At 37.9% G+C, this 144,179-nt stretch overlaps 7 protein-coding genes across 12 annotated transcripts; 5 read left to right on the top strand and 2 right to left on the bottom strand.

The window, feature by feature from the left end:
• The first annotated feature begins 315 nt into the window (after positions 1-315).
• LOC131552940 (meprin A subunit beta-like) lies at positions 316-22,483 on the top strand. Its single transcript, XM_058797184.1, has 15 exons — positions 316-464; positions 568-635; positions 1,481-1,511; positions 1,667-1,698; positions 1,787-1,859; positions 1,966-2,083; positions 8,686-8,864; positions 8,987-9,205; positions 14,857-15,012; positions 15,160-15,384; positions 15,466-15,909; positions 16,032-16,193; positions 17,591-17,699; positions 17,956-17,988; positions 21,963-22,483. Exons 2-15 carry the CDS (start codon positions 573-575, stop codon positions 22,051-22,053), a joined length of 1,935 nt encoding a protein of 644 aa, XP_058653167.1. The 5' UTR covers positions 316-464; positions 568-572; the 3' UTR covers positions 22,054-22,483.
• A 13,618-nt stretch (positions 22,484-36,101) lies between these two features.
• LOC131552933 (uncharacterized) lies at positions 36,102-40,401 on the top strand. Its single transcript, XM_058797159.1, has 5 exons — positions 36,102-36,156; positions 36,298-36,401; positions 39,168-39,487; positions 39,748-39,899; positions 39,982-40,401. Exons 3-5 carry the CDS (start codon positions 39,193-39,195, stop codon positions 40,189-40,191), a joined length of 657 nt encoding a protein of 218 aa, XP_058653142.1. The 5' UTR covers positions 36,102-36,156; positions 36,298-36,401; positions 39,168-39,192; the 3' UTR covers positions 40,192-40,401.
• A 10,190-nt stretch (positions 40,402-50,591) lies between these two features.
• Positions 50,592-70,758, top strand: gjb1b (gap junction protein beta 1b). Its single transcript, XM_058797564.1, has 10 exons — positions 50,592-50,776; positions 51,051-51,113; positions 51,272-51,358; positions 51,558-52,347; positions 52,950-53,083; positions 53,344-53,495; positions 53,578-53,729; positions 54,257-54,342; positions 54,426-54,506; positions 69,705-70,758. The coding sequence occupies exons 4-10, from the start codon at positions 51,818-51,820 to the stop codon at positions 70,619-70,621; spliced, it is 2,052 nt and encodes a 683-aa protein (XP_058653547.1). The 5' UTR covers positions 50,592-50,776; positions 51,051-51,113; positions 51,272-51,358; positions 51,558-51,817; the 3' UTR covers positions 70,622-70,758.
• Positions 70,759-74,574: 3,816 nt separating this feature from the next.
• On the bottom strand, positions 74,575-82,979 carry rraga (Ras-related GTP binding A). Of its 2 annotated transcripts, none has more exons than XM_058797538.1 (11): positions 82,847-82,979; positions 81,987-82,072; positions 81,368-81,467; positions 80,839-80,905; positions 80,530-80,752; positions 79,811-79,906; positions 79,606-79,728; positions 78,873-78,964; positions 78,675-78,790; positions 76,072-76,191; positions 74,575-74,987 (listed from the first exon to the last, which is right to left on the bottom strand). In XM_058797538.1, the coding sequence occupies exons 2-10, from the start codon at positions 82,011-82,013 to the stop codon at positions 76,088-76,090; spliced, it is 948 nt and encodes a 315-aa protein (XP_058653521.1). In that variant the 5' UTR covers positions 82,014-82,072; positions 82,847-82,979; the 3' UTR covers positions 74,575-74,987; positions 76,072-76,087. The 2 variants fall into 2 exon arrangements, with proteins under 2 accessions (XP_058653521.1, XP_058653522.1); XM_058797539.1 differs by lacking the exon at positions 82,847-82,979 and adding an exon at positions 82,552-82,840.
• Positions 82,980-84,776: 1,797 nt separating this feature from the next.
• On the top strand, positions 84,777-101,904 carry hdx (highly divergent homeobox). 5 transcript variants are annotated; one of them, XR_009274120.1, is made up of 12 exons: positions 84,777-84,937; positions 86,579-86,801; positions 88,245-88,391; positions 90,242-91,123; positions 93,184-93,237; positions 93,336-93,482; positions 95,470-95,662; positions 95,984-96,060; positions 96,141-96,245; positions 98,502-98,619; positions 101,398-101,520; positions 101,603-101,617. XR_009274120.1 is itself a non-coding variant. In XM_058797536.1 (11 exons), the coding sequence occupies exons 2-11, from the start codon at positions 86,766-86,768 to the stop codon at positions 101,744-101,746; spliced, it is 1,905 nt and encodes a 634-aa protein (XP_058653519.1). In that variant the 5' UTR covers positions 84,796-84,937; positions 86,579-86,765; the 3' UTR covers positions 101,747-101,904. The 5 variants fall into 5 exon arrangements, 3 of the variants coding, with proteins under 3 accessions (XP_058653519.1, XP_058653518.1, XP_058653517.1); XR_009274119.1 differs by having other exon boundaries at positions 84,779-84,937; positions 96,138-96,245; XM_058797536.1 differs by lacking the exon at positions 98,502-98,619 and having other exon boundaries at positions 84,796-84,937; positions 93,342-93,482; positions 96,138-96,245; positions 101,603-101,904.
• A 2,182-nt stretch (positions 101,905-104,086) lies between these two features.
• Positions 104,087-111,721, top strand: hdac3 (histone deacetylase 3). The gene is made up of 15 exons (XM_058798781.1): positions 104,087-104,307; positions 105,353-105,435; positions 105,506-105,648; positions 105,906-105,987; positions 106,219-106,275; positions 106,370-106,425; positions 106,795-106,928; positions 107,034-107,114; positions 108,068-108,141; positions 108,215-108,279; positions 108,348-108,437; positions 109,429-109,487; positions 109,585-109,664; positions 109,895-110,052; positions 111,296-111,721. The coding sequence occupies exons 1-15, from the start codon at positions 104,253-104,255 to the stop codon at positions 111,363-111,365; spliced, it is 1,287 nt and encodes a 428-aa protein (XP_058654764.1). The 5' UTR covers positions 104,087-104,252; the 3' UTR covers positions 111,366-111,721.
• A 489-nt stretch (positions 111,722-112,210) lies between these two features.
• Positions 112,211-134,764, bottom strand: myot (myotilin). Its single transcript, XM_058798158.1, has 16 exons — positions 134,514-134,764; positions 132,792-132,844; positions 132,492-132,639; positions 131,189-131,245; positions 130,965-131,106; positions 130,565-130,588; positions 130,364-130,483; positions 129,837-129,993; positions 123,430-124,161; positions 122,167-122,413; positions 121,689-121,726; positions 121,258-121,393; positions 117,716-117,923; positions 115,547-115,712; positions 114,163-114,296; positions 112,211-112,811 (listed from the first exon to the last, which is right to left on the bottom strand). Exons 2-16 carry the CDS (start codon positions 132,797-132,799, stop codon positions 112,681-112,683), a joined length of 2,448 nt encoding a protein of 815 aa, XP_058654141.1. The 5' UTR covers positions 132,800-132,844; positions 134,514-134,764; the 3' UTR covers positions 112,211-112,680.
• Between the last annotated feature and the right edge of the window lie 9,415 nt (positions 134,765-144,179).

Here is a 144,179-nt window from a genome sequence, read left to right as displayed (position 1 = left end):
GATGTTGGTTAATGGTCACATGCAGGTAACAAATTAAATATTTATTTATTTTATTAATCATTTTATTTGATTGTTTCTATTTTAAAATTGTTCATTTTAATTTTACATTTTTTGATTAATTAATTATTTGCTTTTCGTTAATATACTATTGTCTTTTAGTCTTTTATACTGTAGTCCTGCAGCACTACACTAAACCACGCCTTTAAGTCAAGCGGAAAGATTGGCTAAACTGCAAAATGAACATTACAGACAATCTTTACTAAAATAGAAACCAAAAGAAGTAGACACATCGTCTCTGATGTACATTTTGCAGTCTAGCCAGTCTTTCTACTCGGCTTAAAGGCGGGTTTTGTGTAGCACTGCACGGCTATTGTATAAAAGCTTGATGGACTCTTACCAGATACTCACTTAAAATTGGTTTTGCATTTTGAAATCTTTAGCCTTAATATAGTGACTGGAAACTGGTATGTATCCATCTTTTAATTTTGAGAGTTAGTCACATTTTAATGGTCTTGTAAAACTTGTAAACATTAATTAACCATCAAATGTGATCTTTATCATTTCAAGTGGCAATGGATTTATGCACTTTTCTTCTACTAAGTTTGGCTTTGGATCTTTGTCTTGCATCACCTATAGTAAGTATTAGAGTTGACAGATTATGTTATAATACATTGGCATTGTTAAAGTGATATATAGTTGTGGATTTTTAGAATAAATGTTTTGTTTTGTCTTTTTAAAGTCTAAATATAATTTTTATTTCTCATGTTTTCACCCCGATCATATATTTTTGGTGAGTACAGCACAGTCACTAACATTATTCTGTTGTAAATTTGTGGCAGCGATTCTATTTACACTAAGTGAAATTAGCATATTTTTTGGCAATTGATTCTATTTACACTATGGAAAATTAACAGTAATTCCTTTGCAATGAGTGTCAATAGTAGTAAATAGTAGAACTGTTTATATCTGGCAACCATAAACATAAAAACTTGTGTTTTAGAGGCATGTACAGCAGTCTGTAATATTTTGCCTTTTTTTTTTAGACAAAAATAAAATGACATTTTGGTAAAGTTTTTATTTTTTAGATAAAATTAAGTCTCTTCTTTTATTGTCAAGGGTATTGCATGTTAATCTAGCCACAGTTATTGCTTATTGACCTTGTTGTCTCATTATCGTCTTGTTTTAGTCAGGGGAAAAAAGCTTGTCAACAAACATTATTCATCATAGTTTGTGTTAACAAATGTAAAAAAAATAAAAGTGTAAATAGACCGTATAGTTATTGGATAATGTTTACAGTGTGCAGAATGAAAGATCCTGTTTTAACTGCTCATTGCTAGCTGATGATGTGATTGCTCTCGTTATTTTACTTTCAGACTGTTACACAAAAAATATTTTTTGTCTAGCACTCAGTAAACAGAATTCTGATTCCCCCACTCTCTTTTGTTTTCTTCATTATATTTTCCTCAAAGGAATTAATGAGGAATGGAAGGATATTCCAGACATAAACAAAGGTAAAACTATTACAGTATATTATCTCAAGATCTTAAACACACATATACTGTATGTGTGTATATATATATATATATATATATATATACTGTAAATAATATTATATTTGTTTTATTCAAGCTTGTTTACTGTGAACTGAACTCTCTTGTGGTATTAGGTTTAAATCTCACGGAAGGAGACATCATGATGGTGAGTTCTGTTTGTTGTGCAATGTACTGTATAAATACAATACTGCATAATTCAGTTGTTTTATAGATTTACATATTCTGCTTTAAAGCCTAATGAAAGGAGCGTCATTCTTGGCAATCTGTGGAATATTCCCGTCCCCTATGTGCTGACTGCGGATCTCAGTAAGAAAATAAGGATTTCTACCTTACAGCTCAATCAGCTTTGAAACACTTAATTTATATTTTATATTGTTTTGCAGCCTTCATGTATTTCTGATTTTGGTCATAGGTTTGAACTATAAAGGAGTTATTTTGAGAGCCTTTGAACAGTTCAGACTGAAATCATGTATTGACTTCAAGCCCAGAGCAGCAGAAGACTTTTACATCTCTGTGGAGAGTCTTACAGGGTACAGTATGGTTCTAGTTAGTATTCCACAATATTAGTAATATATTGCATTATAGACTGTTTTATATAACCAATAAATACACTCCCAGTCAAAAGTTTGGACACTTCACTACTCCTTGTAAAGCTTTCTCCAAGCACATTACTAAGATACTGTAACAGACTGGGCGAGAAAATGGAGTTGTAGATCCAAATGAGAGCTTTATTAAAAAAAAAAAAAAAAAAAAGAAGCCTAACGAGGGACTGGGGCTGCAAATTATCCTTTGGCTAGAAGCCTATATGTGCAGCATTGGCTGTTTGAAATTGTAGCAATGTTATATTGCATTGTCCCTGTTAAATAAACTAATAAATAAAACAGATCTTTGTCAAGACAGGAAAGGTCAAACACCAGCAAACTAACATTATCCATGGCGAGGCAAAGAAAGGCTAATCCAAAAACATGCAATGGTAGTGATGTGACATTTGAACCGAGGCATCAGAGCTTGTGTAGAGAATAAGGGGCATGCCAGATGAAGTCTTGATTCGAGGCTTGTGTTGTTAACGTAGAAATCACGTGACAAATGACAAACGAAGCTTCACTTTCTGTGCAGTCACATGCACGATTCACTTTGCGTGACGGAATGTTCAAACTCCCAGTTCTTACTTTATGAGTAAGTTTTCATTCAGACTTATTCAATTACATTTTTAAATACCCAGTCATACAAGTAATACATACAAATTATTTCAAGAAAATTAAATATCTGCTATATACAATTCATAATTGTGTACATTATTCTTCTATTACATATTAAAAATTGATATTTGTGCTGGCATTAAATGCCACAGTTCAATGGGTAAATTCATTTATCGGAGACAGAAATTCAATAAACACAAACACATACTTTTAGGCTTTTATTTGTGCACATAACATAAATCAATCTATGGAATGTGTGGTGGATGCCTCGTCCGATATTATTTATTACTAACCACCAGATAGCACTGTGTTCAAGACTCTCGAAGCTTTGAATCTTTTCCTGAAACAGTCAGAGGAAAGCTTCACGAGGCTTCATTTGCCCATCACTAGGCAATGGTCAGGGCAGGCAGCAAACAATTACAATAAACAATGACACAGGCAAGGCTAGGCAAAAACAAGGCAAGATAAACATGGCAATTATCAGTGGTGTGCGCTTACAGCTGAAAAAGACTTAGCAATGAGTGTGTTTGTGTGCAGATTAAATAGTCTTCCAGGATACAGTGGGTAGGTCTGAGATGGAGTGCCCTCTAGAGTAGTTCATGAGCACTCCAGCTGGAGATTGTAACAGATACATATAAACTGCACATGGAGATTATATGAAAATAAATTAAATGCACACCCTTTATGATTTATATATATATATATATTAGTGCTGGGCAACGATTAATCTAGATTAATCTCATCCAAAATAAAAGTTTTTGTGTACAAAATAAAAGTGTATTGTGTATATTTATTATGTATATATGAATACACACCCATGTATGTATATATTTAAGAAAAATGTGTTATGTTTATATATTAAATATATTTATATATCATATAAATTATATTAATATAAATATATACATGTAAATACATGTATATACGGGGGGACGGAGTCCGGGGAGTGAATTTCGAGGGGGGAGGTGTTTCATTTCCAACTGGTTAGGTTTATTTGGAAATTAAAGTGATTTCTATATTTTATCCATTCAAAAGACTACGTAAGCGATCCCAGTTCTGCATATAAACGTAGCGCTGTGTTTATGGTTCGCTGCGCGATGCCGTCTTTTGCCATTTAATACCTGCAGACTGCAGCCAATAGAAATGCTGCTCTATCGCTGCGTGCTGCTCCTCACAGCACAGAGCGTGAAGCAGACTGCAGTTGTTGTCATTCACTGTAACAAACAAAGTGTAGAGACGATGTAAATAATATATTCAGTTTGCAGTGTAGAGAGCTTCATTCATTAAAATGGAAGTTTGTGAGAGAGTGACTAAAGGAGGGTTACAGCTTTTTAATGATTACAGAGAGTTTGCAAATGCAAAATTGAATTAATACAACAGTTTTTGATTTTATACAAAAGTTAATATTAAGTGACTTACATTTTAGGAACACTGTTGTCTGTTTTGCTCTATTTTGTCATCAAAAATATAGTTAAAAAACAAAGTCACAGCTGAGCCTCTGGCAAGTCTTTGACACAGCGCTGTTTCTTTTATGAATGAATCTTTGCTTTTGAACAAATCTAGTGAGTCAATGATTCAATGACCCATTCATAAAGAGAGTCACTTGCTTCATTCCTAAATGAATCAGCCGTTTGAACGAATCGATTGAATGAATGATTCCGTGACAAAGAATCTGTACTGGCAGTTTCTGTTTCATTTTTAAAGTATAAATTGAGTCATTTAATTCATTGAAATGTATATATTTAAAACATTAATCTCATAACATTGTTATTATGAGATGCATTAATGCCACCTCTGAGTCTTGTCAAAAATTTCTTAAATTCTGTAAATATTCCTTAATGCCACATTTGTGCTCTTCTGTGCCATGCAAAGATGAATTGTTGATGCTGATTTCATTTGACTTGAAACTTATTCTTCCTGATTGTTATTGTTATATCTTATTATTTTAACTGAATTTATTGTTTAGTTAAAATTTTTTGATAAAAGTTTATAAATCTAAATTTTTTGGCACAAAAGATGACATACATTTAATAAAGTTAGAAAAATGGCATTACAAAGGTATAATAAAAAAATTTAAAAAACTTCACGGAGTCAAATATCAATAGGAAGGTTAATTTCTGGGTCATTCCTGGGATTCGGTAATATTTCAGTCCCCCAGAGTTTCTAAAGTGGTGGTTCACCAAAATGAATTGTTAGAAGCTTTTCACAAAACTTTGGGATGTCCATTATAATTAATAAAAGTAATCATTGCATTTTTATATTTTTAGCATAAAATAATGTGTTATATCTATCTTGAAACAAGCATTTTGTAATGTCCCTGAGTTTGTACTCAGAAAATTAATAACAAAATGTGCATAGTGTCTGTGATTTTTGGCAACAATGTAAGCATTTACTTGTGTTCCTTTCTTATAAAAAATATTTTTCTAAAAAAAAAAGGCAAAATATTTGATAATTATGTCTCTCAGTCTGAACTCAACCCCGTCACACTAATCATTCTTCGCCCATAATAATTTAGTCTCCACTCATATGTGACTTCATTCAGGTCTCTTTAATAGTGGTGCAGAAAATGGTTAGTTGTATCATACTTTTTATTCATATTTTTGAGGCATGTTATGGTCAGGAAGGGTACTGTCAAGCTTAACAACTCAACCCCGTCATATAAAATTAAGATGGAAAATTATTACTTTTACAACATTTGGTAACACTTTATAATAACTGCACACTATGAATCATTAGTTAATCATTAGTAAATAGTCAATTCATCATTTATAAAGCATCGTTCCAACATTAATAGGCATTAGTAAGCAGTTTATAAATACAGCTATAAATGTTTTGTTCTTGAGCATATCTATAATGTTTAATAATTGTATTTTCATACTTTATTAATGATCAGTTTATAATTTCTAAATTATTACGTTATTTACAAACCAGTTATTTAGGAGTTGTCAGTGGTTCATAAGATCATTTAGAAAGTGTAAGTAAATGATTAATAAACTATTTAAATGTACATTTATGAATCTTATTATTTAGACACATGATAATAGTTGCTCAGTGTGTTAATAAATGCTTTATTAATCATGAATTACAGCAGGAATATGTGTTAAGTCAGGTAGTTATAAAACATTTAGTAGTTGCCAGCCATCTATTTTGTGAGCTCATCTAAAGTGAGGACTATTCATACCTCGTAAAGCATTTACAAAGCAGATTTAAAGGCTTGATCATATCCCAAACAGACAAGTTAAACAAACACAACACCGAGGGATACAGAACACAGAAATATTTTTTCATGATGCAAAAAGGAAACTGTACAACTGTACAACTAAAAAGAAAAATTAAAGTGTACAGTTGGACAGTTTCTTTTTTTTTTTTTCATCTTGAAATAAATATTTCTGAGTTCTGTTTTCCTCTGTGTTGTGTTTGTTTATTTTTTTCTGTTAGGAAGATAACTGAGCCTTTTAATCTCCTCTGTAATAGATATGCTTATAAATCAAGAACAAGGCATTTATAGCTGTATTTATAAACTGCTTACTAATGACTATTAATGTTGGAACAATGCTTTATAAAGGATAAACTGACTATTTACTAATGCTTACCTAATGATTCATAGCGTGCAGTTATTATAAAGTGTTACCCAACATTTTATTTTCATTCATAAGTATATACAATGTGTTTATTTTATTGCTGCCATATATGGTCTACTCTCCCATGCTACATGAGCAGCAGTGGCCACAACCCCGTCACACTCAACCCCATCACAAATATACGTATTTCTCATTGTTACAGGGTTGTAAACTTGTGACAGGGTTGAGTTATTTGCTTCATTTGAAATGTTACCGAATCCCAGGAATGACCCTCCTGACATTGATCAGAAGGTCTGTTCCTATTTTTTATTTATTTATTTATTTTTAAGCACTAGTGCTCCTGAAAAGAAATATAAGCATAGAGTCCTCAAGAATGTAATATTAAAAATTAACTGCAAACATTTTTGCAAAGCAATATGTGCAAATTCACACACAACGTATCTTTAATTTGGCCAGACTTGCAGGTGCTTGTCTAAATATACAAGAAAGTTTAGAGAAAATATTAAATACGTTGTTAATTAAATGCAAATAATAAATATAATTAAATACATCCGAAAGGTCATCTAAAATTACCATTATTAACCCCGCCCCGTCCCCTTTACAAGGTAGAGTCCCCCCAGTGAATTCTGACCATTTCCACCACTGTATATACATATATAGTGGGGTGGGGGATTGATCCCCTGCTTTTGTACGTTTTGTAAAGAAATTATCAGTCTATAATTTTAATGGTAGGTTTATTTGAAAAGTGAGAGACAGAATAACAACAAAAAAAAATCCTGAAAAACGCATTTCAAAAAAGTTATAAATTGATTTACATTTTAATGAGTGAAATAAGTATTTGATCCCCTATCAATCAGCAATATTTCTGGCTCCCAGGCGTCTGTTATACAGGTAATTATAAAATTACACAGGTAATCCCATAGAAAATGTGTGGAGGGAGCTGAAGGTTAGAGTTGCCAAACTTCAGCCTCGAAGCTTTAATGACTTGGAGAGGATTTGCAAAGAGGAGTGGGACAAAATCCCTCCTGAGACGTGTGCAAACCTGGTGACCAGCTACAAGAAACGTCTGACCTCTGTGATTGCTCTGTGATTTTGCCACCAAGTAAAAAGTCATGTTTTGCGAAGGGGTCAAATACTTATTTGACTCATTAAAATGCAAATCAATTTATAACTAATTATTGTTCTAACATGTTCACCATAACATTAGACTAGAAGAGTTGTTTCACACAGTATGCTCACGCTTTCAATGAAGCAATTCGTTGGGTCTCTTATAGACAGGATGTGCACACACAGGCTCTCTCGGAGCTTGCTATTTCCTGCCTCTCCATCTATTAACAAATTGCCAGCAAAACATTTACAAAGCTATAAAAATCACTCTTCTACACATAATATGTGATTAAAATCCAATGGATGCCAATGGACTTTTTCTGATGACACTGAACCATTTCTGTAAAGTAAATATTCAACAGAAGCGTGTCGATTGCATGCAAGAAAGTGTCAGGAATAGTTGTATGTATTATTTGTGTAATTTTAGGGACTAAATTTACCTGAAAGCAGTAAAAACAACAGAGCGAGACGGAGTTTTGTTGCTTCTTGTCAGCTGAGTTGCTGCCCCGTTTCCATGGAAACTCCCTCCACTCCAGTTAAATGCGTCTCGAATGTTCAACGCGCCCATCAAACACATGAAAGTTACGCAGCGTTTGCATAAATAGTACCGGTACATAAAATTAGAAACTTGTCCTGAAACTTGATGACATGTTGTTTAAGTGGATAGTAGGCCTAAATTGAATGAGAATATAGGATCTGATATAATATAATATAATAATAGCTTTAAAAATGGTAAACGCAGTGTAGAAACAAAATGCATTGCTGCATTGCAAAAACACATTGATTAAAAATCATGATGCATGAATATAATTTCAGAAATAGCCTATGTAAACACACACACACACACACAATATGTATTTTTAAAATATATTTTTAAAATATATTTCAATATATTTAACAGTGCTTCACATATATGTGAATATATTACCTTTCCTTATGGGGAATGCTAACGTGCAGTGCCAGCAGCTTAGATTAAAAGATTAAAAGTGAAAGATATCAAATTAGTTTGATAGATAATGGTATATGGTGAGAATTAAGATATATTTTAGCGGTTTAAATATCAGAGAGTGATAATAAGATAGAGATTCAACAGAAAAACAAAGCACTGTGGCAAACAACCACCTAGCACCACTTGAGCAACATCCCAGAGCACCCAACTGTCAGTTTGCCAATAACCTGCAAACTATTTTAAATTTTAAGAAAACACCTTGTCAAGCCAAACATAAGGTTTTTGTTATTTTTCAGGTGTTGGTCATATGTTGGTCGCATAACTGCTGGAGGTCAGAATCTTTCCATTGGAAATGGCTGTGGAAGAAAAGCCATTGTTGAGCATGAGTTTCTTCATGCACTGGGATTTTGGCATGAGCAGTCAAGATATGACAGAGATGATTACCTGACCATCAACTTTGAAAACATCATTAAAGGTTGCTTCATCTTTTTTTATTATATTAAATATTGTAAAATAGTCATTTGATTCATTTGCTTTACTGATCCTGATGCCATTCAAATAAAGAACACTTACAGTGAATAAGCCATGTATTTTCAGGGCAGGAGAACAATTTCCAAAAATACAATGAGAGCCAGTCTACCACCCAAGGCACCCCCTATGACTACTACTCTGTGATGCATTATGCTAAAAATGACTTCAGCAATGGTAATGGATTCACAATCACTACCAAACGTCCTGAGTTCCAAGATGTGATTGGTCAACGCCTGGAAATGAGTGAATATGATGTGACAGAGCTCAACAAACTCTATAAATGTAGTGAGTATTTCCCACAATGTTCTTTAGTTTTAATGTGTTCTGTAACATTACTGTTAACTTGTGGTTGTTAAATATCTCATTTTTATTTATTTTAATTTATTATCCATGATTTTTGAAACTATGGCTCCTTTTCTCTAAATTCTACATAAAACAAAAAACATGCACATAACATGCAAGGCATGATGCATCTCTTGCAAAAGCAATCACTTTCTTTACAAGATTCAAACTTCTTCCTTAACCAGTCAGGCCAAGCGAGGCTTCGAACGTCATCAATGACGTCATTGCTCTAAAGAGATACAAGCCTCGATACGTGCTTCACTGAAAGCTGCCGAGATTCCTCGACACACGCTCCGAAGCCTCGGCACAGAACATAACATCACTAGTTCATTAAACAAAGAGCATTATGAACTGCATCTCCTGTCTCCTTCTGCCTTCCTACGACACACCGTGACAGAAGAATGGACCTACAATCAAGATGAATTGGGCTGAGGACCAGCTGTGCTGCCGGTGACAGGGTGGTTGCCCTCTGGAAAGGTATGTGGACGAATTTGTTGAGCTTTCCCAACTGGTGAGCTATCTTGACGCTTCACTATGTGCCTGTTTCCAGTTGGGACTGGATGAGAACACTATTCGTTGTCGTTCTCCCATTTTTTACTTCTCTTTGGTTGAGTTACTCAAACTCATCCTGTATTTGAACAGCTCTAACTTTGAAGTAGAAGAAGATAAGAGCCATTCTCATCCAGCCCCTTCTGAGAACCGCTGGGCCTCGCCAGCTCACCCCATGCCGAGATCCTCCACATGCCTGAACATTGGCCCGGCCACCCATATCCTCCTGTGTTTCCCCGAGCCCATAAGTGGGTGTCTAACAGCGCTGACCTGGGGGCTAAGGTTGCAGACCCAGCTATAACATCTGTCTGGTCAGTGCTGAAATCTGCCTCCCTTCCTCCTAAGTTTCCAGCTCCCAGAACCATTCCGGTCCTCAAGCCAGAACTAACGGCTGCTCCTCTCTCAAGCCCAAGGAGTCTCCTGAGTCTCCATCGTCTCCTTCGTCTCTGCTGGTCCCAGCCAGCTCCGCTCCTCCAGAGCGCCCTCCAGAATCCTTTCAAGCATGGAAGCACCTAGCTGTCCCCAAGAAAAAAATGTAAAAAAAATTAATTAAAAGTTAATTAAAAGACAATTAAAAAAAAGTTAATAACTGTATATCTAACTGGAAGAATACACTTGAGACGGAGCGTCTGTATTGCGCAAAGGCTTTACTTTTTCTGCTCTGCAAAGACTCGCGCCAGAACAATCCCAACATGCCTCAGTACTCTGAGCTACGGAGTCTTCATAGGTTCAAATACAAAAATTGCAAACATAAATATATCGCATTACCCCCCTTTTTAAAACAAAGTACATTCACTGCCCCCCTTAGGAAATCTGCACATGGCAACAGAACCTTACTGTCAAAACTAACAGCATGTTAACAACAGAACTAAATAAACCTAGTATAATATAAAACCATAGCAGTTTTATACTTTTATAGCAGTTTCCAAGTATTACGGGTCATAGCGTTTTGGTGGTTTTCTAACTCTGGATGAGTGACGTGGACCTTGTGCCACCCCTGTATCTCCTCCACAGTCCTCTTGGATGTCTCAGAAACTGCCTGTTTCTCCTCTTCTGATGCACAGGGTTTAATAGGGGTGTCAGTCCCAGGGCAGTCCGTCTGTTTAACAGGATCATCCTCTACAACCCGTGGTCTCAACTGATCGCCATGTGTCCTGAAAGTGACATCTGCATCTTTTCCATGAACTTTGTAAGACACTGGTCCTGTTTGGTTTACTATCACTCTAGGAACCCATTTGTTCCCTTTTACTGTGGTATTACGGAGGTACACTGCATCCTTCTTGGAAAATGACCTCGCCACAGCCCTTTGGTCATGATTGAACTTTTGCAGGTATTGCTTCCTGCGAACAGCAACAGTGACGTCTGGATGAACAAAGTCTAGCCAGGTGAGCACATGTCTGTTAAGAAAAAAAATCCGCTGGCGTTTGGCCTGTGCTGCAGTTTGGAGTAGTGTGATACTGCATTAGGAAAAGAGAGATCTTACAGTATCTTCCAAGTCCAGTGTCAAGTGTGTGAGTTTCTTTATTCCCCCTTTAAATGTCTGCAAATACCTTTCTGCAAGGCCGTTGGAAGATGACCTGGGGCGCTCGTTGAATGAAGAATGCCATTTTGCCGCATGAAGTTTTTGAGCTCCTCAGACGTGAATTGCGTTTCATTTCAAAGTCTGTATGCTGCAAACAGCCTCTTCAGTCTTGCAATGTTAGATTCTGAGGTAAGGTTAGGCATTCTCAATACCTCCAACCACTTCAAATATGCATCCACAATTATCATAAATATGTGTCCCAGGAAGGGACCAGCAAAATCTACGTGCAGTCTTTTCCAGCTCTGACCAGGGAATTCCCAAGGGTGTAAAGGAACCTGACATGGTGCTTTTTGTTCCCTCTGGCATGATTCACAGGCTCTACTAACCTGCTCCAGCTCTGCATTCATTTTAGGCCACCACACATATTTGCAAGCAAGCGCCTTCATCTTTACCATCCCTTGATGGCCGACATGCAATTCTTTCAGCACAATTTTTCTCAGTTTATCAGGAATTATCACCCTGGTGCCCCAAAGTACACATCCTCTCTCTGCAGACAATTCCAATCTACGCAAGTGGTAGGCTTTCAGACTTTCATCCACATCTGTTGGCCAACCTTCCATGACATACTTAAGCACCTTGGACAACACCTTGTCTCTGTGTGTTACACGAGACACCTGGTCCGCATTCAAGGGGGCTTGTTCGAAGTTCTCCGCTATTAGTGCACGTATATGCTCTGATAGGGCATCCGTGCCCACATCAGTTCTTTCAGGCAGGGGAACACGTGAAAGGCCATCTGCATTACTGTGTTTCTCTGAGGAACAGTGCTCAATGTGGTAGTCATAAGCAGAAAGGATGATTGCCCATCTTTGAATTCTGGCTGCTGCCATGGTGGGCATCTTATGCTCTCTGAACAAAGTCAGCAAAGGTTTCTGGTCAGTTACCATCTTGAATTTTCTTCCCCACAGGTACTGGTGGAATTTGTTTACTCCAAAGATGAGCGCCAACTCCTCTTTTTCAATTTGTGAATTTTTTTTATTTTTTATAAAAATTTAAATAGTAATTGTCCAACCACAAAAAAGCTCTCAGCTCCTTAACACAGGTGGGTGCTGGTGCATCCTTGATTGCAGCGACTTTGCTTGGAGATGGATGGAGGCCCTGGCTATTTGGCACAAATCCCAGATACTCAATTTGTTTTTTTTCCAAATTCACATTTTGACCTTTTTACTCTCAAGCCATTCTCCTGCAGTCTTTGCAGCACCGCCTGTAGTCTCTGCAGATGCTCCTGCTCTGTTCTTCCAGTGACCAGAAAGTCATCCAGGTAAACAACAACATCCAGATCTCTCATGAGATTCTCCATCATTTTTTGTGTGAAAATGGAGGGCGCCGAACTGACACCGAAAGGAAGTCTATTGTAGACAAATAATCCTCGGTGCGTGTTGATGGTTAGCAATTCTTTGGACTCATCTTCGAGAATGACCTGCTGATATGCGGAAGCCAAGTCAATCTTGGAAAACACGGTAGCCTACCTCCACTCAGTGTAGCCATCAACTCCTCAATCCGTGGTAGTGGATCAATCTCTGTAGTGGCTTCTTGATTCACAGTTAATTTATAGTCTCCACACAGTCCTTCTCCAACCAGTCCAATTCTGCATCAACTTGAGCTTTCATTGAAAAAGCAGTGGATGAGATTTACAAAAACACGGCGGAATTTCAGGATTAATCCGTATCCTTGTCTTAAGCCCACGGAGTGTGCCCAATAGGTTGTTTGCAATCACGTGATTCTGATGACGCGTGAAATGCAGCTGGAGGGCAGGAAGTGATTTTTCTCCATAGGAATCATTAGCAGAAACTCAAAATTCCTGTGTTTTGTGTTGTTTATGGATGCTCAAATCGGCCAAACCGAGAAACCACAAGGAGCTTTTATCGTGTAAGAAAATGTGTTGTTCGTAAGGGGGGAAAAGTTAAGAAATTGACTGAAAAACACGAAAAAGTGGCTTGTAAAGCTGCGTCTGCAGTCGGGAGGAGCGAGTCGGATAATGCTTGTGTGTGTGCAAATGGTTAACATAATAATTTATTAAAATATTAATAAAGATATGAATAGATGGGGCTGCCACCTCTCGCGCATTCAGTGTGAGACAGTCAGAATTCACTCTAAACGCCACACGTAGACATGATGTAAATAAGATATCATTTGCAGTTGTAAGAGCTTCATATCATGGAACATTGTGGGATTGCGATAAATTGAAGTGAATGACAGCTTTTTAGTGATTAACGTTATATATGAAAGCGCTATTTGCTCGCTTTCTAGGCTATAATCGATTCAGAATTTAAATAAGTTGTTTTACGTGCTGCTAATAGTACCAACAGCCACATCCCAGATAGCAAAATACACCCGGGCCAGTTCTGGTTAGATTCTCACCTGCCGGAGACTTACCCCTGGGCCCGACTCCGTCTGCCGCACTCGGGCCGGATGCCTGTGGACTCACTGCCTGATTCCGGGCCGAGTCAATAGGGCCAGATGCGGCGGCCATTAGCGAGCCGACACTGCCGCATCCGAGCCGGAATCGACCCGACACTGAAGTGCACAGTGCGCTGGACGTGGCCGTTTAGCATTGAGTGAATTCTGACTGTCTCATGCTGAATGTGTGAGCGGTGGCGGTCCAATCTGTTTATATCTTTATTAATATTTTAATATATTATTATATCTTATATTATATTAACCATTTGCACACACAAGCATTATCCGACTCGCTCCTCCCGACCGCAGACGCAGCTTTACAAGCCACTTTTTCGTGTTTTTCAGTCAGTTTCTTGACTTTCCCCCTCTTATGAACAACAAATTGTTGTACACAATAAAAGCTCCTTGTGGTTTCTCGGTTTGGCCAATTTGAGCATCCATAAACAATGCAAAACACAGGAATTTTGAGTTTCTGCTACTGATTCCTATGGAGAAAAATCACTTCCTGCCCTCCAGCTGCATTTCGCGTCATGTGCAAACAACCTATTCACGTTTTGAGAGTTGTCACTCTCCCACTCTTTACCATCTAACTTATATTTAGGTATTGTGATCACTTGAATATACAGTTATACATTCAAATATCATAATACAGTTTTACATTCAAAATCTGATCCGTTATCTCACTAAAAACCCGCCACTCATGAATCATCTCTTCTGTCTGCTGAGTCATAGTGATTGGCTATGTTGCGGCAGACAACATCAACATCAGCATCAGCCGCCTCTGCAGTGTGCATCTGTTTAGTAACGTTGTGAAGACTGATTGGATGCAAAACATGCACACTTGTGTTTATTTGTTAACAAATTAGACCGCAAAATTGACCCCAAACCAGCACAAATTTTGTCTACCCGCCCAAGCCAATTTTTAAGCCAATAATCAATCCTCAATAAATCAGTCACCCTAATCCTCTGACTTTACATGATCTCTTACATATATGAAAAAGTTAGGATAAATGTAGTGCACAGAGACATGATAAATTGATTTTGATTATGTTTGTTTGCATTACAGATTCTTTCATCTCTTTCCTTGATCACTGTAGTTTTGATGATGAATCTAAGTGTCAGATGAGCGTCTGTTCTGCTGCTGATTATGGCTGGCAGAGAGTGAAGTCAGTGAGTGGCATCGGTGTGACTGACCACACATACTTGGGCAAAGAACAAAATGGTGAGAACTGTTACAGTTAGTGAATGTAAAATGTCTGCTTTGATAAAGTTTCTTGTTTGAAGATGTTTGCACTTTTGCATAGAATGAAGGATGAATTCGATTTTGATTTCCCAAAAATAAATGCTTCATCTAATCTCATTACTGCAGGGACGTCTTTCTTCATGCACTTCAGCACTGAGGGCAGAAATGAGGGGGACACAGCCAGACTGGAGAGCAAGATAATGACCCCTGCAAGAGACTGCAAAGTCCAGTGCCTGCAGTTCTACTACTATCACAGTGGTAATGAGTCTGCCCAGCTCAACATCTGGATCCGAGAGTATCAGAATGCAACAGATAGCAGAGGAACTCTCCGTCTTATGGATCAGATCAAAGGTTTGTCTCTTTATATTACAAAACAGTTTATTAAGATGTTCGAAACATTTTCAATGTTACTGATAGTTTGATTTCTTGCAGGATCCCCTGGTAATTACTGGAAGCTGCATCATGTGACACTGAACGCTAACAAAACCTTTCAAGTTGTATTTGAAGCCCGTAAAGGGGCTGGAAACTCCAGTGGAGGATTTTCACTGGATGATATCAATATTTCAGAGACTGATTGTCCCCACACATGGCAGATAAGAGACTCTGAGAAGGTTTTGAACAACAGTGGGTCATTCTCGATGTACAGTCCATTGTATTACTCCAGTGATGGTTATCGCTTTCAGGCTAGCTTAAGTGTGTATCAGGATTCCTTTTCTATATCTGTTCGTCCTGTATCTGGTGCATATGATGGCCAGTTGCAGTGGCCATGTCCATGGAGACAAATAACCTTGCAGATGCTTGACCAGAATCCGCACATACAGAAGCAAATGTCCCTTGAGCAAAGCTTCACGACTGAGCCTGCTTTGGGTTCTTACAGTGAGCTCTAATGCAATCTTATAATTTTTCTGATTATTTTACTTAGTTCAAAATTAAAGTTATTATCTGTAGCTTTTGAAAAAGCCTTAGGTCTTTTAAAAGCTATCTTTTTTTTCCAATAGGCTACTGGGACAATCCTAAAAATGGAGGAAATCAAGTCATTTTCGGCAATGAGTCTGTATTTGTGGGTGCTTGGGTTAATGCATATTACATAAGAAAAGATGATCTGACTAAAAGGGAGTTTATCAAGGGTGGTGACATCATGTTTCTATTCAGCATGCAAGGTAGGTTTCGTTAAGTAACCTCAGAAAACAAGATACACTTAAAGAAAGTTCTTTATAGACCAATTTCCTGTTAGTAAACATTGTGACGTTTTTCTGTGGGCGGAGCTTCGGTGGTGGCAGAAAGATCCCCCTGACCGCTTCACTAACGCTAGCTATGAAGTCTGTTAGCTTGTTTTTTTAACAATAACTTGAGAAATTCAGATTTACCTGCATATGTAAGGGCTGCATACCTGCATACTGTCCGGGACTGCGTTATTTGAAAAGGACGAAATTGGCCGAACTGTAAGCTACTCACGCAAAGGATGGTCGATCTGACAGGATTCCCTCCAGTAGAGTCACTCACAACTAACGTGTAGTAAAGACAAACTCACCGTGTATCTATGAAGATTTAAATTTCAGCAGGCAACTATTTTTACAGCTACATTATTATTCCAGCCACAATTACTCATAACAATGTATATACAATTACACATGATTAAGCATATAAATCGTCAGTTTGTTGTTTTACACACATGCACGCAGACATTATTTCATTCACGACATAGTACTGAGATCCATAAGAAATCTTTAGACGCGCCCATAACAACAAAAGACAATACTTTATTGAACCTTTTCTGATAAGAAGCGTGCGCCTGCAAACGTGAGCATTTCTGATGATTTTTCTGTCCAGTCCCCTCTTTATCTCTTTTAACCACAGCTGTCATCGTTTATTTATTTTCAATTTTTTTTGTCTGGCAGTGGCAGCAGCATTAAAATTTAAATTTCAATATTTCAAAATTCTGACTTTATTCTCGCAATTCCGAGATTATATCTCACAAGTCTGATAAGAAAAATCAACGTCATTCTCTCTTTTGAGTTATATCCCACACATCTGGCTTTTTTTCCCCTCAGAATGGACAAACTCGCTATTGTTGAGTTAAATCGAGTTATAAAGTCCGAAATACGAAATATAAAGTTGAAAAAAAGTGAATATTATGTTGACCAATTGTTTAAATCAAATTTATGCTTTAAAAGTAGAGTAATCATAGCAGGTTTCATTCATTAGTCTGTCCGTTTAAACGTCTGCGTTTAGCTTCAAATGGCGTTTTTGACGACAGTATTCTATAAAAAATTATTTGCATTCCGATTCTGACATCTATAGGCACAACAGTACATTTTATCCCTTATTCTGTGGATTTTCCCCGTTTCACTCCGCTTGTTACTGTGTGTTTCTGCCACCACAATGCGCGCGCAGCTGCGAGTGACGTAACTGTGACGTCTACATGAAATTGGTCTATAAAGAGCAAACTAGGCATAATTAGAATGATGACAAGGATTCAGTTGGACAGCTTTGATATGTTTCCATTGTGTCTCACTTTCTAAAAAACAATTTACTCAAATGTTGTTCCCCAAACCAGATATCTCAGGGCTACTTCAGAAGGACTCTCTACCCTGCCCTAAAGCAACAGTGAAGAGCTTCAACGTTACTCTGAATGCGACTGCCCAGCAGGGACCATGTGTTCCAAGGTGAATGCCCTTTTTACCTCTGCTGTACCATCATTCAAAACACACAAAACTAAAATATACATATTGGGGGTGGGGGGGTCTTTAATAATAAACACTGCATTTAAGAATGTATGAGAGAACAAGTTATGTTGTGTAAATATAGTTACAGCTAAAGGGCAATGTTTTACAATTATTTTGTCTAAACTTTTTAAAATTATACTTTAGCATCTGATCATATGATGATAAAACCTGTTTTTTTGTTTTTTTGTTTTACCAGAGTTCTTCCTACAACTACACCAGGACCCACTGAGTAAGACATAATCAATAGCTTCTTTATTGTATCACTGTAATATGTGACCAAAAATAAAAGGCTGTGCAGTAGCCTTTAGAGTGCAGAAATATCTGCACTCTTGGTAAATATGATCAAAGAAGGCTGTGAAAATTAATCTGCATTGTTAATCCTTTTAATCTTTTATTTAAAAAATTCACAAAAATCTAACCTTTCATTGGATAATAAGAATTTAAAATGGGGGGAAATATCATTATGAAATAAATGTTTTTCTCAAATACACGTTGGACACAAGTATCGGTACCCCTAGAAATTCTTATGAGTAAAATATCTCTGAAGTATATTCCCATTCATATTCACCATTTTGAGCACTGCAGGGTGATTATGAACATGAAATTATCCAGCCATGGATTCCTGTTTCACAGAAATATAAATAGGAGGAAAAACAAAGCCCAAATTCCCTTAATCATCCATCACAATGAGAAAACCAAAGAATATATTTCTGATGTGCAGCAAAAGATAATTGAGCTTCACAAATTAGTGAAGTGGCTTTAAGAAAAGAGCTAGAGCCGTGAAAATTCCCATTTATACCATCAGAGCAATAATTAAGAATTTTCAATCAATGTAAAATGTTATGAAACTGCCTGGAAGAGGACGTGTGTTTATATCGTCCTAATGCACGGTGAGGAGGAGAGTTTGAGCAGCTAAAGACTCTCCAAGGACCACAGCTGGAGAACTGCAGAAAATAGTTGAGTCTCGGGGTCAGAAAACCTTTAAAAAAATTGTCAAACAGCAGCTACATCAGCACATGTTGTTTGGGAGGGTTTCAAGAAAAATTCTCCTCGCTCATCCAAAAACAAACTCCAGCATATTCAGTTATCAGACACGACTGGAACTTCAAATGGGACTGGCTTCTGTGGTCAGATGAAACTAAAACATGAACTTTTTAGCAGCAAACACTCAAGATGGGTTTGGTGAACACAGGGATAAAAAGTACCCCATGTGTACAATGAAATATACTGCTGTATTTTTGATGTTGTGGGCCTATATTTCTGCTGGAGGTCCTGGACATCTTGTTTAGACGCATGGCATCATGGATTCTATCAAATACCAACAGATAAAAAGATCAATAAGTGACTGACTCTGTTAGAAATCTTATAATGGGCCATGTTTGGATCTTCCAACCGTACAATAATCCAAACACAAACCTCAAAAACAACACAAAAATGGGTCACTGAGCACAAAACCAAGCTTCTGCTGGTCATTCCAGTCCTCTGACCTGAACCCTGTAGAACATGAGTGACCTGAAGAGAAGAAGCTGTGAATCTAAAGGGTCTGGAGTGATTCTGGATGAAGGAATGGTCTCTGATCTCTTGTCAGGTGTCTCTAACCTCATCAGGCATTACAGGAGAACATTTAGAGCTGTTAAACTGGCAAATGAAGGTTTCAAAAAGTATTGAATGTGCATTTGGTCAATGTGTATTTGAGAAAAACATTTATTTCATAATGATATTTCCCCCCATTTTAAATTCTTATTATCCAATGAAAGGTTAGATTTTTGTGAATTTTTAAATAAAAGATTAAAAGGATTAACAATGCTTTCTTTGATCATATTTACCAAGGGTGCTGATATTTTTAGCCATGACTGTAGTCATGGGAAAAGTATACTGTTAGATATACACTAAACACACACTAGAATATTTACATTACAATACAACTTCAGGTAGCTTACTGTTTTTTGAATAGGTATCTTATATTACAGGGATAGTTCACCTAAAAATGAAAATTCTGTCATTAATTACTCACCCTCATGTCATTCCAAACCTGTAAGACCTTAGTTCATCTTCAGAACACAAATTAAGATATTTTTGATCAAATCCGAGAGCTTTTTGACCCTCCCATAGATAGCAAGGGTACTACCATGATCAAGGTCCAGAAATGTAGCAAGGACATCAGTGGTTCAACCATATTTTTACGAAGCTATGAGAATATTTTTTGTGCGCAAAGAAAACAAAAATAACGACTTTATTCAACAGTTCTTCTCCTCATTCAGTCTGCTGATGGTGAGCAATTAATGACAGAATTTTCATTTTTGGGTGAACTATCCCTTTAAAAACATAAAGGACACCTTTCACTAATACATTATTTTTAACGGAGTGTCTATTTACACTAAGTGTGAATAGCCTGCCTTGTTGGCAGAGGCTGTTTACACTAACTCCGCCCACAAACGTGTGATTGGGGTGCGTTCATTAAACATCAGTTTCTGTGGCTTAGATGGTAAAGCATGTTCTTTTTGACACGATCAACCCAAATTCGAACCCGCCTTTTGCCGAATTTTTTTTCCCTTCCCTTTTCAAATCTCATTTCACATCGGAAAGGCATTTATTTTTAATAAAAATTAAGGAAATAATGAAAAAGTTGAAAATAAAATATTGGGTAGGGTTAGAGTAGGTGTAAGGAGGGCTTTATTGTCCCAATAAGGTGGCATCCATTTAATAATTTACATTTACACTGCATTCCAAATTATTATGCAAGTGATATATCAGTAGGATTTCGGTACAATAAAGAGTCAGATTTTTGTTTGTGTTGTTTTTCACATCTTTTTAGTTAACTGGTATCAATCTCAGACAGGTTTGTTCAATAGTTTGCCAGTTCTTCTTTGGTAAATGGAAACCCTACTTGAAGAGGTTGTTCCACATTATTAAGCAAGTCACAGTTCTCATGAAATATGGTGAGGAAGAAAGATCTTTCTGAAGATGAAAAGTATGAAACAATGCAATGTCTTGCAAAAGGCATCAAAACAAACAATATTTCGCGAAAAGCAAATAGAAATGATTGAACTGTCAAAAGATTTGTGAGTGACTTAGAGCACAGAAGATCTTGGTTAGATAAAGATTTATTAAGGAAAGTTTTTGTCAAACAAATGAACTGTACTGTAAAAAAGCCTCTGCTGAGCAGCAAACAGGTGTTTGAAGCTACTGGAGTCTCAAGATCCTCTTCATGCAGACGGGCAGTTGTGTGTAAAGCTGCGTTTCAGTCACTGCTGACCAAACCTCACAAAGAGAAACCTGCACAATGATCTCATGGCTGCAACATATTATCACGTTCACAAGAGTAAATATGTCGTGACCACGACAAAATTAAGTGAACCGAACATGGCTCCTCCTGTAACTGAATTACATTTCATTTCAAAAAAAAAAAAAAAAGAATTAAACTGAATTAAAATGATCATTTACACTCAATACATTATTATTATATACTCAATACTGAGGTACAGATAATTGCTACTATTTGCAATAAGTAGTATAAATAGCAGAAAATACTGTTTTAAAAGTGTAAATATAATCTATAGCTATTTGCACTTATAGTGTAAATGGCACATTGTTAAAAAAACACTGCAATTTTCACTTCAATCCATTGCTCTTTGTACTTACAGTAAATAGCATCTATCGCTAAGGAAATCTGCTATTTTCACTTAGTGTAAATAGCATCTAATTGCTACACTTCGTGTAAATAGCATCTATTGCTATGTACAATTAGTGCAAATAGCTGCTGCCTAATTTTAAACAAATTCGTAAAGTGGCATCCCTCTGCTGGAACACATAGTTCAAACATAATAGAACATTGATATACAACAAAAATACCAATCTGCTATGGCAGTTCTATGATGAACAGGTGTTTCACGCCATATTAATAAGGTTGCGTCTCGACATACATTTCCCAATTAATTTTGATTTTCAAATTATCCATTAACAGGTCTGCCTCAAAAGAGTCATTTGTTTGTGAATCAGACTACAGTGGTTGCACATGTTTTTGATTCACTTAAAGAACTGTTTCTTGAGAGTAATTTGTTTGTGAAAATTATTTACTACATGCACATTTGTAAATTATTTACAAAATGCACTTTATCAAAATATATGCATGAATTTATTATTATTATTTTTTGTATTGCATCAATAATGTTTATCTTGCCATATGTGCTTCTTTTACTTCAGTGCATGTGTAGGCACATCTTGCAATTCCAGTGTGAAGACGGCTTCCTCTCTGATCACCTTGGTGGTTTGCATTCTTTTGCTAATGAGTTAATCATGACGGATCACCATTATTAAACCTATGTCTGACTACACAAGAGTTCAGTGCAAAAGAACTGCATGTATCTTTAGCTTTCTAGAATATGATCATTAAATATGCATTGTTGATTAATTATGTGTATTGTTAATACATTGTCTATATTCATCATATTCATTATCAACAATCAATATTATATCTTAGCGTTAATCATGATGTTTACCAATGTATTGTCAAACTCTTTCATAATGCATGATTTCACATTCTTTGTAGAGTAAATATTTGGTGTAAGGTATATATTTGCCATATCTTATTTTTTTCTAACTGATTAATCCTTGCACAGAAACTATTGGTTTTAAAATACAAATCTAATCTTTTTTCTTCACTGTATAAGTAACAAAACAATGCAGCACGTAATCAGTTAAATAAATATTACTAAAATGTTCAAGTGTGTTTTATTGTGAATGTAGCAACTTATTTTATGAAAAGGGCTGCCACTGGGGAAAAAAAACAAAAACATATACATTTGTTATAGATGTCTAAAATAAGTGAGGAGAATTTTATGATAAACTGCATAATAACAAGCACTGTTTAAGAAGCTCAAAAATGAACTCATTACACTAACTGTGGTTTAAGTTTTCTGTCAAGGTGTTATCAGTTTATTGCCACAAGTCACAACTGTGAGTTTGATAGTTTACTCTTTCAATCAGTCAGTCGATCAATTTTACATTTACATTTAATCATTTAGCAAACGCTTTTATCTAGAGGTCGACCAATAGTGGATTTTACTGATACCGATAGCTAGGTTGGACCACACTGGCCAATACTGATTAATCAACCTAGGGCTGTCTCGATATTAGATTTTTCATATCACGGTTATTGTGGCCATAAGAATTCACGATATCGATATATGGCGATATCTATAGAAACCTATCGGGGGATATCAGTCAAATTATTTTTTACTTTGTTTATTGAGCACAGGCCTTATTGATTGCAAATACAAAAATAAGACGAGTAAAGAAAACGTGGTACTTATTAAAATAATCACCCTTTACTTAAATATATGAACACAGAAAACCTCTGTTAACAGGTTAATGTAACATTTCCCATTCTATGACTAATAAAATAATTGACTAAATAAATGACTAAATAAAACTTACTCTGTAACATGGCTTTCCTCGGAGTAGCTGCGTGCACTGCATCTTCTTCTTGTTTGACAGGTGTCAGGGTACTGCCACCTGGAGGTCAAACAGGTACTGGCGCTGGAGTATTTATATGTGGTGTTATCATAAGAGTCCTGTTCGTTTTAAATATTGCGGTTATCGCCAATACCGGTATATCGTCACACACTAAATTAACACAATATCAATAATTGTTGCTTTGAATATCATGATTATCGCCAATATCGGTATATCGCGACACCCCTAAATCAACCGATAGTTTTTAAAATGCATACTGAACAAAAACTATAATAGTGCTTTACTATTAAAAAATAAATAAATAAATTCTGAAACATAATTTGTAAATTTATAAAATATATTAAAATTACTTATTCTATTTATCATTAAAATGAGTTTATAGTTTATTAACTAATGTGAACAGAAGAAAATTAAAAAATGTATTAGTAATAGTAAAAATTAACACACTTTAACAAGGAACGATACTTATACTCCACGTGAATAATTATTAGCAACGTTGATATTCTGATTATATATTTTTTTTCAAGCACATTTTACCAATTCTAAACCACATCAATCTTAATAACTACTATTAATTTTGCATTTAATCACTTATGAGTGATATATAATTGTCCCTGATGGCTGGAAGTGAAAAACTCCTTGTATTCAGGTGTGCAGAATTATTAGGCATGTTTACTTTTACTGATAAAATGAGCCAAAAAAGAGGTTTAACCCTTAATCGGGTTTATGTTTTTGGTCCTTGGGGTCAGATAGACCCCAAACTTTAACAGAGAGATTGCATAAGGAAATATAAATTTCTTTAAATATTTTTATATATAACTATATATCAACTATACATTTATGCTGTGTTTTTGTGGATATTTGGTAGTAGTTTTACCTATTTACTGCACAATTACTCAACTACGCCATAAATTGTCTTATGAAAATTTTTTTTTTTATGAAAAAATCATTTAAATGATGACCTAAATTAAATATAACAGGTTTCTGGATATTGGCCCATGTGTTAAGTCAAGTCAAGTCAAGTCAAGTCACCTTTATTTATTTGTGCTTTTAACAATACAGATTGTGTCAAAGCACTTTACAGTATCAAATAGGAAAATAGTGTCAATAATGTAAAATGACAAGATTAAACACTAAATTTTCATTTAAAGGCATTTCGTTGTTGAATTCAGTGATGACATCGTCCAGCTCAGTTCAGATTAAATAGTATCTGTGAAATCAAGTCGACGATATCACTGGAAATTAAGTGTCCCCAACTTAGCAAGCCAGAGGCGACAGCGGCAAGGAACCAAAACTCCATCGGTGACAGAATGGAGAAAAAAACCTTGGGAGAACCAGGCTCAGTCGGAGGGCCAGTTCTCCTCTGACCAGACGAACCAGCAGTTCAATTCCAACTGCAACAAAGTCAGATTGTGTAGAGGACTCAGATTCATCTGGTTCCCGTGGTCTTGTCCCGATGGCCGTCTAGGTGACGAGGTCTTCACTGGGGATCTGTGTCTGGGGCTCATCTAGGTGTCCTAGTCTCCGCTGACGTTCAGGGCTGTAGAGGTCATCTCTAGGTGCTGATCCACCATCTGATCTGGATACGGACAGGATTGGGTGGCTACGGTGATCTCGGAATAAGAAAGAAACAGACTAATATTAGCGTAGATGCCATTCTTCTTACGATGTAACGAGTACATCGTGTGTTATGGGGAGTGTTCCCGGTTCTGGTTGATCTAATTAATGCTGCCTAACAATCCTTTAACGGATTTGAATAATAGAAGCGTATTAGTGTGTTATGTGTCAGCCAGGTTAAAGAGATGGGTCTTTAATCTAGATTTAAACTGACAGAGTGTGTCTGCCTCCCGAACAGTGTTAGGTAGATTGTTCCAGAGTTTGGGTGCTAAATAGGAAAAGGATCTGCCACCCGCAGTTGATTTTGATATTCTAGGTATTATCAGACGGCCAGAGTTTTGAGAACGCAGCGGACGTGGAGGACTATAATGCGATAAGAGCTCGATCAAGTACTGAGGAGCTAAACCATTCAGGGCTTTATAAGTAATTAACAAGATTTTAAAATCTATCCGATGTTTGATAGGGAGCCAGTGCAGTGTTGACAGAACCGGGCTAATATGGTCATATTTCCTGGTTCTAGTAAGGACTCTAGCTGCTGCATTTTGGACTAACTGTAGTTTGTTGATCAAGCGTACAGAACAACCACCCAATAAAGCATTACAATAATCTAACCTTGAGGTCATAAACGCATGAATTAACATTTCTGCATTTGACATTGAGAGCATAGGTCTCAATTTAGATATATTTTTAAGATGGAAAAATGCAGTTTTGCAGATGCTAGAAACGTGGCTGTCAAAGGAAAGATTGCTATCAAACAGCACACCTAGGTTCCTGACTGATGAAGAAGAATTGACAGAGCAGCCATCAAGTGTTAGATAGTGTTCTAGGTTATTATATGCCGGGGTTTTAGGTCCAATAATTAACACCTCTGTTTTTTCAGAATTTAGCAGTAAGAAATTACTGTTTTCATCATCCAGTTTTTTATATCGACTATGCATTCCGTTAGTTTCTCAATTTGCACTTCCACTAATGCCAACAATGTTTTTAGTCTATTCAAAAGAATGTTGTGGTCGATAGTGTCGAACGCAGCGCTAAGATCCAGTAGCACTAATAAAGAGATACAACCACGATCAGATGATAGAAGCAGGTCATTTGTAACTCTAATGAGAGCAGTCTCAGTACTATAAAAGGTCTAAATCCTGACTGGAAATCCTCAGAGATACCATTTTTCTCTAAGAAGGAATATAATTGTGAGGATACTACCTTTTCTAGTATCTTTGACAGAAAAGGGAGATTCGAGATTGGTCTGTAATTAACTAGATCTTTGGGGTCCAGTTGTGTTTTTTTAATGAGAGGCTTAATAACAGCCAATTTGAAGGTTTTGGGGACGTATCCTAATGACAATGACAAATTAATAATAGCCAAAAGAGGATCTATGACTTCTGGAAGCACCTCTTTTAGTAGTTTAGATGGAATAGGGTCTAACATACATGTTGTTGGTTTAGATGATTTAACAAGTTTATACAATTCTTCCTCTCCTACAGTAGAAAATTAGTGGAATTGTTCCTCAGGGGATCTTGCATTTATCTGATGCAATATTGTAGCTGACGGCTGCATGGTTACAATTTTCTCTCTAATAGTATCACTCTTGGAAGTAAAATAGTTCATAAAGTCATTACTGCTATGCTGTTGGGAAATGTCAACACCTATTGATGCTTTATTTTTTGTTAATTTAGCCAGTGTATTGAAGTACCTGTTATGTTTGTTTTCTTCTAAAAGAGACGAAAAGTATTCAGATCTAGTTTTTAATGCTTTTCTGTAGAATAGGGTACTTTCCCGCCAAGCAATACGAAATACAGGTGCATCTCAATAAATTAGAATGTCGTGGAAAAGTTCATTTATTTCAGTAATTCAACTCAAATTGTGAAACTCGAAAGCTTCCTGAGCCTTCAAAATGGTCTCTCAGTTTGGTTCACTAGGCTACACAATCATGGGGAAGACTGCTGATCTGACAGTTGTCCAGAAGACAATCATTGACACCCTTCACAAGGAGGGTAAGCACAAACATTCATTACCAAAGAAGCTGGCTGTTCACAGAGTGCTGTATCCAAGCATGTCAACAGAAAGTTGAGTAGAAGGAAAAAGTGTGGAAGAAAAAGATGCACAACCAACAAGAGAACCGCAGCCTTATGAGGACTGTCAAGCAAAATCGATTCAAGAATTTGGGTGAACTTCACAAGGAATGGACTGAGGCTGGGGTCAAGGCATCAAGAGCCACCACACACAGACGTGTCGAGGAATTTGGCTACAGTTGTCGTATTCCTCTTGTTAAGCCACTCCTGAACCACAGACAACGTCAGAGGCGTCTTACCTGGGCTAAGGAGAAGCTAAATGTAATATTGAAGTAAATGTTTTTTGACTATGTTGTACATATTTTAGGTTGTGATGGTTTTTTGATTAGTTTTTCATTTGAACATTTGATTGGTTTTAAATGATCACTGTTCAATTAATATTGCATGTATTTGTTAGTACTATTGACAGTTATTTGTAATGTAATGTTTTATAGTATGTGCACCTGCCCAGGGACTGCAGATGGAAATTAGCATTTGCTAACTCTGGTACAAAGCATCTTTTCGTAAGATTAATGTTTTTTGTACATTGTCCCTGATAAATAAATTAATTAATAATAATAAGAAGAAGAAGAAGAACTGGACTGTTGCCCAGTGGTCCAAAGTCCTCTTTTCAGATGAGAGCAAGTTTTGTATTTCATGTGGAAACCAAGGTCCTAGAGTCTGGAGGAAGGGTGGAGAAACTCATAGCCCAAGTTGCTTGAAGTCCAGTGTTAAGTTTCCACAGTCTGTGATGATTTGGGGTGCAATGTCATCTGCTGATGTTGGTCCATTGTGTTTTTTGAAAACCAAAGTCACTGCACCCGTTTACCAAGAAATTTTGGAGCACTTCATGCTTCCTTCTGCTGACCAGCTTTTTAAAGATGCTGATTTCATTTTCCAGCAGGATTTGGCACCTGCCCACACGGCCAAAAGCACCAAAAGTTGGTTAAATGACCATGGTGTTGGTGTGCTTGACTGGCCAGCAAACTCACCAGACCTGAACCCCATAGAGAATCTATAGGGTATTGTCAAGAGGAAAATGAGAAACAAGAGACCAAAAAAATGCAGATGAGCTGAAGGCCACTGTCAAAGCAACCTGGGCTTCCATACCACCTCAGCAGTGCCACAAACTGATCACCTCCATGCCACGCCGAATTGAGGCAGTAATTAAAGCAAAAGGAGCCCTTACCAAGTATTGAGTACATATACAGTAAATGAACATACTTTCCAGAAGGCCAACAATTCACTAAAAATGTTTTTTTTTATTGGTCTTATGAAGTATTCTAATTTGTTGAGAGTGAATTGGTGGGTTTTTGTTAAATGTGAGCCAAAATCATCACAATTAAAAGAACCAAAGACTTAAACTACTTCAGTCTGTGTGCATTGAATTTATTTAATACACAAGTTTTGCAATTTGAGTTGAATTACTGAAATAAATGAACTTTTCCACGACATTCTAATTTATTGAGATGCACCTGTACATACAAAGCCTGAGAAGCTCATCAGCTCAGAATATATAAGCTGATCACTGAAAATCTTAGACTAATTTGGGGTTTTTGGTGGTGTATAAACATATACATTTATGTTCTTAATGTCTTTTGTATACAGAACACTCCGGTTACTAACGAGCATTGCGTCCACTTTGCCGCTATGGGGAAACTATGTAACATAACCCTCTCCACTTACAAAAGGGGATTAGGTAGAAGTATGCAGACAAGATAAAGCCAAAAGGAGGACATGGGCCGCAAATCGGCCGACTGGAGTGGCTCAAAGGGAGGGCCCTGTAGGGCCTTGAGGACTATAGACAAGTTCCAAGTCAGCACAGTATGAGGGTGCGGCGGATTCAGGCTCCCCTCAGAAGCTGAGCTACTAGTTCGTTTATTGACTGGCCAGCCACAAGAGAATGATTCGCCGTGATAGCTGTCACATAGACTTTGAGTGTGGAAGGGGTGCGCTCCTTATTCAACAGCTCTTGTAGAAATGTTAGTACGTGGGGCACGTCACAAGAAGCTCTACACCAGTCAAAGAAGACTGACCATATAAGGGTGTAAAGGTGTTTTGTAGACAGTACTCGAGCCTCTAAAATGCTATTCGTCACACTCGCGGGGAGTGAAGTGTCGCGCCCCGCAGTTCGAAGAATGAAACAAAGACTTGGAGTTTTGATTCTAGAAAAATTAGATTTTATTCGGCCGATATAAAACCGAAGCTCTCTCTTCAGAAAAGCTTCTCGACTGTTCTTTGTCTGTGGTTTATATACAAGCCATTTAAGGCGGATTCTAAGGTTAAGTCATATGCATACATTTCACTTGTGTATGTAACTCTATCTGTCCCAGAGGAGAAGAGACCCTCTAGAATTTGTTATGGGGGAGAAAGCCCCCTCCTCATTTCTTCCAGATGTGCTTTGCCACGTACGCACTTTGACACAAAGGCCTTCAGAATATATTGGAAGATTCAACAGATACCTTATAAGCAAAATTCACCTTGATTATGTCTAAATAATTCTGATTAATATCCATAAAAATCTTCTACAGGAGCTGCAAAGGCTCCTGTCGAGGGGCCAAACATGAAGGGGTGGGAAAGCCAAATCATACCCTTTGCTTGCCGAGGGAAGGTCCTTCCTCAATGGAATTGGCCAAGGGGCTGCTGAAAGCAGCTGAATCAACTCGGGGAACCACATCTGATTCCTCCAGAGTGGGGCCACCAGGAGGACTCAGCATCTGACTTCCCTGATCCATCTGATGAGCTGAGGAAGCAGGGCATTTGGGGGAAGGTGTACAGGCGAGCACTGGGCCAATTGTGGGCCAGAGCATCTCGCTGTCTCGAGAAGTAAATTGGGCAGTGAAAGTTGTCTTCTGATGCGCAGAGATCCACCTCTGCCCTCCCAAAGACCAAATCATTTGAACCACTTTAGTATGTAGTCTCCATTCTCCTGAAGATACATTGTCCCTGCACAGCATGTCTGCCCCTTGGTTCAGTCTGCCAGCACATGAACACATGATTCCATTCCCACCAGGACGCCTGATTGAAACAGGTGAGAAGTTTTCTCAGTGGTTTATACTGATATAAAACCGGCCCAAGTGGGCAGGACACGGGTTTTGAGCCAATACTGCAGGGGTGGCGTATTGAGCAGGCCCAGAGGAATCACAGAGGAGGTGGCTAAAATGAGCCCGAGCATCCTCTGAAAATTTGGGCAGAGTCGATAATTGTCCCCAGAAAGACCACTTGCTGTATGAGAGACAAAGACTAGTTCACACTGCAGGACTTAATGCCCAGATCAGATTTTTTTGCTGAAATCTGATTTTTTTTGCGCTGTTGTTCACATTGTCATTTAAATGCGAAAGCCATCAGTCTCATGTGTGAACCGTATACGGCCCTGAAGTGACCCGCATGCGCAGAAGAAGACGTGATGTCAGACGCAGCGCACTGTGTTTGCGGAAATAAAAATGGATGCTGCTCGTGTTAGCGTGTGTTTAGCAATTTTTAATTTAATGTGCAATCGGAGCTTAAATAACGAAGTGATAAGAAGAAGAATATCAAGAAGAAGGAGAGCACGACTTCCTCCAGCGCAGAATTGTGACGTCCCGTACCAAAGTCTTAATAATACCTCTGAAGCGAGTATCCTCATTCTATGATGTTTAGAACCCAGCTTGACACATCCAGGATAGCTTTCCAAGCCTGAAGCAGTATGGCATTCGTGGTTATGAGGAGAGGAGAAATGTGACCCTGGAGCACAAAACCAGTCTTAAGTCGCTGGGGTATATTTGTAGCAATAGCCAAAAATACATTGTATGGGTCAAAATTATCGATTTTTCTTTTATGCCAAAAATCATTAGGATATTAAGTAAAGATCATGTTCCATGAAGATATTTTGTAAATTTCTTACCGTAAATTTATCAAAACTTCATTTTTGATTATTAATATGCATTGCTAAGAACTTTAAAGGCTAAATTTAAAGGCGATTTTCTCAATATTTAGATTTTTTTGCACCCTCAGATTCCAGATTTTCAAATAGTTGTATCTCAGACAAATATTGTCTGATCCTAACAAACCATACATCAATGGAAAGATTATTTATTCAGCTTTTAGATGATGTATAAATCTCAATTTCGAAAGATTGACACTTAAGACTGGTTTTGTGGTCACAAATGCTCTTTTGAGTATGTGGGTCCGCTATCACAGACACCGTCAAGGACATGGAGTCATCTACGACAATCTCCTTCTCAGAAGCACCGAAGGAAATCAAGCCGCTCTTCTTCTATTCTTCTTCGGCTATTTGATTGCAGAGTCAGCGAATAGATCTCGTCACTGAAGGAGAAAAATTCAGATGGACTTATATAGTGGTCAGCTCCTCCCCTTCTGTCGGACAAGAGCGCCACTGGTTTGTGCAGCTACACAAACGTGATCAAATCAGGCTTCAGTATCAGATTAAACTGGAGTTTGCCCATAGCGTCAAAGCTGATGCAACGTTAGAGACCATTCAATAGGGCACCCTCAATATCAGGGGTCTCAAGCCCTGCTCCTGCAGACTTTAGTTACAAATCTGCTCCTACACACCTGTCTGTAATCATCAAGTAACCTGAACACCTCAATTTGCTTTGATTGGGGCTGTTTCTCAGCAGCTGAAGTCTTCATTATCCCTATTCACACAGGACTAGTATTACCTGGTGACCTCTAGTCATGTGTAATAATTGCGGAGGTTGTCTGTGATCTTAATCCTGAGCGAATCGCCCATGTCTGTAATTTGTAAAGTGAAAATTCCCCTGCAAATGACCTACACCGAGCACCGAGGTCCTGTGATAATATTAGTCCCGTGTGAATCAGCATCTCTGTGATTTGGCCAGGATTTGATGGGGTCGTATATAATTTTTTCCAGGTTTTTGTTTTCTGGGCGCCTTTTTATCCATCTTTCGCAAAGAATGGAGTCTGCGTTGAAGTGTTTTGATAGTATTTTGGGAGCTGGGTCATATTGCTATACACCGTACAACTATACAGTTTGCAGAAAGAGAAAGCTGAAAACCATCAGAAGAGCAAAAGCACAAAGAATGATTAGATGGAGATGGGTGACATGCAGTAAGCAACATTCTTCTGTTTATGATATATAATATTACACAAAGCCTTGACATCATATCTGAGCAAGTCAGTAAATTTGAGTAAAATCACAGTCTTTGCTTATCCCGTGTCAATCCGATGTGGGGGGTAATTTCTAAATCACACGAGGTCATCAGATAATACTAATCCCGTGTGAACAGGGCTATAGTTGGGTAAACTGGTGTTTTCACGACTTTCAAAAAGAGGGAAAAAATAGAGACTGATAACAGCAGTCAGAAGAGAAAACAATGAACCCCGCCCCCACCTCGGGTACTCAGACCACATCTCTGTTATGCTAATCCCAGCATACAGACCACTTCTGAAACTGGCCAAACCGGTTCACAAACAGATCAAGGTATGGCCAGACAATGCCACCTCAGCACTGCAGGACTGCTTCCAGGACACAGACTGGAACATGTTTAAAGAGGCGGCCACCTACAACAACCACACAGACCTGCAGGAGTACACTGAAACTGTGACTGCTTACATCCAAAAGTGCACTGATGATGTGACAGTCACCAAGACCATCACCACACGCGCCAACCAGAAGCCATGGATGACAGCAGAGGTTCGCGGGCTGCTAAAGACCAGAGATGAAGCATTCAGATCAGGAGATAAAGCAGCCCTCAAAACAGCAAGAGCCAATCTGTCCCGCAGCATCAAAAATGCAAAACGGTCATATGCTCAAAAAATCAACAATCACTTCACAGACAGCAGTGACACACGGAGCCTGTGGCAAGCTATTCAGACCATCACAGACTACAAGCCCCCGCCACAGGCCTGTGATGACGACACATCCCTCCCAGATACACTCAACCACTTTTACTCACGGTTTGAAATGCAGAATGACACACCTGCACAAAAACTGCCCACACCTCCCAACGACCAGGCGCTCTGTCTGTCTCCAGCCGACGTAAGGAAGTCCCTATCTAGGATCAACCCACGCAAGGCTGCGGGTCCCGACAACATACCTGGCCGTGTACTGAAAGACTGTGCTGCACAGCTGACAGATGTCCTAACAGATATCTTCAACACCTCGCTGAGCCAGGCAGTCGTCCCCACATGTCTCAAATCCACAACAATCATACCGGTACCAAAGAAATCACCTGTGTCCTGTCTAAATGACTACCGTCCCATAGCACTGACTCAATCATAATGAAGTGCTTTGAGAGGTTAGTCATGCACAACATCAAAACCAGCCTCCCCAACACACTCGATCCGCTCCAGTTTGCATACCGTCCGAACCGCTCTACGGACGATGCAATTTCCTCCACTCTCCACCTGGCTCTTACCCACCTAGAAAATAAAGACTCCTACGTTAGAATGCTGTTCATTGACTTCAGCTCAGCATTCAACACAATAATCCCACAACAGCTCATAAATAAACTCAACCTGCTGGGCCTTAACAATTCCCTCTGCAATTGGATCCTGGACTTTCTAACCGGAAGACCTCAGTCAGTCCGTGTCGGCCACAACACCTCGAGCACTACCACACTGAACACAGGTGCCCCACAAGGCTGTGTGCTCAGCCCGCTGCTCTTCACGCTGCTGACCCACGACTGCACTGCCAAGTCCAGCTCCAACCACATCATCAAGTTCGCTGATGACACAACAGTGGTAGGTCTCATCAGCAACAACGATGAAACGCACTACAGAGAGGAAGTGGCACAGCTGGCTGAATGGTGTGGCACTAACAACCTGTCCCTCAATGTGAGTAAGACAAAGGAGGTTGTGATGGACTTCAGGAGAAACTCCGGTGATCACCCCCCACTGACCATCGACAGCTCGACTGTGGAGAGTCAGCAGCACTAAATTCCTGGGGTGCACATCACAGAGGATCTCACCTGGTCCACCAACACCATGTCACTCTCCAAGAAGGCACAACAGCGCCTACACTTCCTCCGCCGGCTGAAAAGAGCAAGTCTCCCTCCACCCATCCTCACCACTTTCTACAGGGGCACCATTGAGAGTGTGCTGACCAGCTGCATCACTGTCTGGTACGGAACTGTACCGCAGCAGACCACAAGACCCTCCAGCGGACAGTGAACACCGCTGCAAGGATCATCGGTGCCCCTCTCCCTCCATCCTGGACATTTTCCTCACACGATGCTCCAGCAAAGCCAATAGTATCGTGAAGGACTCCACACCCCTCCCACAGTCTCTTCCAGCTCCTACCATCAGGAAGACGGTACCGGAGCATCAGAGCCCGCTCTGCCAGACTGCTCAACAGCTTTTTCCCCAGGCTGTGAGAGCCCTGAACTCTAATCACCCGCCTCTCTGAACCCCCATACAAACCCCCTACCTCCTGTAACATGTAAGTGCAATTCAAGTGTGCTACACACAGGTGAGTGGGCCTGTACAAACCACCTGTAGTAGCACACTCTCCTCCTCTATGCGCACTAGTCACTTTTCACACACACTGCTGTGTGTACACAAATCCCACAAAAGAACTCAGTAATATATGTATGTTTACATGCTCATGCACTACAAATCATCCTGCACTGTTCCCCAGCCAGCTGCTTGAACTCAATGTTTCTCCTTGCACATGTACAGTACTTATCTGAAGCATTCGTATAGTTTGTATAGTTTGTATTTTTTAGTTTGTATAGGTACTTTTTTTATAGATAGTATATTTATATTTATAGTCAAAATCTATCAGTAGGATAGTTGTGTATAGGTTTATATTGTCTTACTCCATTGTTGTATGCCTGTATTTATGTAGCACCGTGGTCCTGTGAGGCACGACATTTCGTTCCACTGTATGCCCCGCATGTAGCGGAATGACAATAAAGCTCAACTTGACTTGACTTGACTTGACTTGACTTGACAATGACAAATTTACCTTCACCACAGACGCTGTATTAGAAACACCCTACTGCAGCGTTAACTAGTTTGTAATTTGATGCAAATGTAATATAATAAAAAGTGTTAGAAATGTACATACAATTTTAAAAATGTTAAATGTAAAAACTATTTCCGTTAAACTATGATCCGTTAAAACACATCATCACTGTCTGTGAAAGGGATACATCAGGGGCCAGTTGCATAAATAGCCGCTTTGTTAAGACTGTGTCTGCGTCCCAATGTGCAAACTATCCATCCTAATTTCTATGTGATATTAATAATTTTCAGTACTATTTAGGGCAGATAGGGTGGATAGTATGCACATTGGGACGCAGGGTGTGTCTTAAGAACTAGTCTGACCAACTAGCTAGCCAACAGGTAATCTTACTTTTTGGATTCAAATTAGTCCATTCTCCTTTTTTATAACTATTTTTTATAAGACTGATCAAAAGTTATGACCAGTCTTAAAGAAAAAAAAGATGACTAAATTATTAAGACTATGCAACCAGCCCCAGATCCTTGCTCTCTATATTATATTACTGCTAGTTTATTTTTGCAAAAATATGTAAATTAAATGAAATTACGAAACAAAAACAAAATATTATTCCCTTTTCTTTACATAAATTAAATTTTGGTAGACATTCACAGTAGCCCGTTTTCTTTTTCTCAACTTTTTTTCAGTTTTATTCAATTTTATATCGGATACAGCATGCCACATCGCCTTTTTTAATTAATTAATTACTTATTTATTTTAATGTATTTTAAAAAACCGTTAAAAATGCAGTTGTGCTGAACACGTGCTGAACTCAGGTGCAGTGTTTGTCCTGCAGCTGGGGGCGCGAGCGCCAAGCTCGTCTCTAGAAACAGCAGCACAGCACGAGCTTTTCTTGATCTCTATCTGATCATTAATAACTGCATCCGTAGCTTCGTGCACGAGCGCTAACTCTAAATTCAGTCCAGAGAAACGAAGAAACTGACCGAGAAGGTAAATAATTGAACATTTTAGCATTTGTATTTTAACACGAAAGTTTTTGCTAGTTTGCTAGTTAACTCTTGATAGTAAATCATGTTCAGTCGTTGTATTATTTTACTGCTAATCAGGCGATAATGACCTTCACTGAGCAATACGCTTATTGTGGATATTTTATTGTTTTGATAAATGCAATCGTTTTATGTTTGCTGTTGTTCATATGTTGATGATATGCTTTTCAATGGTTGATGTCAGCGTCAGAACTTTACCTTTTGTTTTTTTTAAACAGGAATAAAGTTTTGTGAACTTCGTCTGTCCAGCACAAATTCAACAAGTCTCAACCAAAGCAAAGGTAATTGATAATTACTTACATTTTCATTCATGTGCCATTAAAAACCTTGAGATGAAGACACAACACCCAACATATGATGAAACAGATTTTGACTTCATGTTTTATGATGCAAAGTTAAATATCTTTAACTTTAAACTATAGGCTGATTATTCTTATAGATTGAAACAAAAGTGCTTCAGACGGGATAAAGAATATGAAAAGTGCTCAGACTTGCTTCTCAATCAGCTGCACTTGTCTTTGAGAAAGTGAGTTTGTGTTTTGTTCCTACATTTAAATATCTGGAGAGTCTCATTTATTTCATTTCATCATAGCCCTGGTTCATAATTGCTTAAATGATAAAAGGAGCATTAAACATCCCACAAATCAAGTTCTTTTATCTGAATTGAGAGCAGGGCTGGACTGGGACAAAAAATCGGCCCTGGCATTTTTTGGTCCTGGTGGCCCACCACTCTCTCTCTTTCTCTCTCTCTCTCTCTCTCTCTCTCTCTCTCTCTCTCTCTCTATATATATATATATATATATATATGTATGTATGTGTGTGTGATATACACTACCATTCAAAAGTTTTTGAACAGTAAGATTTTTCATTATTTTTTTTTTAAAGAAGTCTCTTCTGCTAACCAAGTCTGAAAACAGTAATATTGTGAAATATTTTTACTATTTAAAATAACTGTTTTCTATTTGAATATATTTTAAAATGTAATTTATTCCTGTGATCAAAGCTGAATTTTCAGCATCATTACTCCAGTCTTCAGTGTCACATGATTCTTCAGAAATCATTCTAATATGCTGATTTGCTGCTCAAAATACATTTATTATTATGTTGAAAACAGCTGAGTATAATGTTTTTTTCAGGTTTCTTTGATGAATAGAAAGTTCAGAAGAACAGCATTGATCTGAAATAGAAATCTTTTGCCTTTATCCTCATTTTTGATCAATTTAAAGCATCCTTGCTAAATAAAAGTATTAATTTCCATAATTTATTTCCCAAAAAACAAAACAAAAATTATACTGACTCCAATCTTTTGAAAGGTGTATTAATGTTACAAAAGCTTTATTTCAGATAAATGCTGATCTTTGGATCTTTCTATTCATCAAAGAATCCATTAATAATAAATATTTCTTGAGCAGCAAATCCGCATATTAGAATGATTTCTGAAGATCATGTGACACTGAAGACTGGAGTAATGATGCTGAAAATTCATCTTTGATCACAGCAATAAATTACGTTTTAAAATATATTTAAATAGAAAGCAGTTATTTTAAATAGTAAAAATATTTCACAATATTACTGCTTTTGCTGTATTTTGGATCAAATAAATACAGGCTTGGTGAGCAGAAAAGAATTCTTTAAAAAAAACATTCAAAATCTTACAGTTCAATAACTTTTGACTGGTAGTGTAGATATATATCATTGCATTGAGTTGTTTTGGATGATAAAAAAACGTCAGGTCTGACAATATCGTGTCTTTTCGAATTTAAATCTAGATTTAATCGCATTGGCCCACAGAAACCTCTATGAACACACCTGACATGACTTGGCCAAAAAATCGCGGTGGACGAATTTACGTTTTATTAAAAAGTGTTTGTGTATTCTGCACTAATGGCGTGTGCACACAGGATAGATGCCTGCCTCCGTTGTGAGTCCCGATCAAGCACTGATTCAGCTGCTCTCCTCTCCTCCTCCTGCTGGCTGTTTACACCGCATCACTCACCGCAGAGCAAGCCTGTTCTTGATAAAGCTGCTGTGAAAACGTGGGAAAAGCCGACGAGGAAGAAGTTGGAGTGAAGCGTTTTTTTATATAGGCGGAGCAAAACACTTCATGGCTCCGTCTATAGCGCATTGTGATTGGGTGGTTTACACTGTCAATAAAGGAGACAAACCAATGGGCCACTGGCTGCTCGTGATGGTCCTTGGCCAAAAAAAAATTATGTCTGCCCCTTCAGTGCGTCGGCCCACCGGGAAAATGCCCGGTATGCCAGATTACCAGTCCAGCCCTGATTGAGAGTAAAAATGCCTGCAGCAGATCTGTTCTGACACATGTTGAATGTTTTTGATCAAGAACAGCCTGGGGTGTATTCCAGAAAGCAGGTTATGGGACATACCCGGGTATGTTTGAGGATAAGTGAGCGGATAACCTCAGCTTTCGGTTCCAAAATCGGCGGTTACTTTCAGGGTATGCAAGTAACCATAGCAACTTGCTCTCTGAAGATAACCTGCTCCGGAGCAGGTTATGTTCCAGGGTTAGTTCACTTCAGCGCTATCAGAGCATGACAGATAGCACACAATATTATATGTTATTACAATACAGTTATGTATATAGCCTACTAATATATATATATATATATATATATATATATATATGCTATTTTAATGATAAAGCGCTAATATAAGTAATAAATAAGGTTTGCCTATATATTGCTCTAATATGGTTATTATATTTTATTGGCATATATAACAGTTATCTGTATAAATTATAAAACACTATTATGGCAAGGTAATGTTTAATTTATTATATTAGCCTATATATATATGTATATATTACATTTTATATTATCATCTCATACATGGATCGGCATTTTCTATAATGTATTTCTATAATAAAAATACATATCTGATATGACTTAATATATAATTAGCATCAAACAATATAATTCTTATTCTCAAGGATTAAAGATTAAACGGGAAAAAAATTTAAATGATTGCAAAACCATCAGTTAGGTGGCGATATGCACCAAGCATAAGGCCTACATGACCTTTGAACAGAAGAAGAAGAAAGAAGCAGCATGGCGCGCTTATTCTTAGCGTCCGTTTCCATAGTGACTCGTCGATTCGTCGCTCTGTTGAGAATGTCTTGAGTCTTAACCAGGAACATACTCTGAGTTGAATGAACTTACTCCCGGACGCGTTTTTGGAACCACATACCTCGAGTAAGCAAGGTTTGGGGTTAATCAACCGAAAGTTCAGGGTTTATCTGACGGTAAGTTAACCATGCTTTCTGGAATACACCCCTGAAGTGTTTGCAGAAGATCAACATGAATCAGAGAAAACCTGCGAGAGGCCGTCAAAATCAGCTCTTCACCCCAAATCACATTCATCCAAACCCAAAACACCTATTTCAGCTAAACGTTGGGAATGACCAAATTCACCATCAGAAGCTGTCAAGCTCTCAACTCATTCACTTTCTGAAAACAAGCAGAAAACTTCTGTCATCAGCTGATGAAGTCAAATACAGGCCAAACATAACCGAGTCTTCATTTGATCTGATGCAGCAACAAAACATCAGCGCAGCAGCGTCTGTGGATCAGAGAGCCGTGGCTTTGAGTCGAGGTGAGATAAAGCTGTTTTAAATCAGCAGTTCACCCAAAAATCAGTCTTTCATTATCATCACCCTTTACTCGTGTCATTTAAGACTTTATTTCATGATTTCATGTCAAACACTTTCTTTCCTGATGCTTTCAACAAAGGTGTGAATAAGTTACTGCATGATAACTGAAAGCTCATTTTTAGGTGAACGGTTCATTTGTAGTTTTAGCAGTAGCTCTGTAACTGTTTTGATGTCAGTGATGAAGTATTGATGATTATTGTAGGGCCCAGCAGCAGAGGTTGCACAGACATTAAGGTGGAGGTCAGGAGGATTGACTATGGAGATGTTGTTTGCGTCTCTCTTTGGGATGTTAAGGAACTGTGTGGAGAAGCAGCATCCAAACCTGTGCAAGCGCTGCAGGTCTCTCTGGTGAATGTGGGTGACTCTACTAATATTACTGTAGGGCTTATTTATTTATTTGAATGCATTAAGCTGTATTTTAACTTGTGTGTTACAGGTGAGGCCAGTGAATGGAGAAACATGGTGTTTTGAAGCGATCAGCTGGTTCAAGAGTAAAGTGCAGAACAAGACTCTTTATGCCAGGCTTTACCCAGAAGAAGTAGTTTTGGTTGAACTCTTCATGGAAAAGGGAAAGATTGGTGCTATGAGGCAAGGACGACCCCATTCTCACTTAAATGATTTTCTCAAGTATTACAGAAATCTGTAAAGGTTTTTTTTTGTTGTTGTTAAATTGGTGTGCGACACTTGCTAATCCCATTTTAAAAGTGATGTTCCTGCCTCAGCAATCTGCTGTGCTCTCAGACAAGAGTTTTACAGAAATGATTATAAAAATGCTGCTGCGGATACATATTATTGAAGACCACGCTGTGACTTAGACTCTGTGTGCTGCCCTCGTTTTATAATGGACAAATAGAAATGCTATGGTAAATTGTTTATAATAACGTGTGTTATCAAAAGCACACCAATTCAAGTTTATGTAGCGCTTTTCATGATGCAAAGCAGCTTTACAGGAAATTAAGTTTCTACCATATATTTAGTACATTTAAATTTACATTTATGCATTTAGCAGACACTTTTATCCAAAGCGACTTACATTGCATTCAAGTTACAGTTTTATTTATTTATTTTTTTTTTTTAGTAGTAGTAGCTTATCAGTGGTGACTGTCAAATTGATGTACATATGGCAAAAATGTACGATGTTAACAGTAATGATTATATGTTGCAATCAAACTTCTGGCAAAATTTGGTAGTTCTATGTTTTGTTTCAGGGTTGGCATCATCTGAGGTCCTCTGAGGGGTTGGCATCATCTCTTCTCAGGTGTTCGGTCATCTCAGATCTTTTCAAGGTTGGATCCAGACTGAAGATTGTGTAATTCCTAGTTACCACGGGACGCCAATGCCATGGCAGAAACCTAGAAACAAATAGAGAGCTGCTGTTCCAACAAAGAAAAAATGATTTGTTCAACCCAAGCTAAAGAATAATAATGTGCATTTGATCAGATATAACTGCAGTACAAGATTATGAGGTGCATTATGTGAACGCTTGGCTAAAGAGTCTTAATGTCTTTAATCTAGATTTAAACAGAGAGAGTGTGTCTGAACCCCGAATGTTATCAGGAAGGCTATTCCAGAGTTTGGGAGCCAAATGTGAAAAAGCTCTACCTCCTTTAGTGGACTTTGCTATCCTAGGAACTACCAAAAGTCCAGAGTTTTGCGACCTTAGGGAGCGGTTTGGATTGTAGCGAGATAGAAGACTAGTTAGATACGCAGGAGCTAAACCATTTAGTGCCTTATAGGCAAGTAATACAGAACTTAATAGGTAGCCAGTGCAGAGACTGTAAAATTGGGGTAATGTAATCATACTTTCTTGACCTGGTAAGGACTCTAGCCGCTGCATTTTGGACTACTTTTAGCTTGTTTATTGAAGATGCAGGACAACCAGCTAGCAGTGCATTACAATAGTCCAGTCTAGAGGTCATGAATGCATGATCTAGCTTTTCTGCAGCAGTAACAGGTAACATGTTTCATAGCTTGGAAATGTTTCTAAGATGGAAGAATGCTGTTTTTGTAACATGGGAAATATGATTTTCAAAAGACAAGTTGCTGTCTAATATAACACCCAGATTTTTGACTGTGGTCCAATAAGTAATATCTCTGTCTTATCTGAATTTAATAGGAGAAAATGATTGGTCATCCAATCTTTTACATTTTTAACACAATCTATTAGCTTAGATAGTTCAGAAGTTTCATCTGGTCTTGTTGAGATATATAGTTGAGTATCATCAGCATAACAATGGAAACTAATCCCGTATTTTCTAATAATATCACCAAGGGGCAACATGTATATTGAAAATAGCAGAGGACCTAGGACAGATCCTTGTGGTACTCCATACTTTACTGGTGATAGTTGAGATGACTCCCCATTTAAAAAAACAAAGTGGTAGCGATCGGATAGGTAGGATCTAAACCATCTTAAAGCCTGCCCTTGAATACCCGTATAGTTTTGTAATCGATCTATGAGTATGTCATGATCTATAGTGTCGAACGCAGCACTAAGATCAAGTTCAAACTAGCAATGAGGTGCAGCCTTGGTCTGACACAAGAAGCAAGTCATTTGTAATTTTAACAAGTGCAGTTTCTGTGCTGTGATGGGGCCTGAAACCTGACTGAAATTCTTCATAGAGATGAATTGAGCAGACACCACTTTTTCTAAAATTTTAAACATAAACGGAAGATTTGAAATGGGTCTGTAATTTGCCATTTCACTAGAATCTAGTTATGGTTTCTTAATAAGAGGCTTAATAACCGCCAGCTTGAATGGCTTTCGGAGTTAATAATATTGAGAAGCAGTTCTCCTGCTACGGGTAACAACTCTTTCAGTAGTTTAGTGGGTACAGGATCTAATAAACATGTTGTTGGTTTAGATCAGGGTTCCTCAATTAGTTTTCGCAGAGGGCAGAATTCTGCCAACAATACCAAGCCAAGGGCCACTGACCCACACACACACACATATATACATATATATATTTATACTGTTTACTGTCGGGGATTTGTCGCGCCGCATCCAGTGTAGACAGCATCACTGATTATGATCAAGTTATATTGTATTTTGTTGCGGTGTAGACACGCTGTAAGACTTAAGTTAATGTCGCTTTCTGATGCTACGTTTGAATTTTCATGACACATTATTTGAAATTGCGCAGGCCGAACATTTTTCTCTGGCAGGCTGGATGTGGCCCGCGGGCCGCCTATTGAGGAACCCTGGTTTAGACGCAGTGATAAGTTTATTTATGCCTGTGAGATGTTCGGCAGCTGTCAGTGACTCAGTCCTGCAGTGTGACATGTTCAGACTGCAAATGCAAACAGACATTTATCACAAGCTTCTTAACAGGAAGAAGTTCAGTCTCGTGTGAGCTTGTGTAGTTCACAAGAAGTGAGTGACAAGCATCACATGACCGGTAGATAATAACACAATGGACAGTAACTCTTTATAGTAAGATGTATGATGTGATTTCTCAGGTGACGTCCCAGAACAAACCAGACGGCAGTCGTTACAGTGGGAGAAGTATCTGATCTCCTGTTACAGTCACAACAGGAGATAATGTTCACAGCGATCAGCAAACCTACATGCTTTTGTCTTTCATCATTACTGTACAACCTTATACATACTTCACTATATCTACTGTAACTAAGCACATCTCATAGTCTGTTTGATTTTTGTTTTTTTGTTTTTTTGCATAGTTTGTGAACACTAAATTGTTACAAGAGAGTTTGTATTACAGGAAATATTTGGCGATGTTCATCGCTGTAGAATGTGCACACGATTGTAAGTCGCTTTGGATAAAAGCGTCTGCAAAATGACTAAATGTGTTCTTTTTGGTTTAGATAATTCATAATTAAAAATAACCAGGAATAGTAAAATAGAAGCATGTCTTAATTCTAAGTATTTTAGAGTTGACTTTGTGTGTTCTGTTCCTTGGAAAAAATACTGAATTATGTACTGTTCTTTGTTTGTTATCTCTGGCTGGGCAAACTTTACTGTAATTTTGCTTGATATAAATGTGTAAATATGCACTTGAAGTGCTGCTTAAGAGACACTGTTCATGAAGTGCTGAAAGGCCTGTTAATGGCTTCTCTATTCAGTTCCTGATTAGAAAACCTGCTCATTTGATTTACAAGACATGTTGTCTTATGCAAAGCTGCTAATATATATATTTTTCATGTTACTTTATAAAATCCCTACAAACATTCCAAAATGTGACCATAGTAATTAAACACAACAATATAACAGAAATATGTTTCATTTTTAAAAGTTCTGAATTGCAGTTGTCATTATAATCTTTTAGAGGTAAAAAGTTCACGTTCTATGAAGAAACTACAATAATAATAACAATGATAATGTTTTATTTATTTAGCGCCTTTCCAACACCCAAACTGATAATATTACATTATTAACAAAGAACAAAGGAAACTGACTAGAAACAAACTAAAAGTCCATGAAAATGAATTAAAATAAAATATGATTGATAATTTGTCACAATACTCTTGTGTATTTGGTGCTTTTGTTTAGTTTGTAAACACTGCACATTGTTACAAGATTACAGAACATATTTGGCGATGTTCTTTTTGTTTTAGATAATTCATTATAATAATAGTACTAGGAACTGTTAAATAGAAAATCTTATTTCTCAGAATTTTAGAGTTCACTTTGTGTGTTCTATTGTTCCTGTGTAAAATACTGTAATATGTACTGTTCTTTGTTTGTTATCTCTGGCTGGTCAGACTTTTCGGCAGTATACTGTAATTTTACTCTGGAGCACATTAACACTTTTTCAAGTGTTTGACATGAACGTGTAAATATGCACTTGAAGTGCTGCTTTTAAGAGACACTGTCTGTTCATGAAGTGCTGAAAGGCCTGTTAATGACTACTCTATGCATTGTCTGGTTAAGAAAATCTGCACATTTGATTTATGATGTGTGTGTTCGTAAATATGCAAATAAAAATGTTTTTCAAATTGTTTCATGCAATTTTGCACCGTAAGCCACAATATAGTACATTGTATGTTACATAAACTACTCCATACACATTATCTGCATGAAAAGAGGTTGTTGTGCAGTTTATAAATCACATATAACATCATGATGTGAGATGTCCTATGATTTTATGGTAAATATCAATCACAGTGATTGTGCTCATTACTATCTAAATACCTTCAACTCACTTATCTGTAATAGTCATTTGCTTACACTGTTAAAAACAATAGGGGACCACTTAAATCACAAATTGGATCTAGATTCATTTTTAAAGTTTGAAAATGTTTACTACCACCTCTTTGACATAAGTTTTGGATATACATCTATATTAGGGGGAACTCATTGTTAATGCTAGGTTTTACAAAATGGCTTCCTAATTTCATGCACAAGCAAAAAAAGGAACAGCCCACAGAGAACTTAAAAATATGCAAGAACATGTATTAATACTTGATGTCTGTTAAAATAAATAAAGGTGCTCAACACCACAAACTTGATCTCAAAAGAGAACTAGAGAAACAGCAATTCCTATCTGGGAGTTATTGGGGAGTTGTCCATTAGTTAAGTCAATGTTCAGATCCTGCAAGCAGAAAACAAATCCAAAAACATGAAGGTTTTTGCAGAAGCAAAAATATTATCCACAGTTTGTGTTGAATCCCAAAATATCCCCCCACATAACATGAAGCCTCTTTACAATAAGATGACCAGACTTGCCAGGGACAGCTTCTGGTCACCTTACTTTACAATAGACAGAAAAGTTGCTATTAGTAAACATCCTCAGCAAATACAACATCAACTATACAAAAAAATAAATAAAAATAAGAACAGAAACATTACTTATACTGGGTGATAAACTAAAGTTTCCCAAAAGTCAATTGTGAGTCAAGCTCAGTTAGGCCAGTGCTTCCCAAACCCCTAGCCCTGCACATTCTGTATGTCTCTCTTATCTAACACACCTGATTCTCATCAGCTCGTTAGTATTGACTGCAAGACATGAATTGAGTGTGTCTGATAAGGGAGACATACAAAGTGTGCAGGGCTAGGGGTCCTCCAGGACAGGTTTGGGAAGCACTGAGTTAGGCCATTCCTTCCTATCTCTCCTTAGCAGACTTCTCTGACTACACAGGGTTTATTCCCCACTACCTATAGCTCCCTAGTGCCCCTTAATGGTGAGGAAGAGAAACTATGGGAAAACTGTCAATGGTCAATAAGACTGTTATAGTACATTGTGTAATTAATTGAGTACAAAACGATTAATCTTGCCTGAATTTCATGACAGCAGCACATAATGTAATCAGTAGTGTGTTTGGCCTCCACGTGCCTGTATGAACTCCTGACAACATCTACACATGCTCCTGATGAGATGATGGATCAGGGCATCAGTGAGCTCCTGGACAGACTGTGGTGCTTCGAATACGATACGTAACGTCCCAGAGGATCTCCATTTGTTTCAGGTCTGGGGAATGTGAGGGCCGTTCAATGGCATCATCCAGAAATTGTCTACACACTCTGACCACATGAGGCCTGCACCAGGAGGAACCCAGGGCCACTGCACCAGCGTAAGGTTTGACAGCGGCTCTGAGGATTTCATCCCAGTATCTAACAGCAGTAAGGGTACCGTTGGCGAGCACATGGAGGTCTGTGTGACCCTACAAGGTATTCCTCCCCAGATCATCACTGACCCACTACCAAACGGTCATGCTGTATGAAGTTGCAGGCAGCATAACGTTCTCCACGGTATCTCTCTTTCATATTTGTTATGTGCTCAGTGTGAACCTGCTCTCATCCGTGAAGAGAACGGGCCACCAATGGCCAATTCTGGTGTTCGCTGCTAAATGCCAAATGAGCTGCATGGTGCTGAGCTGTGAGCACAGGTCCCATTACAGGACATCAGGCTCTTATGCCACACTCATGGAAGTTTCTGGCATTTTGGCCAGTAACGTGCACACCAGTATCCTGCTGAAAGTAATTTTGGACTCTGGAGAGAGCAATAGTCTGTGGCACCACCTGCAAAACCATTCCCTTTTTGGGTTTTGTCCTGCTGTTTCCTCTCAAGTGTACCTGATGTCACTTTCATTTGCACCAAAGCAGGAGAAACTGGTTCACAATCACAACTGCTTCCTGACTGGACAGATTGATATCCCTGAAATTTAATTGATTTGGTCCCAGGACGATAATAAACACATACATACAAAGCCTGAGAAGCTCATCAGCTCAGAATATATAAGCCGATCACTGAAAATCTTAAACTAATTTTTGGTTTTTGGTGGTGTATAAACATATACATTTATGTTCTTAATGTCTTTTGTATACAGAACACTCCGGTTACTAAAGTAACCCCAGTTCCCTAAGATAAGGGAACGAGCATTGCGTCCACTTTGCCGCTATGGGGAAACTATGTAACATAACCCTCTCCACTTACAAAAGGGGATTAGGTAGAAGTATGCAGACAAGATAAAGCCAAAAGGAGGACATGGGCCGCAAATCGGCCGACTGGAGTGGCTCAAAGGGAGGGCCCTGTAGGGCCTTGAGGACTATAGACAAGTTCCAAGTCAGCACAGTATGAGGGTGCGGCGGATTCAGGCTCCCCTCAGAAGCTGAGCTACTAGTTCGTTTATTGACTGGCCAGCCACAAGAGAATGATTCGCCGTGATAGCTGCCACATAGACTTTGAGTGTGGAAGGGGTGCGCTCCTTATTCAACAGCTCTTGTAGAAATGTTAGTACGTGGGGCACGTCACAAGAAGCTCTACACCAGTCAAAGAAGACTGACCATATAAGGGTGTAAAGGTAAAGGGGGGCTGCAAAGGCTCCTGTCGAGGGGCCAAACATGAAGAGGTGGGAAAGACAAATCATACCCTTTGCTTGCGAGGGAAGGTCCTTCCTCAATGGAATTGGCCAAGGGGCTGCCGAAAGCAGCTGAATCAACTCGGGGAACCACATCTGATTCCTCCAGAGTGGGGCCACCAGGAGGACTCAGCATCTGACTTCCCTGATCCATCTGATGAGCTGAGGAAGCAGGGCATTTGGGGGAAGGTGTACAGGCGAGCACTGGGCCAATTGTGGGCCAGAGCATCTCGCTGTCTCGAGAAGTAAATTGGGCAGTGAAAGTTGTCTTCTGATGTGCAGAGATCCACCTCTGCCCTCCCAAAGACCAAATCATTTGAACCACTTTAGTATGTAGTCTCCATTCTCCTGAAGATACATTGTCCCTGCACAGCATGTCTGCCCCTTGGTTCAGTCTGCCAGCACATGAACACATGATTCCATTCCCACCAGGACGCCTGATTGAAACAGGTGAGAAGTTTTCCAAGGGGACACGGCTCTGATGCAGCAGTGGTTTATCCTGATATAAAACCGGCCCAAGTGGGCAGGACACGGGTTTTGAGCCAATACTGTAGGGGTCGCGTATTGAGCAGGCCCAGAGGAATCACAGAGGAGGTGGCTAAAATGAGCCCGAGCATCCTCTGAAAATTTGGGCAGAGTCGATTATTGTCCCCAGAAAGACCACTTGCTGTATGAGAGACAAAGACTAGTTCACACTGCTGGACTTAATGCTCAGATCAGATTTTTTGCTGAAATCTGATTTTTTTTGCGCTGTTGTTGACATTGTCATTTAAATGCGAAAGCCATCAGTCTCATGTGTGAACCGTATACGGCCCTGAAGTGACCCGCATGCGCAGAAGAAGACGTGATGTCAGACGCAGCGCACTGTGTTTGCGGAAATAAAAATGGATGCTGCTCATGTTAGCGTGTGTTTAGCAATTTTTAATTTAATGTGCAATCGGAGCCTAAATAAGGAAGTGATAAGAAGAAGAATATCAAGAAGAAGGAGAGCACGACTTCCTCCAGCGCAGAATTGTGACGTCTGTCGCATAATGACGTAAAAATCGCATGAAATGCAACATGGCCGTTTAGACTGAAGTCGCATTGCAAAACATCAGATATGTATCCGATTTAGGGCCACATATGAAAGTGGCCGGGCCTGATTTGAAAAAAATCAGTTTTGTGCTGTTCAGACTGTCATAAGAAAATCAGATATGGGTCACATTTGGGCAAAAAAGTCGGATTTGGGCCACTTTAGCCTGCAGTGTGAACTAAGTCAAAGAGCTCTTGGCTAAACTGATTTTCAACCCAAGGTGCTCTAGATGGCTGAGCAGCAGTCACCTGTGAACGATGAGTTCCCGTTGTGATCTGGCTAAAACCAGCCAATCATCGAGGTAATTCAGAATGAGGATTCCCATCTGTCTCAGAGGGGAAAGAGCCGTGTCTATGCACTTTGTAGAAGCGTGTCTGGGGCCAGAGATGGTCCAAATAGCAGGACTGTGTATGGGGGGGCTATCTGGATGTGAATGTAAGCGTCTTTCAGATCCACTGACAGAAAACAGTCCTCGGGACATATTTGTGCAAGGATCTGTTTCAGAGTTAACATCTTGAACGGCCCTCTGATAAGGAACGGTTCAGATGTCTGAGATCAAGAATGGGTCTGAGCCCACATCTTTTTTGGAGAGGAAGTAGCAGCTGAAAAAGCCTGACTCACTGTTCGCTAGAGGAACCATTTCCACGGCTCTCCAGCACCAACAAATTGGCCATAGCCTTGCCGATTGCCTGAAACCCCTCCTCGCCGGATCATGCACACTCTTCAGCATCCGACACCTTCAAGGACGTCTGTTCTTCTTCGGCTATTTGATTGCAGAGTCAGCGAAGAGATCTCGTCACTGAAGGAGAAAAATTCAGATGGACTTATATAGTGGTCAGCTCCTCCCCTTCTGTCGGACAAGAGCGCCACTGGTTTGTGCAGCTACACAAACGTGATCAAATCAGGCTTCAGTATCAGATTAAACTGGAGTTTGCCCATAGCGTCAAAGCTGATGCAACGTTAGAGACCATTCAATAGGGCACCCTCAATATCAGGGGTCTCAAGCCCTGCTCCTGCAGACTTTAGTTACAAATCTGCTCCTACACACCTGTCTGTAATCATCAAGTAACCTGAACACCTCAATTTGCTTTGATTGGGGCTGTTTCTCAGCAGCTGAAGTCTTCATTATCCCTATTCACACAGGACTAGTATTACCTGGTGACCTCTAGTCATGTGCAATAATTGCGGAGGTTGTCTGTGATCTTAATCCTGAGCGAATCGCCCATGTCTGTAATTTGTAAAGTGAAAATTCCCCTGCAAATGACCTACACCGAGCACCGAGGTCCTGTGATAATACTAATCCAGTGTGAACAGGGCTATAGTTGGGTAAACTGGTGTTTTCACGACTTTCAAAAAGAGGGAAAAAATAGAGACTGATAACAGCAGTCAGAAGAGAAAACAATGACAAATTTACCTTCACCACAGACGCTGTGTTAGAAACACCCTACTGCAGCGTTAACTAGTTTGTAATTTGATGCAAATGTAATATAATAAAAAGTGTTAGAAATGTACATACAATTTTAAAAATGTTAAATGTAAAAAACTATTTCCATTAAACTATGATCCGTTAAAACACATCATCACTGTCTGTGAAAGGGATACATCAGGGGCCAGTTGCATAAATAGCCGCTTTGTTAAGACTGTGTCTGCGTCCCAATGTGCACACTATCCATCCTAATTTCTATGTGATATTAATAATTTTCAGTACTATTTAGGGCAGATAGGGTGGATAGTATGCACATTGGGTGTGTTTTAAGAACTAGTCTGATTATATATATATATATATATATCTATATATATATATATGACTTTAAAAAGTTATGACCAGTCTTAAAGAAAATAAAAATAGATGATTTATTAAGACTATGCCACCAGCTCCAGATCCTTGCTCTCTAAGTTATATTACTGCTAGTTTATTTTTGCAAAAATATGTAAATTAGATGAATATTAGGAAACAAAAACAAAATATTATTACATCATTATTCCCCTTTGTTAGGCTACATAAATTTAATTTTGGTAGACATTCACAGTAGCTCGATTTCTTTTTCTCAACTTTTTTCAGTTTTATTCAATTTTATATCGGATACAGCATGTCACATCGCCTTTTTTAATTACTTACTTAAAACCGTTAAAAATGCAGTTGTGCTGAACACGTGCTGAACTCAGGTGCAGTGTTTGTCCTGCAGCTGGGGGCGCGAGCGCCAAGCTCGTCTCTAGAAACAGCAGCACAGCACGAGCTTTTCTTGATCTCTATCTGATCATTAATAACTGCATCCGTGGCTTCGTGCACGAGCGCTAACTCTAAATTCAGTCCAGAGAAACGAAGAAACTGACCGAGAAGGTAAATAATTGAACATTTTAGCATTTGTATTTTAACACGAAAGTTTTTGCTAGTTTGCTAGTTAACTCTTGATAGTAAATCATGTTCAGTCGTTGTATTATTTTACTGCTAATCAGGCGATAATGACCTTCACTGAGCAATACGCTTATTGTGGATATTTTATTGTTTTGATAAATGCAATCGTTTTATGTTTGCTGTTGTTCATATGTTGATGATATGCTTTTCAATGGTTGATGTCAGCGTCAGAACTTTACCTTTTGTTTTTTTTAAACAGGAATAAAGTTTTGTGAACTTCGTCTGTCCAGCACAAATTCAACAAGTCTCAACCAAAGCAAAGGTAATTGATAATTACTTACATTTTCATTCATGTGCCATTAAAAACCTTGAGATGAAGACACAACACCCAACATATGATGAAACAGATTTTGACTTCATGTTTTATGATGCAAAGTTAAATATCTTTAACTTTAAACTATAGGCTGATTATTCTTATAGATTGAAACAAAAGTGCTTCAGACGGGATAAAGAATATGAAAAGTGCTCAGACTTGCTTCTCAATCAGCTGCACTTGTCTTTGAGAAAGTGAGTTTGTGTTTTTGTTCCTACATTTAAATATCTGGAGAGTCTCATTTATTTCATTTCATCATAGCCCTGGTTCATAATTGCTTAAATGATAAAAGGAGCATTAAACATCCCACAAATCAAGTACTTTTATCTGAATTGAGAGTAAAAATGCCTGCAGCAGCTCTGTTCTGACACATGTTGAATGTTTTTGATCAAGAACAGCCTGAAGTGTTTGCAGAAGATCAACATGAATCAGAGAAAACCTGCGAGAGGCCGTCAAAATCAGCTCTTCACCCCAAATCACATTCATCCAAACCCAAAACACCTATTTCAGCTAAACGTTGGAATGACCAAATTCACCATCAGAAGCTGTCAAGCTCTCAACTCATTCACTTTCTGAAAACAAGCAGAAAACTTCTGTCATCAGCTGATGAAGTCAAATACAGGCCAAACATAACCGAGTCTTCATTTGATCTGATGCAGCAACAAAACATCAGCGCAGCAGCGTCTGTGGATCAGAGAGCCGTGGCTTTGACCGGTGCTGAGGAGAACCGGCAGAATAAGAGCTTTTCTGAGGAGAACGTATCTGAACCCATGTTTGCAGAGAAAGAGAGCAGCGCTGATGTTTCCTACCACTGGATGATTGCCACAAACACTGAACTGTGGGACACTGGGGATATTTTCTCAGATACAGATCAGTCCTTGCCAGAGCCGTTCCCAAATGAAACGACAGATTTTAATTTCCAAGATGACTGTAAAGTTCCTGATCTCTGGAGCCGAAGCGTGTGTCCCTCAGCAGAAGAATCGTGGCGTCTGAAGGACGGTCAGAGCCCCGACACGCTGACTGACCGCGCTGAAGATGACCACGCTGAACATGTCAGAGTCCCAGAGTTTCAGAGTCGCAGATTTGAGGAGATGCCAGTTGTTATCAGCCACATTATTAACCCCAACAAGTTCTTCATCCAACACAAGGACACAAATCTCTGTGAACTCTCTGAAATCATGCTGTAAGTAGTGAAAGGAGTAGTTCACCCAGAAATGAAAATCTGATGAAAATGTGCTCAACCTCAGACCTTCCAAGATTAGATGAGTTTGTTTCTTCATCAGGTTTGTAGAAATGTGTCTCTGCATCAGTGTCTCAGCAATGGATGCTCTGCAGTGAATGGGTGCCGCCAGAATGAGTCCAAAACATCACAATAATCCACACCACTCCAGTCAAAACTGTGTGTTTGCAAGAAACAAATCCATCAATATGTTTTATCTATAAACCAAAATACAGTCACCAAAATGTGTCATCCAGACACACATTTGTTTAGAGCTGTTTTAGATTGTAAATGATGCTTGATCTGTGCATATTTCTCTGTTTGGACTCTCATTCTGACGGCACCCATTCACTGCAGAGCATCCATTACTGAGCAAGTGATGGAACGACACATTTCTCCAAATCTGATGAAGAAATAAACTAATCTACATGTTAGATGGTCTGAGGATGAGTGTGTTTCCAGCAAATTCACATTTTTAGGTGAAGTACTATGGCATATCTTTATTCTTTATTACTGTGCAGTTCTAGTACTGATGTCTCTCTCTTTCTGATTTCATTATGATTAAGCAGAAGGAATAGCAGCAGATCTTTTGCGGAGATGAATCTCATCCCAGACGTTGGAGTTTATGTCATGGTTTGGTTTCTCAAGCAAGAGATGTGGAGCCGCGGCCAGATCATCAGAATCTGTCAGATGAGTCGAGGTCAGATAAAGCTGTTTTAAATCAGCAGTTCACCCAAAAATCAGTCTTTCATTATCCTCACCCTTTATCCGTGTCATTTAAGACTTTATTTCATGATTTCATGTCAAACACTTTCTTTCCTGATGCTTTCAACAAAGGTGTGAATAAGTTACTGCATGATAACTGAAAGCTCATTTTTAGGTGAACGGTTCATTTGTAGTTTTAGCAGTAACTCTGTAACTGTTTTGATGTCAGTGATGAAGTATTGATGATTATTGTAGGGCCCAGCAGCAGAGGTTGCACAGACATTAAGGTGGAGGTCAGGAGGATTGACTATGGAGATGTTGTTTGCGTCTCTCTTTGGGATGTTAAGGAACTGTGTGGAGAAGCAGCATCCAAACCTGTGCAAGCGCTGCAGGTCTCTCTGGTGAATGTGGGTGACTCTACTAATATTACTGTAGGGCTTATTTATTTATTTGAATGCATTAAGCTGTATTTTAACTTGTGTGTTACAGGTGAGGCCAGTGAATGGAGAAACATGGTGTTTTGAAGCGATCAGCTGGTTCAAGAGTAAAGTGCAGAACAAGACTCTTTATGCCAGGCTTTACCCAGAAGAAGTAGTTTTGGTTGAACTCTTCATGGAAAAGGGAAAGATTGGTGCTATGAGGTAATGCTTGTTTGTGTGTGAGACAGTCGTGTAGTGTGTGTTATTAAAAGCACACCGATGCCTGTGAGATGGTGGATATATGCTAAATATCTGCAGCAGTCGTGACTCAGTCCTGCAGTGTAAAATGTTTAGACTGGAAATGCAGACAAACAACATTTATCACAAGCTTCTTAACAGGACGAAGTCTAGTCTCGTGTGAGCTTGTGTAGTTAATGTTTGTAGACCAGATGGAGTTGTCTGTGATTCTTCCTATTGAGAAGTTGTGTAATGTGTGCCCCGTCAGCGATCTGTCGTGTAGTTTAGCAGTGAGATGATACTCCAGACCGTCGTGCAGTGTGAGAAGAGCAGCGATCTGAATCCTGCAGTGTGAACCTGTAATGTTGTAATGATGCTCTGCTCACTGGTCTGCATCAAGTGAGGCTTTTCTCTTTAGATTTGACTGAGGTGTGTTTGCCTGGATTCACAGTCTCAGCAGTTTATAACCAATAATAATTTCTAATATCTGTGTTTGTGTTTGATTCTCTCAGGAGAGGAGACTCTCTGTCTGTGAGACTTGCTCAGAATAGATTTGCCATTCATGAATGTAACAAACCCAGGGGCCTGAAGAGAAGAAGTGAGTGACAAGCATCACATGACCGGTAGATAACACAATGGACAGTAACTCTTTATAGTAAGATGTATGATGTGATTTCTCAGGTGACGTCCCAGAACAAACCAGACGGCAGTCGTTACAGTGGGAGAAGTATCTGATCTCCTGTTACAGTCACAACAGGAGATAATGTTCACAGCGATCAGCAAACCTACATGCTTTTGTCTTTCATCATTACTGTACAACCTTATACATACTTCACTATATCTACTGTAACTAAGCACATCTCATAGTCTCAGTTTGTTTGTTTTTGCATAGTTAGTGAACACTGTACATTGTTACAAGATGGTTTGTATTATAGAAAATATTTGGTGATTTTCGTCGCTGTAGAATGTGTTCTTTTTGGTTTAGATGATTCATAATTAAAAATAACCAGGAATTGTAAAATAGAAGCATGCCTTATTTCTAAGAATATTAGAGTTGACTTTGTGTGTTCTGTTGTTCCTTTGGAAGAATACTGAAATATGTACTGTTCTTTGTTTGTTAACTCTGACTGGGCAAACTTTACTGTAATTTTACTCTGGAGCACATTAACACTTTTAAAACGTTTGACATGAACATGTAAATATGCACTTGGAGTGCTGCTTAAGAGACACTGTCTGTTCATGAAGTGCTGAAAGGCCTGTTAATGGCTACTCTGTTCAGTGCCTGGTTAGAAAACCTGCACGTTTGATTTACAATATTTGCTGTCTTTTGCAAATCTGCCAATAAATATGTATGTCTTTGAAATAGTTTCATACAGTTGCTCCCTTAGCCACAATTTTTGTGTGTAACTCTATACATGTTACACACTGCTCTGTGCTGAGCTTTGTTGGGGAAGTTACTCAAAAATCTAGTTATTAGTTATGGTTATTTTCATATTACGGTCAAGTGAATTCTCACTGTTTTGCAAGGTTGTCAATGTGCAGAACTCTCCCACTTGAAACAAGATTTCAACTGGATTTCACTCATTGACCACACTTCTGCTCTCCTTTTCCCTTTTTTTGATTTTGAAAGTTTGATGCGGTGTTCATTCGGTCAATCAATCAGTCAGGTGAAAAACCTTTAAACAAATACAAACACCACTTTAAGAGCAAGCAGAAGTAGATAAAATCAAATACAGCCAGGATTTAGCACACAGGATTTAAATGCTTAGTTTTAAATTACCATAAAGCAGACCATGTAAATAGGCCGCAGATATTCACAGTAAATAAACTGATTTTAAAATTTTGATGACTTCAAAAATTTGACACTTATAGCTTTTAATCTGAACATATATGTAAACAATCACTGGCAAAAATTTAAGCCATTAAACAAACCAATAATGTTCAAATATATTCTTAGAACAAGACAACTTGCAATAAACAAAAAATTGAAAAGAAAAGTATGAAAGCTCACGGGTTACATCTCCATTAATTGTAGTGGGCTTAATTCTGCACAAACGAGCTTGCTTCAGTCCAAGTAATGGCAAGTTTGCCACTTCTCAGTGCTGCTTTCCGCTGCTGCTGTACACTGACTGTCTTTGCTCTGTTGATTAGTATCTCAGCTTCACCTGGTGCACCTGGCTGGGAGGGACGTCCCCAGCAGTCAGTTTGTGCAACAATTACTTTGTAAAATCCCTACAAACATGTAAAAACCAGCAATTAAACAACAATATAACAGAAATGTACGTTTCATTTTTAAACGCTCTTGCAGTTCTCCTCATGACAGTCTTTCAGAAGCAAAAAGTTCACATTATTTGCAGAAACAGATGCGCGGGTCATTCTAGAATTGCGGGTACATTTCAAGCTGAGAAAGAAAACAAAAAAATAGGATTTTATTTTTGGTTAAACTTTTTTTATTTTCATAGAACAAACTTTAAATTTAATATTTTCTATATTTGCTGATCTTAAACTTGTAAGATTTAAAATATTTATTCTGAAAATCAATGTACTAACAGAAAAATCTGTCAACTCTGTTGTAGACAAATTGGGTCAAACATATACAGTTGACAAATGTAACACAATTTAAAACCCTGTCCTCCCTAGAAGAACATCTGTCTCTTAATCCATTAATTCAACTTTAAACCTAAAAATATATAGATAAAAATATCAACCTGTTTAATTGAAAAGTTGCCAACATGGTGTGTATTTTCTCTAATCATAGCTTTAAAAATAAATGAAATTCTTTAAAGTTTCATGTAGTAGTAGTACTATTTAGGCTAATTAGCTTCTGAGCAATTTATTAACAATAAAACACATATAATTATCATTTTTAATGCAAAACTTTAAACAAACAGAGTTGACATTGATGGTAACAGAGTTGACAACACAAAACAGATTTGACCACCTGTAGTTAAAAGACCAAAAACAGCAGCATTTTTTGCCAGATTCTGAAACTGAAACCATTTTAAATGTAACAACTATTTAATTTGATAAAATACATGTGAATTACAGATCTTTCATGTAATTGAAAATTAACTTAATGTGTCCAAAGATCTGGAAAATAAAATGACATTTTGCTCTCTCACCCTGGGCATGCAAATCAGTTATTGGCAATTTCTGCCCATGCATATGTCTTTATTTAGTATTTAAATGTGCACTATGCAGGTTTTTTATAGACATAAAAGACAGAGCTCTTGATTCAAGGAATAGCAGTTTGCAAGAATGTTAGATTTACTTTGTAGCCATGTGTTTACATTAGTATTCATAAACATTAGAGCAAAACATTAATTTTGAGTAGTGGTGCTTTTTTTCCTTTTGTGTCATCTGTCTCTGTCTATTTTCTGCCTCCCTGACAGGGTCAGCATGTTGCTGTGCCCTCTGTTGCCCTTGCCTTTCTGCTGCTGAGAGGTTAATTTACCTGTAATTCAATTTCTTTAGCCTGTAATGATGTAAAACAAATGTATCATTTACAGTAAAATGACCCAGAATCCAAAATAAACATAATAATAATGCAAAATACTTAAATGTGATTGGTAACATTTGATTCTGTTACTCATTGTCAACTCTGTTATCATTAAACTTTTTTAAAAACTAGTTGACATTTTCCACCATTTGTGCTTTAGCTCAAGATGCTAACCCTCAAACCAGATACCACATGGCATGTCTAAAACAGAATTTTAACGATTTCCATCATATTATTGTTTTTAAAAAGTGAATGAGAGATTCACTGCAAAAATCACAATAACAGATTTGACAAATAATTAATCTACTTTTGGTGTATCCTAAACATTTTGTACAAATTAATGGGAATAAAGAATGAAGACATCAATGCTTTCCAAAGATTCCTATCAAAGGAAGTGACATCACTTGGTGCAAGTCACATGTTTTTTCTATGAATGCTTTAAAGATTTTTATGCCTTTTTATAACTGACGTAACAGAGTTGACGAGAACGTAGGGACAGACACAAAATGTATTTTTTTTTATTAATGAAATTACAAATATTCCAAAAATTTGATATTTTATGCAATTGTTTATGTAACTTAACAGAGTAAACACAAAAATGTGAAAATTAGACAGATTATTTCATGATGATTCAAGCTGAATGTATGAATCAGGAGGCGAAGACAGTCAATAACAGGTGTAGTGGCAGTCTTTCAGTTATTATTTTCAAGACAAAATGTCCCTTAATATACATAAAATCATTGTCTTTGGTGATAGCTTAATATAAATTGTGTTATAACTCAAAACTGATTCAGTGAAATTTTTGTTTTTGAAAAATAACGCGAAAAATAACTCGAAGACGTGAAATGTACCCCCAATTCTAGAATGACCCGCATATTAATAATGTTTTATTAAAGTTCGGGAGGAGCACATCAGATACTTAGCCTAATTAACACAAGAGCAGCGCACTCAAGTTAATCAACACACAGCTGACATACCTCTATCCATTGACGGTTAATCAGCATTTGGTTCGTCCTTCTAACGCAGGGGTCTGCAACCTTCAACGTCAAAAGAGCTATTTTGGCCCCTTTCCCACTGAATAAAAATTCACGTGGAGCCACAAAATATTTGATGCCCAAATAAAGATAAGGCATATAGCTAAAGTTTTATATTCAGTTATGTTACAGGGCAGGGGAGTAGCAATCATTTCAGAAGTGAGGGGGACAGAAATGTCAAATGTAGTAATAATAATAATTATTATTATTATATTTATTTATGTATGTATAGCCTAATTGACAAAAAAAAAAAAAAAATATATATATATATATATATATATATATATATATATATATATTATCTCTTTTAATTGGCTAGGAAATAAAATACACTGCTGGACAATAATAATTTGTCTTCTATAATATCTTTGATAAATATTTTACTAATGACAATTTTATGGTTATGATTGTACAATCAGTAGCTATATATACACTACAAACACTTTTTCCATTTTTATCACAGAATTAGGCAGAAAATATATTTTACAGCTTCTGTACTGTAATTAATGCTGTCAATTACCACTGTATAATTCATATTTATTACCTGGAGAAGACTTGAAAAACACAAACCATATCGTCTTCACGTTATTATTACTTCTCATATGAGTCCGTTTTGGACTTTCTGCGCAAGAGCGCCCTCAGGCTTTGAGTATGAATGAAATATTCAGCGCGTGAGAGTGTTCAGCGCTCTGTGATGTTCACACCGTTTTGGATATGAATAAAACGTATCCAAAACGACGTGACTATCTTTTCTCTTTTAATTTAAATCTAGATTTATTCACATTGGCCCTTGATAACCTCTACTTTAACACACTTGACAGAGAAAAAGTACAGGGGAAGAGTTTAGGTTGTATTAAAAGTCGGGGGAACACCTCCTCCTCATATTGTACACCCACGCTACAGGGAGCCACCGCAGAGGGATGAAAGAGCCGACCCCTGGTCTAACGTTACCAACATGTCACAGAGACAAACTTCTTTGTCTGGAGATGAGTCCAACTCTCCTCCGGTCCCATCGCCACAGCCAGCCAGCCCCAGGACCATTCCTTCCCCGCATAGCAACGCAATCGAGCCCCAGACTCCATCTCGTGGGCGTTCTTCGGGTCGAGTAGCCACCCGCCTCCCAAGACGCCTAGGCCTACACTCGCCACCTCCAGCGAGAACCCCAGCCGACTCCCCGGCGTCTTCCTACTGTTCAACCGGGTCAACAATTCCGCCCATAGGGAAGTGGACCATGTCGAGTCTGAGGCAAACGCTGACCAACTCCGACGTCCAGCCTTCACACAAGTTAAACAAAGCAGAGTTATATGACTTGTACAAAAATCTGCAACCAACTAACTTCTCTCCAAAAGCCACCCCAGCCCCAAAGGCTGCTAATAAGCAAAAAAACCTTTGGTCACGCCTTGCCAGACTCCTCCACCTTCCTCCAGCACAAGGCCCAGCTCTCCGCGGGCATCAAACCGTGGCCCAGGCTTGCTGATGGCCCCACTGTCTGCCTAACACAGCCCCGCAGCCCGCCCCTTCCAGCTCGGGGCTCGCAGCCCAAGCAAGCGCTGTCAAACACAGCCCCGCCCCCAGCCCCCTACAGCTCTCTCCTCCAAGCGAAACCACAATACTCGCTCCTCCAATGCCCGTCCCACCAAACGCTATCGTCTCTGAACCTCCCCAAGTGGCTCACAACATCAGAGCGCAGATATTAGCAGGTGCGGACGTAGATCTCTCCTCACTACTTTCTCTTATGCCCACTTCTGACTCTAACCGACAGATAGACTGCGGGGATTTTTCAGTCACTTTAAAGAACCAAAACCCTCTTTCATCTCGAATACTTCCTTTTTCTGAGTTCTCCATTGCTTTCAGCTGATTCACGGAGATCATTTGTTCAACCTTCCCTCACAGGCGATGCGAACTCAATGACTACCTGGCAATCATAGCCGAGCTCGCGTGGTCCTGTGGAGGGGGCCATTTTTTCACATACCACAAACTTTTTTCCACAAAATGCATAGTTCGAGTCGCACAATGGAACCAGTGCCATTACTGGGGCGCACTCGATCCAGATCTCCATAGCAGGGTGTTCCTAGGCTGCAGGAACATTTTGTGTGCGGTTTGCAGGTCGGTCAGTCGCTCACTCCACCATGACTTGCCCATGAATTAATCCCTCCATAATCCCATGCCCAGAGCCCATCTCCGTGAAATCCTCCAGCTTCATCCCAAGATCCGCAACTGCCGTGAACTCAGACCTGGAGCAAACAGCAACATCGGCAGCGGACAGGCAGCCATGTATCGCGTTTAATTCCGGGAGATGCAACAGACAGCGCTGCCGCTATCTTCACATCTGTAGCTTTTGCTGTGGAGCTCACGCTCGCATTGTTTGTCCAGTATACAAAGCTGTGAATAAAAAATATAAAAATTACCTATCGACTCCCTTGAACATTTCTCGTTTGGCCATCGAACTCGCCCACCATCCAGACAAAGAATTCTCTAATTATCTTCTGTCCGGCCTCTGTCGGTTTTAGCCCCGACGTCGAATGCGCACTTTCCCAAAATTTCATCTGCAATAACCTCCAATCCGCCCACGCTGAGCCCGACGTCGTAGATGACATTATCAAAAAAGAAGTCAAATCAGGCTTCATGATCGGGCCTTTCGACAAACCCCCCTTCGAAGTGTTTCGTGTCAGCTCCAATGGAGTGGCTACAAGAAAATTTTCGGGTAAAAAACGCCTAATTATCGATCTGTCATCACCTCATAATTCCACAGTCCCAAGCATCAATAGCTTGATCCCCCTCGACAAATTTTCTCTCAGGTACCACAACATAGATCAGGCAGTCGAATTGATTAAAATCGCGGGTCGAGGAGCCTGGCTTGCAAAAATAGACATCACTTCTGCCTTCAAAGTGATACCTTCAAAGTGGAATGGCCTTTCTCTTTTCTATAATAACCTTGTTTCGTCTCCCGTTGACATCCAACTATTTACAGACGCAGCTCCCTCAATCGGCTTCGGAGGTTTTTACCAAGGTCGTTGGTTCGCGTCTCCATGGCTCACCTCAGTCCTCAGCCTTTTTTGAGCTTTACCCCCTCGTGGTGGCAGCCTTCTTATGGGGGAACGAATGGGCTTCTAAAAGTATCTTAGTGCATTGCGACAATGAAGCAGTTGTTCAGTGTATTAATAAAGGCCGTTCTCATTCTCCCGCCCTCATGCCTCTCCTAAGACGATTAATATGGATCTCAGCATGCGACCAATTCATAATAATTGCCAAACATGTACCAGGTTCAGAAAACCAAATTGCTGACTCTCTGTCTCGCTTTCTGTTTCAGAAATTCAGGACGTTGGCTCCAGAGGCGGACCAATTCCCAACTCCAGTACCTCACTATTCAGAATTAATTTTCCCGTAACTCACCTGTTAAAACCCCTCCTCAACGCATCACTCGACACTATCCTCCAAGCAGTTTCTCCTAGAACCCTCCAGTCATACGTGACAGCATGGAGAAGTTTCAAGTCATTCCACCTCTCATACAACAATGCCGTTCCCTGATTTTTCTCTACTCTCAATCACCTCATTTATCTTATTCCTCAACAGCGACAAGGGCCTCCAAGTCGGGTCCATCAAAGGTTACCTAAGTGGCATCCAATTTTTACACAATCTGATGTATGGCTAAGAAAGGTCATGTCATCTACATTTTCAACCTCTCTTCTCCAATCCAACCATACCAGTCCATTCTCGAGTACCTCCGCCTTAGGAATTCCCAGGCCAAATCCCCCCTCGAACCTCTTTAGACGACTCCAAAAAACCCATCAGTCGCTTCTGGTTCCAAAAACACCTCAGATCCATCCTGAAATCGTCAGGCATGCCAGCTAAAAACTTCTCCAGTCACTCATTTCGCATCGGGGCAGCAACATCAGCAGCCCAAAAAGGCCTCTCCAAGCAGCAGATCCCAACTTTAGGAAGATGGTCTTCAGAAGCTTTCCAAAGCTACATCAGAACTAACCAGTTTCACATCAAAATAGCCCACCAGTCCCTCATTGGTCAATAAACCATCTAACCTAATCTCCACCACAGCAGTATCCCATTTCCACATCTCAATTCACGCCCAAATCCATCCAGTTAAGCAAGGCTTACCCGTCTGATGCCGTGAGTACCAAACTCCCGTCAGACGCCGCAAAGCCTCCTGGCCAGACAACCTTACCTTTTCCATTACACGGTTGGCGAGGCTTACCCGACCAACGCCGTGAGTACTGACCTCCCGTCGGATGCCGGCGAGAGCCTCCCGACCACTCAACTTTGCCCTTCCGTTTTATGCTCGGCGAGGCTTACCCGTCCGACACTGTGAGTCTTGATCTTGCAAACCTCGCCTTTTCAATCCGATGACCCGCAAAGCTCATCTGTCCGAGTCTGCAAGTATTGAACTCGAACATGGCAAGAGCCTTCAGGATATGTTTTTCTTTCAACTACCGGTGATGATTACCCACTCATGCCACGAGTATCGAACCACCGTCGAATGCTACAACAGCCGTCCGGTCAAGCAATCTCGGCTTTTCAGTCTGCCTACCGGCGAGGCTTAACCATCTGATGCAGTGAGTATTGATCTCCTGTCGGATGCAGCGAGAGCCTCCCGACCACAAAACTTTACCCTTCTGTCTTACCTGTCCAATGCAGTGAGTCTTGATCTCCCATTGGACGCCGGCAAGAGCCTCCCGGCCAGACAAACTTAACGTTTCCATCCTACGGTCGGCGAGACTTACCCGTCCGACATAGTGAGTCTTGATCTCCCGTCGGAGAGAGTCTCCCGGCCACCCAACCTTACCTTTCCGTCCGACGGTCAGCGAGGCCCAGCCATCCGATGCCATGGGTCTCGTCCCACCGCCGAACGCTGTCCGAATCCTCTCAGCCTAACCTCACATCTTTTCCCCCCGCCTGGCGAGGCTTACCCGTTCGATGTCCTGAGTCTCGATCTCCCATCGGATGCTGCGAGAGTTCTCCTTGTCGGACGTCCCTAACTCTTTTTACCTGCCAAGCCGATAGGACCCACTCGTCCGATGTCCGGAGTCTTGATATCCAATCAGAGGCTTCATGGGCCCTCTCGGTCAGCTACTCACCCTCTGTCCTCTGATTAGCCAGGGCTGACGGCCAGCGGGGCCCGTACGCCGACTCCGTGAGCTGCCCCACTCAAGGCAACTCAGGCCCTCCTGGTCAGGGCCAATTACGCTGCTCCTCCTCCATCGGCCGGTTGGGCTCACCCGTTCCAACGCAGTGAGCACACCGTTGAACATCGGTCCGAGCCCTTCCGACCGGGCGCCCAACCACGCAGTCCTTACAAACGGCCGGTGGGGCCTACCCATCCGATGCCACAAGCCGCTCCCACGGAGCACGTAGGCTCTTTCGGCCTGCCAAACAGGCGACTTCTCGAAACCAGCCCCGCCAGATCTCAGTGCGTATTTCGGGGGGTATTAGTCTGGCAGCTGTCCAACACCCGATTGCTTTTTGGGGGGTACTCTAGGGTTCGGGCCATTTCCGAGCTCAGGGCCCTTCCCCGGACAGCACGGCAACTATGCATTACCATACTCGCCAAATACACATTACTATACTCTAGCTAATTATATGTAAGTGTGAACTCGTAAAATGTCATTTGGTTGTTTTAAATGCATTCCTCAGAGAAGGATGTCAGTACATGTTATTGGAGCATCAGAACTACACAAGACAGAAGACACTGACGCTGAGTGAACTGCTGCCATGTTTCTTCTGCTGATGTAAAGATGATTTTTCAGTAGGCCTAAACTAGCATGTTTCCATATTACAAAGAACTTTAATTTGAAGAAGACGAATTAATAATAACAACATGCCACATCATGATCAGACAAGAACAACAATTTACAGTAAATGTGCTCAAATGTCTTTGCAGGAATGTGGACCGTGCGCTTCATATTTTCCACACACAGAGTGAATGCACAGATGATGAGAGTTGAAAGGGACATATTCACATTGTTACTGTACACCGCCTACTCTACAGTTCCTGATTCATGCACAGACCTTTCTCTCCCTCATATCCAGCAGACTGCTGACGTGTGGAGAAGTGACGCCTGAGATTGCATTGCTGGAAAAAACAGTTGTGTTTAGAGATGAGGAACATTATGAAAACTGAATTTAAGGAGTAAACTTTAACAACTGAGGAGCCATTAACTATCTCAAGGGCCAAAATGTGAAAACCCTGGTTTAAAATTGCATCTGCCTTCTCAAACTACAGCATGTGTAAAAGGCGTCTGTTGAGCTGTAACGTGTATAGTCTGTTTTGTTTTTGTTTTCTCTGTTTCCTATGTTAATTTATCGTTAGTTTCCTTTGTTGTCAATTAACACACCGGTTCTGTTTTCTGTTGATTATACTCAGTCTGTATTTAAGCCCTCAGCTCATGGTTTGTGTTATTTCAGGTTATGTGGTTTGCTATTTCTCCTAAATGTTTCAAATTCTGAATAAAGACTGTTTGTACAAAGTTGTCCTTCGAGTCCAGATAAAATTTTCAAATTTCCATCCTATCTCGCACTCTGAGTTGTTGAACATAGTGTCTAGTTTAAGATCGACCACTTGCTCTTGTTGGCCTTGTTTAGAGCGTTTAACAACTTGTTACTATTTGTGGATTCTGGAAATTGTGCAGTTTTTGTACTGTTGGTGTGGCGTTTGATACAGTAGATCGCTGCATTCTTTTAAACAGGTTAAAAACTGAGGTTGGTATCTGTGATTCAACCTTTGATTGGTTTGAGTACTTTTCTCTGTGGAGATGCCCCTCTCATTCATGGCCTGCCTCTTACTGGTGGAGTGCCACAGGGCTCCATCTTTGGCCCGATTTTGTTTGCTTTATATATGCTCCCTCTTCGTTACATTTTTGAGTTTCACAAGGTCCCATATCACATTTATGCAGATGCAGTTGTGTGTGCCAGTAAAACCTGGGTCAAAGTCACTTGCTTGCTTGTGTAAACGACATCAAAAGCTGGATGGGTGATAATTTTCCCCAGTTAAATGAAAACAAGACTGAAGTCATTCTGTTTGGCTTTCCCAATTTGGTTAACAGCCTGTCCTCTAGTTTAGGACCCTTGCAAGCAAATATCCATACTCATGTAAAGAACCTGGGTGTTGTTTTTATTCAGAGTTAAAATTTGACAATCAAATAAACTCAGACCTAGTTGTCAGAGCTAGTTTTTTCCAGCTTAGCGATATGCATAAAATTAAATCCTTTCTATCTTTTAGTGGTCTAGAGACAGTTCATGCCTTCATTTCAACAAGACTTTATTATTGTAATACTTTATATGTTGGTGTCAAACATGATGGCAATGAATAAATATAAAAACTATTTAAAACACAACTTTTTTAAAACCAGGTATACAAAATTTTGTGAAAAAAATGAATGGGAACACAGTACGTCAATATGTTCTCTAAAAGTAATTGTTAGAATAAATTCTATTAGAAAATACTTTTAAATTAATTTTTTAAAAAGCCGGTAACACTTTATTTTATGGTCTCTTAACTAGTTGCTTATTAGCATGCATATCACTAGAATATTAGCCATTTATTAGTACAACTTAAGCACATATTAATGCCTTATTCTACATGACCTTATTCTACATCCCTAATCCTACCCAATACCTAAACTTAACAAAAACCTTACTAACTATTAATAAGCAGCAAATTAGGAATTTATTGAGGGGAAAGTCGTAGTTAATAGTGAATAAGTGTTCCCTATTCTAAAGTGTTACCAAAAAGCCTAACTAGAATATGAAAATAACTTTCACTGTACCTTCTGATCGCACTGCAAAAGCGTGATGCTCTTTCTTTGTATTTCTGTCTTGTTTTTCAGTGCAAATGTATCTAAAAATTAAGATAAAACTTGAGTCAATTTTGCTTCTCAAGTGCGTTTTCTGTGATGGATATTTGTACTCATTTTAAGCATAAACTAACTTAATATTGTTTCATTCTTCAAGTAAATGTATCTTGATTTAAGGATGTTTATATATTTGTATTGGAAAGCATGACTGTAAGAATGAAAGACTTTCTGCTCTGATTTAAGACCCTTTTAAGGCCTTAATTTGTATAGGGTGGAATTAAGACTTTCAAAGACCTTTGTAACACCTGCAGAAACACAGTTTAGAGGTGGTCCTTCATGCTTACCTTTTTCTGAAAATCATGCATTTTTATACAATACGTAGAAATTCATATGAAATCGCCACCTTGTGAAATGGTTGTTGTCCTGTGAGATCTGGTTGACTGAACTCACCTGCCAATGTTTGAGCCATTCAACAAAACACAGAAGTGCTCAAAGAACTGTTTTACCTGTGTGTCATCTTCAGATCAGAACTCTCAAACACACCATTCACAGAATCTGAAGGATTTCACCAGTGTTTGAACCTGGAAAAATTACACAAAAACCTGACAGTGTTATTTCTTGATAACTCGACCTCCTTTGATAAATTGTGCTGTGTTTGATAAATTGAGCGCGGCTCCGAAACGCCCCTCATTTCCTCTCTCTGCCAGGCACAATGAATAATGTTGCTGCTCATTGTGTCCACACAGATTCTTTCTTCTGCCCCGGGTGGGTGGAAATCAAGGCATTTGATCTGAATTCTGAAGAGTCTTGTTAGCCTCCATAAAGAGCCGCATTGTGTATAAATGGGTTATATAAGTGCATATGACAGCCATGGTGCAGGGTTGTGGCTAGTAGCGCGTAAATCCTTTGCATTTGCAAAGGGCATGCTGATCTTTAGCGAGGCCATTAGCTGTTTCCTGGAAATGTCTGTTTATTATCACAGCTGAAGGTAAATCGCTTTTTCATTCTCCATAATCAAACTTGGAAATGTTCATTTGACTGCTCAGTGCTCGTTCAGTTATTTTTGGAGCACATTGTAAAATTGAAATCCTTATTGCAAGTGAGACTTCAGATCGGTCATGTAGTTTATACAGATGCACTGAACTGCTCTGATCTCTGATCACAGTAATATCCCGTATTAGTGTATATGTGGAGTAATTGTGTGGGCCAACCGAAAGCCTGCTATTGGCCAGGTTGTCTTGTGTCAGGTGACGACATGTGGTGCTAGACCATCGCCCAAGCTCTTAACCAGCTCAAATTAACCACAACTCTTTTTTTTATTTTAGTCAACCAAGTATCCAAATGCCAAGAACCCTGTCTGTTGTTCTTCATGTTTGGAGCTGGTACAGCATAAGCTGCTTTCTCACGGGCTGAACCTGGTAAACTATTATTCAGATTCAGAATTTGGTGTCTGAAAATATTTATGGTTTAGCATTTTATTGTTTTGTTTGTTGGGCTTACCGTAATATTGAATATTGTGTAATTGGAAGTTTAAAAGTTTTTTTAGTCATGTTGTGTATGACATATCTGAATAGGTTATGCACATTACCAGTCAAAAGTATTCAACTTTTTACCCTTTATTGTGACTATTTTCCACATTTTATGTATAATTATGTAATAGTATTTTCTCTGTAAGGCAATAAAACATTAAGTTACTCTTGAAAAAAAGTTATTAATTACTAGCTACTAATTACATTTGTGTCTTTAGATTACTGCACTAATTACTTTCTAAATGCCATATTTGAACAATACAAGGATGGAAATGAAACTGCTCTTTTAAGTCTTTCAAAGAAATAATTTTTGCATAAATTATTCTTGAACTGACCATGTATTTAAAGGGAAAAGGTTACATTAAAAACATAGTTACATTTTAACATTAGATGTTAAATCCACTATTGTTTTATATAGATTTGTTCGGTCACACTTTATTTGAAGGTCCGATTCTTGCTATTAACAAAACAGTAACTATGAGTTTTGCGACAATAAACTAATAATTTTCTTTTTATTAATAGTAAGGTAGTTAAGTTTAGGTATTGAGTAGGATTAGGGATGAAGAATATGGTCATGTAGAATATGTGCTATAAGTACTAATAAACAGCCAATTTCTTAATAAAATGCATGCTAATAAGCAACTAGTTAATATAACGAACTGGTCCCTATATATGCTGAAGTGTTACCAATTGTTCTATAGACTAGAATATTTAATGTAATTCCATCAGAAGTAACTGTAATTATTAAGAGTAATTTTTGATTAGGCTTTATTTAAGGTGTCCTTGTTACAGTGTAATTTTACATTTAAATACTGAGTAATATTAATTAACTGCATGTACTTCTATATGGTTATGGTAAGGATGAGGGTTTGGTTTAGGGTTACTTGCATGTAATTATGCATTATTTATTGTTATTATAATAGTAAGTATATGTAACGTGGACACCTTAAAATAAATGTTACCTAATTTTTAAGTAAAATTAAGAGTAATTCCTTACTTTACTTTTAGTTCTTCAAGAAAAAAGTAGCCTAGGAATTAATTAGTACTGCATGCATAAAGAAGCTTTATTTTTGAAATTGTATGTATGTTTTTCAAAAACAGGCACAATATTTGTATTTGTTAACAACTCATTTCAAACATTTTATTAAAAGATTTGGTAACACTTTATTTTAAGGTGTCCTTGTTACACATGTTACATGTACTTGCTATTATAATAACAATAAATTATGCATAATTACATGCAGGTAACACTAATCCTAACCTTAACCATGTAGTTAATTAATATTACTTAGTACTTAAATGAATAATTACACTGTAACAAGGACACCTTAAAATAAAGTGTAACCAAAGATTTACTAATTAATATTAATTAACTACATGTACTTACTATATGGTTATGGTTAGGATGAGGGTTTGGCTTAGGGTTACTTGCATTTACATTTACATTTAGTCATTTAGCAGATGCTTTTATCCAAAGTGACTTACAAATGAGGACAATGGAAGCAATCAGAATCAACAAAAGAGCAATGATACGCAAGTGCTTTAACAAGTCTCAGTTAGCTTACTTGCATGTAATTATGCATAACTTATTGTTATTATAATAGTAATAGTAAGTAAGACTTTAAAAAGAAACAAATGCAGTAAGAATAAATAATTATTAAGAGTAAGTAATATTCGGTTACACTTTATTTAAAGGTGTCCTTGTTACAGTGTAATTATACATTTAAGTACTGAGTAATATTAATTAACTACATGTACTTACTATATGGTTATGGTAAGGATGAGGGTTTGGCTTAGGGTTACTTGCATGTAATTATGCATAATTTATTGTTATTATAATAGTTATAGTAAGTAAGACTTTCAAAAGAACAAATGCAGTAAGAATAAATAATTATTAAGAGTAAGTAATATTCGGTTACACTTTATTTAAAGGTGTCCTTGTTACAGTGTAATTATACATTTAAGTACTGAGTAATATTAATTAACTACATGTACTTACTATATGGTTATGGTAAGGATGAGGGTTTGGCTTAGGGTTACTTGCATGTAATTATGCATAATTTATTGTTATTATAATAGTAATAGTAAGTAAGACTTTCAAAAGAACAAATGCAGTAAGAATAAAAGATTGAACTTGATGAAACAGATTTGCTTCCTCTTCTCTGCAGTCCTCGAGTCCACCATGAACTGGGCATCGTTTTACGCGGTGATCAGCGGCGTGAACAGGCACTCGACAGGCATCGGCCGCATCTGGCTGTCGGTCATCTTCATCTTCCGGATCATGGTGCTGGTGGTGGCGGCCGAGAGCGTGTGGGGCGACGAGAAGGCGGGCTTCACCTGCAACACCCAGCAGCCCGGCTGCAACAGCGTGTGCTACGACCAGTTCTTCCCCATCTCACACATCCGCCTCTGGGCTCTGCAGCTCATCCTGGTGTCCACGCCGGCCCTGCTGGTGGCCATGCACGTCGCTCACCGCCGGCACGTCGAGAAGAAGATCCTCAAGATCTCCGGCCGCGGCAGCGCCAAGGACTTCGAGAACATCAAGAGCCAGAAGTTCAAGATCACCGGTGCTCTGTGGTGGACCTACATGATAAGCATCGTCTTCCGCATCGTTTTCGAGGTGGTTTTCTTGTACATTTTTTACGTGATCTATCCGGATATCAAGATGGTGCGTCTCGTGAAGTGTGACTCCTATCCCTGTCCCAATACAGTGGACTGTTTCGTGTCGCGTCCTACAGAGAAGACCATCTTCACTATCTTCATGCTGGCCGTGTCTGGAGTCTGTGTCTTGTTGAACATTGCAGAGGTTGTGTATTTAATAGGCCGGGCGTGTATGAGATACTTTCAAGGAGCAGTGGGTGAACCCAAAGCGCCTTGGCTCACTCAAAAACTGGCAACTTACAAGCAGAACGAAATAAATCAGCTGATATCAGAGCATTCGTTCAAACCCAGATTCAACGTTGGGCGAAAGCCTCCCATGGATAAGAGCGAACGCTGCTCTGCTTTCTAGACGGAGGTTTCTACCAACCATCAGTAGTTAATGGAAGGTGGATGTCTGTAATCATATTAATCGATTGTCATTGATTTACTTTGTTACTTTCATTTAAAAGGCCCCTCTACATGTGAGGAGTGATCATGCACTCTTAAAAATAAAGGTGCTCCACGAACATTTTTGTCCAGAATGGTTTCATAAAGAACCTTTAACATCTGAAGAACCTTTCTGTTTCACAAAAGCTTCTTTGTGGTGAAAGAAAGAGATGGTTCTTTAAAGAACCTTTGACTGAATGGTTCTTTGTGGAACTACAAATGGTTCTTCTATGGCATCGGTGTAACGAACCTGTTAAGCACCTTTATTTTTAAGAGTGTGGAGGGAAATATGCTGGAGAACCGTCAAATATCACACTTTTGAAATGGCACAAGTGTCCATCTGGTCCTAAAAAGCAGATAAGATCAGAGGAATAATTGGGTTTCACACCAAGCAAACACTGGAGAGGGTAAACAGTTCGTCATTTGCTTCTGTACTGAAGTTAATATTTGTGCAAAAAAAATATTTGACCAATAGGGTCTATCACAAATTGACTTTTCGTCTCAATACAAAAATAAAAACCGGCATGGCTTGCTGTGTGGAAAGTGGAGTAGATGGTATGTTTTAACCTTTTTAATGTATTATTATGTGTTATTTAAAGTTATTTATTGAAAACAGAAACCCTCAACCATTAGACAAGTTAGTTACAGAAGCCCAAGAGTATGACATCATATCCTGTTGCCCATACTTGTTGATATAACTGATATTTTGAGGATCTGATATATATATTTTTTGCAGTATAGTGTGTAGTATGATTGCCCCTGAAGAATGTTACATTGATAGAATACACATTTTTTAACTGTGTTTATGTTTGAACTACAAATTTGCAATGATTTTCTGACTTTAAAGTTAATCAGAATGCCTCTTTACATTTAGTAAAGCGTCTTATTCATTTTGCTTTGACTTGTAAATGATTTGTTAAAACAGTGGTTTGAAATTGATTGTGACTTTTGGTTTGATTTTTTTTTTTTTATAGTTTTATTATAGTTAGATGTGTCACATCTAACGTAAGTTTAAAGGGCATTTTCTTCATCTTTGCAAGCACATATTTGTTAAAAAGACAAAACAAACAGACTTGAGGCCACATTATATTTATTCGCCTGTAAATGCTTCTTTGTTCTCACAATGTAAAGTTGTACTAGCAATCACAGCTTTATCTAACAGCCCTTTCAAGAGCCATACAATCACACAGAACTGACCGGCTGTTCTGCTCGAGTACGATTGGGAAGTAATATTTTCTTTTCAGGACTTTGTTGAATTGATGCAACTTTTTGCTTGCAATATCAACTTTGTCATTAAACAAATTCATTATATTGCACATACCTTAATACAATTTTGAATTATTTTAATTTCTCAGTATGTCCATGCATTTCAATCATGATTTATCCCCCATTTCAGTTAAAGGGGTTAGTTGAGAGATATATATAAAATGTTCAAAATCTTTTCTAAAGGCCTCACATACTGAAAAGAAATGTGTGATAGCAGTTGTTTTATATTGCAGTCCAAACATGAGGAAAGGGACGTTTTTGACATTACTTGCGCCAGTAACACCCGGCAGTGTTTATGACTGCTATCAGTGACGGCTCAAATGTGTGTCGACCTTTAAATCACATCTTTATAGCACTGCTCTTAGGTCGGCTCAGGACTATGTCATTGCCAAACAACTCTGTCACTTTAAGGAACTAGTAAGTGCAGGTCTTTAGCATTACACTTGAGCATGTCCTGAAGTACATGTAGCCCTCAGAGCGACAGGAGCATGAATAGGGAAACTTTGGACATGATCACTAAAGTCATTCCTCATGCAGAGAGTGTGCAAATCATTGGCTTTTAAGCTCTCTTTTTTTTTTTTTTTTGATTAATTCTACTTGTAAGACCTGTGTGAATGAGCCATATGGACCCAGTTTCACAGTTTTCGTCCCACCACTGGAGATGTGCTCAATGATAAGTTGGGGACAACTGAATACCCATGTAACCTGTTAAAGTACCAATGTTTAATAAAATAAAATGTTTAAAACTCAGGAATCATTAAGGGGATTAATGTTACTCTCTAAGCCAGTCAAAACATACTAATCCAATACCGCAATTTTTGACTTTTGACAAAAACAAACAAAATCTGCATTAGACATCTAGACTGTTCTGCTGGTTTTCTAACTCTTCCCACATACAGTATTCCTATAATAGACTTAATAGCAAACGATTTTTATCTATTTTTGGACTTTCTGATGAAGGCAAAGAAGGTGAAGTGAGAAGTTTGGTCAAAGAAATGAAGGATTATGGAATGGATGCTTAGAAAATGTGAATAATCATAAATTAGCATTTTGAGTCTCATAAGTTCACATGGCATAGTCTTAAAAATATTTAATTTCAGTTTTAGAGCTTTCATCCTCAGATTTGAAACAGAACATGGTAAGATATGTGGCTTTAACACTGTCCTGCGGAGTGTAGCTCCAGCTTGCTTCCACACAGGGTTAAGGCTAGAATACAGCTGCGGCTACTGGGCATGCGCACATCAATATAGCATTTTTTTGTTGTTGTTACACTGTACAACAATTACTGTTTTTGCATTATTGTAAGGTATTACAAGCAGTAAATGAATAAGAGTGCAAGTCTAAAAGGGCCTTTTTTTTATTTTATTTTTTTATTAAAGAATAGAATTAGAATAGAGAGTGCTAGAGTTAGAGGGTCAAATAAAGATGGAAGAGATGTGTTTTTAGCCGATTTTTGAAGATGGCTAAGGACTCAGCTGTTCGGATTGAGTTGGGCAGGTCATTCCACCAGGAGGGAACATTTAATTTAAAAGTCCGTGAAAGTGATTTTGTCCCTCTTTGGGATGCACAATAAAGCGACATTCACTTGCAGAACGCAAGTTTCTAGAGGCACATAAGTCTGAAGTACTGAATTTAGGTAAAGGGAAGCAGAGCTAGTGGTGGTTTTGTAGGCAAACATTAATGCCTTGAATTTTATGGAAGCAGCTATTGGTAGCCAGTGCAAACTGAAGAACAGAGGTGTGACGTGCGTTCTTTTTGGCTCATTAAAAATTAATCTTACTGCCGCATTCTGGATTAATTGTAAAGGTTTGATAGAACTGGTTGGAAGACCTGCCAAGAGAGCATTGCAATAGTCCAGCCTGGACAGAACAAGAGCTTGAACAAGGAGGTGATGATCCTTCATCCAGCAAGAAATGTCTGTTAGACAAGCTGAGATGCGAGCAGCTATTATCGGATGGAATGAGAGGTAAAGTTGAGTGTCATCAGCATAGCAGTGATATGAAAAGCCATGTTTCTGAATGACAGAACCTAGTGATGCCATGTAGACAGAGAAGAGAAGTGGTCCGAGAACTGAGCCCTGAGGCACCCCAGTAGTTAGATGTTGCGACTTGGACACCTCACCTCTCCAAGATACCTTGAAGGACCTATCTGAGAGGTAAGACTCAAACCACTGGAGTGCGGTTCCTGAGATGCCCTTTACCAACAGGGTTGACAGAAGAATCTGGTGGTTAACCGTGTCAAAAGCAGCGGACAGATGCAGCAAGATAAGTATTGAAGATTTGGAATCCGCTCTTGCCAGTCTTAGGGCTTCAACAACTGAGAGCAAAGCAGTCTCGATTGAATGTCCACTTCTGAAACCAGACTGGTTGCTGTCGAGGAGGTTGTTCTGTGAGAGAAAGGCAGAGACTTGGTTGAACACAGCTCGTTCAAGTGTTTTAACAATGCAAGGAAGAAGGGAAACTGGTCTGTTGTTCTCTAAAAGAGTTGGGTTAAGAGTGGGTTTCTTAAGTAGTGGGGTTATACGAGCCTGTTTAAATGCTGAGGGAAAAACACGAGTGAAAATGTGTTTTTTTTTTTTTTCAGTGTTTTTGTTGCACAGAAAGACAGTCATTACAGAATAATCTGTATTTATTGAGAATAATTATAATACAATAATTTGTAGATCAAGTTGTTAATTTAGAAAGACCAGTTTTAGTCACAGATTTCTGCTCTCATCTGCAAACACAGTACAGCAAGCTGATAATGCTTAATATAAAAGACACACAGAGAAAGAATGCTGCCTTTCTGATCTAGCGTTCCTAACTCTCAGTAACTCAGCAGTCACCGTATGGCACAAAAATCAGATATTAAGGGGTCATTACGACATTCAACCCCGTGGTTTATGATTAAGAACTGCTGTTCCTTTGCAACATCAGCGAGAAAAACAAACGTGTTAACATAAGGTGACTTAGTTTCTCAGCAGAAACACTGGATGCAAGTGAAGTCAGCAAGACAGGAGGAAATCATCTGGATCATCCAGCACCCTGTGAACAAGAAAAACCATCAAGAGCTCCGTAAAACAGCAGCAAACAGAATCATATTCATCTTTAACCCTGCTAATCTAGAGAAACACCTTGATACAGTGCATCCGGAAAGTATTCACAGCACTTTACTTTTTCCACATTTTTCAAACAAACTTCTATTTTCGTTTTTTATTTTTAATAAATCTGCAAAGATTTCAAACAAACTTTTCATGTTGTCATTGTGGGATACTGTTTGTAGAATTTTGAGGAAAATAATGAATTTAATCCATTTTGAAATAAGGCTGTAACATAACAAAATGTGGAAAAATTGAAGCGCTGTGAGTACTTTCTGGATGCACTGTATGTTGCTATAAACACAAAGTCTTGGATTTATAAATGTCATTTCCAAACATTCTCATCACTGCTGAAAAGCACAGCATTCTCTAGTAAGTCACTGTATGATGAGAGTGAAGTATTAACTAGCTTTTACTCTAACTTGTTTTATACTAGTGCTGTCAAACAATTAATCCCATCCAAAATAAAAGTTTGTTTACATAATGTGTGTAATGTGTAATTTATTATGTATAAATAAATACACAAACACACATTTATATATTTCAGAAAAATATGTTATGTTTATATATGAAATATATTTCTTTATAATATAAATATAGACTAGTGCTGTCAAACGATTAATCGCGATTAATCCTATCCAAAATAAAAGTTTTTGTTTGCATAATATGTGTTCTGTGTATATTTATTATGCATATATAAATACACACACAGTATATATTTTGAAAGTAATTACATGTATATACATTTATATATTAATATTTTTATATAAACAAAACATTTTCCTTAAATATATACATGCATGTGTGTGTATTTATATATACATAATAAATATACACAGTACACACACATATATTATGTAAACAAAAACTTATTTTGGATGCGATTAATCGTTTGACTGCACTATTTTATAGGCACTGGAACAGCAAGAACGCAAAGTTTTAAAATGTTTTCTTCTAAGTGAATGTGAAACTGATTTAGAGATCAACAGCTAAGGTAAATCGCTGATAAGTGAGGTCTGGTGTAGACTCACGCTGTATGCGGCGGGTCTAGCGTATGCGCATGTGCAGACTGTGCTTGGGCCCGTCCACACGCTCCAGCTTCTCAAAGTGTCTCCTGGCGTTCCTGATGTTGATGAGGGTGGCAGCAGACGCTGGAAGAGAGTAAAAGGCTTTACCTTCAGTCACATGTGCTTTCCTTCAGTGTTATTGGAGTGCAGATGGAGGAAACAGAATTTGCAGGTGTTTTGAAGTGTTTTAAAAGTATAGTTTCTACAACCCGAGTTCCAGAAAAGTTGGGACGTTTTTTAAATTTGAATAAAATGAAAACTAAAAGAATTTCAAATCACATGAGCCATTATTTTAGATAACATAAATGTTTAAACGGAGAAATTTTACAATTTTATGCACAAAATGAGCTCATTTCAAATTTGATGCCTGCTACAGGTCTCAAAATAGTTGGGACAGGGGCATGTTTACCGTGGTGTAGCATCTCCTCTTCTTTTCAAAACAGTTTGAAGATGTCTGGGCATCGAGGTTATGAGTTTCTGGAGTTTTGGTGTTGGAATTTGGTCCCATTCTTGCCTGATATAGGTTTCCAGCTGCTGAAGAGTTTGTGGTCGTCTTTGACGTATTTTTCGTTTAATTATGCGCCAAATGTTGTCTATAGGTGAAAGATCTGGACTGCAGGCAGACCAATACAGCACCCGGACTCTTCTACTACAAAGCCATGCTGTTGTAATAGCTGCAGTATGTGGTTTTGCATTGTCCTGCTGAAATACACGTCATCTGGAGGGGAGCATATGTTGCTCTAAAAGCTTTATATACCTTTCAGCATTCATAGCGCCTTCCAAAACATGCAAGCTGCCCATACCGTATGCACTTATGCACCCCCATACCATCAGAGATGCTTGCTTTTGAACTGAACGCTGTTAACACGCTGATAACATCCCTTTTATAGCTAATCATGTTACAGACCTGATGTCAATTAACTTAATCAGTTGCTAGATGTTCTCCCAGCTGAATATTTTGTTTGTCACAAGCCAAATTTTTTGAGACCTGTAGCAGGCATCAAATTTGAAATGAGCTCATTTAGTGGATAAAAGTGTAAAATTTCTCCGTTTAAACATTTTTTATGTTCTCCATGTTATATTGTGAATAAAATATTGGTTCATGTGATTTGAAAGTCTTTTAGTTTTCATTTTCTTCAAATTTAAAAAGCGTCCCAACATTTCCGTAATTCGGGTTGTAGTTACACACAGGCTCTAAAAATGACACATTTGAATGCTTTAGCCAAAGAGGCAAGAGATCACGGCTGGATATTCCCAGCACAGTAGTAATGATTGAAGAATATTTCCAATGTTTATACACAAACATTGACCACTGTGTCTGATCTCATATCAGTCCTGTACTGCTATAGGCCAGGAACAACAAAACCTATTACAGCATCAATCCCAACATCATGTATGCTAGACCCGATGCCTAAAAAAAGCTAGTGAAAGACCTGTAATTTCAGGACATTCTCACAGTGTTCTCACTTATTAAAACACAATTTGATCCTTATGAACTGGTTAATTAGCTCCAATCTTCTGTTTATGTTAAAAATACTGGAAGAAAATTATCATCCCCCAAAGAAAAGACTTCCAATCAGGATTTAAGCCTCTTTTTCTGCTGTGTGCTATTGTGTCTCTGGACAGACTTCAAAGACTATAAATCAGTCATGTTCCTTACAAGTGAAACATTATACCAACAATTTAAATATCATCTTATGTATTAATCAATTACCTTTACTACCTTTACTTAAAGGGACTGTTCACTCAAAACTTTAATTTTGTCATCATTTACTCATCCTCATGTTTGAGTTTCTTTCTTCTGACTTTCAAAGTAATTTTTTCCATACTATGGAAGTCAATGGCTACCAGCAACATTCCTCAAAATATCATCTTTTGTGTTCAACAGAAGAAAAACAACTTTGGAACAGCGTGAGAATGAGTAATTGATGACAATTGTTTTGGTCACACTTTATATTAAGTGGCCTTAACTACTATGTACTTACATTTAAATTAATAATTTGCTTCAATGCACTTTTTGTGTACATGCATGTTTTTACATTGTACTTATATTTTAAAAATTACCTGCATGTAATTACATCAGATGATTAATTTCTGTAATTACATTTATAATTACACTGTTGACCCATCCCTTACACCTTAACCCACTTTTAAACCAACCCACACCACCAAACCTGTCCCTAACCTCAATAGCAGCAGAAGTGTTTTGCAATACAATATGAACACAATAAATACATTGTACTTATTTTTTGATGTAAGTACATAGCAGTTAAGGCCACCTAATATAAAGTGGGACCCAATTTTCATTTTTGGGTGAACTAAAATGAACACGTGACTAGCATTACACACTCTAAAATAAAGTAACCTAAAATAATCCAATTTAGATAATATTTGGCAATAATACAGGTTTTTTCAAGAAATAAAAATGGTAAACCATCAATAAAAAAAGCAGTGCATTTCTTCATGATATTCCCTGATAACTAAGGGAAGATGTCTTTCCCCAGCTCTTAAGACCAGTGTTATGTGGCATCGGTAAACCCACTGCGGCTCCTGAGCCTGATGCTTACGTATGGACGGGTCTGACATGATCACCATGACGTAGGTGTTGGACGTGAACACGTCGATGAAGGCAGCGAAGTTAGAGTTGCGCACCTCCATGCTCTGGAAAGAGGCGGCCAGTTTACTGTGGGACAGAGAGAGAGAGAGAAAGGTCAAAATTACCCATGATTCAGCGCTGAACACCGCATGAATGGAGTCGGCCTGACCTGCAGCTTAGCTTGAACTGCTTGATGATGTTACTGATCTTCTCAAAGCGATGAGCATCACGCTGCTCCTTACACTGATAATGAGAGATCACCTGACAAGACACAAGAGGCATGTCAAATCATTTCAGCAATCGCTCAAACCTCTTCAGGAGGAGGCTTAGATTTTTTGTCTTGTTTCCAGCCAAGATATCTAAAGATTCTTAAATCAAGAAGGATTTTCTAGACAAGTAAAAATTATTGTCTTGTTTTCAGAAAAAACATGTCAAACTTAAGTGATCATTCAAAATAATCTGCCAATGGGGTAAGCAAAATAATCCTATCTCAAACAGTAAACAAGATTATTTTTCTAACCCCATTGGCAGATAATTGTCTGAAAACAAGACAAAAAATCTAAGTACGAAAAGCATTTTTTGCAGTGCTATACTTAATTGAAATATCTTTTCTTTTGAAAACGGTCAAAAAAACTTAAATGACAAGATTTGGAACATTTTTTAAAACATGTTTTTTTTCCATAGAAATAATTTTTCCAACAGTAAAGAGACATTTTTGTGTGCATGGTGCACACATAGAATGCAATTTAGTTTTTTCGTCATAAATTGCAGACAATTACATTTAAAGCTAGTGGATTTATTTTTGACAATATAAAACTGAACAAACAAAAAATGGCAAAATAATCACAACATGAGGTCATGACCAAATGTGTGTAAGCATTGTGTTTCAGTTTGATACAAACCAGGAAAGTAGCTCTTTCAAAAAGTAAGACTTCGTCTGCCTCAATTATCTGAGCAAAGTTGCGCAGGTTGCACTCCAGCTGCTGTACGTTAGGAATGAGCTGATAGACGATGCTGGACCAGGCCTGCAGGCACAAACACAGACGACACAAGTCACTCTTCTGTCTGTTAAAGCTGAGCGCTGCAGAGAAATCAACACGCTCTTACTTTATACAGCGTCTCGTCCCAAATAGACGTTCTGAAGCAGGTGCAGGCCAGCGGGCGAGACAGTCTTTTCAGATCCTCCTCACGCTCTTTAAATATCTAAATCACAAACCAATAATTAATATTGATTAACCGTCTTAATTGTTAATGCCAGTTTCACTGTATTTTACCAGTTTGAAGAGAGTCGACAATTTTATGAACTCATTTCAATAATGAGAAATTTATCTGAAATAAAAAGCTTTTGTAACATACATATATATATATATATATATATATATACACATACATACACTGTTGCTGTTCTTCTGAACTTTCTATTCATCAAAAAAACCTGAAAAAATTCTACTCAGCTGTTTTCAACATAATGATAGTAATAAATGTTTCTTGAGCAGCAAATCAGAATATTAGAGTGATTTCTGAAGGATCATGTGACTAGAGTAATGATGCTAGAAATTCAGCTTTGAAATCACAGGAATAAATTATATTTTGAAATATATTCAAATAGAAAGCAGTTTTTTCAATAGTAAAAATATTTCACAATTGTACTGTTTTTGCTGTGCTTTGGATCAAATAAATGCAGACTCGGTGAGCAGAGGAGACTTCTTTAAGAACTAGTAGTGTATGTTTTCTTGTTTTATGGATTTTCATGATTAAATCGATTTGGACATATTATATTATATTAAATTGATTTGGACATATGTAAATTCGTGGCCGTGTCTCACCAGGTCTCTCTGGTCCTCCTGCACCAGGTCCATCTTGTGCACCAGGCAGAAGATCTTGGCGTCAGGTGAGTTCTGCAGGATGGCTTCCAGACACGACTGGTAGTAATGCATATCCTTCTCCAGCTCTCGGCTCTCCACATCAAACACGTAGATCAGCACCTCCACATTGCGGAAGATGTTGTCTCTCTGACTCGTGAAGTAGTTCTCCATGAACGTGTCCTGTCTGTGCGATACACATTTAAAGATGAAAAAGAAAAATGTCTTCCCAAAAACCATCCAACAAAACACAATCCCACAGGAGACGCTTACCCGCCGCAGTCCCACAGGTTCAGCACCAGATTGCCCAGAAACCGCACGTGAGAGTGCTCCACATCAACTGAAGCAGAAGAAACACAGCTGATATTAACCCCTCACTAAGATTAATTGTCTTTAATGTGTGTCATGAAAGATGATTTATGTTGACATATTAACACCTGCTCCTCTACTGAAAATGATACAAACAAATGAGCCAATTGTAACAGGAGGAAAATGATTTATACCTTATGAAAGCGTAAAGCATATGTTGAAAAATGAAGTACCCCAAATGGTGATTTAAGCCATTAAAACAATACAAAACAACAAAATTGCAGTTGCAGAAAACTGTCCTAAAAATAGGATTAATTTTCATTGAGCAAATGATGATCTGATTATAAAAAAAATGATTAAAAGAGTCTGGTTTGACTGGAAAACCTGGTGTTGCGTATCTTGAGGTGTCATGCAGGATTGCAGTGAAACGAAACTGAATAAAAGATGGCAGGATTTGTGTTTTTAGGTGCGCTATATCTTGAAAATGTCATACTTGTGGCTCCAAGGCGGCGGGTGTCTCTGGCGATGTAATTGGCAAATATGATCGACCTCATACTGGTCTTTCCCGATCCACTTTTCCCCATCAGCAGCACCTGCGAACAGAGCAGAGGGTTATTTCTGCACCATCTTCATCTCAGCACTCCTCCCTCATCAGTACAGACCGCAGAGAGCTGCTTTAAGGCAAGACTCCAAGGTTAGCACAAAAAAAGTAATGCTGCGATACACTTAAGGAGACAAGAGGTCGTTTTCAACAGCGCAGGGGCTTCAGTACACTTCTGAGAAAAATTAGCAGTGTATCTTCAACATCTGTTTTGGACTGATTTACAGTTTAGAGAAAAATGCTTTTACAGATCACGCTGTGCCAGGTGAGGATTCAGTTTATATCAGTGTTTCCAACAATAAACAGATGTCTGTTCTGTTTCTGATGTACGTCACAGCATTGTGTGACTTCTGACAGCAGCACGTGATCTGGACCGTGCAGTCTGAGGCCACTGATCATGGCTCTATAGTGTGTGTGTGTGTGTGTGTGTGTGAGTGTGTGTGTGTGTGTGTGTAACACAAAGAGAAGCACATCAGCAGTCAGTGCTCTATTACAGTGAGGTTAAACTCACCTTCTTCTTCATGGCTGTGCTGGACATTTCCCTGCTCAACTTCACTTTACCACGGTAAATCACTGTACTCCGCCGATCATCAACAACTGCAACGAGACCACAACACATCAGCACTCTTTTCACTCTCGGCTTTCGTGCCCACAAAGTGTGTGAAGTGTCTCAATTCAATGATGTGTTTCTAAATAGGTCCACTTAACAATAAAGTAAAGTTTCTTTATAATAATTGCAATGCACATGCAGTTTAGAGCTCAGTCACTCCTGAACTGAATTATCCATTTGAGCTGTAGACGGTCTGATACAGGATAGTTTCATTTTAGTACCATATAAAACAAGAGACTAGAAAATAAACGATGCATTTTCCTAGAACTAAGTTAACTTAGAGAGATATTTTGACTATTCAGCTTTTGGTGTGACAGGTCAATATGATGTATATGATCAGTTTCCTTTGGTGTATCATCATCTTCATCATGTTCCAGTAATGTCTGATGTCCACAAAGTGCAGAATACTTTTGCCCTCATATTGTTTTCTAATGTGAAATGTTTGCTAACGCTCATGCTAACTTACATGCTACGTTACTTCGTTGGATCCTTAGTGCAACGCGAAGACAATCGTGTATTTTTGTGTCTCGAGTGTCCAAATAAATTTCGAAGGCAGATAGTTACTGTCTCTGTAAGGTTTAGTTTTTGTTTACTTCCCGATAATGACTTTCTCAGACGGCAAATAAAGCGATGAAAGCGCTCCCGACGCTCCTCTGCTGAGGTTAGCTAAACTCTACACTAGCGCTTAGCTAAACACGACCGAAGAGGCAGAAACAGGCGATTGCTGTAAACGCAGTTAATGCTGGAACATAATCACATACCTGATTAAACTCCCCATGTATGTTTATATCACAGTTCGCGTGTGGTGACAAGAAGCACGTGACTGACCGCCGCTGTCTCGCGATGACTCGCGCTTGTGGCGTCACGTGACTCGGAGGTCAGCGCTAGATGGCGCTGTACAGAAAAGAACAAATGAAGAACACATTTTAAGGCATTCCTTGTCTTTAGCTGCTTTAAGTATATCATTTTTAAATAGCTCAAAACTTGTAGCAACTTTAATAAATCGATTTAAAAAAACAACAACAAAAAAACTCTTTGTTTTGCATAAAAACACTAAAAATGATAAGGTGGTAATCAAAAGCAACACTTTTAACTCTTTTACTCTTTTTTTTTTTTTTTTTTTTAAAGTAATTCTTTGCAACTAACCCTTCATGCATTCTGCCCCAGAAGCACTTAACAATGATGCAACTGTAAGATGTTACTGGAATTATTTTGTGTGTGTTTGTATTAAGCAGATTCTTCATTGAGTATGACATACATGAAAAAACGCTGTTTTTAACAACCATAAAAAAAATAATAAAAGTATACAAATAATCAGAACACCTTTGCCTCTTCTCGTGCCAAATTATCCTCAAAAACTGAATGAGTATTGGGGAGAGAAATCAAATCTCCAATAGTCTCAACAAACAAAAGGACAGGTTTTATATTTAATTTATACAGTGAAACTATGCAATATCTCATTTTTACATTTAATTACAATTTCTGTAGTTGGCTGTATAATGTGTTGTTAGATAGACTTACATGAGTTTTTTTCTATTGTGTTTGTGCTATTGTATGTAATTTCCTGATTTGTTTTCACTGTATTACTGACCGCTTTGTTTGAGTATTTTTCCAAGCTGCCCCAGGAGCAGAGCAATCCAGTGTCAGACTTCATTAAACAGCGGTCAGAGATGACAGCCAACAGTGTGACGTTTGCACTTTTTATAATAAAATAAAGAAGTAGTCACGTGTTTGAGGATGTTATATTGAAATGTCCTTAAAAATGACCCAACATTGAATGGAATGAGACATTTATTACTTATAAAAGGGCAAGAAAAATTAAAAGTTGTGAAAAGCTGTCCTCTATTTAGAAAAGGCATGAAAGTCTCGAAGGATCTCTGTGATGCTGCCAGTGTTGAATCGTTGCTGATGATTATGCAGTACAGTATGAATGATGGAATATATGAGGCATGTTTCTCTGAGTCCTCAACGACTCTCATCACACAATAAAACACTGCATCAGCTGTTTTTCACCACAAGCCTCTTTATTGTCTTCCACATTTGTAATTTAAAAAGTCATTTAATTTTTTTTTTTGTGGCAAAACATGATAAGAGATCATCTTTAATGCTCACTTTACTGGAATTTAATTCAGACATTTATATCAAAACTTGGAAAACTAGATTTAAACTAGTTTAATGCTATCATTACCGCAAAACATTTATATGTTAAATTATGGAAATGTTAATTGACAAAGTTTTCCCTTTTTAACAATAATTAAGAAGCACGTCATAACTATAATTAAACTTTTTTTTTTTTTTTTTAAATGCAGTGGTTGAAAGAATTTAGTCCTTTAAATTCTGATTTCCCAGAATTCCTGATAACATAAAACATAAGACAAAAATCTCAAAGCCAAAAAATGCACTTAAATACGCATGGATATTTTCCAGATTTATTTACAGTATGTTACTTTTGTGTAGAATTATTTTTTATTTTTTTATTTTTACTGTCTTCAAGCCTCAGCTGCTTTCCTTAAACTCTGTCCTTCCAGTACTTTATTACTATGTTACAGCATAGCGTGTGTTCTTGTCTCCTCCGACTCGTTACAAAGCCCCTCTCAAGTTAGTATGTCTTCAGTGTTCGCTTGTAATCATCAGCATCAGCATCAGCGGCGTTTCTTCTGAAGCCTCTGGCGGCGGTGGGCGGGGCTAACCGCGTCACGACCGCGATCCGGCGCTGCCATTGGCTCGTGTCACCCCTGACGTCACGATCATGATTAGAATTGATGATCGGACGTTTTGATTTCATTGTCTAGTGAGGGGATTGGTAACGAAATCTGCTGAATTCGAGGGGTCCGTTGATTTCTCTACAAAAGGTATCTCTCCGGTTTAATCTCCTCAGCAGTGTGATACGGTGGCGGCGGGTTTCCTTCACAGCGAACGCCGTACATTTAGACCAGCGTCGCTTTACGAGCAAAGCTAAATAATAATAATAATAATAATAAAAGTTTCTCGTGGTGGGTTTGGCTCGCGCGTGGCCTCCTGGGCCTGTCAGGAATCTCTCTCGTTTCGTTTACCACTTTACCTCAGTTTGGTGACGCTTTTTATTCAGTTTGTAACCCCAGCGGACAGCGTTTTGTCCCGTGATGAGCCCGTTTTAGCTGTTTGAGATGTCGCTATTATCATGATTTCGCGCCCGAGCGCCTGACGGGATAGCATTGAAAACGCTCAAACGAAGCGTCGGCACATTGTCTGCACATCCACAGCCCTGACACGATGAATCAGACGAGCTGTGTGTGTGGCCTGAGCTGTGGATGTGAGTGATGAGAGACTGCTGGTAATGGCGCGGGATGATGGAGACTTTAGCACTGCAGCTAAACCGCATCAGCACCAACACACACATCACAACAAACAACAACAACACACACACACACACACTGTGCAGTGCTTCTGTCAACACAGTTTAATTAAAGACACTGTAATCTTTTATCTTTGACGAGATTAGGATTTCACTACATTCACGTTGTGATGAAAGTCACGTCTCCTTCACGATTCTTCACTCTTTCTGTGTATTTTAATGACAGTACTAAGTTTGCTAACACTTTATTTTAAGGTGTCCTTGTTACACGTTACTATTATAACAACAATAAAGTATGCATAATTACATGCAAGTAATCCTAAACCAAACCCTAAACCTACCCATATAGTAAGTAACGTTACATGTAGTTAATTAATATTACTCAGTACTTAAATGTATAATTACACTGTAACAAGGACACCTTAAAATAAAGCGTGACCCTAAGTTTTATTTTCATAACAACAACTGTAATAAACATGGCAGGTACTATGATTACCATGAATGGTTACACTTTATTTTAAGGTGTTACATTGTAACTATATATGTAAGTACTGAGTAATATTAAGTAACTACATGTACTTACTATATGGCTAGGGTTTGGTTTAGGGTTACTTCCACGTAATTATGCATAATTAATTGTTATTATAATAGTAGGCACATGTAACATGTGTAACAAGGACACCTTAAAATAAAGTGTTAGCCCATGAATCAGTGGTTTTATACTTTTAAAAAAGCATTTTATTTGGAAAACTGTATTTGGTTATACTTTATTTTAAGGTGTCCTTGTTACATTGTAATTATAAAAGTACTGAGTATGTCATATTAATTAATTACATGTGCTTACTGTAGGGTTACGGTTAGGATGAGGGTTTGGTGTAGAGTCAGTAATTATGCATGATTTATTGTTGTTATTATAATAGTAGGCACATGTAACGTGTAACAAGGGCACCTTAAAATAAAGTGTTACCCTTAGTATTTCAGACACTAGGTAAGATTGAAATAATTGTGTTTTATTTCTTGTGTTTTTATGTGGATTGAAATAAAAGTGCTGTTTGAATCAGAGCTCATGCATATCTGTGAATGGATAAACGATTGAATATACTACAAATAATATTAGTAATTTAATGAGGAGCAACCTTCGTGTTCTGTCCTTTTTCAGGTCTGAGGGGTCTGTCCTGGAGCGAGTCTGTCATCCTCCCGAACACAGCGTACAGCAGTCAGAAGTGTCACGATGGCTGGACGCTGGTGTGAGTAGACTTGCGTGCGGCGGTGCGTCTCCGCTGTATGTTGAGATTAATTGCAGCTCAGCCTGATTCCTGGGGTCTCTCAGCACATCCATCAGAGGGATGGAAAAATGGCTGGAAAAGAGGAGCATTCACACTGTGAGTCTGCAGTTCAGTGCATATCACTGTCAAAGTCAAAGTCTGCTTTAATGTCAATTCTGCCACAATACAGATTAAATATATACAAAATACAACTATACAAATTAGGACATGTAAAAAAATTGATAAAGTAGCACAAGGCACATGGAAGATCCAGTGAAACAAACAAACAGTGCAGATATAAGGGTTTGGAAAGCCGTTCACACTGCATACAGCATCAGTGCTACAATACAATAGACCTAAACAAAGCAATGTGCTTATTACTCACACTGGGGTTTATTATGAATGAAGAAGTGTAACTGTTCAACTGTGAGTTACACAAGTATGCACTTAAAGGAGTGCGATGCTTTAAACTCTATCAATGGTATCTGATATGTTACAAGTACAATTAATTGCATACAAAATAAAAGTTTTTGTTTGCATAATATATGTGTGTATTTATTATGTATATATAAATACACACACATACAGTATATATTTTGGAAATATTATTTATAAATAAATATATTTAATATATAAACCTAACATTTTTTTTCTGAAACATATACATGCATGTGTGTGTATTTGTATATACATAATAAATATACGCAGTACACATATATTCTGTAAACAAAAACCTTTGGTAACACTTTATTTTAGGGTCTCTTAACTAGTTGCTTATTAGCATGCATATTACTAGAATATTAGCCATTTATTAGTGGTAATTAAGCACATATTATTACTTTATTCTACGTCCGTAATCCTACCCAATACCTAAACTTAACAACTACCACACTAACTTTTAATAAGCAGCAAATTAGGAGTTTATTGAAGGAAAAGACGTAGTTAATATTGAATAAGTGTTCCCTATTCTAAAGTGTCACCAAACTTTTATTTTGGATGTGATTAATTGCAATTAATCATTTGACAGCACTAGTTACAAGTGAGTACAATTTTGACTCATCTCTGTGTTTCATAGTTTTCAATGAAAATGTGAATAAAATCAAGCAAGTTATGAAGTGTGCCTTACAGCTGAATGATGCTTCGGTTATTTGCTGAACTAAAGCAGTTATAAATAGTGTAATATATACTTCTGGAAGATGGTGACAAATGAGTGAAATAGCTCAGATAACGAGGACTGAAATGCCTGATATTCTCTTACACAGCTGTTGGAGAAACATTCATACAACACATAAAAACCGTTCGATGGAAACAAGAGTACAGTCGCAAGACATTTGACATGATGTTATGATAAGATGAGACTAGTGGGACAAAACTGGAAACTGTCAGTATAACATTCATCATCCCATCAGCTACAAGCTCAAATAATAAATAGGTTTTTACCGAATCATTTAACAATAATGCAGACATTATGCCACAGATGATAATATGGCTTTGCCTGTAGCAGTAGGAAGTTCTTAACTGTTTCGCAGTGTTATTTCATTCTTTTCTCCTGTCTTGCAGATGAACCTGCGGTCTGTATTCACAGCCGAGCAGCAGCGGATCCTGGAGCGCTATTATGAGAACGGCATGACCAATCAGAGCAAGAGCTGCTTCCAGCTCATCCTGCAGTGTGCGCAAGAGACCAAACTCGACTTCAGCGTGGTTAGAGTAAGCCTGCTTGCTCTGTTCATGTAACATTTCATTGCAGACGTTTTTTGAGCTGTTTATGTTGTTATTTAGTGGTCGACCATCATGGGTTTTTCAGTGATTGATACCCATATCTAAAGGACAGGATGATAATTAAATGAAAAATTATTAAGCAGTGTTTACTAAAATATTTATTATGCTAATTCAGTTCACTAAAACATGTGAAAAATGTGCATTACAAGTGATGACAGAGTGAGTTTGGTGATTGGCCAAGACAGATATTTACAAAATGGCCAAACATAAAATAAAACAGAGAATTTGAAATCTTTATTCTTTAAGCTCTGAAAGTGGGTGTGAATAAAATTGCTTACTAACTTTTTCTGTGTGTAATCTTTGCTGCCATGATAAAGTTACTCCAAAACTCTAAAACAACCTTAATTTTTTTTTTTTTTTAGCGAGCAATGACTTCAAAAGGAGTCTTTCAATCTGTGTTAATAGCTTAATGGTCATCTATACGCTAGTGTGTTTCTAAACACTGACAGAAGATAAATAAGTTATAATGTAGATAATTTTGTGATACCGACAGGCTGGATGTACATTCTCCTGCTCATAACATGGCTAATAAAAATATTGATTTGACTTTTTCGTGGCTTATTAATATTTAATTAGCTCACTTGTAACAGTTTCTAGAAAGTGGCTTTTAGCCAAGACTGACAAACAAGTTCAAACTAGAAAAACATGTCAGTAAGGGATTATGTAAAGTCCTCCTGCTTACTACATGGTTAGTCAGTATAAAAATAAAGGCCAAATAAGGAATTGCACTGGCAAGTTGATGGGAGTTTGAAATTGTTAAAAAAATATCTTATAGTTTCTGCTAAGGATAGTATAATTTATTTAATCTGTTTATCATTCAAAGCCTGTATTCTGATGATATGGGCTTATACTTTCATGGCTCTCTATTCACAAATTTTGAGTTTAGAATTTTAGTTGTATAGAAAAAAGTGTCAAAAAATGAAAAAATTCTTAAATGATTAGCAATCTTCTTTAATCTTATAATGTGCAATAAAGTGCTCAGTGCATATTAAAATCAGCAGAGGTTTCGGTCACGCAGGACACCGTTCACATACTATTGAAACGGTTCATTTTTATAATCAGTTCCTCACATATCAACACACGTGTATCTAATCAATTCAATTAATGAATCAGTAACAAATCAGTTACTTCATTGGCAATTTACAAATATATCCAGAGGAGATACAGAAGAGAGAGAGAAAAAAAAAGTCAATCAAAATCTCCATACAATCCATAATAATATATTTGACCAATTTTTGTCTTAACACTGTACAACTAAATGGTTTGAATGAAGATTTCAATCTGTCTAGTTTTTTCTATAATGTAGTCCTATATTTTTTATTTTATGTTGGTCAATTATATTATGATGGATTATATGGAGATTATGACTGATTTTTTTCTCTCTCTCTTCTGTATCTGTAACTGATCTGTCACTGATTCATCAATTGAATTGATTACATACACGTGTGTTGATATGTGAGGAACTGAATATAAAAATGAACCGTTTCAATAGTATGTGAACACTGAGGAAGTTCTTGTTGTTTGACCGAAACTTCTGTTGATTTTAATATGCATTGAGAACTTTATGAGAATAAAGAAGATTGTTAATATCTCGGCATGTAATCCGTTTATTTGTATACGCAGCAAACGAATTTCAAGAATTTAGTTTTTTCACTCTTTGGAGGATTCTAGAAAAAAAGCAGGGACATTGTTTAAAAATCATCGTTTTCTGATGAAATAGATCTAGTTATTCAAACTTGTCTTCATGGCAGTGCGTTTCTCTTCTTCTGTGGTTTCAGACATGGGTAGGGAACAAGCGGCGGAAGCTGGCGTCCAAGGCGGATCAGAACGGAGCCGGAGCTCAAGCGCTGTCCCATCAGCATGTTTCGTGCGGATCAGTCGGGGCGCTCGTCGCCGGCTCGGTGCTGACAGCTGAGATGGCAGCCATGCGGAGCATCCAGCGCGGCCCTCCGGTGACCCACCTCCTCCCTCCGCAGGCCTCGTCCTCCTCGTCCTCCTCCTCATCTTCCTCCCCACTCAGTGACGTCATTCTGACGGGCATTTATGCCAACTGCTTCGATGCTACTGTTCACAACAGGACAGCGACAAAATCACTGCCCTCGCACGCAGAAATGGAGCCGCCCGCTGTGCAGCGGAAATCCCCCATCATTCCCGGCGGCTCCAGCGCACTCAAGTGCAGCCAGACGCTCAAACCCTTCCCCTCCAGAGACGTCATGGCCCCCAGCTGGGCCCCGCCGAGCCGAGCCGAGCAGCAGACGTCATGGCCTCAGAAAGCCGCAGCGGCGCACCGCGCTCCTGCAGACGCCGCCGCTCAGATTAAGCACGTCTTCACTCTGGCCGGATTAGAGCGGCCTCCAGACACGGCGAGGAAGACAAGGTCGGTCGAGGCGTCGGAGGTCTTCTCGATCGCGATGGAGACGGCCGACGCTGAGGACGAGTACTCCAGAGAAGAGGAGCTGGCCAACATGGCCCTGCAGATGCAGTGTGGGAAAGCTTCCTCTTCGCTGACTGACAGCCCGGGGCTCAAGCCCTCAAACTCTGCTCTCTTTGGAGAGAAGGGATGTCAAACCAGCACCTCCTTACTGAGCAGAACATCATCCCCCGGCAGCCTCCAGCTGAAAATGCTCTCGCAGACGTCTGCCAGAATACCCTGCCTCAAGGTAAGGTATCATAAGCTATGTTTCCATCCACCTATTTTTATGTACATTTTGGAATATCGCATAAAAAAAAAAAAAAATGCTGGATGGAAACACCAAGATGCGCATAAATTCTAAAAATACGCATAAAAAACTTATGCACACATTTGAGAAGGACAAACTTTTTATCCGAACTTGAACAAGGAGTTCTGATGCATGTCCCGATAGAAGGGGCCTGATCTTATTGATGTTGAATAAAGCAAATCTGCAGGACCGGGCAGTTTTAGTGTGGTCTGATCATCAATCATAACGCCAAGGTTTCTGGCTGTTTTTGAAGGAGTTATGGTTGATGTGCCTAACTGGATGGTGAAATTGTGATGAAACAATGAGTTTGCTGGAACCACGAGCAGGTCTGTCTTAGCAAGGTTGAACTGAAGGTGATGGTCCTTCATCCAGCAAGAAATGTCTGTTAGACAAGCTGAGATGCGAGCAGCTATTATCGGATGGAATGAGAGGTAAAGTTGAGTGTCATCAGCATAGCAGTGATATGAAAAGCCATGTTTCTGAATGACAGAACCTAGTGATGCCATGTAGACAGAGAAGAGAAGTGGTCCAAGAACTGAGCCCTGAGGCACCCCAGTAATTAGATGTTGCGACTTGGACACCTCACGTTTACAAGATACCTTGAAGGACCTATCTGAGAGGTAAGACTCAAACCACTGGAGTGCGGTTCCTGAGATGCCCTTTACCAACAGGGTTGACAGAAGAATCTGGTGGTTAACCGTGTCAAAAGCAGCGGACAGATGCAGCAAGATAAGTATTGAAGATTTGGAATCCGCTCTTGCCAGTCTTAGGGCTTCAACAACTGAGAGCAAAGCAGTTTCGATTGAATGTCCACTTCTGAAACCAGACTGGTTGCTGTCGAGGAGGTTGTTCTGTGAGAGAAAGGCAGAGACTTGGTTGAACACAGCTCGTTCAAGTGTTTTAGCAATGAAAGGAAGAAGGGAAATCGGTCTGTAGTTCTCTAAAAGAGTTGGGTTAAGAGTGGGTTTCTTAAGTAGTGGGGTTATACGAGCCTGTCTAAATGCTGAGGGAAAAACACCTGCGTGAAGGGATGTGTTAATGATGTGAGTGTGTGCAGCTACAACTGCAGGAGAAACGGCTTGAAGGAAATGAGATGGAATGGGATCAAGCGGACAAGTAGGATGATTAGAAAGGATGAGTTTGGAGACTTCTGCCTCAGAGAGTGAAGAGAAGGAGATGAACGAGTGTATATATTTAAGAATAAATAACAAATAAACTGCCCCTCAATATGACATTTTTAATTAGTTTATTTCACTTTAGATGTGAAATGTGAAAACAACATTGAAACTGTATGTTTTAAATATTCGTTTTATTTTTTGAATGAGAGCTGTCAGTTCATTTTTCTCCACTTAAAGTTCATTTTGCACATTTTTTTTTTTAAACCATAAATTAGTAAAAACGTTTAAGTTTTAAAAAATGTGGGTAACCAAACTTACCCAAATGTTGATGTTCCTCATTTACTTTCAGAGTATTTTTTAATTACAACGGAAGTCAGTGGCTACCAACTGTTTGGTCACAAACATTATTGTGTTCAACAGAAGAAAGTTTGGAAAATTGCTGATGACAGAATTGGCTTTTTTGGGAGAACTAGTGCTTAAAAGCAACTCTATGTAGTTATGTTTAGTATTTTTGAGTTTAATTCACAGGGACAAATAATCAGATTGGTTATCTGTGCACATGCATTGGCTGCTGCGTTTTTACAGAATTTCATATCTGCTCATCAAACTGATAATATTCCCAGAACAGACATTTGGAGCGAGTGAGGGAAAGAAGCACAAGCCATTCACCTTATAAGAAGTCAGTGTACCATCTGTAACAATTCTGAAATGGACATTTCAATGTAAAAAACATTACACAGAGTTGCTTTAAAACATTTGGTCTCAGTATTTTATAAGAGGATCGATCTTAATCACGGAAATGAGCACATTACTGACAGAATCAAAAACATGTCTTCATCTCTGAACAGCCTACAGAGCATTTTTTCCTTTGTATTTCTTTAGGTAACAAGTAACATGTCGGCTCCCTGGCTTCACAGTAACTCGCGGAAAAGAACGGTGAGTGCCTGAGATGTGCTGAGACTCTTCTCTAGCACATCAGACTTTACTGTCAGCTTCTGATGATGGCTTTAATAAAAGGTGTAGTGTTTATTAAGCTGCAGGACAGGACGCAGTTCAGCGACAGAGACTTGTACACGCTGAAGCGCTACTGGGATAACGGCATGACCAGCCTGGGCTCTCTGTGCAAAGAGAAGATCTCAGCGGCGGCCAGTGAGCTCAGTGTGGACACTGAAATCATCAAGGTCAGGAGTCACACTTTACTTTACTCTTTATACCTAAACTGCCTAATACAGTGACACAATACAAAATATTGTTGTTTTTGTGTTTGCGTAAATAATATTACATTTTCCCCTCGTAAAAAAACGTTCATAATCCTAAAAAAATTTAAATAGAGGCTTTTTCTTAAAATAACCTTATAGACTGATTCCCTTTAGTTTCCCTGACATTCGACTATCGAACAGATGCAGCATCACATCACAAAGCTTCAGACTTTTAAAAAACTTTTTATGAAAATAATGTCATACTATTATTTATCATTTTGCACAGAATATACAGTATTACACTAAAAAGGGGATATGATGACTCTCAATGGTATTCAGTCAAATTGTCCTCGTCTCTAAGTTACTGTCTGCTTGCTGTAGTAGTTTTTTGTCATTCTATTGTTATTCTATAATTTAGGGTACATTTCATGTTCATTGATGACAATTATATGTTTGTCTAATGATTTCTTCACAAAAATCATATTTTGGGAATATTAAGGGAAAACATATCATAATCTCTCACAAATATTTTGTGCACCGTATGTTTCAGTTTGCTTCAGATTGCCTTGAATGTCTCTTAAGTTACAGTTTTTGCAGTGCAACTTTTGAAAACTCATACCAATAGTAATTTTGTTTGTTTGTATTTGCTGTGAAATGTAACCCCAAGGGTTGAGTTTTGACAAGGAGTCTTTAAGTGCTAATGTCCATACTACTGTTACTGGTCTAATACAAGGTGTTTTACACCCAAATCCACCAGTTTTATAAGCTTCACACACAGTTTAAAAGATGACAGATGCAGTGTTGGGTGTAATTAGTTACTAAGTAATTAGTTACAGTAATTTAATTACTTTTCCCTTGAAAAAGTAAAGTAAGGGATTACTCTTATTTTTCCGTAATTTAATTACAGTTACTTCTCATGTAATTTAACTTAATACTGTGTATAGACTGTAGAACATTTATATACAATACAATAGATAATACATATTGCAGATGATATTGCATAACCTTGTTTCTCAAACATACGACTTCTATCATATAAAATGATGCCTTTTTACTAGGGATGCACGAGATTGGATTTTTGCCGATAGCCGTTATGCCGATATTTTTCAACTCATTTTGGCCGATAGCCGATGCTGATACCGATATATTTCCTTTTGTTTGGAAACAACACCAAGTATCTCCTGTGCAGAAATTATAAGCTAATTATTTTTAATTTTGGTTAGTTTTTAACAAGAACTTATTTAGAATTAAATAAACAATAATGAAGTTCTTTTATAATGACAGTACATTGAAGCTTTGAAAATAACTATAAATAAACTATATATCAATCGCTGCACCCCAGAAAGATGCAGTGTTAACCCTAACATTTTATTTTAAGATTTAACATTTGTAGATGGTCTAAAGCAATTCTGAAAAAATCTTTTAGAGCTTATAATTTCTTTAAAAAAAATAACATAATACACATTAAAGATTAAATCAGTATATATAAAATGATTTAATTTACAAGCGTCATGTTTGTGTTTGTATTTTTGTTTTTTTTTGTTCATGCAAGCTATAGCTTTTGATCTTTAAATCAAAACATACTCATGATTTTATGACATCAATTACCGCTTTAATTAATCAGAAATTCAGTCTAAATGTTATTTGTGTATTTTGCTTTCATTTTATTAGAAGTAGGCCAACAGCGCCCCCTACGGAATTAAAACATTGCTGACGTGATCTAATCACTAGCACACCCTGAGCCCATGTTAATGTATTCCTCTTATCGGCAAGACATATCGGCATCTTTTTTTCATAACGGGCTGATGCCGATATGTACATTTAAAGCCATTATCGGCCGATTCCGATATAGGTCCAATAATATTGTGCATCCCTACTTTTTACATTTATCTCACATTATTCTCAAAATCCATTGTTTCCGAGTCATCACATTAGTGCTTAAGGTCTTTCTGAAATCTGTGTTTGCCAGACGTGGATCGGTAACCGCAGAAGGAAGTACCGTTTGATGGGCATTGAAATTCCTCCGCCTAAAGGAGGGCCGGTCACGTTCCCAAATCAGAGCGCACCTCATTCCCCTGACATCCCTGAAGACGAGCGCCAGACTCCAGATCTAGGAGATGCCAGCGAACACAATGACGTCATGTCACTCTGTTTGTCTGATGGTGGGGATGATATTCATGCTGTTGATGAATGAGATCACTTACACCGCGTGCATAATTATTAGGCACGTTGATATTCTGATGATATTCACTTCCAGCCTTCATGGACAATTATATATCACTTATACATGATTAAATACAAAATTAATAGTAGTTATTAAGATTGATGTGGTTTGGAATTGGTAAAATGTGCTTGGAAAAAAAATATCAGAATATCAACGTGCCTAATAATTATGCACTGATTTTTAATTACATCATTAACACAGAAAACAGTGTTGCTTTAAGCCATTATGTCTAGTAATTGTACATTTGCCTTTTTTAAAGATGGAGCCAGTGATTTATATCTGAAAGAAAATGATGTGAACGATGAATCAGATGGTTCCACCCCTGCTAAACATGTGGTACGAGCACATATTCATCAACATAACCAAACACTTTACCGGTTTAATGCTAACTCAAACATGAAACTTTCTTCTAGAAGATTGAAATCGTTGAAGAAGAAGAAGATGATGATGATGATGATGATGATGATGATGACATGTTGACCACTGAGATGGAACAGATGCAAAACCTCTTAGAGTTCAGGGTAAGCAGAGAGTCAAGAGTTGCGTAATAATGAATAGATAATGAAGAACCTCACAATGACCAGGACAAATGGACCTGGCCTCATATGCTTTTGTTTTCAGAGAATCACTTTTGTTGTGTTATTGTCATGTAAAGAAACACAGGTCTTTGCCGACAGCTTCAAGGGATATTTCACTCAAATTGTCATTCAAAACCTGTATGCATTGCTTCTGCAGAAAATGCAAAAGAATATCATATGAGTTCGGTATGGCACGAGGGGGAGTAGATGATGACAGATTATCTCTTTAACAACTCATATCTCCCTTTACACCGACTCCTATCCGGACGGCGACAGTAAACACACAATACAAGTATCTTACCGTGTTAGTCCGAGCGTTTGGAGAAATCACTTCATTGCTCAGATCTGTTGCTGAGTTCACTGAACTGCAGAAATGAACCTGGGAATAATCTAACCCTAACCCTAACCTGGGAACTATTACCTGTTATGTAAAACATACATTAGCATATTTACTGATTTGTTGTGTAATTATACGCACTCGATAAAGATATGCACTCGTTGAACTGAAGCACTTTATTGAGTGGTTTTACAATTATCAACAACAACAAAGTACAAAGTTTTATTTTAGGCATCAATAGCTTCCCAGTCTTTTTTTTTTATCTGTAGCCCTGCCATATTTAGATTCTACTTTTTTTAAAACAAGGCCAAGGTTTTACAAATTTATAATGACATTTATAATGATGATTATATACCCTACAAGGGTAGATTATAGACTATATGTATGCCAAATTTGATAACAGATTCCAGGCAAGGAGTCATGGAAACAGAAGCGTGTTTTACGTCGCTCTTCTTCTTTTGTTTAATGATGGTTTACATTCTTAGAGTATTTCTTTTTTCTTTTCCTTTTCTCTGTGTCCTACCTTATTGACACATAACTTGATGTTTTTATTACTTTAAACAAGAATTATTGTTTATACATTACATTTAAAAAGAAGATTGGGGGGAGTCTTTAAGAAAAGTCTATGCTGTCACTCTTTTACCTATTATTTACCCTTAATGCGACTGTATGTATTTTTATGTTTATTTTTGCGACTGTGGAGCTCCCTAGAGTTAAGTGAGTTGAATTCACTGTCGTAAAGAAATTTACCCACTCACCAAACTTACTTCCAGAGTGTGGGAAAGAAACAAAGACCATTTGCCTTATAAGAAGTCAGTTTGCCATCAGAATGGATTTGAAACTGATATTTCAAGGGAAAACACTTACATACAGCTGCTTAAACTTAAACCAAAGTCATTTACTCTGAAAGCTAGATCCCAGTTGAAGTGCGCCATTCTCCATTATATGCTAAATCTCTGAATAAAATCAAATATGTCATATAACAGTTATTTATTTCAATATAACAAATATAATTAATTATTTGTCTGGTAAACAGGCTAATTCCATAATTAATCCGTTTTGAGTTAATCAATATGAAACAATAAAATCGGTCAAATCTGAGAGTGAAAGATGCACACCTGACATTAGAGAGGTACACGGCAGAAACACTATGGGCTGATCTAGTGTTGCACTGACTCTTTTGTAATCAATGTGAATGTCACACAACATTGTATTTTACATTTAATCATTCTGAGAGAGGTCCAAGCACATGACCAAAATAGTCAAATTTAAAAGACTCAATCCTGTGGATGGTAATGGATCACCACCAAAAAGGTACGGACACATAACTTTTAAAAACTTAAATGAATAAAAAATATTTTGATGACTTTTTGTTATATTATCTCTGCATAATATATACCAAACTTGTGTGAATTGTGGAATTGACCTATGAAAAAAAAAAAAAATAGGTGTCTGATTTCGAATTGTTTTGTTTTTTTCTTGCGTAAATGAAAATATATTTGTCTGTTTAAATTTGGGTCACTGAAGGATTCAGAAGAAATAAAAAAAGAATCAGTGCTCTCCTTGCAGTTCCAGTCCAAACCTAAATGACTCACTTTAATGCCTAATAAAGCACACAATAATGTCCATACAGCTCACTGATCATTTTATAGGTGTTCTGATCGGTTTTGGTGAAAAACAACCCAAGCGTCTAGCGCTTCACACGCCAGCACATTGTTCCCATGCTTCTTCTGTCATTGCGCCAATGTAAAATGTGCCATTTCGTGCTTTATTGAGCTTTAATTTGAGTCACAATATGCTGCCACTGTAATGAATCCATCTAACTGGACATTCATTAAATTATCACATTTTGTGTTCTGTAGAAAGAAAGTCATTTGGGTTTGGATTGGAAGTGCAAGGACAGGATCAGGAATTCTTTCACCTCTGAATCCTTCGCTGTCCCCAAATGCAGGCTTCATACTGGTTCCTAATGACATGAGGGTGAGTAAACGATGACTGGAACTATTCCTTATGTTCTGAAGGATTACAGAATACTTGCATATCTTTTTAAACCAAATTTTGGTTTGAAGAAATTTTGGGGAACTGTTTAAGGGGTTCTCTTAAGGTAAACCACTTAATGGTTTTCAAGCATCCAGGCCCAGAAGAGTGTCACAGGGAAGCTGGTTTGGGAAACTGATTGTCTGCTGAGTGCATGTTTATGAGAAAGCTTAGAGCCTGACATTATTTTAACTACTGGTCTAAGTATCGGAGGTGTGTGATGCCGTGCCCACGCTTTATAACGGGGGGCGACTCGCATGTGATGTGTGTTGTTTGTATGGGTGCGGAGCACATGTTCAGTCCTCGACGGGGTTGACTGCATGAGCTGAGAAAGCTTTACAGTGAAAAAAGAGGGATCGCAGGTGTAGCTTAGATTGGTCAAATGAGCATCAAGAGGTCGTTTGTTCTAAACTAGACGACTTCCTCCTTTTTGAGCTAGAATGCAGGAAATGTATTGCTAATAAATTCTGTCATTGTTTCCTCACCCTCATGTCATTCCATCATGTAGAACACAAAACATATTTTGTAGAATGTTACCAAACCATTTTGGTTACCCTTGATTTCTACTGTATGTACAAACATTTCTTGAATTTCTGAAATTATCTACTTTTATGTTCCACAGAAGAAAGAAATTCGTACAGGTTTGGAATGACACGATGTTGAGTAAATGACAATTTTCAATTTTGGGTGAACTATCCCTCATTTAATATTTAATATTTAAATAATAACAGTAACATTAATAATAAATACATCTCTATTTTACATTGTTAATAACTGCAAGACGCAGGCAGACACAGATGATCTGATGCAGAAAGCAGATCCTCTCCGTGAGGGCAGTTTACTTTACAGTGCATGTAATGTAATGTTACATGTCATTTGTGCTCAAAGAATCTGCCTATATGTTGTTGAGGTTTGGTTAATTAAGTAATTGAAAACAAAAAATAAGATGCTTATTGAAATGTATGGTTAAATTAAACTATTGCGACAGATGCAGTGTTAATTTTGGCAGGCATTTTTGATTTAGTCTTAGTCTTTATTTTGAGACGAAAATGCTTAATAGTCTTAGTCACATTTTAGTCATTTGAGTCTTTCATAGTTTTAGTCGACGAAAATTCATTGTATTTTTGTCAACTTTTAGTCATTACTTTTAGTCAAAGTGCCGTTAACAACATTTATTTTGGTAGCTATTTTATATGTAGTATTCAAACAAAAATAGGCATCAATTCTTCTCTCTTTAGACCAAATCAATTAAGCTTATGAGAAATTTGAATCAAGGATTGAATTTGGAAAAACTGGAATAAATTTTAATTTTTTGGTAGAGATACAAATTAAACTCATTTTTCAGATACAGTAGCTTTACTTAATTATACTTTTATTTAACATCTTTTGTTGGTTAACATTTATGACACGGATAGGAATGCTGTCCCTTTAAGACGGAAGGCATGCATGTACTGACACACATTCAGTTTTCACCCACCTGTTTACGCTCACTGAAGCCATAACTGACTGTATTTACATGAGATACTTTACACAACAGACACAGGACTGCTGTGTGTGTATTTGAGCACCGAGAACTGATCGCGCGCTGTATGAGAACTGAAGAAGTGGAGCGTGCGCCAGAGAGAGCTCAACGTCTAGTCTTAGTCACAGAAAAAAGGTTCGTCGACGAAATGAACACTGGACAGATGTGAAGAGGGAGAATGCTTTACACATGTGTCAAGTCTTTTGAGAAAAATGACTTTTCACCAGTGTTTTCTTCTTCAAGCATCCTCAGTAAGCTCTCTCTGTCCTCGATCCTCACCTCCTCGTGGCACCATTAGATACAGTAATTCATATGTCCTCTATTATGGCAGACTTTGATCAGTTACTGGGTCACAGGCTCAAGGACAGAAGCACAAGGAATGCACCATTTAGGGAATGAGAAGCACCAATTACCTCTCTTCAAAAATGAAAACCTCCCATTGTGCCTTGGCTTGTCACACAGTCATGTTCAGCCTTAAGCCCTATTCACACAGGACTAGTATTACCTGGTGACCTCTAGTCATGTGCAATAATTGCGGAGGTTGTCTGTGATCTTAATCCTGAGCGAATCACCCGTATCTGTAATTTGTAAAGTGAAAATTCCCCTGCAAATGACCTACACCGAGCACCGAGGTCCTGTGATAATATTAGTCCCGTGTGAATCAGCATCTCTGATTTGGCCAGGATTTGATGGGGTCGTATATAATTTTTTCAAGGTTTTTGTTTTCTGGGCGCCTTTTTATCCATCTTTCGCAAAGAATGGAGGCTGCGTTGAAGTGTTTTGATAGTATTTTGGGAGCTGGGTCATATCTCTATACACCGTACAACTATACAGTTTGCAGAAAGAGAAAGCTGAAAAGGTTTCGAGGTTAAAGTGTTACAAATAAACCAAGTGTAAAGCTATTCGATTTTAACCTGGTGAAATGTAAATGACAGGGCATGAAACTATTTGTTTTAATCCATCAAACCGGACTATAGAACAGGACTCTCATATCATATCACATTATATCCAGGAGACGAGTCAGTAAATTCGAGTAAAATCACAGCCTTCGTTTATCCCATGTGTGCAAATAGTGCTTTAGTCACATGTAGTTACAAAGTTACTTATAGTTAGTAGAATATCTAAAGTGGACTATCAAAATAAAGTGTAACAAATATTGTGGAGTATTGTGTTTAAATCTGTGTGATTTGTCTCCTCAGAATGAAGAAGTGCAGTTTCTTGAGAATGAGCTGCAGAGCCAGAAACAGAAGTTCTCAAAGCTGAAGAGCTTCACCAAAAGCCTGCTGATCGCTGTGAAAAACAAAGACAGAAAGAAACAGCAGGTGAGGAAACTCAAACAGATGAAGCTTTTAGACGAGCAGTCGAAGAAATCAGATCGTGATCGGTGCGTTTGTCTGTTGTCAGGAGCTGTTAGCCAGTCTACCTCAGAAAGTGAATGAGGACTGGGACCTGGGCCTGGAAAACCACAGCGAGTCTGGCGTAGAGATGCCCACCATCCAGAAAGAGTCCTCTGTATCAGAGGAGGAGGACGATCAGATGAGACTGTAAACGCAGGGCAGCTTCCACCTCCTCTGTTCCTCACACACGCCACATAGTGCCTGTGGAAACCAATAACTGTTGGGCCAAACCTATCATTTTCTACGGCATATGTCATATCAGACTGCCTTGGCCGGGTCCGGTACTATCAAATAAATGCCACTAAGTCAACACAAGATTGCCTCTTCTCATTTTTATGACATCTGTAAGCATGAAACGCACTGATTAGGATTATAATTAAGCAGGTTTACACACATCAGCACGTCTGTGGTCACATGGTGGCAGGTACATTGAGTCATTTAAACCAATTAATTCAAAATGATTCAGTAGGTTGAGCTCAAAACGGCACGCGCTGGTCACACCTGCTGGTCAGAACCGTGTACATGCAACCACAAAACTAAAAAACTAATTGCTAAATTTTTAATCGCATGATTAATGATTAATCGCATCCAAAATAAAAGTTTTTGTTTACATAATATATGCGTGCATACTGCGTATATTTATTATGTATATATAAATACACACATATACAGTATATATTTTGAAAATATTTCCACGTATATATTTATATTCATATAATTTATATTATATATAAATATTTTAAATGTATAAACTTAAAATTTTTCTTAAATATATGCATGCATGTGTTTGTATTTATATATACACAATAAATATACACAATACACACACGTACATTATGTAAACAAAAACCTTTATTTTGGATGCGATTAATCGTTTGACTGCACTAATTAAGTGCAATTAACAAATTGATATCTAATTCCAATGAATATGAAGTGTCTGTATAATGTGTTAATCCATAATTTTGTTTATGGAGAGTTTGGTTAATCAGGCCATAAGAGACTATTAACTCCAACTATTAATTTTTATTATACAAATGTGTCCACTATATAAAACTGATCCGAGGTAAAAAACAAAAACAAAAAAACATATTTTGCATAATAGGTGCCCTTTAATATAAGACAAAATACTATAGTAGTTTATAGTAAATACTATAGTGTTTACTATAGTAAAGTATAGTATTAATGTGTTGTGGTAATTCTATAGTTGCTGTAGTAATATAACAACTATAGTAATATAAACAAATTACTTTACCCAATACTGTACTACGTTTTCTACAACTATAGGGTATATTACACTACAACACACTACAGTTTACTGTAGTAAAAACTAAAGTATCCTATACTACAGTATTTATTACAGTTGATCAGTTCACTACAGTTAATACTACAGTATGCTGCAGCATTCATTAACAAAGTGATGTAAATACTATAATATAAACAGTATAATACACTTTACTATACTATGGTTCAAAAACACTATCGTATTTACTATAAATTACTATGGTATTTTTTCATTAAAGCTTCATTTATTGAAATCGCTTTGGTAGTTTGATGCATGCTCTGAATCTCTGGTTCGTAATAGATGTTTTTCAAAGCTTCACACAGCAGTGTTTGGAAAGCCCTGATCACAGCGGTGCTGATATTCACAACGACAGCAAGCAGCTCCGGTTTCACATGCTTGTTCTCTCTCAGTGAAAACAGCGAAGAAAGCGTCAAACTGTGTCAGCAAACCTTGATATCTCCTCACAGTGAAAACAGCCAAACCTGAGACCGGAACAAACTGTTGATTTCACACAGTACTGGCTCTACAGCTCAATGTTAAAACAGTTCAGTCACACTTAACATGTATGTCATTACATTTTGATGCAAATGAAAGCATTGGGTAAATTATCAAAGCAAGTGGCATCTGCAAATGATGCTAGAGCTGTTCTCAGAGATTACATCTACATTTAGTCATTTAGCAGATGCTTTTATCCAAAGAGACGTACAAATGAGGACAATAGAAGCAATCAGAATCAACAATAGAGCAATGATACACAAGAGCTGTGACGAGTCTCAGTTAGCTTCACACAGTACAGAGATCACTTCAAAACAACAACAACAACACATGTTTACAACAATAATATATTATACATTTTGAACCACACAAAGAATAATTAAAAGCTTTTCAGACAAAATCAGAGTTTCCTGAAGAGCAGGGCTCTAACAGAACTAGTGCAATGTACTAAATGTAAGATATATTTGGGCTTTTTGTTTGTTTGGTCTCTCAACCGTGTCAAACCCTTAGCTCCCGGTTAAATCAATTAAAGTGTTTTAATAATAATAATAATTAAACCTTTTCAAATATTTATTTATTTTATCATTTATTTTCATTATTATTTTAATTTCATTTTAATTTATTGTATAATATTTATTTTTATTTGTTTTATTCTTATAAACACTGCGAGGAATCGAAGTGTGTATTTGCTGTGGTAGTCGTCAGGTGGCGCTGTGCAGCGTAATCTCTCCACAGCAGCAGCAGCGAAGAAGAAGAGGAAGCGAGTGCTTCCGGTTCTGTAGTGAAGATGGCGACAGTGAGATGCAGAGAGTAAATAAATGAAAACATTTTTCTCTCATCGTGTCAGAAATAACCCTTTTTATTCAGACTCTGCGACAAAATGATGAACCGAACGGCGTATTTCTACGACCCAGACGTGGGCAACTTTCACTACGGTAAGAGTGAGCTGTGTGTGTTAGCAGATGCGGCTAATCACTGTGAATCATCAGTGTTATAAACCACATACAGTTATAAACCACAGACAGCAGCTATAGGTTCAGGACTGCACATCTGTGCGCTGTACAGTAGAAATGAGCATTTTCATGAACAAATATGTGCGACCAGTCGATAAATGACCGGCTACTGAGACAGACTCATTCAAAACTAACGTTAGCTCGTCCGATTTCACTTCAAATCTGTCAACATTTTCGGAAATGCTATTTTAAAAAATAAATATAAATGTTGCTTGGGTTCATTTTGTTGTTAGTGGAGAGAAAATGAAATTCGACTGATTACTGTTGAAGTGTAACGTTATATGTGACCCTGGACCACAAGTCGCCGGGGTGTATTTATAGCTTTGTTTGTACTTCAAAGTTAAGATGTGCAATGCTTAGTTACACTGTATACTGTCTTAAACCTTTTGTGTCTAGTAGGGAATGGATTATATGTGACCTGCAGCACAAAAGCAGTCATAAGCAGCTCAGGTATATTTGTAGCAATAGCCAACAATATAATGTATGGGTCAAAATTATACATTTTTGTTTTACGCCAAAAATCATTAGGATATTAAGTAAAGATCATGTTCCATGAAGATATTTCCTACCGTAATATATCAAAACTTAATGTTTTCATTAGTAATATGCATTGCTAAGAATTCATTTCAACAACTTTAAAGGTGATTTTCTCAATGTTTAGATGTTTTTGCACCCTCAGATTCCCAAATAGTTGTATCTCAGCCAAATATTGTCCGATCCTAACAAACCATACATCAATGGAAAGATGATTTATTCAGCTTTCAGATGATGGATAAATCTCAATTTCACAAAATGGACTCTTATGACTGGTTTTGCGCTCCAGGGTTTGTAAAGAGGCACCTCGTGTAAGATCTTTATGAAAGGGTCTAATAAATCCTAATAGACCACCACAGCTCGGCAGCGTCATCAGGTATCAGTGTGATATTCAGGGACAGAACATTTATTTTATTTGATATCTTTCCTGCAGGTGCTGGACACCCGATGAAGCCTCACCGGCTGTCTCTCACACACAGTCTCGTGCTGCATTATGGCCTCTACAAGAAGATGATGGTATGATGAGTCTGTTTAGTTCAGTCAGTTCTTTAACAGCGGGTCCTGATGAGCAGAGCTCTCTGTGCAGGTGTTCAAGCCGTACAAGGCGTCTCAGCACGACATGTGCCGCTTCCACTCGGAGGATTACATCGACTTCCTGCAGAAGGTCAGTCCAAACAACATGCAGGGCTTCACCAAGAGCCTCAACGCCTTCAACGTAGGAGACGACTGGTCAGTTTCCTTACGCTTATCAAAATCATCATCTTTTTTTCTTTTCTTTTCTTTTTTTTTTTTGATTAGTGTGAGATCATATCATATCAAAATCATCTTTGTTTTCTTCATTAAATTATTGGCACGAGATTTTAAGTGATGTTTTATTGAATTCTAATGAAAGTAAGTAGCAAATCTTATTGGTTTGATATATATATAATTCTGCTTTTAAATGTTTAATTAAACAAGAGTTTTTGAATCATATTTTGTGTTCCCAGTCCTGTCTTTCCAGGTCTGTTTGAGTTTTGTTCGAGGTACACGGGTGCCTCTTTGCAAGGAGCGACTCAGTTAAATCACAAGGTCAGATGCTGGAAATGTCGCATTTGCAGATGCTTTGCACAAAATCATAAAGCATACAGTTATGAACATGAAAATTAATTTTTGCCTCCTGAAAATAATGCATTTGGGATGTGAAATGTAAGATGTGGCGCTGAGAAGACCGTTTTTAACTTAACTTTAAGATTTGTTGATAAAAATGAAACGTAGTAAAGGTTGTGAACTCTGAATGAAGTGTTTTTGATGATTGCATAGATATGTGACATTGCCATAAACTGGGCTGGAGGTTTACATCACGCAAAAAAGTTTGAGGTAAGCATTTATTTTCTCAGATTAATACAAAGATGCAGAAAAACAACATCAAGCTATAAAGCTTCTTAAAGCTACTTTTTTCTCCTATTTTCAGGCGTCTGGATTTTGCTACGTTAATGATATTGTCATCAGTATTCTTGAACTTTTGAAGTAAGTGAGACACTTTTTATAAAATGCATCATTCAAAATGATATAGAAATGTATGATAAGAATCTATATAGGAAACACCATTTTAATAACTTTTGGAATGAACCAGTATCGTGGGTGTGCAAATGAATGAATAAAATACTCTCTATTAAAAGGGAAGTGTGTCATTTCTGCTCTGCTATGAGTATCAAATGGAGCTGCTAGTGGTTTGTAGACATAATAACATTGCCTCGACCAATGACACGAGTTTGGGGGCATGTTTTTGTCTGTTTGTCTGAAACTTGTTCTTGAAATAAACTTAAAAGCTGCTTCCTTAGCTACATAATTAGCTGGACACGTCAGCTACAACTTATCTGTAATATTTTTGCTTAGGTATCATCCACGCGTGCTCTACATTGACATTGATATTCATCACGGTGATGGTGTTCAGGAAGCGTTTTACCTCACAGACAGAGTCATGACTGTATCCTTCCACAAATACGGGAACTACTTTTTCCCAGGAACTGGTATGTTTTCTTATGCTGTCTGATAGAAGTCACTTATAGAGTTAGCTGTTCCTAGTGCATGCTAATGAAAACACACTTTTATTGTTCTGCTGTGTTCATGTGAAGGTGACATGTATGAGGTGGGAGCTGAGAGCGGCCGCTACTACTGTCTGAATGTGCCGCTGCGAGACGGTATAGATGACCAGAGTGAGTTCATTCATCCTCTAATATATGAGTCTTCAGAGTTTCACTCTTATCATGTAGCTGTAATAGTAAAGCCGTACACTGCTGTGCTGCTGGGTGACGTACAGACAGAAGATATCAGTTTAACCACATTACGTCTGAAGAGATTAGCACCTGCTGCTGCTGTGTTGGGCAGATAGTAAAGAAAAAGCAGCTTTATGGCAAACATGGGAGCTGCTCTTACTGTAAAATTAAAACATCCCAGGATGCACCAGTATGTTGAACATCTGAGGGAGTATTAGTGCAAGCATGTTAAGCAGTTTTAGTCCTGTAAGCTTAAGAAAACAGAGCTTTGAGGTTATAGAAATAGCCATAGTAAGATATTCTGTGAACATAACCTGCTCTGCAGGAGTGTGAATATTCAGGGTTTCTTCAGGACTTTGAAAGACCTTAAAAAGTCTTGATTTGCACTTTCACGATGCACTGCAAGAAGATAAATATCTTTCTCAGTATTTTTGTTTTCTGGAACACTTATTCGCTATTAACTATGACTTTTCCCTCAATAAATTCATAATTTGCTGTTTATTAATAGTTAGTGCGGTAGTAGGTATTGAGTAGGATTAGGGATGTAGAACAAGGTCATGTAGAATAAGGCGTTAATATGTGCTTAATTACTACTAATACATTTCTTGTTAAATGCATGCTAATAATCAACTAGTTAAGAGACCCTAAAATAAAGTGTTACCCAAATATCTAAACATGCCTAAATCAACTGCAAATGTAAAATGTAGTCTTGAAACATTGCACAAAGTTGAGGTTATGCTTAAAACAAGAACAAGTATGTCAGTGGGGTATGGAGACTTTTCCTTTTGAGCTCTTTGGAAGAAGTTTGTTCTTGTTTCAATCATAAAAGAAGAAGATCTCGATGCATTTCCCTGAGAAGTGTAATGATATGATGTTTGTGTTGATGCTCTCAGGCTACAGACAGCTGTTTCAGCCGGTCATCAAGCAGGTGGTGGACTTCTATCAGCCCACCTGTATCGTTCTGCAGGTGAGATCACGCTGTCTCTCGCTCAGTGCTGATGTGTGTTGTGTTGTTGCTCATCTCTGTGGTCGGTCTGCAGTGTGGAGCAGATTCTCTGGGCTGTGATCGGTTAGGATGCTTCAATCTCAGCATACGAGGACATGGGTAAGACCACTTCTCTCAAACGGCACAGTATGTTGAAATCTTGCGGGTAAAACTCCTTGTGTTTGTAGAGATTGTGTGGAGTTTGTGAAGAGCTTCAAGATCCCGCTGCTTGTTCTGGGTGGAGGAGGATACACGGTCCGAAACGTCGCCAGATGTTGGTACGTTCACTATTCACCGCTCTTTTCACTTTAAATCATCAAAAGAGAAAAAAGTCTACATAGTAGTTATAAAGTAACCTTTAAAGGAGTTTGTTGTTTCTCTGATGCCTCATTACAGTGTGTTTGCTTTTTTCTTTTTTTTGTTGTTGTCTTTTTGCTTGTGTGAAATGAGCAAAGGTGTCTTCTATCACTGACACACAGGCTCTGGGTTTAACTTCTCGTCCTTCAATAATAGCCTTGTTGCAGTGTCTGAATTATCAAAATGAAAATTCATACACATTGTATTAGGTCCAGCTAAACCTGGATTTTTGCATCACTTTGACATTTGTTATAGCTTCCTATTTAAACTACAATAAGACAAAAATCTTTACCGCAGTATGAGTCAGAGAGGAACAGCATCTCAATCTCTGCTAATTCTGCCTGAAACATGTCTAATTGAAATTGAAGCCAAACCCTATATTTTTCAGCATTGTTGCTTAAAAAGCTGCTAAAGTTTGAACATGTTAAACTCACGTCACGCTCTTTTGACAACTGCCTATTTTTCACAAGAGATCAAGCACTTCATGAATGCTTTTTGAGAACGTACACTCTCTCTCAGAACAAGACCAACCATCATCTAAATCTGTTTCTCTCGGCTTTCCTGACTTCTTCAGAATTGTCACCTGCAGCAGCCGATCATATTTTCATTAATACTTTTGTGAGAGTCACACTTTTGTGTTAAGTCTTACTCTCAGTTAGAAAGAAACCGGCTGAAAGTTTCAGTGGCCAAAATATTGGTGCGTCACTAATTAATAAAAAACATCTTTTCCAACGTTGTAATTTACTCACTATCCTACGGTTTATCCTCCTCCTCCCCTCCGAGTCTCTGATCATCAGGCGTGTTCATTTGGGAGGTCACGTGTGAAGACTTTCAGTTTCGAAGCTGTTTTTGCTGCTTGATTTCAGTAAATGCTACCAATGTGCGAGTATTCACTTGAATTTTCTCTTGTAGGACATACGAGACATCTTTGCTAGTCGAGGAGTCCATCAGTGATGAGCTACCGTATAGCGGTAAGACAGCAACTGGACAACCAGACTCATTCCACGTCTTTGTTTAGACTGTTGTTTATGTAATGTTTCCTCTTCTCTGTATTTGTCCTCTGCACAGAATACTTTGAATACTTTGCTCCAGACTTCACACTTCACCCAGATGTCAGCACAAGGATAGAAAATCAAAATTCTAGACAAGTATGAGTTATTTTCCTCACATATGTTTTTTCTTTTGTCTACAAACCTGTGTTTACATCGACAGTACAAGTACAGTACTTAGCAAAGTACGAAGACGATATCAAATCCATGTGCATAATTTTTTTCATTTTGTATTAAATTATAATAATGTGAAAAATAAGACCGCATCAAAGTGTAACAGGATATTCTAGTGTGTTGTGTTTCTGACGGTGTGTTACCTGTGTTTCTAGTATTTGGAGCAGATCCGTCAGACAGTGTTTGAGAACTTGAAGATGTTGAATCACGCACCTAGCGTTCAGATCCACGACGTTCCCTCTGATCTGCTGAGCTACGAGCGTCCAGACGAGGCTGACCCTGATGAGCGCGGGTCAGAGGACAACTTCTCCAGGTGAGTCCCTTCTGCCCACCGACACTGCATTTGTATGATTTTTGATCAAGAGACTTGCAGTAAAAAATATAAATAAATAAAACGGTAATATTGTGAAATATTATTGTAATCTAAAACAGCTGTTTTCTGTGTGAATATAAAACATCATTTATTTCTGTGATGCGCAGCTGTATTTTCAGCATCATTACTCCAGTCTTCAGTGTCACATGATCTTCAGAAATCATTCTGATTCGCTGATTTGCTGCTCAACAAACATTTATTGTTATTATCAATGTTGAAAACAGTCATGCTGCAGAATATTTTTGTGGAAACTGAAACATTGAGACAGGATTCTTTAATAAGTAGAAGTGTTGAGTGTAATTAGTTACTGTAATTTAATTACTTTTCCCTTGAAAAAGTAAAGTATACACTTATTTTCCTGTCATTTAATTACAGTTAATTCTTATGTAATTGAACTTAAAACTGTGTATAGACTGTAGAACATTTATATACAATACAATAGTGGATTTAACATCAAAATGTAAAGTCTAACCTTAAAATGCATGCTTTCATGTACGCTTCTCACTTTAAACACTTTGAGTTAATAAGAATATTAGTAACACTTTAGTGTCCAGTTCTCAATATTAACTTGTTGGTTATTAGCATGAATATTGGCTGTTTATTATTACTTAAAAAAGCACATATTAATGTCTTATTCTGCCAGACCTTATTCTAAATCCTTAATCCTGCCCAATTCTTAAACTTTAAAACTACTTTACTAAGTGTTAATAAGCAGTAATTGTGAGTATAATGAGGCAAAAGTCATAGTTAATAGTGAGAATAATTCTCTAAAGTGTGATCAGAATAATTGATGTAGTTACTTGAAAGAATTAAAAGAAGCGTTTCACGTCTGTCCTTGTGTCATTAACTTGTCCAGGTTGATATAGGATTTAGAAAGTAATTAGTGATACGTAATTAAATACTTTTTGGAGAAAGTAATTTGTTCGGTAATCTAATTACACTGTTGAAGATGTAATTAGTAACTAGTAATTAATTACTTTTTTAGAGTAACTTACCCAACACTGATAAGTAGAAAGTTACAGCATATATTATAACAGCGTTTATTTGAAATATTTTGTAACAATATCTTTACCATCACTTTTGATACGTTTAACGCACATTTTTTTCAAAACCAACTTATTTGTATATCATTATTGTACTTTACTGTTCGTGTTGTTGTTAAAGCGTCTCTGTTTGCTCGCAGGCCTGAAGCGGCGAACGAGTTTTACGATGGTGACCATGATAATGATAAAGAAAGCGATGTGGAGATCTGAAGATCATCTCTGGTGTGATGGATCTCTCTCAGCCACGAAGCTGTCCATTCCTCGCCATATCTCTGGTACTCACGACCGCATTGTGCTGAGTGGATGAACCTTCTCTTTCTTTACGCGCGCTGTGTCTGTGTAGTTCTACATGTGGAAGTTTTCATTGTCATGACAGTATTTTGTGTTCATCAAAGCCCAGCTCTAAAGGGAACTGTGTACTAATACAGCATCTGTACCGAGGAGGATCAGAGATCATGTGATATTGTATGTCCATATCCAAGTGGTTATGATTAACAGAATATTTTTTCTTGGCCTTTTCATAATTTGTTTATAGAATGTTTCTGTAATAAATCTTTTGGATAAGAGCCTTTCCAGCTTCTTAACTTCTATACATTCTGACCTGAGGAAGATTAATGAATGAAATTAATTTTTAGGCACGTTTTATATTAGTGCTGTCAAACGATTAATCGCATCCAAAATATATATTTTTAACATGTATTTTTACAGCATATATTTACATGTATATATTTATATTTACTACGTATATATAAATACACACACATTCATGTATAGATTTAAGAAAAAGATGTTACATTTATATATTAAATGTTTATGTATGATATGAATATAAATATATACATGTAAATATTTTCAAAATATATGCTGTATGTGTGTGTATTTATATATACAGTACATAAATAAAATACATGTTAAAAAATATATATTTTGGATGCGATTAATCGTTTGACAGCACTAATATATATATATATATATATATATATATTAGTATTTAATACGTAAAATAATTTTCTCATTTGAAATGGCAGGAGAAAAAAACACCTCGGAGATAAATGTATAGTATTTTCACAAAGATCTTTACTCAAATGTTCATCTTGCATCATATATAACACAAATGATATCTGTGTTGAGGACCGTAATCAATACATTTGACCAAATCCTTTGTACTAGTAACAAAAATTCCAACAAATATCATTTTCAGTACATATATACGATCATAATGTAGTTCTGAGTGTATCAGTGACCGCACTGCACACATATATTGAGAGACATACAGCAATCAAAGCGTTAGTCTAACAAACAATAATTAGATGCATTGTTTTCCCTTGTACTGGGTGTCATAAATATGCAGCTTTATGAAACTGGTAATCCGTTTCCAAACAACACATGAGAGCTTGTGCTCCAGTAACGTTGTGCTGGGATGATAAACTCTTGTCCAGTCCAACAGTGGCACTGGCTAAAGTGTGTCTGACCCATAATCTGCTGAACTGGCTCATTTACACCGAAATATAGCACAGAAAAGCGTCTACAGCTCTTCGCTCTCGTACAGCGGGGCGGTGTGGTGAGGAACAGGCTCGGCGCTGCGTGTGGAGAACTGGCTCAAGATGGGAAGGGTCTTCAGCGTCCGGACAGGAGGAGCAGACTTATTCAGCCGAGCTGCAGGGAGACACGCATTTAAAGCTGAGAGACTAAAAACAGTAAATGAGCAAATTTGGGTCAACAATATCTGATGAGCTGATATCGTGTTCATTAGTGACAAAAGTGTCCTGTATGACATGCATATCAAGATATTTTAAACTCATTTGTACATTGTTATACATGGGTCAAAGATGAAAAAGGGTTTAAGCATAAAAACAATTAGTGTAATACTGCTTTAAAATGTTTTTCCCCCCCAAAAAAAAAATTTAAAAAGTTTTCTGTTTAATTTAATTGCATTTTTGTTTTTGTTTTCCTGAGCAAAAAATAAATGTCATACATTTTTCCCTGATTTACAGAAATGTCATTCAGTGTAACAATCTTGTCAGGCATATTTACAACAAAAATTAATTTATGACACATTAAAAAACTAATTACTTTCACTACTAATTTTTTTAATTTGCCCATTTGTCAGTAAGAATATTTTTACTCATTTAAAACAATAAAATGTAATATGCTCCCTTATTCTTTTATATATTTTAATATGTACAAGTCAGAATAAGCATGCTGTTTGAATTTTTACATAAATATTGTGTTACACTGAATGACAATGTAACATTTCAATTCAAAATTCAAAAATATATAAATTTACAGCACATTCCTACACACTTCTCTTATACATTCATATACTCGTTAACCCCTCTGGTATTTATTTCCTGTTAACCACTTTTTAAATACAGACCTAAAAATGAAATTTCCGGCTTAAACGGTCAGAAATCTTGAATGCTTTGGTTTAAAAAAAAAAAAAAAAAGTTTAAGTTTATTACAATGAAAAAAAAAAAATGCACAAAAACACCATTTAAAAATTTTATAAGTATATATTTTCAAAATCATGTTTTTTTTCTGTAAAGCTGCAAGAAAATCAAAGCCGTAAATCTAAACAAGTTGTGTTCCAAATTTGAGTTTGATATTGCAAAAAATGAGCTTTCGGTCAGTTTTTGTTTGTTCGGTCGTAACAAACATTTCCACTGGATGAAATTCACTTCCCGTTCATTTCCTACAGCGCTCATTTTTGACTGCGAACAACATGGATTGCGAAAAAAATGTCCAATTTCTATTAAGACCATTTAACTTTTTCCAATCATGTTTTTTTTTTTTTTTTGTGTGTGTTAACTTTAGAACAACAACAACAACAATTATAATTTTTTCAGTCAAAAATGACCAAACAACACCAGAGGGTTAACTTTATGAATAAAAAATATAAAGTTTTATAATGTCAATGCATCTAAATGCAAGTTAGGAAGAGTTTTCAGCAAAAGTCTAAACAAACAATCTTCACTCACAAACAAGCAAACTGAGCAAGCGCACTTACTGGCCACGTCTAGCCTGCTGTTGCATGTGGACATGCCCGCTTCATTAATGGCAGACACTGTGTACCAGCCTGCGTCAGACTTTATCACCGGATCAATCACCAGACACTGCTTTCCTGAAGCGTCCTGAGAGAGACTGACACCAAACACACCAGCATCACACAACTACAGACTACAGTAATGACGCTGTTTTTAACGAGCTCGAGGGAGAATCGCATGGATCATGGACATTTCTGCAGTTAAAATATATGAGTGTGTTTTCTAAAGCTCAGTTCTTCAGAAACAGTGAGAGTTTGTCATGTCTGTAGTGCTCTGGATGCTGAACCACACAATTTCACAGAGAAAAAGTGTGAAGATCTGTGAAATAACCATTTTAGAATGAATTTTCCTTGTTTTTGTCGTTCCAAAATATGACTTTCTCTGTGGAAGTTACTGCGCCAAATACAGCGGGTAAAATAAGTATTAAACACTCAGTAAATATATTTCTAAAGGTGCTGTTGACTTGATATTTTCACCAGATGTCGGTAACACCCAAGTAACTGAAAAGTATTGAGCTACTGAAATGTATTGAACACTAAGTACGGAAGGCTTTGTTGGTAACGAGCGCTTCAGGACGCTCCTGCAGCAGAAACTAGCAGCATGCGTTGCTCAGCTGTGAGTCTGTCTTCAGATCTTGAAGGATCTGTGGGTCTCTTCTCTGAACTCTGACCTTTAGTTCTTATTTTCTATTGGATTGAAGTCAGATGATAGTCTGGCCGTTCTAGCAGCTTTATTGTCTTTCTCTGAAAGCCGTCGAGAGTTTGCTTCTGTGTTTGGGATCATCTTCATCATCCTGGTTCTGTAGCTGCTGGGACTGAAGCTAATATTCATTTCCACTGACGAGGGGCAGGATTGCTTTAATTACTGATAGATTTCTGATGGTGTCTTGGCTTTCCATGCCTTCTTGCACCTGCCTTTCTTCATGTGTTCAATACTTTTCCTCTGTGTCTTTCCACTTTATCACACAGAACTTCATTTCTGAACTTCTTTGTTTTGTTTTCTCTGTATGTATGGATTGCTTGGGTTATTAGCAACATCTGGTGAAAATATCAAGTCAACAGCAGCTTTAGAAATATATTTACTGGGAATAATGGTGACGTGTTCAATACCCATTTTTCCCGCTGTATATATATATACACACGTGTTCTACGTTAGGCTAACTGAGACTTGTTAAAGCACTTGCGTATCATTGCTCTTTTGTTGATTTTGATTGCTTCTATTGTCCTCATTTGTAAGTCACTTTGGATAAAAGCATCTGCTAAATGACTAAATGCAAATGTAATATGATATTATAGTCTGTGAATACTATGAAACATGTGGGATCCCCAGTGCATGATGGATGCAGACCTCATTCTCCTGGGGTCGACGCGCAGCATCTCCTTGTCTTTCTTCCAGTAGATCTGCGGCGCTGGAGACGCCGTCACCTTACACTCGAGCCGCACGCCGTCGCCCTCCAGAACCCGCGAGTTCCTCATCTTCACCACAAACGAGGGAGGACAGAGCTGCTCCTGAGCTGAGGACACACGCAGAGCAAACACAGTCACATCAGCTCCGTCTCATGAAAATGCGTATAAATAGCACGCCAAATAAAAACCAAAACTCGTGGTATTGATACGCAAAAATGTACTTTACCGTGCATATGATACGAAATTTGTTGGCGTGCATATGATACGCAGTTTTCGCATGCATGAGATCTACCCACATCCCTACCCTTCGCATATCATATACATGCCAAAGTCAATTTTTGCGAATGCTGAATGTTTTCAACTGTTAATCATTTAAAGCAGGCAGGGTTAACCTTACAGTAGCGCTCAACACTGATTACTGTCAGACTTTCAGAATCCTTCTTCACTTAAATTAAGATTATACTAATTTAATTTTAAAGCACAACCACCACAAGATCAGACTTTAGCACCGCTTCTTATTTTGAGATCATTTTGAGGTTAAATACAGATTTGAAATCATAAAATATTCAGACGTAAACCCCTTTTGTAATCGTTTTCATAAGTAACTGTAATTTACACTTTTTTTTTTTTTCTGGTAACACTTTATTTTAAGGTGTCCTTGTTACACGTTATTTGTACTTACTATTATAATAACAATAAGTTAAGTACTTAAGTAGTAAGTACATGTAGTTAATTAATGTTACGCTACTTAAATGAATAATTACACTGTGACAAGGACACCTTACAATAAAGTGTAACCTATTTACTCAGTAACTGTAACAGATTACAATTGTAATTCCGTTACGTGTAACTAGTAACTCTGCCCACCATATGCAGAAGCACATCTTTTTCCATCTAAACATTTAAATGTGGTTATTCTCTCATTCAGCTCAAAGTTAGCCTTTTCAGAGATGACTTTTGAACTTGGGAGCATGCATGCACTCCTCATTCTGCACCAACTTCCACAAAATGTCTAGCTCCACTGATGTTGTTGGTGATGGCAGCTTCAGGCATGCAGATTTGGTAATTATAGATATAGTTTGCCATGCCAAAGTATTCATGCTCAGTTTTTTTTTTTTCCACATTTTGTCATGTTGCAACCTTATGCTAAAATGTTTTCAATTATTTTCACATGAATCTACACTTCACTCGATGCTCCATAGTGACAAACAAAAAACAGATGAGTGATAACTTAAATTTATTAAAATGAAAAGGCATAATTACATTGCTTAAGTATCTATGACACTTAAAATTTAACCAAGCAGCTTTCCCGTTTTTTTTTTTTCTGGATCATCTTGGAGAAGTTGGATTGGACTTGGAGAGTCTTTTATACCCAATCATGTTAATGACCTGTTGCCAATCAACCTAATTAATTGCAAAATTCAATTTTGCAACTTTGTTGAAATGTGTCGCAGCCATCAAATTCAAAATGACCTGTTTTCCTTATAATGGTATAATTTCTCAATGTTTACATGGTAACACTTTATTTCGATAGTCCACTTTAGACATTCTACTAACAGTAAGTAACTTTGCAACTACACGTCAACTAGCAGTCACTAGATTATTAGTAGACTGTCTGCTTAATATCTGCTAACACTTTATTTTGATGGCTCCACAACATACTGAATTTGAGAAACTTTGCAAGCATATGTCAACTTATTCTACTAACCCTAAAGCTACCCTACTGAGAGTTAGTAGACATGTAGTTACAAAGTTACTTATAGTTAGTAGAATATCTAAAGTGGACTATCAAAATAAAGTGTTACCTAAACATTTGATACATGTTTTCTGTGTTCTATTGCGAAAAAAATATGGCTTCATTAGATTTGCAGATCATTGCACTCTGATTTATTTACATTTTACACAGTGTGCTTTTTTGGGACAACTTTTTTGGAAATAGGGTTGTAGATTGCTGTGATTTTTTTAAGCATTTTAGCATACGGTTGCGATAGGACAAAATGTGGAGAAAATAAAATACTTTCACAAGGCACTGTATTTAAAATAAATAAATAAATACAACAAAAAGGAAACTTTATTCTTAACATTATCCAGGTAGCAGAAGATTGCTCACCCATCACATCCAGATGCAGGGAGAAGTGGCTCTCTCCGGCACGGTTCTTCGCCACACATTCATAAACACCTGCATGATGAATAGTCACGATCTCAATGATGAAGGAGTGCACGCTCTTCTCACACACCAGCATCTTATGATAATCATCGGGTCGGATGAGTTTCCCATCCAGATACCAAGAAATATCTGGCGTTGGCAAACCTACAACCTGCAGAAAAGAAGGAAAGAAAAGCAAAACTTAAAACAGCTAAAATGTTGGTTTGTAAAGATATTACTACAACTGTATTTATGCAAAAAATTATTCATTAACTCTGGACTCCTATTAACTAGGGTATAATATTATTTTCTGCATCAGGTTATAAATTATGTGTTTTTTTGTGGACTGTTTAGTTTTGTAGGTTATACTGCCCAGGACAGCTTCAATAATATTTCATCTTAAGATGGCCAGAAGCGTTGGAGTAATACAGTGGGGCAAAAAAGTATTTAGTCAGCCACCAATTGTGCAAGTTCTCCCACTTAAAAAGATGAGAGAGGCCTGTAATTTTCATCATAGGTATACCTCAACTATGAGAGACAAAATGAGAAAAAAAATCCAGAAAATCACATTGTAGGATTTTTAAAGAATTAATTGGTAAATTCCTCGGTAAAATAAGTATTTGGTCACCTACAAACAAGCAAGATTTCTGGCTCTCACAGACCTGTAACTTCTTCTTTAAGAGGCTCCTCTGTCCTCCACTCGTTACCTGTATTAATGGCATCTGTTTGAACTCGTTATCAGTATAAAAGACACCTGTCCACAACCTCAAACAGTCCAACTCCAAACTCCACCATGGCCAAGACCAAAGAGCTGTCAAAGGACACCAGAAACACAATTGTAGACCTGCACCAGGCTGGGAAGACTGAATCTGCAATAGGTAAGCAGCTTGGTGTGAAGAAATCAACTGTGGGAGCAATTATTAGAAAATGGAAGACATACAAGACCACTGATAATCTCCCTCGATCTGGGGCTCCATAAGATCTCACCCGTGGGGTCAAAATGATCACAAGAACTGTGAGCAAAAATCCCAGAACCACACGGGGACCTAGTGAATGACCTGCAGAGAGCTGGGACCAAAGTAACAAAGGCTACCATCAGTAACACACTGCGCCGCCAGGGACTCAAATCCTGCAGCGCCAGGCGTGTCCCCTGCTTAAGCCAGTACATGTCCGGCCCGTCTGAAGTTTGCTAGAGAGCATTTGGATGATCATATGGTCAGATGAAACCAAAATAGAACTTTTTGGTAAAAACTCAACTTGTCGTGTTTGGAGGAGAAAGAACACCATACCTACTGTGAAGCATGGGGTGGAAACATCATGCTTTGGGGCTGTTTTCTGCAAAGGGACCAGGACAACTGATCCGTGTAAAGAAAGAATGAATGGGGCCATGTATCGTGAGATTTTGGTGAAAACCTCCTTCCATCAGCAAGGGCATTGAAGATGAAACGTGGCTGGGTCTTTCAGCATGACAATGATCCCAAACACACCGCCCGAACAGCGAAGGAGTGGCTTCGTAAGAAGCATTTCAAGGTCCTGGAGTGGCCTAGCCAGTCTCAGATCTCAACCCCATCGAAAATCTTTGGAGTCCGTGTTGCCCAGCGACAGCCCCAAAACATTACTGCTCTAGAGGAGATCTGCATGGAGGAATGGGCCAAAATACCAGCAACAGTGTGTGAAAACCTTGTGAAGACTTACAGAAAACGTTTGACCTCTGTCATTGCCAACAAAGGGTATATAACAAAGTATTGAGATGAAATTTTGTTATTGACCAAATACTTATTTTCCACCATAATTTGCAAATAAATTCTTTAAAAATCCTACAATGTGATTTTCTGGATTTTTTAGTTTTGTAGGTTATACTGCCCAGGACAGCTTCAATAATATTTCATCTTAAGATGGCCAGAAGCGTTGGAGTAATACAGTGGGGCAAAAAGTATTTAGTCAGCCACCAATTGTGCAAGTTCTCCCACTTAAAAAGATGAGAGGCCTGTAATTTTCATCATAGGTATACCTCAACTATGAGAGACAAAATGAGAAAAAAAATCCAGAAAATCACATTGTAGGATTTTTAAAGAATTAATTGGTAAATTCCTCGGTAAAATAAGTATTTGGTCACCTACAAACAAGCAAGATTTCTGGCTCTCACAGACCTGTAACTTCTTCTTTAAGAGGCTCCTCTGTCCTCCACTCGTTACCTGTATTAATGGCATCTGTTTGAACTCGTTATCAGTATAAAAGACACCTGTCCACAACCTCAAACAGTCCAACTCCAAACTCCACCATGGCCAAGACCAAGAGCTGTCAAGGACACCAGAAACAAAATTGTAGACCTGCACCAGGCTGGGAAGACTGAATCTGCAATAGGTAAGCAGCTTGGTGTGAAGAAATCAACTGTGGGAGCAATTATTAGAAAATGGAAGACATACAAGACCACTGATAATCTCCCTCGATCTGGGGCTCCATAAGATCTCACCCGTGGGGTCAAAATGATCACAAGAACTGTGAGCAAAAATCCCAGAACCACACGGGGACCTAGTGAATGACCTGCAGAGAGCTGGGACCAAAGTAACAAAGGCTACCATCAGTAACACACTGCGCCGCCAGGGACTCAAATCCTGCAGCGCCAGGCGTGTCCCCTGCTTAAGCCAGTACATGTCCGGCCCGTCTGAAGTTTGCTAGAGAGCATTTGGATGATCATATGGTCAGATGAAACCAAAATAGAACTTTTTGGTAAAAACTCAACTTGTCGTGTTTGGAGGAGAAAGAACACCATACCTACTGTGAAGCATGGGGTGGAAACATCATGCTTTGGGGCTGTTTTCTGCAAAGGGACCAGGACAACTGATCCGTGTAAAGAAAGAATGAATGGGGCCATGTATCGTGAGATTTTGAGTGAAAACCTCCTTCCATCAGCAAGGGCATTGAAGATGAAACGTGGCTGGGTCTTTCAGCATGACAATGATCCCAAACACACCGCCCGAACAGCGAAGGAGTGGCTTCGTAAGAAGCATTTCAAGGTCCTGGAGTGGCCTAGCCAGTCTCCAGATCTCAACCCCATCGAAAATCTTTGAGTCCGTGTTGCCCAGCGACAGCCCCAAAACATTACTGCTCTAGAGGAGATCTGCATGGAGGAATGGGCCAAAATACCAGCAACAGTGTGTGAAAACCTTGTGAAGACTTACAGAAAAGCGTTTGACCTCTGTCATTGCCAACAAAGGGTATATAACAAAGTATTGAGATGAAATTTTGTTATTGACCAAATACTTATTTTCCACCATAATTTGCAAATAAATTCTTTAAAAATCCTACAATGTGATTTTCTGGATTTTTTTTCTCATTTTGTCTCTCATAGTTGAGGTATACCTATGATGAAAATTACAGGCCTCTCTCATCTTTTTAAGTGGGAGAACTTGCACAATTGGTGGCTGACTAAATACTTTTTTGCCCCACTGTGTGTAAAACAAATGCATGCAGGGTGTATTATTATATCAATGAATGATAACTACCTTAAAATCAATCCTGCAGAATCGTCCCTCTTCAACAGAAAGATCCTGCGGCACTTGTATAAAACGAGGAGCAAAACACTTCTCTTGGATGGTCGAGGCATCTATACCGTCTTCTCCGGGACGATTCTTTCTGGACCTGTGCAAGAGAAGGTGGAAATGAACTGAATGGGACAGCAATTCAACAAAACAAACTCAATAATCAACGTTTACACAAAGCAACACAGGCAGGGCTCACAGCATTAGACGATCACCCACAACAAGCACAAAGTGTCTGTCTTAGATGGTGTCACTCAGCGTTTGATGCATTCAGTTATGATAATTCACTAATTAACTCTAAAATGTGTCAGAAGTGTTAGGTGTACATGCACAATAATAAGATGAAAGCTGAGACGAACTCCAAACTGATACTCCTAATGCAAAGAGACATTTACCATATTCCTCCAGGCTGGAGACCTTCAGGAGAGCCTGGCTGTTAGAATAGTGCATAACATTTGCTTGAATAATATTACAAAACATGATAGACAGACAGACAAAATAAAGGAATTGAGGCCTTCGTGCATGTGCACATGTGGTAATATTATAATAACAGCATCATGATGAATAGGATAGCTGCAGAGCACATGGGTTTTGCTCATGCTATTTTAGGCCTGTGGACAGACTGTTATCTGTTTGGTCTGGCTTTGAAAAATCCTGGCAGCTATAGAGTGATGGTAACAAATGGGAATAAAGTATAGCTGCATAAACTGACACTCTTGTCTCTTGATTACCGGGGGTTTTAGCATTACTTGTGGCGTTACTAATATGGCTATAAAGCCATGATCCTCTTGACAAGCTCTAACATAGTGACTCAAGGTTTGAGAAGGTATTCTGCAGTTGCATGAAACATCCAATAACTTAAAATGGCAATACCTGTGCAGGCTGGGAACTGAATGAATTTTCAAGGTCAAATACTGAGGCGGCATTATCGGCTCCCAACAATCTTCTCGCCATCCGCTCTTCGTAAGACATCTTCTGAAGGGTCCTCTGTTGAGGAGCTTTGTTCCGTAGCTTCTTTTCAAGGTCTTGTATGAGAGCATCTTTCGAGCCCTGAATATCTTCATCTGTGGCGCGAGACACTGGTCGGGAAACAGTCTTCTTCAAGATCGGCTTTGGCAAGCTGTGAAAACAGCCCATTAGAAAATTGTATTGTTTAAGCGTTTCTCTTTTAAAGGAGTAGTTCACTCAAAAATGTAAATTTGCTGAAAATGGGATTCCAAGATTAGGTTGAGTTTGTTTCTTCATCAGGTTTGTAGAAATGTGTCGCTGCATCAGTGTCTCAGCAATGGATGCTCTGCAGTGAATGGGTGCCGTCAGAATGAGAGTCCAAACAGCTGATAAACACACCACAATAATCCACAGCACTCCAGTCCATCAGTTAACATCCAAAAGCTGCGTGTTTGTAAGAAATAAATCCATCATTAAGATATTTTCATCTTCAAACTGTTGCTTCTGGCTAAAATACGAGTCCATAATCCATAATAACACTTCTTCCAGTGAAAAAGTGTTCTGGTCTGAATCAGGAGAGAAATCTGCAGATCAAGCAGCATTTACAGTCCAAAACAGTCCAAAACAGCTCTAAACAAATATGTGGCTGGATTTTGATGTGAGAGGAGATGGACTTTTTCACTGGAGGAAGCGTTATTATGGACTCATCTTGATGATGGATTTGTTTCTTACGAACACACAGCTTTTGTCTTCTCCAGATGTTAACTGATGGACTGGAGTGGTGTGGATTATTGTGGTGTTTTTATCAGCTGTTTGGACTCATTCTGGCGGCACCCATTCACTGCAGAGCATCCATTGCTGAGACACTGATGCAGAGACACATTTCTACAAACCTGATGAAGAAGCACACTCTCAGATGACCTGAGGGTGAGGACAGTTTCAGCAAACTTTCATTATTTTGGTGAACTGTTCCCTTTTAAGCTCTGAAGACATTGGAGATTTTAATCATTTTTCATATTTCAAAGTATTATTAACTTTAAGATCTTTGGCTTAAGTAAAAATCTCATTGCTTTTTAGAATAAACAACTAAGACATTAAAAAGGTCTAATTTTTTAGTTTTCTTTCCTGTAGGAGGATATAACCATACATTACAGTGTTTAAGATTAATGTCAGCCATAACACACTCACGTGTTGGGTGTGTAGTTCATGTGGGACACAGGTGGGGGCTGTGGGGGCTGTGGAGGTGGAGCGGTGGTTTTTGGAGTATCTTGAGATATCCGGGGTGGGACAGCTGCAGGAACGTGATCCAGCGACCAGCTTGGAGGAGACAGAGGCTGCTCCTGGGCTCTCGGTGTTGGGCTGGGTGACCGGGGGGAGCGCCGCGGAGATGGAGACTGAGGTAAGGACATGCATTTGGCCTGGGAGCTCGGTAATGAAGGCAGGACAGATGAGAGGAAAGCTGCTGATGATAGTTTCTCATTGTTTGGAGAGCTCCGTGGTTTAGGAATCAAAGTCATGCTTGAGCTCATGGAGGTTCGAGCGGGTCCAGGCTGAGGAGGGCTCAGGAACGGAGCAGCTGTTGAAGCCGGGGGACTGAGGCTGTTGGGTTTGCTGATCTCGCTGTCAGGTGCATGGAAACTGGGCAGGGACTGGATGAAATGGCGAGGACGCTCATAGTTAAAGGCACTGGGGGGGTACAGCGATGGCGAGAAGGTGGGCAGATCAGCCACGTTCATGGCGCTGCCTCTGGGCTCCACTGGTTTACTCAGCTTGCTGGTGGGAAGGAATGGATGTGGGAGACTGTTTTTAACCCCCTTTGCTGGAGGATCAGGTTCGCTCATGGAGGAGATCTCTGCAGCTTCAGTCACCTGGCTGGCAGGAGCCTGTTTGCTCTCCGTGTCCACAGGAGACTCCGGCACCCTGTTGGAAAAGCATATTTAACTTGGGTTACTCAGGCTAATAGGTAGTTCAAAAAAGGTGTTCACACTGATGATTTGCAGTCAAGTGAATGAATTCAAACAAAAGAGACGAAGATATTAGGCCAATCCTGGTCCTGGAGGGCCAATGTCCTGCAGAGTTTAGCTCCAATTTGTCCCACCATACCTGCCTGGAAGATCTTAGCCATCTTGAAGAACTTGATTACTTTGGTTCAGGTGTGTTTAAGTGGAGCTGGTGCTCTGCAGGACAGTGGCCCTCCAGGAGCAGGACTGGAGCTCCCTGCTTTAGGCAATGTGACAAAGTTAAAGGGGTCATGACATGAGAAATCAAATTTGCCTTGATGTTTTGGCATTTAAGAGGTCTCTGTACCATTAAAACATCCTGCAAGTTTCATAGCTTAAAACCTCCTCCTCATTATAAACAAAGCATTTATTTAATCAAGCTCCAAAAACAGCTTGTTTTGGATCCAAGGGGCAAGGTGTCGTCACCTGGGTGCTGTCGTTTACATAAACACACCTCCAGAGCAACACATCGACGAATAGTCTTCTTCTAACGATAGGCCCCGCCCACCTCAGTCGCTAACAGCTGACACTTGATCACGCTGAATGTGAGTGTCAAAAGCAAATAGAAATTACAATCACTGCTATCTTGTCTACACTGGATGCATGTCTATACAGATGCGTGTTCCTTTTCTGACATAGTCCACCGCTCGTGTCAGTCGTCAATCGAACAAATGTAGTGAAAGATCGCTCGCTTTGACGCGTTTGGTTTAAACATCTTGTTCACATCTTTGTACAGATATCAGAAATATCCCAGAATAAGGAAGAAGTGGATAGTTTATTTTTAATGGCACGCCGGATCGTGTCAGAGGATTGATCGGAGCGTTTTGTTTTGTAAAAGAGGCACAGTGCTATGGAAATTTCACAAAGAAACATTTGTTGAAAGATGAAGCGGTGCTAGATCTGACTGCAGCTGCATCACAAACCGTAAGCAGATGATTTAATAATGCTTTGTCTGAAATTACCGTTTTATTTTATGTCGTCAAAGCACACACATGCAGTAGCGAGGGGGCATTGATACTGTTTCCTATGCAATTGCGTTAGCCAATCATAACAGTGGCCGATTACTGGCAAGCCTTTAAGGACACACCCCTTAAAAACAGGTTGTTTTAGAGAGAGAGTCAGAATGAGAGTTGAAAATAATCATTTTTCCCACATATTTATTTGTTTTTTTTGTGCAAAAAACATTATTAACATTATAATGCGCAATATGGTGGAATAGTCCCACCTTCTAAATAAAAGAGCCAATCACTGATTGGTAAAGTCATTGCGTCACTGCAGCAGCTGTTAGAAGCTCCGGTTCCCATAGAAACCTGAGGCTAGACCAGCGGATGCGCATGTGCAGTTTTAAACACATTGGAACTGCGCACAGTGAATTGAGAATGCTTTTAAATGACCATTCTCTTCCATTTGAATTGAACTTGTAAATGCAATCAATCACGTGTGGAGGTGGGTGCAATAATAAGGATGCTAAAGACTGTAGGCCAAGGGAGTGAGGTAGGTTTACCTACACAACTATTACTAACTGGCCTCCGTTACACAAACCAGAGCCAAAGAAATTCATATAAGCCTAATAAGTGTGATTTAAGCCCATAAAAGCCCAATAAGTGATGTTTGTCAAGACGTTAAAGGCCAGATTTACTAGACAGGGCAAAATATCATGAGAATCCCGTGAAAGCAACAATGGGAGTGGAAAGTGATCTACTGTGATCAGCTGATCTACTGACCAAGAGCAAATTAAAGAGCACAGACGTAGCCAGATCATTAAATGACCAACACAGTCTATCAAAAAGCAGTGCAAAATTCATTTGCAGAGTTCAAACTGGGTTAAGACTTGCTTTTTTTGGCATTAAATAATGGTGCAAATACCAGTAAACTGACAAACGCAAATCAAATTGCATGATTCATTTAAATACTCTCCTCACATAAATGTTGTGTCTGAGAGGGAAACTCCTACAAATGCATATACAACAAAGTCAGCTGCAAAAATAACTGTCCATGCCTCACGAATTGTTCACAGCGTATCTTTAGTAAATCCTGACAGAACGAGTAAGTTTCTGCATTACCAAACGGATACAAAACTGAATGACTGATTTAGACAGGTACAAACACTTAGCCCCGCCCCAAACTCACGCCATTGGTGGTCTCAGTGTTGCAGTGTCATGCTCAAACAAACAGCAATGTTATTGTAAGCTTGATTGATGGCTACTCCCAGCAACTCCATGCCTCAAGAAGGGGAAACAAGGCTAAATAACACAGTAGAACACTAATGCGTTTATCTTTCTACATCACTAAAGTATGGTCATCTTTGTCTGTGTCAACATACACCTCTTATGTAAATGACCAATCATCGTATAGCACCTCACACACAAGCAACCTCAGAGCCATCATAAATTTCTGAAATCATTTCTTACTTAACCTAAAGAAAACTACAAAGTACATATTTATATATTTGTAAACACAGTCTATATGTCAATAATCTTTTTTACCCTTTAATGAACATGGCAGGGGTTCATAACTGCATACTGCTGCTGTGTTTCTGTGAGAGCCATGGCTAAAAAAAGTGTCATGAGGCCTGACTGACAGACGTGGCAGGTGCAGTTCATTTACAGCCACGCTGGCACTCACTTACCCTGTTTGGAGGTCATTGTGAAGAAAGACCGAGCTCACTAAATGTCATTTACTTCAGTAACAGTTCAATAACGTATAACAATGTATTTGTGATGGTAAAATCACTGCTCAACATCAAACAGGTGTATATATATATATGCATTCTTTTATATTCAAGCAAGGCATAAATATACAATAATATGCAAGCAAAATAGTTTTGAAATATAACAAGAATGGGACCAAATGTTTTAACAGTTGTGCAAACAGATCGGCAGCTACAGTCAAAAAGTGTTAAATTGTGGTTACTGTGTATAATGTTAGCACCATACCCTAGAGTTCAAAATTAAACTATCAGCATAAAATCTTGAATATGAACATGAATTTGAGAGTGTCTTAATATCTGATATGCCTCTTTTACTTTAATGACAGCAGCACTTGAGCTGTATGAACACATCTGATCATGTTCTCCAGGATGATTTGAGAATATTTAAAAGAACATTTTGTGCTTCAATGGAAGCAAAAATTGAAATATGACCGTCTGTAGAAAGAGGTTTACAGTCAAAATCATAGAAAATTTTTGTGCAGGTTTAAATTAAATGTTGAGGCTTTTACAGGATGAAAAAAAATATACTTTATCATAATACCAGGACCAGACGATTAACATAATAAATAGTTTAAAAGCCAGCAGTGCATACTGTACAAACACACAGCAGTGAGTGAAGGGTGTAAAAGCTTCAGTGATGGACACCGAGTCACACTGTATGACCTACAGGGGTCAAATTGACAGAATCTCGATTTTTACAAAGCAGAGAGGACAATTTAATTTACCTACTGAATAAAAAAGGCAAAATGACTGATCATGCATTAATAAAATGATTAAACAGATCAAGTTGCTAGAGCAGTTTTTTAGGTCATTCTGATTGCAATAAAGTGTAACAGATTATAATCCAGATTACTAATCTTGCACTTACCTGCTCTTTAAAATTAGTTTGCTAGCCAGTAAAATCAACTGAATGTAACGTTGGTTTGAAAGGTTGAAGGTGTAGAGCGATTCTCTGGCATCTGTTCTCTCAATGAGATACTGTCAGGCTGTTTATCTATGGAAAGCTATGTGAGCTATGAGCAGCAGACTCACGCCCCCACCATTCTTGAGGAACCACCCATTCAACCCACGGACAATGTATGGACACAGAATAATGAGAACATCTGAGCAAAAGTGAATAAATCTGTTAACTTGATTTATTCTTGTTGTCAAGACTAAAGGTGAATGCTGCATGCCTCAACAGCCAACTGTCGATCAGCTACATGATAGTTTTGGCTGATGCAAGTCAAATGTTGGAATAGAGGGCACATGCATGTAATTTATAAGGATCACCATGTCACAGTAATAGATAATCCTGCTTGCAACCTACTTGAAGCTATTGACTTTGACTACAAAAAGAAAAGAGGAATCTTCACAAAGATTATTCAACAGACTGAAATAGCTTTTTTAACCTTTTTTTATGAGCTCAAATCATGTCAGTGACACTACAACTCCAGGTCCATGTAATACAAATTTGGCTTAATGTACAGTAAGACATGTTTACTATTGTCTTTTTAGAGCTGCTTTACAGCAGAATTGAATTCTGTTCGCATCACTGAATCACTGTTTTCTCGTTTATCACTGTAAAGCTGTTTTAAAACAATCTGTATTGTATTAAGAACTATATAAATAAAGGGGACCAATTTTCATCTTCTACAGTATCCAGTGGTTGCCAACTTTACCAGAGGTATCTGTCTACCCACATATTAGTTGTGGTTGTGATCATTATCCTGTGTTCCCATTCTGATTACCAACCTTTGGTCTTTGAAACAATCTGTATTCCTGAAACTTTCCAGACATTGCTGGATCATTTTCATCCTCTGCCATTCTTTTTTTTATTATTACTTATTGGCTCTGTATTTCTGTGGTTCACTTACTGCCACACAGACAGAACAGAACTGCTAGAATAGGGAACAGCCCCTATTCGTCTACACCCATTATCTGTGGGGTACCTCAAGGTCCTGTATTGGGCCCTATTTTCTTTTCCTTATATCTTGTTATCAGTTGTTTGTTCTTAGTGTCTTAGTGTCATTATATAACACAATTTATCTGTGTGTAAGCACAATGTTTTTAAATCTGTTCCATAATTTAATTTGACTTGATTTACGGTTGACTTGAATGTTTTGATTTGTTACAGTATTCATGAATACATGTAAATATATTCAAACAAGAAAGTTCATTTACAAATAAAATGTTAATATAGCTAATATGATATAATCAAATAAACATATTTAAACAGTATTAAATGTTATCAATATTAAATAATTTAAAGAAACATTTTATAGTCATAAACATCCATTACACACACAAAACAATTGTCACTGTGCTGCACAAATAATCTGTTGTTTCCATTTGATCAAGCCACTCTCCTTTAAAACGTAGCAACCATGATGACGTTTTTCTCATGTCTCATGAATTTGCATGGCCTCTCCTATTGAACTCTTTTGTAAGGAAGCATTCGAGTAGTCCAACAGTGATTGATTTGACTCACATTATTCTGCTTCTATGAAATGATAATGAAACAATCACTAACACTGCAGTTATTCATCAATCACTAGAATGCAATCAAATGGCTTTCTCCACACTTCTGCCCTCTGTATCTGCCTTGTTTATTTTTTTCGGCAGAAGAAGTGCAGCTGTGTACTCATGCAGCTTAGTTAGCCAACTTTTTTCTTCTGGCCTTTTTGGCTTCCTGTACTTTCTGTCTGACAGCAAGGCACCAAGCAAATTCGTCATCTGCACCTGGACAGCTTCATATTTTTTTTGTAGATGTCTTTGTAGCATTACTATACTGTGTGTTTGTGAGCTTTCTGTGAATTTCATCCTATAGATTTTAACTCTCATCTTTGGACTACATGTTGACTTAACATTTTGGCAATGCCTGAAATATTGAAACATGTCCTTACCATGCTACAGGGGCGGCAGTCTCTTCCTCAGAACTGTCAGGCCATTCTGGAGGAGGAATTAGTGTGTCCTGTAGTAACAAGGGCGGGTCATCCGGCTCTAGTCCAGCTGAGCTTAGAGAGGAAGGCTCATCCTCCTCTCCAAAAACCTCCTCTAGGTCTTCAAAGAACAAAATCATATTATTAAATATTGTATTATTTTTCTTTCCCTCACCCTAGTATTTGTTTGCAAAATGGTGACAGCAAAAATTCTAGATAAAAAAAATAAAGACTAGTTCATTGGTAGGAATCTGCTGCCCTCTGTTTCTGTATTACAAATATTATTGGAGGTGGAAAGTATTATCAAATTGGCTGAAATATTTAATGTACAAACACGCAAATGGCAGAAAAAAGGCTATGCATCATTTTATAAAATAACAGGTCAGGTTACAAAAGTAATGTAAAATTAATGACTTAAATAAGACATACATACATTAATTTTGATTTATTTGTGCCATATAAGCATGCATAAAATCAAACAAGAAAGTTACCTGTATATACTTCAAGCATGGCACTACATGTTACTGTTCCAAACTGATTAGATGCTGTGCATTTAAATATTCCAGAGTCTTCTGGATACGCCTCTGTGATCACGAGGGTGCACAATTCCTCTATAATAAAACACAGAAGAATTAAAAGTCTAATAAGTCCATCCCCTCATGCACCATCCTTTGAGATAAATGTTTACTCACCAGGAACAGAAGCTGAACTTGCCTCTGAAAAAGGCAAAAATTACAGTAAGAAACCGTTTTAGTTCATTGGCTTGTAATGAAACTTGTAAGGTGGTCTTATGTCTATTATTGTTTTTAAAGAAATAGTTAAAATTCAATTTCTTGAAAATTTGAACCTATATGCTGGTAATTTTTGCATAATTTGTATCCATTTAAAAAAAAATGCATAAATGTCACTGACACCAACAAATCAGTTTTTGCATCTTTTTTGAATTCTGAATGCAAACTTCAAACTTGATCTTCACACAAAACTATTGTACGGCTTTAGATGACTTGGAATATAGTGCTGAAGTCGTAGTCCATAGGTGAGCTATTCCTTTAAACCACATGTAAAGTAATGCTGTAATCAGCTCTCACTCACTCTTTCTAAGAATGCGGAAGTCTGCCGAGTCGATGATCTGCTCGTTCTCTCTGAACCAGGAGATCTGCAGCGGAGGCGTTCCTCTGATCCTGCACTCCAGGACCACCAGCTGCCCCTTCACCGTACTCACATCATGAAGACACTGAGAAGACACAACCACACCGATAACAACCTCACCCTGACCCACTCACTTTAAGGTATACGGCATGTTATTGTTGCTTTACCTTGACAAATGTTGGAGACACTCCAGCAGTCCCTGAACCCTGGTTTGTGTTCTGAACCTGAACAAATACACAGAGCAACAAATGTGTGTTTAGGCTGGAAGTAACATACACATAGCACACACGGCCCACAACTCACTGCGCTTGGTTTAGTAAAAATGGTAGATATGTGTGAGATTGCTTTGTCACTTTTAAAATAAGTTTAATGCTTGAATGTGGTAAAAAAAAAAAAAATTATAATAATTTACTGTAATTCATACTTGCACAGTGAGATGAAGAGACAGGTGAGCTGGTTACACTTTCAGGGGGGGGGGAGGTACAAAAGCTACCACTGGGACCCCTAAAGGGTGCATTTTAATACCTTAAAGGCACATATTTGTACCTAAGTATGCATGTTCATACCCAGAGGCGGACAGTAGTGAAGTATTTTTACTCTGCTTTAAAAGTACTTTTCAAGTGTCTTTACTTTATCTGTGTTTTTCTTTAGAAAACTTTACTTCACAACATTCCAAAGCATAATATTGTACTTTTTACTGCACTATGTTTCATATTAAATATCATTTAATACATCTAAATCTATTAAATCATTAAATCTATTACTTTCTAGTAAAAGTAATTCATAGATTTACTTGAGTACAAGAAAGTACTGCATTTTTAATGTTCTTAAGTATTAAAGGTAAAACATACAACAACTTTTATTTATGAAATGTAGTGCAGTAAAAAGTATGACATTATGCTTTAGAAGTGAAGTAAAGTTTTCCGAAGAAAACACTCTGATAAACTACAGATACTTTTTAAATTTCCTTGAGTAAAGTAAAATACTTCACTACTGTCCGCCTCTGTTCATAACTAAATGGTACATTTTAGTACCTTTTGAACCTTTTGAAGCTTTTGTACCAGGACAAGAAAGGGGTTTGAGATATTAATAATCAGTGTCTAACCTGATCAAAAGGATTTATTTAATTTTATCACCTGTATAAAGACACGAATAGCACAATAGCAAAACGGACCTCTTTGGTCATTAACTATTAAATGCATCATTTCATTATGCATCTGATCATACGTAAGCAGAGTTCTCCTCATCAAAAACCCATGACTGGCAGATCAACATACTACTTTTAGCTCCAACATGACAGGAAGAGTAGCTGAGTAACATAAATTGAATGAACTGAAATGCGGCGTGTGTTCATGAGGATGCATGTAACTTTGTGAAAAATGGTTTGTGATTTGAAGGCACAATGTTATGTTGCAAAACTTGCCTACTTTTCAGATCCTGATGAAAAACTTGTGTATTTTTTGTTCTTACCATTTGAGGACTGATGCAGACAGGCTGTACTAAACTGGAGTGCCTCTGCTGTATTGTGGTCGAGGATGAGGATGAGGAAGAGGAGGAGGACGTGTCTCGGGAGCATGATGATATAGTGAGGGACATGGTGGAGGTTTTTTTCGGAATCCTAAAAGAGTTAGAACACAGCTGCATTATTTAATTAATTTCATTACGTTTATAATAAATGCCATAGTTGAGAACTATTTAGTGGCACATTTACATGTCATTTCGAATTTAAATAATAAAACTATATCTTTGAAAGCACGGTGTGTCTCTTACTGTGCCATGTTTCCTGTATCTCAGAAGAGTGTTGGTGAGCCCAGTAGGAGGCACTAGAAAATTCAAGAAAACAGAAATACTGAGTCGAGGACAACAGGAGGGCATGAGTGGTTCATTATGTTCATTTCTTTAAATAAAAGTCTCGCACACCTTTAATACACAACCATTATATTAAAATCTGAGAGCAAGAGTTACAATAAAGTTGGAAATGAGCACCACTGAATCTTAAGTTTCAGAAAAATCCTCCTCTCTTTTCTGCATTTCCAAACTCTTTTGCTTTAATTATTCTTGAGCAAGATTTGTAAACAGATTGTTGACTTTAGGTGACTTTATCCATAGCAATGCAATGAGTCTAACCCTGTACTCAACGAAACCTGAGCAGCTCCCTGGGCTAATTTGGTTGTGCCTTCAGTGTGTTGCATTTAGAAACACATGGTGTAGGATAAATCTTTCACCCTGCACTGGACTGGAAAGTGCCATCTCAAATAATAAAATATTACGAGTTTTTAAAAAAAAACATTTTATTAAACAAATAATCAGAAATGTGACCCTGGACCACAAAACCAGTCTTAAGTCGCTGGGGTATATTTGTAGCAATAACCAAAAATACACCATATGGGTTAAAATTATAGATTTTTCTTTTATGCCAAAAATCATTAGTATATTAAGTAAAGATCATGTTCCATGAAGATATTTTGTAAATTTACTACTGTAAATATATCAAAACAACGTTTTTGATTAGTAATATGCATTGCTAAGAATTCATTTGGACAACTTTAAAGGCGATTTTCTCAATATTTAGAGAACCTTCAGATTCAGATTTTCAAATAGTTGTATCTCAGCCAAATATTGTCCGATCCTAACAAACCATACATCAATGGAAAGATTATTTATTTTGAAAAATTGACACTTAAGACTGGTTTTGTGGTCCAGGGTCACAAATATTCCTCATCACTGTATCAGTTTGAAGTCATATTGACCACAAATCACACCTTGTGATTGTATAGTACTTTCACTATAGACTCATTCTACACTGAGGTATACCTTAAAAATAAAGGTTCAAGTCCAAATAAAAAAAGCATTTGCAGCCTGATGTCATAGTAAAAAAAAATTAAAAAAAAAATCCATTAATCCCACTACTTAGAAAATCACCGAAGTAATGTTGCGGTAAATAATCCAAGAGCAAATATGTGATGAAACATCAAGAACTCCAAAGAACCATATACAGTAGCAACTCCAAAACCCATACAGACAGATAAGAGCAAGAAAACCTGCTTAAACTGCATATGATCAACATATGTAACCTACATCAAAGGATGCATTCAAATACACTTTGTCTTTTTAGTACTGTAACGATCTGGATCACTATACAGTTTTGTAAATATTGTATTTTCTCAACAACAAAAACAACTAAAAATCATCTAGGATATATCTTTTGAAGAGTGGGGTGAAGTGCAGCAGCTATGAGCAGATGTCTCACTATCAGCATTAAAGCCAGATATATTTTTGGCACAGCATGTAATGTTTAGACATGAGCAGGAATACAAGGTCCTCTTGCAGCAACTCAACATATATATCTAAAATTACAGCAGAACCGCCTATGGGCTGAACACAACCAATGCCCTCCGTCAAAGCTACTAATTTGCCACCTCTCATGCTATGACAAACCATTTCTTTGCATGGGTTCCAGCAGTGCACCTGTTTCCCAACCTGGAGTCTTACCAGTGTATCCTCTTAGTGTGGAGAGCACAATTAAATCCACTGGGCTGACAACACCAAGACTGAAGGACGTTAGGAAGACCACCTTGTTGCACTCTTCCCCTCTCAAAGAGAGTGCACTGCAAGACTGTTTTGCCCCCCTCTTTGACTGGATGTCTTCTGCCCGGTAAAAGAAACGGAGAAGTGGGGACAGGCACTCAGACTGGGCTATTGGTAAAGAGATTCACTAGCTTGACTGCAGGTTGTCTGGGAAGGTATAAGGTGCAGAGTAAAGTGAGGAAGTGTGTTCAAATCTCATCTCACATTACAGTCTGTCCATCGCACACAGCTGACTCCACAGTAAACGGGTGAACCAAACACTCAGGTGTCAAATATAGACCACGCTCATGCACTCGGCCTCAGGGATGGAAATAGCTTGTGCAAGAAACTCTTCTATTAATCATTGTCCAGGAAGACTGGTAAGCTTAGTAAGTTACCACTATTACCAATTATGAAAGAAAAAATATAATGTGATATCGGAACTTCATTGATCCCCATTTTGGCATTTAACCTTAAATCGCTTTGTATGTTCCAGTCATCCATGCACGCGCACATCAGTACCAGTGTTGGGCTCGTTACTCAAAAAATGCAATATCTTTACTTCTTTCAAAAGTAATTTTATTACTTTACTTATTAGTTTCTGGCAACAGTAATTAGTTACACTACTTTTCTTTCATGCCTCACATAAGTTGCATATCTTCCCCATAAAACTCTTCCAAAATGTTACTAATAATATATTGGATCGCAGTCAGAAGTTATGATAAACGTGAGGTATTAACCTCATTAAACGTGTAGCTTGAAGCTAATTGTAGCTATAATTTCTCTGTTATACCCATAAACAATTATATTCCATGATGTATTTTATCAAAAGAAATCAAACTAGTTCGTAAGAAAATGTTTCAGTTGTTGGACTTTAAATCGGCGGGGGTTGAGGCATCAAATATAACTAAGTAACGAGCTGTTTTATGGACAGTAACTGTAATATTATTACTGAAATCTTATTTAGTAATTAGGGTAACACTTTATTTTAAGGTGTCCTTGTTACACGTTACATGTGCTTACTATTATAATAACAATTAGTTATGCATAATTACATGCAAGTAACCCTAAACCAAACCCTAACCATATAGTATTAATATTACTCAGTACTTAAATGTATAATTACACTGCAACAAGGACATCTTAAAATAAAGTGTAACCATAATTAGTTACACTTCTAGTTATTGCAAAAAGTTATATTATTACTGTAACTAGTTACTAGTTACTAGCCCAACACCGATCAGTACAGAATTTCCCGATGTATATGACTGATAAGTACAGTAAATAAAAAAGAACTAATTAGTCATTGTGCACCATGCACTTTAGTACGACACAAGACTGTGTTCCTGAAGACTGCCCCAGTGTTCCTGACTGCATCCGCTGCAGCTTCTCTCGTGGCAGAGGTGTCCAGTGCACTGACCCCTGTCTCCTGCTCGGCCCGGCTCCCAGGGTCTTCCCCCAGAGTCTCCTGTCTCTCCTCTGCCTGGATGTCTCTGTCATGTCCTCTGTACTGGTGTTTTGGATCCGTCCTGCTGCTGGTGTTTCAGGTGTCAGGAGCCTCAGTACAGCAGGGAGGGGTCACTGTTACACCTCCACCAGACTGATCTCTGCTCTCTCTCTCTGACCGCAGATCACAGGACTATTACCTGCTGACCTCTAGTCATCTTGATCTTAATCCTGTGGGAATCGGCCATGTCTGTAATTTGTAGTACAAATTCCATATTTCACTGAATAATAGGTCCTGTAATAATATTAGTCAATATTATAATTACAGTGTAATTATACATTTATGTTCTGAGTAATATTAATTAACTACATGTACTTATTTTATAGTTAGGGTTAGGAGTTACTTGCAATTAGCCTAGGTATATTTTATTGTTATTATAATAATAAGTACATGTAACGTGTTAACTATGCAGGGGGGGATTTCTAAATCATACGAGGTCCCCAGATAATACTAATCCTGTGTGAATAGGGCTGTAGACCTGTCCTGATACACACAGCTGCAGTTTTTGCAATTGATTACTTGTCTTCTTATATGAGGGATGTCCTTTGTTTGGCCCAGGTGTGTAAGCGGGCCTGAGCCTGCTTTAATATCATGGCAAAGTTGCCAGTCTTGCAAAATGAAGATCCAACACAAATCAAACATACCTGCACCAGCTGATTAAGATCTTCAGAAACACTTTTGCTGTATCTGAAAACGAAAGAAGCTGCCTTGTTGCCTCACTGCAATATCAAGCAGTGACTTCCCTAATAAAAAAAAGTAATATATTTAAAATTAATTTATTTCATATAGTTCAAATCTATTAACATATTTACTGACATATCTCTTGAGACTTACTGATATAAAAATAATAATTACACTTTATTTGGAGTACTACTTGTGCACAAACCACATTTCCTAATATCAAGCCTAAAATGTGTTTTAATGTCGCTATTGATGAGGATTGGATGATCTTTGAATAATATCGGTCTTTAAATGAAAGATATTTAAAGTGTACCTGAAGTGCAATAGTTCCACTTTAGCACAATCAAACATACTTCAGTATATCTTTAGTTGGACTTCAGCACTACTTCCACACAATTAAAGTGCATTCAGTACAAAATTAGTTGTTCCAGTCTAGCAGACTTGAAGTATACCAGTTTAGTGTACTAAAAGAACAATTGAAGGGTATTTTTATTAAGTAGCTACATAAATATGTAAATGCATTTGTAGTATACTTAGCATGAAATAAATGTAATTCAAATACATTTTAGTATATTGATTTTTCACTAGGGTTTACACGCAGCATTTGAATACAAAGGTTTAGAAAAACCTCCGAGGCAGCATCTAGCAATAAAACAAAACATATCAGAGAGCTTTAGTGATAACAGGGCAGTAAATAAATAAATACTACAACCGCGTGCCGTGAACTCTTTAGTTACCATTAAAGCTCATTTGTTCCACCTGTGTGTTGCCCTGTTTAAGTGTGTTGGTTTCTGTAAACTGTGTTCTGATTGAGCCTATCCGAGCTCTAGAAGAGTTTAGTGTTGTTTCTCTGCCGCCATTTGCCCTTCTTTATGTTTATTTGTGGAAGCTTGGCTTCCTCTCTTGTTTCTATTTAAAGACTAAGATCAAGTAAAGACTGCAACCTTTGAGTCATCTGAGCCTCTTTGTTTGCCCTTCCCTCTGGTTTTGCAGACTGTCATCGAAAACCTGACCAAAATATTGTTTTGCCGATTTTATCGGCCGATATGAGCCTGTCGCAGATATATCGATATCGGTGAATGTGCTGCCGATATGAAGAGTTTTTACAGAAATGCTTCTAAACAGCAGAGCGCGCTCCATTGTTTGCTACTGGTGACCCAGGTCAGTGTGGTGTAGAGATGAGCTCAAACTTCACCCGAGTCCGCTGCTTCAAATGATCCACCCACACCTATATTTGATCGTCACATTGCAATGATTCTAATTCTTAGTTTGGTGTGATGATATGATGAATGAATGCTTCAGTTTTAACAGCAGATGTCAGCGCTGATCGCGGCAGTCAGTGCTTGTGTTTATATCAGAGCTCATGCTTAATCACATCGGTCACATCACATTTCCTAAATCAGCACAGTTTGTCCGTAACGGAGCAGAAAAGTTCATTTCTGCAGTCCAATAGACGGCAGCCTTCCTGGTGAGGGTGGCTCGAGTCTGTTGAATGGTGATTTCACACGTTGTCTCCTAGTTGGTGAGACGCAATGCTATAAAGTAAATAAACACTGTCCCCGTCTTTTACTCTCACAATGAGCTTATACTCGTTTGCTACATTAGTAGGGCCCTATGATGTCCACGATGCAGAAAACACGGATGGAAACAGTCATTTGGAATGGAATTTACTGTATAACATGGAATTTCATGGAATATGTCATTTTTTGATGAATGAATAAAAAACTGGTCAGTACACTTAAATCAAATTTCAATATAGTGTCTGTGAATATTAAACTGCAAAAATACTATTTAAATACGAATCCTCATGTTCATTTGATTACCAGAAAATACACAGAATTTGTGGGGGAAAAAAAATATTATTCATATATTTATTTATAAAATGCTAAATTTTTTACAGTAGTTTTCTGTTATTTCAAATTACATTCAAAACTTAGTATAATTACAAACAAAATCTGTAAATTAACAACTTGACTGTTATTTCAGGTACTATATCATTAAAGACAAATTACAATGAAAATGTCTATTCGATTTTTTTATTTTTTTTTTTAAATCAAGATTTAGTTTATACAGAAATTGACAATAAACCCTGGGAAATATTCAATGGAGTATAACGTGTGACAGCTGAGCTGTGAGTCATTTAATCATAGTCTGGTTTGATTAGGACAGAGAAGAAAAATACAAGAAATACAAGACATTTATATTTGGTCTGTCTGCTTTGAAATCTGGTGAAAAGATGCAGATCTTGAGGTCTTCATAAGCTCCTGTCAGGTGAAAACATGGTCTCTGTGTGGAAGAGATTAAAGAAACTGCTGTTATATTCATGATTTCATATGTCTGTTATTATAAAGTAAACATGAATCTGTTCTCAGGAAAACAAAACTGCTGTGATTAGATGATGAAATACAACTCATACATGCACATGATTGATAGTGTATATTCATACACTACGTTAGTGTAAGTTAGTGTATTTAAAAAGTTTGCATTTGTACTTGTATTCTTGCAAGTTCATATAATGTGAGCTTTCATTTCATTCAGCATTTCATTTAACTATTTATGTGAGTTAAGTTAAATTAGGCAATCGTTTATTTATTCAGCTAAAGTTATGATGGGTGAGATGGTCTGGTTTATTCAGTTATCTTGAGTTGTTGTATATCTCAATTATTAACACAATATCAAAACACCTTTCCCACATTTTGTTCATTCTCGACCAATGTTTGATTGAGGTCAGTTAAAACAACCTTTGAATACAGTGTTAATATGGAAGTAACAAACAGATAAACCAAACAGACACTCAACTCACATTTGTCTGACATGACTACAATTCATTTACAAATAAACATGTGTGCATTTAAAACATTTAAACATTTTAAAATAATGTAATTGTATGTTGTACCTCATGTTTTTGGCAGCTCGTTTAACTGTTGTCTGAGTCTTCAGTTGTCTAATGCAAGACCTTGTATTCCTTCTTCCAGATCTCTGATTTCTTCCTCATTTATATTCTCCCGATAACCTCGAAATTGTATACAAAATATATTCAAATAATTAAAATTACCACTGATATCAATCACATCTCGGATGGGCTGTCTACGTCGTCTGTGAGTCCATTGAACAGTGAGGTTTTCATGTGTTTGTCTGATGAATCTCATCCACCGGATGGGATCTGATGTGGGTCGGAAAACCAGACAATGTAGATTTTCCAAATCAGTTGAATAAACTGGTTTATACACTCTTAAGAGAACATCATGATATCGGTTCAACTGATCTTCTCTGAATAGTTTTCGTTCAGGGTTAGTCCATTCTCTAACATCCAGCTTCCAATACATGTTTTTGACAGCTTCTCCCTCCATGTCTCTGATCGATATTTCAGCTTCATATTCCACCTCACTCTTATAAGCCATTGTTATTACACAAGCCAAACAGAAGATAATAGAAACTAGTTCAGTCAGCACATATTTGACTCAGTGCTCAGATGGGCACGTGCCTCCAGACCAGGTTTGTCTACATGACTCTGAACCTGAAATCACAGTACAGTGATGATGCTAATACCATGGCACTTTAATATATACCACAGTACTGATAACCATATTCATCTATCAAGGAAACTACAGTGATCCAAAGCACTCCAAAGAGTACCATGGTAAAACCATTGTGCTCTATAATAGGGATTTTCAGATGTTAACCTGGGTTAACATTTTTCACACTGTTCAGCTTTTATCCTGGGTTAAGAACGAATTCTGGATTTCCAGGTTTTTAAGTTTCACATTGTACATTCATAAACCCTGAGATAATGTCTTTGCATTTCCGCTGTCAGAATCACTGATTGCATGAATACAGTATGTGATCAGTCTAAATAATGGCTTGTCTTGCTCTTGTGCATCAGTTGGGCTTCTGTATTCTTGATGGTCACATTCAATTTGCCCTGATTAGACTTTTTTTGGACAATAATTGCACTAATAAATAGGTCTCTTCTTCCCTCCCACAGAAGCAGTGCAAATGTGGTTCAGCAGGTTTGACATTGACTCTATCAGTCCTCTGGATTTGACCGAAACTCTGCAAATATGATTCATTCAGAAAAAAATAATATGGAGTTAAACATCTGTCAAAACCAGACCTACAACATAGCTTACATGAAAATGAAACTTCATCAGAAACATTTCAGAGAAGAACTGAAGTTTCATGAGAAGAGTAGAATCACAACTGAACTGCTGGAAACAAACAAACAAAAAAGTAAATAAATGAAAAAATGCGCTGTGTTCAGATCGCTCATTTGTGCACCGACATGGTTGACGGCTGATAATGCACAATCATACTGAAATATACTGAAATACAGTATAACATCTCCATTTGAAATGAAAGCAGAATCTAGATGCGCTGCCGGTTTCAGAGCAAAATACAAAACTGTGACACTTCATTCACTGACGCGCTTCACTCGGCGGCACATACTTGCGCTACCTTCCATTAAAACAGTAGGAAGAACAATTCGACAACAGAAAATGCTACCTATCAGATTGTGCTTTATTAATATCTACACCTACCCCAACCCTAAACCTACCCTTACAATAATGCAAATACAGTAATAATGTATTGCTCAGTGTGACAGAAATGACACAATATTGATGTGTGCATGCGCAGTAAGCCCTGGTAGGACAATCTGACAGGTAGGATGAAATGTCAGGACACCTGTCACCTGCCAAATAAAATCTAAATAAAATCTTGCTGAGTTTAGGTTAGACAATGCTGAAAATTCATTAAAAAAAAAAAAAAAGGAAATAAAGGAAAATGAAAATGTAAATATTAGCATTGTATTTTTAAGTGTACTATAAAATAATGGTACTTTTATTTAATGTTCACTTTTTATTTTAAAACATAATAGTAATATCACATTTTGTTTATTATTTTATTAAAACAAAACAAAATAAAATAAATAAAGTGCAAAAATACTATTATTATGTTATTATTTATAGCTATGTTTAATGTGTCACACTATGTGGAGTGTAAGCGTAAAACAAAATCTGCATGTGCTCTCATGAGAACCAGACTGAAAACATATGTGCACCCCTGAAAATAATGTTAAATGATGAAATGTGTGAGACATAAAGGTTACAATTCACTCAAACTCTCAGCCCACAAAAATATAAATATAATATAGGCAGGACATGTGAGTTTGAGGAGCTCTATCTCTTTTGTTGTGATAAATTTCAAGTTAGAAGCCAGAAAAACTTCATTCCTCTGGATGCAAATAAACTAATACAGTTGCTATGAGGTGAACACAATTAATGATAGAAACTGATGCAACGACATTGATATGAGCACTGCACCCTCATGATGATGAAGCAGACTCTCTGCATCCTGGTGATTTACAGAAAAGGAGTTCGTTTAAGGGAAGTCAGGTGACTTAACAGGAATTTTAGAACTGTAACACCCTAAAATTCAAACTATTGTTTTACACATCCCTGTTGAAACAATAAAAAAGCATATGCTGGTTATGTAGGTTTTGAAGCTGGGATGCTGGTCATGAGCTGGTTTAAGCTGGTCGACCAGCATATGCTGTTTTATTCAACAGGGATATGCAGTATGCAAACACGTACAGCCGGTATATTGGAATGGAGAAAGACGAAATCATCAAAGCTGTTTGCTAAAATTACACTTAAGTAACATTTTCAATCAGCACTAAAATGTGTCATTCATTTGGCTTCTTTAGCTCTAATCATATGCGAGTACAACACTTTAGGATACAAATAAAAAAAGGTGATTATCACGTTAAACTGTAGCACAGCTTTATTCCTGCAGTCGTACCAAGAGTCAGGATTTTTCTCCTCCTGTCTCTGTTTACTGCTATTCCACCATTTCTAGTTTGACAAAAACAATGGGATTTAAGTGATTTAATGTGGGATTTAAACGGCAGAATTTTCAGAATTAGTAAATAACATTTTGCACACGATTCTAAATGATGCTAGAAAAATAAGACCTTTATTAAAAACAAGCATTACGTTGTCTTACAAACTTTCAAACAGTATCCACCTTTTTCTTGACTAAAAATTGCGATCATTTGTGAATTCTATGGGTGTAGCTTCCGGTCTCATCCACGTCCAGATATTTTCAGCTGTACAAAACAGTTCGTTTTGCTGCTTGATATTGACAATTTGTGTGTCTTATCATATTATTTTAATGTATTATCTTAATCATGAACACACTGGTTTGTAGTGCAAACAGTTTTACCGTTTACTGCACGTTGTTATTCTCCTCGTTATTTAGCTATAGCGGCTAATGAACCGGAAGTCTCAGCCATAGACTTTACTTAAAGCAAATGAATCGAGTGAAGTTCTTTTAATTCAGGCTAACTAAAGCATTTTCTAGTAAAATGTACAAACTGATAGATTTAATGCTGCGTCTCTATGTACACTTGCAATTGTAAGGTGTAGAATAGCAAACACCTGTTTGTATTGAATAAACAAACATTTTTGCGTTGTAGTCTTGTATTTATTTATTTTTTTCGTTTGCAATGTCCAAGAACTTTCTTGTAGCTCAAATAGTGGAGCATGACGCTAGCAACGCCAAGATCATGGGTTCGATTCCCAGGGAAAGCAAGAGCTGATAAAAATGTAAAAACTGTAACTTGAATGCAGTGTAATTTGCTTTGGATAAAATTGTCTGCTAAATGCATAAATGTAAATGTAAGAACAGCTTCACATTTAAATGATTTTGTCTTTAATCAGATGATTACATATTCTATTTGTGTAATATTGATGATTAAGTTTGTTTGTTTGTTTGTTTATTTTTAGACAGAATTTTGAAGGGGAAAAATGAAAAGGGAACACACACACACAGTCTGTTTGTACAGTAAAATAAGTTGATAACAATAATTGTCTGTTCAAGGGTTTTTATTTATAGAAAAAGAGATGCATTGTCCATGCACTAGTGCAGTGCCATTTTTATGTCATCCCACTTGTGTTGGGGCACATGACTTTTCCCATGGGCCCCCCTGACTGGTTCTTCGTCCCCCCTGTGCCACCCCATTAAAAAAATCCTAGAATCGCCCGTGCGTCATATGTGACAACTTACCCCATACAGCATGACACAAGCGGTTAACAGTGTAACAATGAAAATGTCCATTAGAATTTTTGTAATCAAGTCTTTAATAAAGTTTGTGTTTATACAGAAATTAACTTTCAACAATAAACACACAATGAGAAATATTAATTCAGATTTGATCACAGTCTGGCTTAAATATATCCCAGAAGAGAAATTCATATTTGGTTATATAAAGTTCTTGTAGGTGAGACGTGCTGATTGGCTCAGTTTTCCTGATTTGTTGAATCTATCTCTGGTGAAACAAACATAAACACAAATAGATGAAAGAAAAAACAAGCATAGTGTCAAAATATTTTTCCTGCATTTTG

The sequence above is a fragment of the Onychostoma macrolepis genome, chromosome 14 (genome assembly GCF_012432095.1).
Source record: "Onychostoma macrolepis isolate SWU-2019 chromosome 14, ASM1243209v1, whole genome shotgun sequence".
NCBI lineage: Eukaryota > Metazoa > Chordata > Actinopteri > Cypriniformes > Cyprinidae > Onychostoma > Onychostoma macrolepis.
This window is presented reverse-complemented; position numbering and strand designations above follow the sequence as displayed.

Excerpts from the sequence above, each read along its gene's own strand:
- hdac3 (XM_058798781.1), top strand. The coding sequence starts at position 104,253 with ATGATGAACCGAACGGCGTATTTCTACGACCCAGACGTGGGCAACTTT. Across the intron at positions 104,308-105,352 it reads CGTGGGCAACTTTCACTACG|GTGCTGGACACCCGATGAAG; the intron begins GTAAGAGTGAGC and ends TCTTTCCTGCAG. Across the intron at positions 105,988-106,218 it reads CGACTCAGTTAAATCACAAG|ATATGTGACATTGCCATAAA; the intron begins GTCAGATGCTGG and ends ATGATTGCATAG.
- LOC131552940 (XM_058797184.1), top strand. The coding sequence starts at position 573 with ATGGATTTATGCACTTTTCTTCTACTAAGTTTGGCTTTGGATCTTTGT. Across the intron at positions 8,865-8,986 it reads CTTTGAAAACATCATTAAAG|GGCAGGAGAACAATTTCCAA; the intron begins GTTGCTTCATCT and ends ATGTATTTTCAG. Across the intron at positions 17,989-21,962 it reads ACTACACCAGGACCCACTGA|TGCATGTGTAGGCACATCTT; the intron begins GTAAGACATAAT and ends CTTTTACTTCAG.
- myot (XM_058798158.1), bottom strand. Across the intron at positions 121,727-122,166 it reads TCAGTTCCCAGCCTGCACAG|CCAGGCTCTCCTGAAGGTCT; the intron begins GTATTGCCATTT and ends CTATTCTAACAG. Across the intron at positions 112,812-114,162 it reads CAGCAGGCTAGACGTGGCCA|CTCGGCTGAATAAGTCTGCT; the intron begins GTAAGTGCGCTT and ends GTCTCCCTGCAG.
- gjb1b (XM_058797564.1), top strand. The coding sequence starts at position 51,818 with ATGCAGCAACAAAACATCAGCGCAGCAGCGTCTGTGGATCAGAGAGCC. Across the intron at positions 52,348-52,949 it reads GAACTCTCTGAAATCATGCT|CAGAAGGAATAGCAGCAGAT; the intron begins GTAAGTAGTGAA and ends ATTATGATTAAG. Across the intron at positions 53,496-53,577 it reads TGCAGGTCTCTCTGGTGAAT|GTGAGGCCAGTGAATGGAGA; the intron begins GTGGGTGACTCT and ends TGTGTGTTACAG.
- LOC131552933 (XM_058797159.1), top strand. The coding sequence starts at position 39,193 with ATGAATCAGAGAAAACCTGCGAGAGGCCGTCAAAATCAGCTCTTCACC. Across the intron at positions 39,488-39,747 it reads AGCCGTGGCTTTGAGTCGAG|GGCCCAGCAGCAGAGGTTGC; the intron begins GTGAGATAAAGC and ends TGATTATTGTAG. Across the intron at positions 39,900-39,981 it reads TGCAGGTCTCTCTGGTGAAT|GTGAGGCCAGTGAATGGAGA; the intron begins GTGGGTGACTCT and ends TGTGTGTTACAG.
- rraga (XM_058797538.1), bottom strand. The coding sequence starts at position 82,013 with ATGTCCAGCACAGCCATGAAGAAGAAG. Across the intron at positions 81,468-81,986 it reads GCACAGCCATGAAGAAGAAG|GTGCTGCTGATGGGGAAAAG; the intron begins GTGAGTTTAACC and ends CTCTGTTCGCAG. Across the intron at positions 80,906-81,367 it reads CCGCCGCCTTGGAGCCACAA|TTGATGTGGAGCACTCTCAC; the intron begins GTATGACATTTT and ends CTTCTGCTTCAG.
- hdx (XM_058797534.1), top strand. The coding sequence starts at position 86,766 with ATGGAAAAATGGCTGGAAAAGAGGAGCATTCACACT. Across the intron at positions 93,238-93,335 it reads GTAACTCGCGGAAAAGAACG|CTGCAGGACAGGACGCAGTT; the intron begins GTGAGTGCCTGA and ends GTGTTTATTAAG. Across the intron at positions 95,663-95,983 it reads GTCACTCTGTTTGTCTGATG|ATGGAGCCAGTGATTTATAT; the intron begins GTGGGGATGATA and ends CCTTTTTTAAAG.